This window comes from Mauremys reevesii, linkage group 8 (assembly GCF_016161935.1).
Source record: "Mauremys reevesii isolate NIE-2019 linkage group 8, ASM1616193v1, whole genome shotgun sequence".
NCBI classification, from domain to species: domain Eukaryota; kingdom Metazoa; phylum Chordata; order Testudines; family Geoemydidae; genus Mauremys; species Mauremys reevesii.
Genome location: NC_052630.1, coordinates 52,176,795 through 52,319,622, shown reverse-complemented (window position 1 = coordinate 52,319,622; position 142,828 = coordinate 52,176,795). Strand labels below are relative to the sequence as shown.

The 142,828-nt window shown below is 50.2% G+C and overlaps 2 protein-coding genes across 13 annotated transcripts; one reads left to right on the top strand and one right to left on the bottom strand.

Moving 5' to 3' along the window:
- Positions 1 to 17,913: 17,913 nt before the first annotated feature.
- LOC120370523 (ADAMTS-like protein 2) lies at positions 17,914 to 49,886 on the top strand. Of its 5 annotated transcripts, XM_039485365.1 has the most exons (17): positions 20,613 to 20,668; positions 23,713 to 23,788; positions 24,719 to 24,821; positions 26,447 to 26,592; positions 27,315 to 27,438; positions 36,299 to 36,379; positions 37,645 to 37,820; positions 38,161 to 38,605; positions 38,817 to 39,252; positions 39,695 to 39,801; positions 41,073 to 41,202; positions 42,686 to 42,899; positions 43,645 to 43,800; positions 44,326 to 44,496; positions 46,559 to 46,735; positions 48,481 to 48,625; positions 48,712 to 49,886. In XM_039485365.1, the coding sequence occupies exons 2-17, from the start codon at positions 23,744 to 23,746 to the stop codon at positions 48,828 to 48,830; spliced, it is 2,775 nt and encodes a 924-aa protein (XP_039341299.1). In that variant the 5' UTR covers positions 20,613 to 20,668; positions 23,713 to 23,743; the 3' UTR covers positions 48,831 to 49,886. The 5 variants fall into 5 exon arrangements, with proteins under 5 accessions (XP_039341300.1, XP_039341299.1, XP_039341302.1 ...); XM_039485366.1 differs by lacking the exons at positions 20,613 to 20,668; positions 48,712 to 49,886 and adding an exon at positions 17,914 to 17,950 and having other exon boundaries at positions 48,486 to 48,499; XM_039485368.1 differs by lacking the exons at positions 20,613 to 20,668; positions 23,713 to 23,788; positions 24,719 to 24,821 and adding an exon at positions 25,142 to 25,230.
- Positions 49,887 to 52,312: 2,426 nt separating this feature from the next.
- FAM163A (family with sequence similarity 163 member A) lies at positions 52,313 to 136,463 on the bottom strand. 8 transcript variants are annotated; one of them, XM_039483312.1, is made up of 5 exons: positions 136,225 to 136,463; positions 57,495 to 57,586; positions 55,893 to 55,915; positions 54,701 to 54,815; positions 52,313 to 53,317 (listed from the first exon to the last, which is right to left on the bottom strand). In XM_039483312.1, exons 4-5 carry the CDS (start codon positions 54,791 to 54,793, stop codon positions 52,922 to 52,924), a joined length of 489 nt encoding a protein of 162 aa, XP_039339246.1. In that variant the 5' UTR covers positions 54,794 to 54,815; positions 55,893 to 55,915; positions 57,495 to 57,586; positions 136,225 to 136,463; the 3' UTR covers positions 52,313 to 52,921. The 8 variants fall into 8 exon arrangements, 7 of the variants coding, with proteins under 7 accessions (XP_039339246.1, XP_039339247.1, XP_039339249.1 ...); XM_039483313.1 differs by lacking the exon at positions 136,225 to 136,463 and adding an exon at positions 122,709 to 122,978; XM_039483315.1 differs by lacking the exon at positions 136,225 to 136,463 and adding an exon at positions 109,946 to 110,133.
- Between the last annotated feature and the right edge of the window lie 6,365 nt (positions 136,464 to 142,828).

Here is a 142,828-nt window from a genome sequence, read left to right as displayed (position 1 = left end):
AACGTTTGCCCCCAGTTTCATGCAGCTCTCATCTTGAGGAAGCTCTCAGAAAAGCCCTTGGAGTGGGGAGAGCTGGCCTGTTAATCAGGGAGGGTCACTTCTGCCTTTGTTGTGTTGCCGCCTGGTGGCCAGTGAAACCTATTTCAAGGCCTGGCGGTTAAAGCCAAAATGTCTCAAAAACAGTAGTTTCAGCTACAATGCCCAGGCCAAGACGACAAGTAGATCCGGGTGAAATTAATCATCAATTTTGGTGGGTCACCACTGATGCCCAATCATAATCCACAAGACCTAGGAATACCCCGGGGCCGCACGCTCAGCTTCCATCGCCACCTTGAACAAACCAAAAGGAAAACAAACCCCAGGGTCAACATCATACAGAAGCCTGCAGGAACATCATGGGGAAGCGACGCCCACACGCTCCAAATACCTTCACCAGCCTTGGTCCATTCCACAGCAGGATACCGTGCCCCAGCTTGGAATGGAAGCCCACATGCCTTCTTAGTGGACATCGAAATTAATGCTGCTCTTCATGTAATTAGCGGCACCCTCCCACCAATGCCACTTCCATGGCTATCAGTATTGGCTGACATTGCGCTGGCAAATATTTGACAAGATGCTGTGGCAGTTTGGGAGTACATAAAGACTATGGCAAATACCACACTACTGCTCCACCATGACCTAGATCTTCCCCCTTGCCACCGACTAAAATCAAGAAAACCCTTCCGGTCTCACTCCTCCTTGTGGAAGATAAGGATGTTCACAGAAGATGTTCTGAAGCCTGAGCAGCTGCCGACGTACCAAGCAAAAATCTAATTGACGACTCAGCTGTGCAAGTGCCGGGTTTCCCCTCCCCATGGCGCATATGGACAGCTCTAAACTGTAACTGTCCCCGACATGGAAGATGCGCACACATACTCCATAGATGGAAAGTGAGGGAATTGCTGAACTGTGTCTGTGGTGTGGTGCAAATTATCGGCACATCACGGAGGGTTGCCCAATTTATGCTCATCCTGGAGATGCAGCAGTCATTCATATGGCTGCACCCTCTGCTCTGGACTGGATGAGAGACCTTAAGATCCAACTGTTGCCATATGAAACAGAAGTGTCAGCATCCAGCCCACCTCAGTTTGTGAGCCAGATCTTTCAACTGCTATGACCCGGCCCTCTGTGAGCACTAGCACAACAAACAGAAGTGTTCGCCCTGGGCTCTGTGATGCTCACATGGTGCTCCCGCTGAAGTCAACAGGCATGCTACCCATGCTCCTGAGAGCAGTATTGAGCCACTGGCTGTTTATGGGCTGCCCGAAGGCCACCTGACCTGACAGCTGTTTGTCTTCAAAAACCTTGATGAGTGACCCTCAGAAACATTTTACAATAATAGCCTTCCTATGCCATTGGAAGAAGAGCAATAAAAGATTCATAGATTCTAGGACTGGAAGGGACCTCGAGAGGTCATCGAGTCCAGTCCCCTGCCCTCATGGCAGGACCAAATACTGTCTAGACCATCCCTGATAGACATTTATTGCTATATGGAGCAAACCCAGATGGTGGACAGCACTTTCTGCAACCTGGTGAGTTTTTAATAGGCTTTGATTATTTGTATTTTATTATGTAATTTTATAGAGGGAGGTCGGTTCAGTGATTAGGGCGCTAGCTTAGGATCTAGGAGACCTGGGTTCAAATCCTTGCTCCACTGCTGACTTCCTGCGTGGCTTTGGGAAAGTCTTTGGGTGCCTCAGATCCCTGTCTGTACAATGTGGGTAATAGCAGTGCTATGCCTTCCTGTAGCATTGTGAGGGTAAATACATTAAAGATTTAGGAGATGTTATCCTTTATCACTTGGGCATGCTCAATCTACCAATATCATACTCCACTTGTCAATAACCCCACTAAGGCACTAGAAGGTAACATGCTGCTGAATGATCTTATGTTAACTAACCTAGATATTAAGTCTACGTCTGCATGTTACAGCTACAGACATGGTCATCCTTTCATCCCCACAAGACATAACCCACAGTGAACTGTGGGAAGAATTGTCCTCAAAATCTGGGCAAACTTGATTTACCACAATCCCAATCTGGCATTAGGGGACACAGTGCCTGTTTGGATAAGGGTATGAACTACAGATGAGTGAAGCATGGAAAAAACATCTGTGACTGTTTTATTTCAGCCTGTCTGTGACCTATTCTGGTCCACTCACCAGCAACAAGCAAGTGATTGAGCTTTGTTAGCATGAATAATTGCACAAAATTGAAAGACTGAACAGGCACTGAAAGCAAACTTCAAATTGCATATTTCAGTGCAAATCCTTATTTTGTGCTGTTAGAGTGATCCAATCAGAGACCAGAAACAATACCACCAGATTGCTGTAACTAACCAGCACGCAGCAAGTTTCTAAGTCGGAGCATTTGCAAGAACCGCTTTCAAACTGTTCATGGAGGAAAAAGGATTTTAAGGAAGAAATTGAAATACAATTTAGAATAATGAATACATTAAAAAATCTGACTGTGAACATTCTGTAAGGAGAAAAAGAGGGAACATTCAGGAAATAAATATGCTTTAAGACTTATCCGCTCCACTCTGGGAAAAAAACAAGTTCCTGTATTTTGACAGATTCAGTGACCATATTCTATGGAAGTAGTGAAAATAGCCATCAAAGTTCAAGCACCCACTCTTTGCCACCCCACTCTCTGCTTATGTGGCTTTTACTTTAAAGAAATTGATGGCAGGAAGCCTTTCAAATCAATGGGAAAGTTTCTGGACACCTAAAATATCCAGTTTTTCATTTCATTAGTCAAAACATTTGTTTTTTCAGCCTCCTCCTTCTCGGATGCCCGTATCGCCCCGCATGACTGTAGATATACGGGCGGCAGCCTGTTTATATTAAGAACCATCAGGACTGCAGGAGTGCAGTGGTTCCTTCATGCTGCCTGACAGCTCTTTGAAAATGGGGCTGGCTCATAAAAGCCAGATGAATTATGGGATGACAGGAGAGAAATCATGGGAATTAGTTTGACCCCGAGTCTCAGAATTCCAGTGCCTTCCAGCAAGTATTGCAAAGTGACAAAAATCCCACAACACAGAGCCTAGTGGTGGAGCATTGCACCATAGGATTTCTGCAAAGAATGCTGAATGCTTAATTCAAAACAACACAGTTCTGGGCACGATGATCCCAAAGGGAAGCATCAATGTTATCCACACCAGAATAACAAGGTGGTGCGGACACATTGTTGGTGCAACAGTTGCTCTGGATCATTTAACGTGGATGAAAATAATTCCAAACAACTTTCACATGTGGACAAGTTCTAACTACAAAGGGCCTGTCTACACTACAAAGTGAAGTCAACCTAACTTGTGGCGGCATACAGCCACTGCAGTAATTACATAGCTTGTGCATGTCTACACTTTGCTCCTTGTGTCGGCGGTGCGCATCCTTGCCAGGAGTGCTTGTATTGGTTGTACTGTCAGTGTGGAAAGGCTCCTGAAAGCCGCTATCAGTTGGCAAAAGCAACGCAGTGTCTACACTGACAATGTTGACTTAACTACATTGACCCTGACTTTACGCCGCTCATGGGGGTGGACTTACTAAGTCAGCACAGCTGGACAGTTACATCAGCGAAAGCAAAATTTAAGTGTGGACACTTTCATAGTTAGGTCAACGTAAGCTGTCTTGTATTGACCTAACTCCGTAGTGTAGACCAGACCAAAGTGTTTGTTTGAGACAAGTGAATAGAAATTCCTCTATGTTGATCTGGAACAAACAGTTCAGTGGAAAGAGTGTTCAATGTTATGATCAGTGTCTGCAGTGAAAGGACAAATCAGAGGAGACATGATCAAAGCTTTGCTCAAAGTGAATGTTCATGCCACTTGTTCAATGTTTCAGGATAAATTCATTCAGGTCTGGTCTACACTAGGAAGTTGTTGCCTCTTTATCCATGCTACTGTGCAGTACAACAGCACCCAATTATAGGGGTTTAAGGGTGCCTATACTGCTATATACCTTATTCCTGTATGAGAAGGGGAATACGTTATGCTGATACAAGGCACCTTATAACTGCATCCACACTAGGTGCAGACCAGTTTCAGTTACCAGGAAAAAGCCTTTAGGCACAGAAATATGCCTGTGGTGCCCTGAGTCCAGACACCAGCACCAGAATGCCCTTTGATGTTCAGTGGGACCATTTCACAATCTTCAAACACTGTCACCACCAAAGTGACCCTTCTTTTAAGTGTGAACAATATGGTCACTGGACCAGGATTCTCTTCCCATCCCTGCCCAGACGTCATTGTCTCGTGCCTCAGTTTCCTTAGCTGCAAAATGGGCTATACCTATCATATTTGCCTACTTCCTTCATCCAGGGACATCTGCCAGCGGGTGCCGGGCTGTCCTGGGTGGAAGGGGTCACGGCAATGCGGAGTGGCTCGATCCGATGTGGATCCGGATTCTCAGACACACAGCCGGGGGAAGTGGTGCTGGTCCTGTCCCCAAGCCCTGGCTGGAGGGAGCCCCTTCCCCCGCCCCCACCCCAAGGGAGCCGGGGTTGCGGAGGGGAGAGGCAGGGCAGGGATCCTGCTGCGCTGGGTTTGGCTTCCTTTGTCTGCGTCCCAAACCTCCCTGGGCCTGGGAGGAATGCGGGGCAGGGGCAGGCGCACGCGGGCTGCGGGTGGCTCAGGTCGGCTTGTGTCAATCAGGGCCCCGCGGAGCTGCGGGCGCCCAGCCACCAAACAGGTTGGAAAGTCATTAATTACCCAGCCATGCAGGGCTGCGCTCAGGCGACTGCGGCCGCCTCCGGGCTGCCGCCGCCGCTGCCTTGTTCCCATGGAGCAGGAGCGCAGGATGGCCGCCCTGCGCGGCTCTCCCGGCCGGCGGCTGGCCCCGCTGCTCCTGCTGCTGCTGCTCGCCTCCGCCCCGGGCGCTAAGGTAAGGGACGGGCGGGCTGGGTGCCAGGCACCAGGGCAGGGCAGGGGGGCTCTTACTCCGAGCCCTACCGGGATCCGATCTGCAGGCACTCTGCCCTGAGCCCCCGCGGAGCGCTGGAGCCCCAGCCGAGAAGTAAAGGTATCCTGCCACTGGTGGGGCGTCTCGCCACCAGCCCTGCCCTAGGCGCTTGGAGCAGGCATCCCCTGCCTGGCTGCACACGGCTCGCCTAGTTGGCCCTCCTTAACCTGCCCGGCTCCCAGGATTAACCGCCCACCCCATAGTAACAGATCGGATCTTTTCCTGTCTTGTCTGTTTCCCCCACCTCCCTTCCCCCCTTCAAGCTCCACCAGCCGAGCTACCCAGGAGGAGGCGATAAGACCCTGGTGGAGACATGTCCAGCGGCTCCAATGAAATCAGGAAGGGCAAGCTGCTTTCAGAGCCTCCTAGGAGGAGGTCTACAAACTCACATGGGGTGCAAAAAGGCATCCTATGTCCCCCTTCTAACTCAGCAGTGTGTAACGTCCAGGTGTGGGGCAAGACTCAGCACTGGTGGGCATTGGGTGGCTCTTATTGCGTTGGGTGTGACAGCACTATCAGAACCAGTGCTAAATTCCTAGAAAAGCCTTTGGTGAAGTGAGGAGGGGTCAGGCAGAGGTACCCATGGGCTGCCCTAGAGTGACCAGACAGCAAGTGTGAAAAATCGAGACAGGGGGTGGGGGGTAATAGGAGCCGATATAAGAAAAAGACCCCATAATTGGGACTGTCCCTAAAAAATCAGGACATCTGGTCACCCTAGGCTGCCTACATCAGTAAGGTGAGTGGAGTTTGACCATGGATCTGGAAGAAAGATTGCAGTTCCATGACTGTAAAATAGGCAGAACCCAGCCAGCTCCATATGGTACCTAGGTTTATAAAACCCATCAAGGCTTTCTTTGATTTTTGCTGATGCTCGGCTTCTGTTTTCACCCACATCCCAATGGAAAGGCTTGAAAATCCTCTGGGTGGTTCAACGGCACAAGTATGTTGTGCTTTTGATTTTCCCTAGCATTGTGCTTCAAGGCTGGTTGGGAAAGGGATTTTGTGCTGCTTGCTCTAGAGTTCCCTCCAAGGATTGGACCCCTCGGACTCTGCAGTGACTCTGGCACTCAGAAAGGAGTGGTGCAGGTGAAATGGCACCTTCTGGCAGTGCAGGAATGCAGATCAGCACCATCAGAGTTCCGTATGCACAGGGCTCTTCCCCGACCCCTGAGAAGTGTGTAAAACTGGTCAAGAATTAGCCCACAATTGTCCAGGGGAATAACTACCCTCACCTACCAAATTATGGACCCCTTCCTTTAAAGCTGGGGTATTGTGAAAGAATATTGTTGTGTTATTCTTTTATAGGCAGCAGAGAAGCCATGCCCTTTGTACCACAGCCAACCAGTGCTCACAAGCCTTGGATGGAGATGAAAACAGATCCATTCCCTCCTTCCCCCTCCCCCAGTATGTGTGAAGTAGGCTCCTGGCTTAGCCAGCCCCATTTCATCATTATCTGTAGCTGTGTGAGCACTGGAGCCCTCAAGCCATTCATTTTGTCCTTTATGGAAGGGCAGAGACACACCCTCTGAGCCAGCAGCCAGGCTCTTATTAGAGCTCTGTCCCCTTTAATAACACTTGTCTCCTAGCAGCTGTAAAGCCCCTTCTGTGAAATCCCCTTATTATAGGGCACTCACTCAAAGGCCTGGCCTGTAAGAACCACCTCTGTTATTATGACTGGAGGAGGCAAAATCCTAACTTCAATCATTCCACTGAACAGTGCCACGACCTCCTCTCGGCTTTCATGGGTCGCTGAGCTCAATGTGGCTCTGTGCTTAATGTCTCTAAAGGAACCCCATATCGTTTCTTTATTGCAGATAGTTGATTCAGTGCTCCTTGCCCTGTTCGACTTCTATCTATGGCCTTGTCTTCACTGCTAAAAAGAAGGTATATTTATTACCTCAGGGTAAATAATGTGCATGAGCTGTCCTGAGGTAAAAACACAGTGAAGACCAGCCCCTTTAGTTTTACTATGAGGTCAACAACCCGAGGTCAATCCCGTGGTGGTATAGTGCTGACCTCACCTTATTTCCCTTGTGATAGAATGAAAGTCCCCGCTGTATTTGTACCTTGGGATAACTCGTGTACCTTAGTTACCCTGAAATATACACCCTATATATGAGCTATCCCAAGGTAAAACACACGGAAGACAAGACACTTTAGTTTTACCATGTGGTAAATTGGGTGAGGTCACCACTAACCCGCCACCTGGGATTGACTTTGACTTGTTTACCTCACAAGTCAAAAACTGAAGTGGTTGATCTTCACTGTTTTGAGCTCCCATTTGAACCTGTTGGGGGTTGCCTGGTTGGTTTTATATACCAAAGTTATACCTTGGACATCTCCTTGGTTGTCCATGGCCTCTCTCTCCATGCGCTCTTCCTTACAGAACAATTGTAGGCAGTTGATATGGAGTCATTCTGGCAACATGGCCAAGCCATGTTGGCACATTTTGAGGATTGTGGTCATACCGCACTTTTAATCTATGGATGTCATCCGTTCTAGTCTATCTAACCTTGTCACACCTAGGATTTGGCAGAGACACTTTGTTTCAAATGTTTGCAGCTTTTGCTCTATATGTTTTGCCAGTACCCATAATTCGCAACCATAAAGCAATGTGGATACAATAAGCATTGTATATAAACTAGGGCTGTTGATTAATCGCAGTTAACTCATGAGATTAACAAAAAAAATTAATCGTGATTAATCACAGTTTTAATTGCACTATTAAACAATAGAATACCAACTGAAATTTATTAAATATTTTGGATGTTTTTCTACATTGTCATATATATTGTATTCTGCGTTATAATTGAAATCAAAGTGTATATTTTTTATTACAAATGTTTGCACTGTAAAAATGATAAAAGAAATAGTATTTTTCAATTCACCTCCTACAAATACTGTAGTGCGACCTCTTTGTCGTGAAGGTGCAATTTTGTTACACAACTGCACTCAAAAAGAAAACAATGTAAAACTTCAGAGTCTACAAGTCCACTCAGTCCTACTTCTTGTTCAGCCAATCGCTAAGACAAACAAGTTTGTTTACATTTACAGGAGATAATGCTGCCCTCTTCTTATTTACAATATCACCAGAAAGTGAGAACAGGCATTTGCATGGCACTTTTGTAGCCAGCATTGCAAGGTATTTACATGCCAGATATGCTAAACAGTCATATGCCCCTTCATGCTTCGGCCACCATTTCAGAGAACATGCTTCCAAGCTGATGACGCTCATTAAAAAAATAATGCATTAATTAAATTTGTGATTGAATTCCTTGGGGGAGAATTGTATATCCCCTGCTCTGTTTTACCTGCATTCTGCCATATATTTCATGTTATAACAGTCTCAGATGGTGACCCAGACATGTTGTTCATTTTAAGAACACTTTCACTGCAGATTTGACAAAACGCAAAGAAAGTACCAATGCGAGATTTCTAAAGATAGCTACAGCACTTGACTCAAGGTTTAAGAATCTGAAGTGCCTTCCAAAATCTGAGAGGTACGAGGTGTGGAGCATGCTTTCAGAAGTCTTAAAAGAGCAACACTCCAGTACGGAAACTACAGAACCCAAACCACCAAAAAAGAAAATCAACCTTCTGCTGGTGGTATCTGACTCAGATAATGAAAATGAACATGTGTCGCTCTGTGCTGCTTTGGATTGTTATCTTGCCGAACGCATCATCAGCATGGAAGCACGTCCCCTGGAAGGGTGGTTGAAGTATGAAGGGACATATGAGTCTTTAGTGAATCTGGCAGGCAAATATCTTGTGACCCTGGCTACAATAGTGCCATGAGAATGCCTGTTCTCAATTTCAGGTGACACTGTAAACAAGAAGCAGGCAGCATTATCTCCTGCAAATGTAAATAAGCTTGTTTGACTGAGCGATTGGCTGAACAAGAAATAGGACTAATTGGACTTGTAGGCTCTAAAACAGGTGTGGGCAAACTTTTTGACCCAAGGGCCATATCTGGTAATAGAAATCGTATGACGGGCCAGAAATGCTCAAAAAATTGGGGTTGGGGTGCAAGAGGGGGTGAGGGCTCTGGCTGGGGGTGCGGGCTGTGGAGTGGGGCCAAAAATGAGGAGCTCAGGGTGCAAGAGGGGGCTCTGGGCTGCAGCAGGGGTGTGGGTTGTGGGTGGGGTGAGGGCTCCGGCTGGGGGGTGCGGGCTCTGGGGTGAGGCTGGGGATCAGGAGTTTGGGGTGTAGGAGGGTGCTCTGGGCTGGGACTGAGGTGTTCGGAGGGTGTGAGGGGGATCAGGGCTAGGGCAGGGGGTTGGCATGTGGGAAGGGGTGCAGGCTCTGGCTGGATGTGCGGGCTCTGGGGTGGGGCTGTGGATGAGGGGTTTGGGGGGCAGGAGGGTGCTCCAGTCTGGGATTGAGGAGTGCAGGAGGAAGATCAGGGATGGGGAAGAGGGTTGGGGCATGCGGGGAGGCTCAGGGATGCAGGCTCCGGGCAGCGCTTACCTCAAGCAGCTCCCGGAAGCAGCGGCATGTCCCTTCTCTGGCTCCTACGTGGAGGTGTAGCCAGGTGGCTCTGCACGCTGCCCCGTCTGCAGAAACCGCCCCTGCAGCTCCCATGGGCAGCAATTCCAGGCCAATGGGAGCTGGGGGGCAGCTCTTGGGGTGGGGGCAGCGTGTAGAGTGTAAATTCAACTTTCATGATAAAAAGATTGCACTACTGTACTTGTATTAGGTGAACTGAAAAATACTATTTCTTTTGTGGGGGGTTTCAGTGCAAATACTTGTAATAAAAAATAAATATAAAGTGAGCACTGTGCACGTATTCTGTGTTGTAACTGAAATCATATTTGAAAATATAGAAAACATCCAACAATATTTAAATAAATGGTTTTCCATTATTTTTTAATACTGCGATTAATCACACAATTAATCACAATTAATTTTTCATATAAACTGGATTTAGCTATCATGGACCCTGAGTGAAAGTTCCTCAAGGTAAAAAATATACCTTATTTGGCAGTGAAGGCAAAGCTGATCTACAGCAGGGCAGCTAGAGTCTTTTATACATATACTTCATAGTGCATCCATCTTAATGCATTTGTGTGGAGCAAAGCTCAGTGGGGCAAGGACTGTCTTTTTGTTCTGTGTTTGTACAGTACCTAGCACAATGGGGTCCTGCTCCAGGGCTAGGGCTCTCAGGTGCTATGGGCAATACAAATAATAAATAATAACACCAGTGCTGCTCCTTCAGGGCTCCATTCTGCTACACTTAAGCCAAATAGTCCCTTACTCTGTAAGTAGCCCCAAAAGAACTAGTGTCTGAGTAGTGAATATTCAACATGAATAAGGGTGGCAGAATCAGGCCCTTAAATAAACAACATCGTGGCATTAAATTGACCAGCAGCGCCTCTTTCTTACTGTGCACAAAATAGTCATTTAGGGGCTGATCCTGCATTTCTCATGTATCCCAAACTTCCAGTGACTTGGTTGTACAAGACATGCAGGTTAGGCCTGTTTTTAGAAGTGTTTTAACTTTCCCTGAGAAGTGCGTAAAACTGGTCAAGAATTAGCCCACAATTGTCCAGGGGAATAACTATCCTCACCCACCAAATTATGGACCCTTTCCTTTAAAGCTGGGGTATTGTGAAAGAATATTGTTGTGTTATTCTTTTAACTTTCAATGTCTGTATGATTAGAAATAAATGCAGCTTTGCAGTTCTCATTCTGGGCTGCTGCTAGCCTGCTTTCTAATGTACTTCTTATTTGTACCTTATTACAGATCAAAATTCCCTCTTTGTGCACACAAATCTGCTGAAATATTGCTCCTTAGAGAACCTGTCTGATAATTTTGTTCTTTACTACAGTTGCCCAAATAAGGTACTGAAGTTAGGCTTACTGGTCTATAATTGCCAGAATTGCCTCTGGAGCCCTTTTAAAAAATTGGTGTCACATTAGCTATACTCCAGTCATCTGGTACAGAAGCTGGTTTAAATGATAGGTTACATACCATAGTTAGTAGTTCTGCAATTTCATATCTGAGTTCCTTCAGAACTCTTGGGTGAATACCTTCTAGTTCTGGTGACTTGTTACTGTTTAATTTACCAATTTGTTCCAAAACCTCCTCAACTGACCCATCAATCTGGGACAGTTCCCCAGATTTGTCATCTAAAAAGAATGACTCAGGTGTGGGAATCTCCCTCACATCCTCTGCAGTGAAGATCAATGCAAAGAATTCATTTAGCTTCTCTGCAACAGCCCTATCTTCCTTGAGTGCTCCTTGATCACCTCAATCAACCAGTGGCCCCACTGATTGTTTGGCAGGCTTCCTGCTATTAATGTATATAAACTTTTTGCTGTTCACTTTTAAGTCTTTGGCTAGTTGATCTTCAAATTCTTTTTCGGCTTGTTGTCTCCTGTCTTAGGGCATGTCTACACTTACTCGGGATTGACACTGTGGTGATCGATGCACCGGGGTCGATTTAGCGGGTCTAGTGAAGACCCACTAAATCAATTGCAGATCACTCTCCCATCGACTCCGGTACTCCACCGGAACGAGAAGCTTAAGGTAAGTCGACAGGAGAGTGTCTCCTGTTGACCCAGTGCGATGTAGACACCGCAGTAAGTCGACCTAAGCTACATCGACTCCTGCTATGTTATTCACATAGCTGGAGTTGCGTAATTTAGATTGACTTGCCCCTGTAGTGTAGACAAGGCCTTCAGTCTTTCCCTGGAACTCCTGACTTTAATGAGCCAGGAAGTCAGGATGTGGCAATAGAGCATGATATACACCATATCGAAGGCTATGCTCCTGCCACATTATCTTTTCCATAACTAGAAAAATTCATTCCAATTACATCTGAGTTTCCAGAAGTTGGGGAAGAATGGCATAAATAGTGGCCTAAATTAATCCAGAGCGTGACAAAGAATCATTCTTGGGTATTTATATTGCTCGCAGTTCTCAGAAAGATTGCCCTGAACGTTTTATACCACATTGATTGGAAACTGTCTTGCTTTGCAAGGTTGGGATAGTTTGTTTGGAGCTGTCTTTGCTGTTGGAGGAGCTATGGTTGCATTGTTAATTGGAATTAAGGACAGAGCAGGGAGGATGCTGGCACTGTTGTAGGTGCTGGATTTTCCTTGGCTAACATTGACTAATCTGAAGACTGCCACCTGGCTTTTTATAACAGTCTGCAGAGCTTCTGGGACAAAGGCCCAGGTACTTTTGCTGCATCAGCACAGCTGGGATGGAGCAGCTCCCTGCTCCTATGTTAGCCCTGATAAAGAGAGGAGCTAGAGCAAAGTTTCCACATGTGCCAGGTCCAGAATACACTCCTAGCAGGGCTACAAAAGGGTCTTCGGAAGTGTTAAAGATTTAGCTGGCAAATTTAGTTTATACTGATGCTGTAGGAAAACGAGGAAGAAGAACTCCTAGATTCTCTCACTGTCCTGGAAGCAGGGGTGGCTCTAGCAATTGTGCCGCCTCAAGCAGGGCGGCACGCCGCGGGGGGCGCTCTGGCGGTCGCCAGTCCCGCAGCTCCGGTGGACCTTCTGCAGACGTGCCTGCGGAGGGTCCGCTGGTCCTGCGGCTCCGGTGGAGCATCCGCAGGCATGCCTGCGGGAGGTCCACCCGAGCCGCTTGCCACCCTCCCGGCGGCATGCCGCCCCAAGTGCGCACTTGGCGCGCTGGGGTCTAGAGCCGGCCCTGCCTGGAATTCTTGGACAGTGATTCTCAACCTTTTCAGACTACTGTACCCCTTTCAGGAGGCTGATTTGTCTTGCATACCCCAAGTTTCACCTCACTTAACTACTTGCTCACAAAATCAAACATAAAAATACAGAAGTGTCACAGCACACGATTGGTGAAAAAATGCTTACTTTCTCATATAATTATAAAATAAATTGTGACCTCAAAAGGTTGAGAAACACTGATGTAGTATCTCAAGCAGTATAAACAAGTAATCGTATGAAATTTTAGTTTGTGCTTTTCACATAGTCCGTTGTAAAACTAGGCAAATATCTAGATGAGTTGACGTACCCTCTGGAAGACCTCCACGTACCTCCAAGAGTATGTGTATCCCTGTTTGAGAACCACTGGCCCAGGATGACCCACCAGAAATCGTAGTAGAGAGCACCTGTGTGAGTTTGAGTGTGGCCCATCTGTTTAATGATTTAATTCCTGCCTCTTTATTTCTTTTTCTAATAAGTCACTCAGAAATTGCGTCTGACCATCATATTTTCCCTTAGCCAGATCCATCAGCACAGATACATGCATCCTTATCAACAACAGCCCTGCACTACATCCCCATCTCCAGCATGTCCCTCTGCTTGTAGTCCCCAGCTGTGGAATGGCTCTTCAGGGGCCGTTGCAGCAGAGCATAATTTAGAGCAGCTTCAGCAGTTTCCCAGATTGGGGAAATGCAAAGGGTAGCTTAAAGCCCACCTGGACCCCTTTGTCAGGTCTCTGCTTAATGTGGTGTTCTTCTCCCCGATCTTGTGGGACTGGGCTGATGTCTGAGAATTCTGGAATGCCGAATTCACTCATCTGATAGGCAGATCTTGGAATCTGTCAGTGCAGCCAGGAAACATGGAGAAAACTAACCACAGAAGCAGATGTAATCGGGGATCTAGCCAACATCTCTCAATTTATTGCTTGGAAATTTGGAAGATTCCTAATGCTAGCACCGTAATTAAAATCAGGAAGTGCAATTATGTCACAATTATTTAATGAAGTCTTATTTCTGTCAAAGCAACAAATTCAACAGAAAATTGGAAGCAGCTGCCCAATCTCCCAGTACCTGCAGCGCCACCATCACACCAGAAAGTTAGACATAGTGGTGTAGTAAACCCATAGTGAGAGAGAAAAATGATACTTGAGGGTCATCGGCAGGCAGGTTTAATCACTCACAGGCACAAAATAACAATGTTTCTTTCTGATCTGACAATGAAAATATTTGGTTTCACTTGCAAAAAATATCTTTATAGTGTTCTTACTTACATGGGTAAATACTTATAGGCACAGAATCTCAGATCAGTATGGTTCTCAGATCTACCATGGGCCTAGAGGAAATTAACCATTTATCAGATAGCAAATCCCTATAGTACTGGAAAGGAAATTGTGGGGGAGGGCATGTGACCTCCTGAGTCTGCAGTGGGATAGTCCACATAGTCAAACATTTTAACCCAATATTAGTATTGCTAATTATTTGTATTACAGTAGCACCTACAGGCTCCACAAAGAGGAAGTAAGAGGGAGTCTCTGCACCAGAGAACTTATCACCTAAATAGACAAAACAGACAAAAGCTGGGAGGGGAAACTGAGGCACAGAGAGGGGCAGTAACTTGCCCTTGGTCACTCAGTAGGTTAGTGGCAGAGCCAGGAATGGGATTCAATTATTCTGAGTCTTAGTCCAGTACCCTAAGCCCTAGATCACAAAATTACTCAACTGCTTCTCCTTTTTAAACCTGACTTCTTCGGCCAGTATCTCTCAAATGAGGCTTCATTCTGACTTCTGTGGCCATCTGACATGTCTGAGTGTTGTAGCAGGGAGATGGAAGTGTGCTACTCTAAATGAGCAAGCAGGGGCACAAGGTAGCATGGAGATGGATGAGCGCCACTATTAGCTATTTAAGCCAAAGGACAATGTTGGCACAAGAACAAATGGGAATAAACTGGCCAGGAATAAATTGAGGCTGGAAATTTGAAGGTTTCTGATCCTCAAAGGAGAGAGCTCCTGGAAAAGCCTCCCAATAGGAACAGTGGGTGAAAACTATCTAACTAGTTTTAAGATGGAGACTGATACGTTTATAACAGGATTCTGATGACAGCGTTGTTTACGATGGCAGGGGACTGGAGATGGTGACCCAGGAGGTCCTGTGCCATTTCTTCAGAAATAAGAGAAGGAAAACTCAAGGAAAGCATTACAAGTTCTTACCTGCTGGATGGGAGTAAGGTGCAGCCAGCAGCAGCCTGTTGCAAAATGACCACTCTAGGGCTGCAACTGCTTGGCTCTGCTCAATTTAAAGGGACAGCCCCAGAAACAACGATCCTGTAAGAGACCAACCCAGCACTGGGGAAAGTTACTAGAGGTCAAATTAATTCACAGAATAAAGGTAGAGTACAACAGTGACCTCCCCCTACAGAGCCCTCATTGTTAAGTTACAGCTGCAGGTAAATGTAAGTGGAATTCAATCTGACGGCAACATGCAGGTGAGCAGCAGTGAAGGATCTGATCCCGCAGTGAGCATCACGGGTGAACCCCTGCACCTGTGTGGGGCCCTATCAATGCCAGTGTGTGGGGATGGCCTGCATAGAGCTTACTGCAGGGGAAGGGCTTAAACCATTACAGATGATGGGCTTGATTCAGCCCTGCTGACACAAGGGTGTGCTGCAGTGAGGGGGAATTTGCCCCCTAGAGGAAGACAGGGTGGGATGCAGCTGCTACGTGCCCTCAGAAGATTTGGTGGTCCCGACAGGGTTCCATAAGAGCCCTGCTTGAGCAGGACCTAGCTCCCAATCCGGAGTCTGCCAACTAGAAAAGGAGGAAACTGAAGGAGATGAAACCTTTCCTCCAAGCTGCCGAGAGGAAAACTCTAAGGAAAATGTACTTGGCAGCTCGGAGTGTAAGAGGTTAGAAACACATGGCAGGGTCCAACATGCTGCCAGAGGGAGGCCCATAGAATCTCAGCACCTTCTCTGAAAGGATTCTGGAGGCACCTGCTTTCTGGGTTGCTGGTCACTCAGCGTATCACAGGGATTTGGAGTTGGTCTCCAAGAGCCAGATTGTTCAGTGCTCACCGTCCCCAATTAGAGGCAGCTTTTCAAAAGTGCTCAGCACCCAGCAGATCCTATTGTGCCAATTAAGACCAGATTCTCATCAGAGCTCTGCACCCAACACGTCCCCACTGGGCTCTTTTGCAAATCTGGCCCCAAGGGACTCTCCTGGGACCCTGTCTGCCATTTACCACCATTTGAAGTAACACTGACATGCATGCCAAGGTGAGGGGGAGGGCTAGCTCAGTGGTTTGAGCATTGGCCTGCTAAACCCAGGGTTGTATGTTCAATCCTTAAGAGAGCTATTTGGGGATTGGTCCCCCTTTGAGCAGGGGGTTGGACTAGATGATCTCTTGAGATCCCTAATAACCTATGGTTCTATGAAATACAACCCCCTCCATAAGGCCTCATTTTTGGAGGAGGCAGTTGGGTTTGTAATCAAGAACTACATAATGGTAAGTCTTAGCAAATCACAGTTTGCTCTCCCTTCTCCCCATTAACAGACAAAAATATTAATGATTTCATATTGCTCAAAGGGTCCAAGGCTTTGGCTTCCATTGTATGTTTCCATCCTTATGAATTCTGCAGCTGGCACTGTAGAAAGACTCAGTCCCAGTGGATGCAAAGAACTTGAGCAGGGAATGATATTTTCCAGGAAGCTAGTGGTGGGAGAGTGGGGAATTCAGTTGAAGAAGTCAGGTGAAATAATGCAATAGCAATTTCAAGAGGGTCAGGTGAAACATCGCTTCTCAGTTAAAATGTTGGGGCTTTTGTGTGAAAGATCATGAATTTATCATTTGTGGAAAGACGTTAAAAATACATTTGTAACTCCAATGAGTTGATGTGTACCATCGGCTGTGCCTGCAGTGCAAACTCCATTGCGTTCCCTCTTCAGAGAGGATGCTGAACAGTACAGGAATGGGGTCCCTACTGGCGCCTTGCTGTGATGATAGACACTCAGCTGGGGGACCACCCAGCCTCTGTTTTATGGGGAGTCCATTACTGGGTGCAGGGGCCCATCGAAAGCTGATTTGGAGCTCAGAAGCCAATGCCAAAATCCAAAGACCTGCATCCGATAAGGGGCTGCTAAGAAGTATTTGATCAGATAACTATGCCCCACTCTTGAAACTAGAGCTATGTGGATAAACCTCTGTGGGCTTGAGGTGTCTCTGTGCAGATCCAGCTGAAAGGCTGCAGCTGAGGTTATCAAGCAAGAATCATGCAAATCATCATACGCTGCAATATAAACACGACTGCATAACCTTGAGCAGACCATTGTTGGCTGTGGCCCCTTCATATTCAGCATCCTCCTGCAGCTCACCTTCATTCCCTTGAAATATGGGAGGGAGGGGGCGTTGAAGCTCCGTCAGCCCTGTTCCTGTTGCAGGGGAACTTCTCCAGGGGCTGACGTTGCAGGAGCTCAAGCATCTCCCTTGCGGTAACAGTGACTACTCAGTGGGCAGAGGACGGCCTTGCTGAAGACACTGGCTTGCTCATGGCCCAGTGTCAGCACACCCGATCTCGACGTGGGGGGGAGAAGGGGATTTTGAAGATGCTGGGATGTTGGAGTTTAAACCTAAGAGTGAAAGTTGGATTCAGGGAATAGAAGCTGGGAGCCTGATTCACAGTCCCCTGTTTCTGTGCTTGGAGCCAGGATACAGTAGGATCCAAGGTAGCTTTAAGCCACCTCTGTGCGCTCAGTGTCCTGGGACCATGCAGAGGCTGGCCTAGCACCCAGTGTAAGTTAGAGCCACCCTGTGCTCTGCTTTCCACATCCCCCACTGGGCCACAGGAAGCAGAGAATAGCCGTGGTGTAGTGCACTCCTTATAAGAGATGGGATCAGCCTGAATGATGTGCTTGAGAAGGGGTAGATACTGGGGCTTGTACGATAGGAGCCATGTAGTTTAGACTCTACCATGGCTGGCCTACCCACCCTCTCCAAACTAGAAGACTTAAGGTTTTCACTTTTGTGGCCCCCCCGCCCAAAGATCCACCTAGGATAGGCCTGATCCCCTCCCAATGGCAGCTGCAGAGCCGGGGTTCTCAAGCTAACCATCCTCTGTTTTTGTCAGGACAGTAGTGAGGCAGCAGAAGGAGCAGGCCCCTGGGATGAAGAGGTCACCAAGTGGTGGGGGGAATGGAGCTCCTGGGCCACATGCTCCCGTACCTGCGGGGGAGGAGTGATGTCCCGGGAGAGGCACTGCTTGCGGCAAAGGTAAGCAATAGAGCAGCACCAGCTAACGCCAGGCTCATGGACACTCATGAAACCTTTACCGATAAGGTGCCCAGATGCTGGATGCACCGGTGGGGGTGGGGGGAGGCAACACCCAGCTCAGAGTGTCTCTCCTTTCCTGTAGAGCCTTTCACGTGCCCTGAACGATTCCAAGCTCTAGAAAGCAGAATTGACATTTCTGTCTTTGCCAAAAGCCACCAGGTATTCGACGTTGCAGGAAAAACTGGATATTTATGGATCTGGTACAGAGCTGCAGCCGGACGCTTAACAGGCTCCTCTGCCCCCTACAGCCTACCTGCAGCCAGACTCAGCCTTTCTTACTGGTTGCAGGGAGGGGTGACCCAAAGTGCATCCTTCTCCCTCCTCCCGCACCCCTCTCATGGTGATCTGCTGCCTTCCGAGTAGTGCAGCAGTATTAGCTCCGTATCTGAAACATTTCAAATTCTAGTGTGGTGGCCCCCATTTTGGTCATGACTGGGGACTGAGCAGAGATTTCAGAGCTAAAAGCATGAGCTTCTACCGCTGGAGGTGAAAGATGCTTGGAACTGTAATAGACTCACATCCTCTATGACGCAGGCACAAAGAAGACCCCTGGGTTACAGTAGGCAACTGTGCTCTGCAATGTACATATTTTGGAATAATGAAGCACGCTGGGCCGGGCAGCTGGGCCACTTTTCTTGTCTTCTTTGTCTCTTGGCACCTGGCCGCTGTAGAGGATGGGGTGTATTGCACATGTGGTGTATGTTGCTCAGAAAGCGGGTAGAAACGTAAAGTGCCCTGCTTTGACAATCAGCGGGCCTGTGAAATGTGCAGAATTTACACTGATTTGGTAATTCTGTAGGGACCATCTTCAGCCCTGGCATAAGCAGGTGCAACTCATATTGGCCTAGGGGGGAGTTGCACCCACTTACAGGTGCACTTACAGGTGAGGGCACTGGCGATGGTGGGACTTAGGTAGCTGCCTTTATCTCACATCTCCCTGTCAGTTGCTTTTATTGCTATGCCCCCCATCTCCCTGCCAAGTGCCTTCAGCAGGTAAGCGCCGCTTCTTGGCAAACTCACCACGGCAGTGCCAGTTACACTGTGCTAGAGCCACTTACACTGACCTACCCTCCATACGCAACTGACTCTGGTGCTTCTGACACTGCCCAGTTAGTCCCGGAGCATTGGGCCCAGTCGCGTCTCTGGGACTCCCTCTTCTTTTCCATTGTGTGCCCTCTCTCGCTCAGCTCTTTTGTTTTCCCAGATCCCACCCCCATTCCCTCACACCACAGCAGCTGATGGCCTGTGGCACCTGCCAGTGAACTCCTGCTGCTCTCTCTCAGCCCGGCTATATTGCTAGTGCCTGTCAAATCTGCCACCGAGGGCGGCGCAGGGGACTGGAGCGGAAGCCCCTACCTCCACTAAAGAGATGAATGAGACCCCTGGAGAGGCATCTCTTTAACCTGCTACTCCAGACTCCCTGGATGCTAATGAGAGCTGGCATCTGAGAGTGCAGAGCGCTCGCTGTGCCTGCCCCTCTCCTCTGCTCCTTTCCATTCTGCATGAATACACTTCTAAGCAGAGGAAGCCCAGGCATGGCCCCCTCCCTCTTTCCTTCCTTCAAAACTAAAAAAAAAAACCCTTCTTTTATGTGGGCTGGCTGGCTGCATAATTAGGATCCGGATGTGCAGAGGTGCCTTCCGTCTGGAGATGGCCGTGATTCTCAAATAACCTCACCACTAACAAGGCATGCCAGTGTCTGTGTCCCTCCTCTGCCCAGTGAGCACAGACACTGCCATCATGGGAGAAAGATGGGGAAAGGGGGCCTGAGTGCCCCCAAAGTGTTCCCTGTGCCCTCCTAGCTACAGCTCTTGGTCCTCCAGGCCTGATCCAAAGCCCACTGAATCTTTCCACTGACGTCAGTGGGCTTTGGAACCGGCCTCCTGTGATTCCACAGGCAGGGAATTTGCTGCAGAATCTACCCCTCACTGCAGGGTTTTGCTCCAGAATTCCAGCTTGCATTTAAAAAGAAAAATATAGAAAGCTTTCTGTGGCTGCAAAGTAAACCTTCCAAGCCTCAGCCAAGTGTACACAGTGCTGCAATATCTGCCTGAGTCTGCAGAGCGCCTGAAATAATGCTGCCCTATTTCATCCCAAGGGGATGATACCTGTGAAGTCTTAGGCTGCAAACTTGTTTCCAGCAGCGTTTAACACTTTCTCTGCTGATGCTCTGCAGAGTGAGCCAATATGCTTATTCCATGGTCTCAAACTGCACCCCCAGCTACCAGAAGATTGTCCCCTTCTCAACTGTCAAGAACTCCAGCTCCCCCCGACGATGTCTGCTGCAGGCCAGGACGAAGGCACACTGGTGGTGCTGTGCGGGGAAATTTGCACAGTGTTTGGATTATTTTGACATCACAAGCACCAAATTCACGCAGCCATTTCTAGGTAACTGCCAGGCAACAGATTGTGCCATCACTGCACAACGGCCCAGTGAATGCTGAAACTAACCAACTTGGTCACAGTGCTTCTGTTTCACTAGAGTCTGTTAGGAGCATAGGATTTGCTCAGGAAAGGAGCTGAGTGTTGCTCTTTCAAGTGGGGTATCTTATCTCTGGCAGTGGCTAAAACTGAAGGCAAAAAACCAAAACAACCCCCAGGGTGTACCACTGTACGGAGCTATCTCTGCGGGAAGATTTCCCTGCTATGCCCCAACAGGTGAGATTTGTTAACCTTATTATTTTAGCAAATGCAGTTAGCAGTCATCAATCGACATAGCTAACCTGCTCCAGGCATTCTTACCCTGGGAGATGCAAGCAGGTCTCAGAAGATTGCAAAGGTGACACCTACTGTTTTAGTTGACTCAGAGAGGATTGAACCAGGAATAGCATAAGATGCCACGGCTTGAGCTAGGATCAGGCCTCTATAGTGAGGGCTCTAACAGCTCCATATCCTCTGTAGATCAGGCACGGAGGGGTACCTGTAACACACTCACCAGTGGCTTATACAAACACCATCTCTTTCTTTATGACTACATGGGAGAAGAGCCCAGCATCTTTGTGCTCCAGTAACATGGCACAGCTGGCACTGTAGTAGCAACGTGCTATATAGAACAATGAGTTTCACATAGCTTCTGCCCAGACTCTTCCCAGGCCCCTCTAGTTTTTTGCCATCTGAGCAGACTCAATATATTGGTGGTTGGCTTCCAAAAGCATCCTGCCACTCAATCTGCCGGGCAGCGACTGGGTGGTGGTTGCACATAGAGACAAGCCTGTACAAGGTAGGTCTACACAGCAACAAAAAGCCCACTGCTGTCCGGCAGGGCTCAAGAGAAGGGGGTGTTTCATTCAGTGGAGGCTTCCAGGATCAGGCTGGAGCTGAGTTCTGGGAACCATCCCACCTCGCAGGGTCCTAGAACCCAGGCTCCCACCCGAGCCCAGATGTCTACACTGCAGTGAAACAGCCCCTCAGCCCAAGCCCTGCAAGCCCAAGTTGGCTGACACAGGCCAGCTGTGGGTGTCTAATTGTGTGGACATACCCAAAGTGACAAGTGTCTGAGTCAGCCCAATCACGGGTGCTACGGAATTCCACTCTTTTTAAAATCCCAGTCATGGTGTTTGACTTGCTTGTTATTTGCCGTGGGAATCAGGTTATCTGTTTTGCAGGAGATTCCGCTGCTGTGTATTTCTTTGCTGCTCTGACACGAACCTGAACCAAAAAATTGCAACAGTTTCCCTCCAGCCAAAATAAAATAAAATTGTGTGGGGTTGATCGTAACGTTTGGATAAAATTCATACGTTTTGTTCTGCTTTAGACTTTATCATATAAAATATAAAAAATGGAAGATGTCATTTTGAAACAGAAAATTGAAACATTACACTCACAAAGCTGTCCATTTGGACTTTATTGGAATGCTCCAGTCCCATAAAAACAAGATGTTGCTGAAGTCAACACATTTCCACAAAACATGGCGGCATTGACAAAATGGCATTATCCGTGTGTGGAATGTTTCAAACAGCTCTAATTAGTATTATTGCCAATAATCATTTTGGTGTACAGTAGTACCCAGAGACCACTAGAGTCAGGGCTCCACTCTACATACACTCAGTAACAGACTGTTCCTGCCCCAAAGAGTCTGAACAGGCAGGAGAGGAAAGTGAGGGGAAGTGATTTGCCCAGCATCATACAGCAGGGCAGTAGCAGAGTCAGGAATAGTTCTAACACTAGTGCTATGCACTGGATCACACTGTCTGTCATGGCCCTGGTAAAGCTCCCCTGCCAAACACTCACCACTGCAGCCTGATTCTTTAATGGGGGAAGTAACTAACATCCCCCTGCCCTTGTAACTCAGATTGCCAAGGGATTAGAAGATGCAGCATCTCAAGCAGCTGGTGCATGTGAAGCAGTGATTTCTCAATTAAAACCAGGAGTATTGATTAACCAGGTTCGGTTTATGCATATGAAGTCAGCTCCCCCGCCGCCTGAAAGCGTGGGTCGCCGGGCCCGATGCTACTGCTGATTCAGCTTTAGATACCTTTAATATATTACAACACCCAGCTGCTGTGTTTGGGTCCCATGCACTGACCCGTGTGCTTTTAAACCTCCCTTGGTCTGGGTAGGCTCCAGCCTCTCTCTTTCTTTGGCCTCTGGCACATTTCCTGAGCACAGACTCTGCCTGTTAGCCACTCAGGGAAGAGTGACCAGTAGGCCCCCAGGACCAGTGCTGACCTCCCAAGATATCCAAGTTGCTTAAGCATATCCCTTCGCAGAGCTTCAACCTTGCGGCCACTCTGGTTTACTGTTTACCTCTTCAGAGACAAATGATAGCACGTAACTCACAGAATAAAACACCTACACATCCTTCCCTGCCTCAGTGTCCTCACTGCTCTTGAGCATTCTTCAGGCCTAGGTCAAACTCTATTAAGAAGTCTAGGATCCTTCCTCTCCTCTTTCCCTCCTGCACAAGGCTTCTCCTCTCACTCCTGCTTCTGGTCTCGTCTCCCTCTCCCCAAAATGGCTAGCAGCGACAGCACTTCTCTTTCATAACTTCTAGTCCCCTTTGTCAGGTGAGCAAAGTCCCACACCAGGTGATACATAGCTTAGTGACCAACCCACCTGGGCAGCCTAGTTATTCTGTGCGGCAGCCAACTCTTTGTCCAAGGGGGCTGCCATGTGAATAGAGGACTATCAAGGTTTAATGACCTGCCATTATTAACCCTGTGCTACTAGCCCTTGGGATTTCATCCTAAGATGGAGGTAAAAGTCAAAAAAGAGGGCAGACAAGCCCCACATTCAACATGGAGTCCGAGGTCTGATAGAGGTACACACAGAGAGTCCCCACTATCAAACAGAATTCATAAGGTAACATCGATTCCTCAAACTGTCACACACTCTCATCAGTCATTCTACCTGGACAGAGGGCGAGAAAATGGCATAGTCTGGAGGAAGGTAGCAGTTCTCTGATGCTGCCATTCTGTCCAATCTAATATCCCCGCTGCTATCACTAAGTGAGAGCATCCCACCCTAAAACTGGGGCCATTGGAAATACATCTTTTACGCACTGTTACATAGTCTGTGGGTGACAACCTGGATGCAAAACCGGCTGTTCTAATACACACTCCTGTCAAATTATTGCCTGACTTCTGCTTCTCTGTGCTAAGCTACAGGCCCCAACTGTCTTACAGCCTCTGTGTTTTAGCACCTCATAGTCCTCCAAACCACTGGTCACTCTTCCCACAGCGTAGTTCTTCTCTGCCTTGCAGGCTCCACCTATCCCAGGGCACAAACAGCACCATGTGTGGGGGCCAATCCAAGCACTACCAGCTGTGCCAGCAAGAGGTAAGAACCACTCACAGGGCTGTCCATTTACTCCTAGGGAAATGACGTGGCCTCAGCGGGTGCTCACAGGGCTGGCTGTGCCTGAGATTTGGCACGGCAATGGCAAGCAGATGAAGGGTCTGAGCGGGACACACAGTGACGTGGACACGGTCGCTCCAGAATTGAGACAGTCACAGGTGTGACTAAAGCTCTCTGTTTTATAGATAAGAACAAGGCTAACGCTGAGAACTGCAGCAATCTTGACTCAATGCCGCTAGCCCCGGTGAAACACTGATGGGCATTTTATTAATATTAATACAGCAATAAGAAGAATACTTAGCTCCTTCCATCCATAGATCTCAGAATGCTTTACAAAGGAGGTCAGTATCCCCATTTTACAGATGGGGAAACTGAGGCACGGAGAAGGCAGTGATTTGCCCAAGGTCAGCCAGCAAAGTGGTGACAGAGCCAGGAACTGAATCCAGGTCTCCTGAGGCCCATTCCACTGCCCTATCCACTACGGGAGTCAGCAAGGAGTAAAACTGTCACAGCAACCCTCATCTGAGGATCTCAAAGTGCTTTACAATTATCTCCATTTTACAGAGGAGAAAAGTGACTTGCTGAAGCTCCTAGAGCAAGCCAGTGGCAGAGGGGAATGGAACCAAGGAGTCCTGACTCTCAGCCTCTGCTCTGTCCACTAGATCCACTAGCCCCTTTTGTAACATGCCATCCAAGTGTCTGCCCACAGCTTTGAGAGGAGAAGGGCCTGCAGGCTGTACTAACATCACGTGGAGCTTTCTGGCGTTGCCCTACCAGTGGATCCTAGCCTTGACCTAAGGGGCCATGCTGCTCTGGGACAAGAGAGGAATTCCGATCCCTTGGAAGTTTTCCCTTTCCGTAGTGGGCTGGTTTTGATCTAGGAGGCTAACGTTAGCTTTGATTTCTCTGCAGCCTTGCCCAGCCAATACGGCCAGCTTCAAACAACAGCAGTGCGCCACCTTCAATGCCAAGGCCTTTGGGAAGCACTATTATCACTGGACGCCTCTCTACCCAGGTCTGTCCATGGCTGACCAGCTCAGCATGAGAGACGGGGGAGGGGAAGTGCCCGGGGAAACCTGGTCAATGGGGGTGGGAGAAGGAGAGTTTCCTTCAGGGGTGAGTGGGTGCATAAGCTTTCTGCGTCTCCGGGGGCAGCATCAGGGGATTGGTACGCCTGCCAGGTGAAGTGGTTGGCAACCTGGCTTGTGGTTGCGCAACTTCGCGCTTGACTGTTCAGAGCTGCTGGGCGAGGATCCAGCAAGTTAGCAGGCAGTCTGTATCTCAGGCCTCCAAGGCCTGTGTAACAGTCTATGGCTCAGGCCTTCTAAGATGAGGGCTGAGCACTTAAACAGTCTCGGGCTCCGGCCACTTGGTTGAGGGCCGAGCAAACAAACAGACCCTATTTCCGGCCTTCTGGCTTAAAGGTTAGTGCACAACCAGCCCTGTGTATGGGGTCGTGTGTAGGGGTAGCCAGGCCTTCCCTACTCCACAGGGTCCCAGGGCCCTAGAAGTGACAGGCAATCCTGCCCCGGGGCCAGCAGGAAAACGTGCGTCGCTGCCTTGCCTCCCAGCAGCACAACAGGACCAAAGTCGTGTGTCCCTGAGCTACTTCCTACCAGCTCCTGGAGGCGCTGCTCCATCGCCGCTGGGACCAGGCTCTCCGTCTCGCGGCCCTTCCTCCACTCTCGTCTTGGGGTCCTCCGGCTCCTGGGGCCCTGGGTTGCCTTTTCTCCCTACTGCTGGTTGCGGGCTCGGCTGAGGGCTCAGCTCCCCCCGGGGGACGTCGCCTTCCTTCCCAGGTCCGGGCCCAACTGAACTGCAGGGCCCTGCTTTTATACTTCCTGCCCTGCCTCTGCCCTTCCTGTGGAGGGGGTGGGGTTAGCTGCGCCCCACAGGATGAATTAACACCCTCTGCACTGGAGGGAGGCCACTCTGCTCACTACTGGGTGTCTCCGTTTAGTCCCTCTGAAGGAATTCTCCTGCTTGGCAGCTGCCTGTTCTCTGTGGTGCAGGCATTTCTCTCCGCGCAGTCTCCTGCTTTGGCTGCTGCCTAAATATGGATATAGAGCCCTAGTGATCTCAGGTGCCTCCGTTTTCAAGTGCCCAACTTGAGACACCATAAAGGGGCCTGGCTTTCCAAGGGTGGGTGTTCAGCACCTCACTCCAGATTCCCCCGAAATCACCCGTCAGTTTTGAACATCTTGGCCTAGGTGCTTAACTCCAGGTACCCGTGTTTGAAAATGCTGGTGGTAAGGGTGGTGAAAGCTACTGAATCACGAGCCCTGGAGGCCTCCATTTATCCAGCAGGGCCAGCAACAGTGTAAGCTCCCACATAGGCTGTAAGTTGGGGTGGGAGATTCAGTGTCCAGGCCCATTCAGCAGCTGATTTTGCCTATAGCACTGCTGATTGTAGTGGTGGGTTTTATAAGCTGGACACCAGTCCACTTCCTAGGAGTGGAGAGAAACCACCAAATTGTGTCACCTAAGCCACCAAAGGGACTCTTGATGACACTCCATTGATACTGACCTGGGTAGCTGTAAACCAGTGACCTAAAGGAGAAGACTGTCTCACTATCAGTCCTGGAGCCATCCTGTGCCCCCGCTGCTCTGCCCATTGCCATCTCACCTCTCTCCCTTCAGATGATTACACCAGTATCTCCAACAAGCCTTGTGACCTCCAGTGCACCACCAGGAGTGGAGAGAGACAGTTGATGGCCCGAGCACAGGACGGCACATCCTGCAAAGACAGGACGTACCAGGGGGTCTGCATCAATGGCAAGTGTGAGGTGAGGCACTGGGAGGGGCTGAGGGCTTGGTTTTAAATCACTGTCCTCAAGCACCACGAGTATGGGCAGTAAAGTGAAACTGAACAGCTGCTATAGGGTTCTTGTAAATGTCACACCAATACCTGTGTAGAATGGAGCAGCCAGGTTTGGGCTGGGGAGATCATTATGTGCAGCCATGTACTTGCATTAGATGGATACATTCTCCCTTGAGCCTGGAGAAAAGCAGCAGCCTTGGCTTGGTTTTGAAGGATCACCCAGCAGTGCAAGAAGTTTTACTCTGTTAGCGAAGGCCCCCTTTTGTTGCAATGGTACTTTTTATTTTTAAAACCTCAAGGCTCCATAGGACAGTGATTTGGCAGGTTGGCATTGCCACTGCTGGATGTGCTGCCTCCTGGAGATGGTCATTCCCAAAATGACACTGCCCCACTAAAAAAGGCTGCCTGCTGGCTCAGCAAGGCCATTCTTGGATGCAGACCCTTCCGGGGGAAGGACATTCCAAACCAATGTCCCAGCAAGGTGGGTCGGTTAAACGTAGGTGCATTATGAGCTAAAACAGCCCCTCACCCCTGCCTCAGAGTGCTTACTTCTGTGTGCCCTAGACATGTAAACTCTCACTCCAGGGATTTCCCCCAGTTTAGAATCTCACCTACCCAGTAGGTCTGTGGTGGACACCCCTTGCTCCAGAGCAGGATTGAAGACCTTTTCTTTTGTATTCCTTGCAGCCAGTTGGGTGCGACGGGAGTCTCTACTCATCCCGGACGATGGACAGATGCAGGGTGTGCGGAGGGGATGGCAGCACTTGCTACCGGGTCTCAGGCAGCTTCCGAAAGGGGATCTCACAGTTAGGTACACTCTGTTAAGTGATGCCCATCAAACGATTTCACATGTTGCTTCTTGCTAACATGGAGTGCCAACTAGGGCAGAGTCTGAAAGTCCCAGCTGAAGAAGCTGAATAACAGGGCCGCCCAGAGGATTCAGGGGGCCTGGGGCAAAGCAATTTCAGAGGCCCCTTCCATAAAAAAAAACTTGCAATACTATAGAATACTATATTCTCGTGGGGGCCCCTGCGGGGCCCGGGGAAAATTGCCGAACTTGCCCACCCCCCCTCTGGGTGGCCCTGCTGAATAATACCTTGCCTTTCTTTCCCCATGTAAACCAAAATGATGGTATTTTGTCTGTTCAGCTTAATCAGCAGAGGAAACTGGTTTGGTTTGCTGTATGGTATTCTTGCCAGCAAGTTAAAGAAGTATGGGCTGGATGAATGGACGGTAAGGTGGATAGAAAACTGGCTAGATGGTCGGGCTCAATGGGTAGTGATCAATGGTTCCATGTCTAGTTGGCAGCCGGTATCAAGTGGAGTGCCCCAAGGGTCGATGCTGGGGCCGGTTTTATTCAATATCTTCATTAACGATCTGGAGGATGGTGTGGACTGCACCCTTAGCAAGTTTGCAGATGACACTAAACTGGGAGGAGTGGTTGATACGCTGGAGGGTAGGGATAGGATACAGAGGGACCTAGACAAATTAGAGGATTGGGCCAAAAGAAATATGATGAGGTTCAACAAGGACAAGTGCAGAGTCCTGCACTTAGGATGGACGAATCCCATGCACTGTTACAGACTAGGGACCGAATGGCTGGGCAGCAGTTCTGCAGAAAAGGACCTAGGGGTTACGGTGGACGAAAAGCTGAATATGAGTCAACAGTGTGCCCTTGTTGCCAAGAAGGCTAATGGCATTTTGGGTTGTATAAGTAGGGGCATTTCCAGCAGATCGAGGGATGTGATCATTCCCCTCTACTCAGCACTGGTGAGGCCTCATTTGGAGTACTGTGTCCAGTTTTGGGCCCCACACTACAAGAAGGATGTGGATAAATTGGAGAGAGTCCAGTGGAGGGCAACAAAAATGATTAGGGGGCTGGAGCACATGACTTATGAGGAGAGGCTGAGGGAACTGGGATTGTTTAGTCTGCAGAAGAGAAGAATGAGGGGGGATTTGATAGCTGCTTTCAACTACCTGAAAGGGGGTTCCAAAGAGGATGGATCTAGACTGTTCTCAGTTGTAGAAGATGACAGAACAAGGAGTAATGGTCTCAAGTTGCAGAGGGGGAGGTTTAGGTTGGACATTAGGAAAAACTTTTTCACTAGTAGGGTGGTGAAGAACTGGAATGGGTTACCTAGGGAGGTAGTGGAATCTCCTTCCTTAGAGGTTTTTAAGGTCAGGCTTGACAAAGCCCTGGCTGGGATGATTTAGTTGGGTTTGGTCCTGCTTTGAGCAGGGAGTTGGACTAGATGACCTCCTGAGGTCCCTTCCAACCCTGAGATTCTATGATTCTATGATTCTATGGTAAGTTAGTGAGGTTTTCCTCCATCTCTTTATGATGTGAAGCGGCTGGGGTCCTATATATGTCTATTGATCTCAGCATCTTGCCCAAGCCAGATGATGTTAGGAGTTCAATGCACTTTCTTTTATCTCTGCTCTGAGTTGATTTTGCGTTTGGATGTTAATGTTGTACGAGGAGGGCAGGGCCGGCCCACAACATTTTGGCACCTGAGGCGGGGAGCTCAAATGATGCCCCCATGCCCCCTTGCTTGGGGCAAAACTTTGAAAGGTCTCAATTCTGCCTTCTTTCTGTTTTACTCTTCTCATGGTACTGCTCTGCTACCTACCCCAATAAAGGAGAACGAACAACTTAAAATGCCTTCTTCAAAAATTTTAAGTAACACTTAACTTTCAAATGCCTGAACAGCAAATGTAACTTTTCTTGTCTGCATAGTAAACACTGGCATTTTTATCTGTTTGAATAATCAAAGTGGTGTTTTCTGTGCCTTCTTGGTTGCAAAGATTTGAACTGCTTCCTACTGAAGGTCCACAGTCTGGGCCAGCTCATGCTCTATTGAGATGGTTGCAAGGCCATCTAGCCTCTCCTGTGTCATTGTGGAGCGTAGATGTGGTTTTATTAACTTCAGCTTGGAGAAGCTGCGTTCTCCACTGGCAACTGTTACAGGAAGTGTTAGAAGTATGTGCAGAGCAACAAAAGCATTTGGAAAGAGGGTGGTCATCTTATTTGTGCACATATATTCCAGAACAGCCTTTGGAGTTGATTCTGCTGAAATGTATCTTGAAAGGGCTTTCAGTTCATCACCTAAATCACTCGCATCAATATTGTGCATGACATCATGTGTCAGCACTGTCTCTAGTGCCCTGCACTGCTGGTGTAGGTCTTCCTCAGGTATAGTGAGGAGTTTTGGAATATCATACAATGTCCCAAATATACTGCTGTGTTTCTTGAGCTGCATTAAATATCCTTCAACTGACTGTATTGCACAATCTAGCACCTGGTTAAAGAATTCAACTTTGAATTGTTGTTTGGGGTTTCTTATGGGATTATCCCGTGCCTCGTAATCAAAATGTCATCTTCTTCGGTGACTCTTGTATTCTTGAATGGGTGGGAAAATAGCTTCAGTGTGAAGTTCCTCTGCCAACTTCTATGCACTCTTTAGAACGTTTTGAACGTTTTATCTGACCGGTAAGACTGTAGGTATGACTTTGCTTTGTCCAGTTGTTCCATTGCTCCAGATATATCAAGGTCAACACCTTGGAGTCTCTTGCTTACAACATTTATTTCAAACAGTATGCCATGCCACAACACTAAACCACACAGAAATTTGAAGTTATGTATGTTTCTGGTGATTCCATTTCCCTCTGCCACTGTTCTCCCATGAACCGTTCCTGTCATAGCATTATCTTCCATAATGGCAACTATGGCATCATCTATCTTCCCAATTTGGTGTTTGATAGGCTTTATCGCCTCCACTCGACTTTCTCATCATGTGGCACTCAGTGGTTTCAGTGTCAGAGAGGATGTTCCCAGATGTTGAGTCAAAATTTGCCATCGATGAGTTGATGCAGAGAAAAATACATAGATGCTTTGAATTACATTAAAAAGTCCAGCAGCCTCACTAGAAGCTGATGCTGCATCACCGACCACGAAGTTCAATGAATGAGAACTGCGTGGGACAAAAAAAAACTCGAGGGTTTAACTCTCGGATCCATGTCTGCACTCCTCTGTTTTTTCCTCTCATGTTGGCACCATTATCGTAGCCCTGACCTCTCATGTCCGCTATCGCAATTCCCGTATCTTCCAGCTTTTTAAGAAGCACATTTGTCATACCAGCTCCTGTAGTATCATCAGGGTCAATAAATTCTAGAAAATGCTCTCTGACAGTCACCATTGCAGGGACATTTTCACTAGGTTTTGTTGTTGTTACAAAACGCACCATTAAAGTCATTTGTTCCATATGGCTGATGTCAAGTGTGCAGTCCAGACTAACAGAATAATATCTTGCTGACTTCAGATCTGCCACAATCTTCTGTTTGACTTTTGTTGCCAGTAACTGTATGATCTTTTGAATTGTTTTTCCAAGGTAGTGGTGTGTGTACATTTCTTGGGTGGTGACTCTTCTTAGATGCTCCTGGAGTACAGCATCAAACTCAGCCATCAGCTCCACAATTTTAAGGAATTTTCCATTGTTTGGCACATACAGCTGACCTGAAGTGCCACGCAGTGCTAGGTTTTGGGTAGCAAGCATTCTCACAATGGAAATGAGCCTTTTCAGAACATTTTGCCAGTAAAGAGACTCTGATGCAATCTTCTCTTGATGCTGATCATCTATGGTGGCCTTTAACCTTAACCTCATCTCAAGCTCTTTCCACCTATGGAAAGCTCTCTGGTGATTTGCTGCCTTCTCATGGCATACCAGATTTCTAACCAGATTTTTCCAGGTCTTTTTTCCTGTAGAACCCAATATGGCTGGAACATTAGACTGGAAGAGTTTGCAACAAAAACAGTATGCAGCATTCTGGGTTTTTGAGTACATAAGCCATGTCCTCTCCACTTTGTCACCACTACTGTCATGCCAATAATGTGTTGGATGGAAATTCCTCTTTTCATTGTTTTTGGGGAACATGAAGTTTTTCACTTGCTGTGGCCCATGCAGTACAAGGAAGTCCCTCAGGCTACTGCTCAAGTGGGTCCACAGTCCTGGATCATCTAGCTTTAAGGAACTAAACTCAGCAACAGCTGTTTCTTGCGCCTCCACCACACTCTTCTCTGATCTACACTTTTCTTCAGGAATGTGCATGGTTACATCCATTTGAGATGGAGATACGGATGCTGTAGTGGCTGCCAGGTCACCTGCACTCTGACTAACTGGAAGAGCAGGCATCTCCTCACCACTCACATCCTCACTGGGGCCTGAAGGCTCACCGTGAACATTTGTGTCTATGTATCTCAGGAGAGCTTCTTCTGGCTTAGATAGAAAAGCTTCCTTTGCTTGCTTTCTTTTTCTGAATGCTGCCCCAGAGGGACATTTTCTTCTTTCACTCATGACTGCTGTTCTGTGCCAGCTATAGTGGCTCTCAACACTCAATTGAAGGGGACAAATAAGCAGGATGGTAGCAGGGCCTGACTGAGGGAAGATATCCGCATCTTAAGGGCCTAACTGGCTCCTACTGCTTCCCTGAACCTCCTCAAGTGGGTTCAGGGAAGCAGCAGGAAACAGGAAGCTCCCTGAGAAGCTGGTGTTAATCAGTCCAGGCTCCTGGGGGTGCTAGAGAGGTACCTAAGAGGCTCCTCCTTCTCTCTCTCTCCCTGCAGCTCCTGCTGCTTTCTGTTATTCCCTCTCACCTTTTCTCCTGCCTGCCTGTTATGTCTCTTGTGCCCTCCTTCCTCCAGCACAGCACTCCACCATCTCTGTGCATCTAGAGCAGAGAGAATACATATGCACCAGCAGCAGACACAATTTTCTACACTCTGGGTCCTAGTGCCCCTCCCCCCAGTCTGGCACCTGAGGTGGCCGCCTCAGTTTGCCTCATGGTAAGGGCAGCCCTGGAGGAGGGTCACTACATTTGTAAATGTGTGCTGCTGTTCTTGATGGCAGCAATCGTTCTCTTGTACTCTCCAGGCCGATGGGCTGCAGAGGGAGTAAGTGTTCTCTGAAACGTGGTCCTCCCTCAGGCCCTATAACTCCCTTCACTTCTACCCCTCTCCATATTCCCAGTCTTCCCCCCTCACAGAATGATGGGATTGTTGAATGGTAGAGCAACACTGTGATGCACTGATAACCAGAGAATACTGATTGTAGGACATTCTGGGACACCTACTCACTCTACTTGATGGTAATTCCACTAGACTGCATCACCCCCTACTGGATACAGCCCTGTTGTAACTGCACCCAGTGCTCTTCACAGCTCTGGCAGTTCGTTCTCCTTTTCTGTGGGAAGAGGAAAACATTGAACAAGGAGTATTTTTTGTTTGGTGGTTTTCCTTTCCCAGGAAAAACTACCAGCTCTGAATAAACCCAACTCCAAAATCCACTTCATTGCTTTTAAATGTGACCTCCAGAGGATTGGGTTTATGTCCATTTGTGCTGCTTTAGGATGGTTAAAGAAAGCCTGAAATAGTTTTCAAAAATAAGTATTACTTTCTGGTTTTTTTTTTAAATATCAGGATTGTCACATGTGGCCCTCTGCGCATTCTTGGGGGACGCTGAGATTTGTATGGTGAGCTCTCACATGTTAACTGAAGGGGCAAGGTAGAACGAGGTGGGGGAGGTAATATCTTTTATTGGACCAACTTCTGTTGGTGAGAGAGACAAGCTTTTGACCTTACACAGAGCTCTTCTTCAGGTCTGGGAAACTTAATTAGGCCATGTCTACACTAGCAAACTTATAGCAGCACAGCTGCACTGCTGTAAGATCTCTCATGTAGCCGCTCTGTGCCGACGGGCGAGAGCTCTCCACTTGACATAATTAAACCACCCCCAATGAGCGGCGGGAGCAATCTTGGCTGTAGAAGCTCTCCCGCCGACAGAGCGCCGTGCACATAAGCACTTATACTGGCGAAACTTATGTCACTCAGGGGGGTGTTTTTTTCACACCCCTGAGTGACATAAGCCAATTTAAGTGGTAGTGTGGACATAGCTTTAGAGTGTGTCAGCTAAATATGAGTGGAACAGATTGTTTAGCATGAGTAGTTAACACATATTTCAAGGGGGCCTTCAGGATGAAGTGGCCTGGTAACATCTCTCCAGTCATAGGGAGTAAAGGAAGGGGGTGGGGAGCAACTGTGGGGGTTGTTCGTGGATTATAGTGTGTTGTAATAAGCCATAGAGCCATTGTCTCTATGGGGTGAGGTGGAAGCCGGCAGTTGATTTTTAACAAAAGTGTGTCTTAGACATCTGAGTTCAAAAAGTGTTAACAACAACAAAAAAACAAAAAGAGGCCAAAAAATGTGACTAAAACTCTTCCCCACACAATTGCTCATCTTGCATTTGTTGTTATTTTTACTATTTAGACTGCAGTAGCAAAGATGCTGCTGCTGCCCATAGAGTGAGACTTATACAATCTTTTGTCTTTTGCGATACCATCATTTCACTAGGTCTCCAGTCACCATAGAGTTTTGCATGGTAAAGAAGACTCACATTTCTAATGTCAAATACAATCTGATAAAACTCTTCTTTACCCAGCATTAAAAAATTGGCTTGTGCATTTGCTTGTTGTTTTCTCCTCCCTTTGCAGGTTACCTTTCACTCTCCTTCAAGGGGAAACTATCAGGTTGAGCAGATGAGCTCTGCAGCCCTTGATCTCTAGGTTGCTAGTTCAGATCCGACCTTGGGCAGTAGTTAGGCCTTTATCTTTTTGGGTTTGTGGATCTATTGGGTGGCATGCAGTGATGAGCTGCCAAAATATTAACAACCGGTTCCCTCCTCCTCACCCCATGAGGGGGTCATGCCCACCCCGGGACTCCTGCCCCATCCAACCCCCCCATGTTCCTTGACAGTCCCCCCCCCCGAGACCCGTGCCCTATCCACCCCCCCTTCCCTGTCCCCTGACTGCCCCTTGCCACCCCATCCAACCCCTTCTCTCATTCCTGATGGCACCTCGGGACCCCTACACCCCATCCAACCACCCCTTCTCTCTGTCCCCTGACTGTCCATGGAATCCCTACCCCTAACTGCCCCCCACCGCCCCATCCAACCCCTGCTCCTTTCTGACTGCCCCCCCCGGGACCCTTGCCCCTGTTCCAATCCCCTGTTCCCTGCCCTCTGACCACTCTGACACTAATCCACCCCCAACTCCCTACCCTCTATCCAACACCCTCTCCCTGCTCCTTTACCGCGCGGCCTGGGGTGGGGGCCAAGCTGGGCTGGGGCTGGGGCTGGGACCAGAGCCACCCAGCTGACATCGGTGCCGGACCCGGGGCCGGGCAGGAGCCGCGCAGCCCGGCCGGACCCGGGGGCCGGGCCGGACCCAGACCCGGGGCTGGGCAGGAGCGCGCCGGACCCAGCCGCCAGACCCGGACCCGGCTGCCGGACCCGGGCGCCGGGCAGGAGCCGCACCGGACCCGGCCGCCGGACCCGGACCCGGACCCGGCCGCTGGGCAGGAGCCGCGCCGGACCCGGACCCGGCCGCCGGGCAGGAGCTGCGCCGGACCCGGCCGCCGGACCCAGACCCGGACCCGGGCGCCGGGCAGGAGCCGCGCCGCGCTGCCTGGAGAGGTCGCAGCTGGACCTGGGGGGCAGGAGCCACGCTGCCCGGCCCCAGGGTCCGGCCACAACCTCGCCGGGCGTGGCGGAGCCTGGAGCCCTCCTCCTGCTGGCGCCCCCACCCCCTGGCCCCAGCTCACCTGGTGGAAGCCTTCTCAGCCCTCCCAGGCTTCCTGCGCGAACAGCTGATTCGCGGCAAGCTGGGGAGGGGGAGGAGAAGCCGGAGGAGCTTCCGAAGAGGAGGCAGAGGCGGAGTAAGGTGAGCTGGGGCTGGGGGAAGGGTAGAGAGCTAATAGATCTTTTGTTAAATTTAAAAGCCCTTTTGGAACTAGTTGTTCCTCCAGGAACAACCGGTTCTAAAGGGGCTTCTAAATTTAACAACCGGTTCTCGCGAACCGGTGCGAACTGGCTGCAGCTCACCACTGGTGGCATGACTCCCTCAGGCACCCAAAGCCGATACTTTCTTCCTGCCCCCGAATTTGACTCAGGACTCAGATGAACTCCTGAGGTCTGCAGCAGCTCAACCTCAACAAACCAGGCTGGGATTTTTAAAAAAATAAAGAATCCTTGACTGCAAACAAACACACCCAAAGGGGGAGTTGGGACAAGACCCCTTCTCCTGGAGCTAAAAGAGTAATTCTGCAGTGTGCCCGGTGTTGCAGGGCACCATCTCCTTCCTGCATGGACACAGAGCCAACTTGCTGCCGCTGGCTACTCCCATTGGAACATAATAAAAGCCCATCGACCATTCCCAGGCCTACCAACCCCTAATGTTAAAAAAATAATGAGTCAGGCTCACCAAAAATCATGAGATTGGCTTTAAAATCCTGGGATTATGTAAAAATCATAGATGCGGCGTTCTTTTTATTTGCCTTCTGCTTTTTGAGCTTTTAGGATGCACCAGGGTCACAGTTGAAGCTTTCTCCACAGCCACAAGGGCTGTAAACTTACTTTTTCTTTAAGAATGAAGGCAGAGCTCATCCCATCTCCACTTGACTCCAGGAGCTGGGGCTTTAAGGACAACAACAATATCATGAGACTCATGACAAAACCATTGGCAGCGCTGCAATGCCCTCACTGAGCCACCTGTGAGGCTGGAGCAGCCTGAGTCTCTCTCCCGCGTTGGGTTTCCCAACCCTTTGTTCTGTTCCCACTCCCCAGGCTACGTGTTCATCACAAACATCCCTGCCGGCGCCACGGACATTCTCATCATCGAGCGCCGGAAGACTGAGAACATCCTGGGTAAGCCACAGAAAAGCACGGTGTGGATAGCATGTCACCACCACCCGAAGTTGGGGCATGGGCTGTGCTCCTGGGAATGGTGCACAGAGGACAGGCCCTGACAGCAAAGGAAGGCAGGAGCAAAAGCTCAAGGGGAGCCTGCAGGAGGCCCTGTGCATGACCACAGCCAGGCTGGAGCGGGTAAAGTCACACCGGAGCAGGGAAGGTGCTGGGGAGCAGCTTTAAGTGGGTGTGAGCCCCACAGAAATGGGCAGATCTGGAAACAGGAATCCCCAGCACTTTGCTGCATTGACTCCTGCCCTGCCATTTCTGACCCTCTCGGAGAGGAGGGTGCAGGCAACTGTGGGGGGGAGCCAATGGCAGCATGGCTCCGGAGTGAGTGGGAAGCAGCAGGGCGGGGCCAGCACACTGGGCAGCTGAACCAGGATTCTCAGGGAGTCCACCTGACTTCCCTGCACCCTTTCTAGCTGCACTGAGGGATTCCTCTAGAACCCCTGCCCCGTCCCTTACGTGATAACTGTACCCCTCTGGCAGGTGTTTCCGTAGGAGGGATGGATACAGGCTTTAGGAAATAAACGATGGATAAGACCATCTGTGATCCTCTCTCACCTGGAACGATCCATTCAGCTTAGGGGGTCACACGCTCCTTTGTGTTGGATCTTTGCTTTCTGGATGGGTTGCAGCTGGTGTGTTATTTTTGGTGCTTTCAGAAAGCAAAGGGCTGAGAGAGCTGGCTGGAAAGAGGCTGTTAGGGGACCACAGATAACATGACCAGCCCTGCCTCCATTGTAATTCACTTGACTAAAGCCAGGCTCACACTGCAACACTGGATCCAAACAGCCCTGAATTTGTGGGGGTGAGGGTTAGAAAGCTAGATCTCGGTCAGAATCGTGGGTTTCACCCAACTTTTGAGCTAAACAAATCCAGCTCTCTGGAGGTGAAATTTCTATATATTTAGCCGCTGTGCCATTGAACCGCCATTTTTTCTTTAATGTTGCACGTTCACCCTGCCTCACACACTGCTGTGGGTTCAAGCGTTCTGGAATAGAAACGTGACATACTGTAGTGTGAGCTCAGGCCACCCCCAACTTGGTATCCTGTCCCTCAGGGCAGCGACACACGAAGCACAAGACAGTGTCTCCCCCTAGGTGATGTTCCTTGGCCAAGGAGTACTTCCCCATACAAGTCAGCATGGGCTGCTCTTGGCCTCTTTTCCTTGAAGTATGCTTGGAGTTAAGTCTCCTGTCCCTCTCCTCTGTTTGCAGCACTGGCGGATGAATCTGGGCGCTTCTTCTTCAATGGGAACTCGGCCATTGACAATCCCCAGAACTTCCGGGTGGCTGGCACGGTGTTCAAGTACCGCCGCCCTTCCAACCTGCACGCGGATGGCCTGGAGTATATCATTGCCCAGGGCCCCACCAATCAGTCTCTGAATGCCATGGTACGTAAGGAGCTAAAGATTGGGGTGCTTCCCTGGCGGTCGCCTTTCTGAGCCCCAAGAGCACAGGTGCCCTGCAGGCAAGGGAATTTTGAGCTTTCCCCATGGCTGGGGCTCCTGCCTCACTCCCTGTAGCAATGCCTCACTCCCTCTCTTCTGGGAGAGACTGAGTTGTGCCATTCCTGGGGGGTCTGGTCTGGCCATCATGGGTACATTGTCTCTTCTGTGTTCATCACAAAGCACTTACTGTCCAGGTCAGGTTTCAGGGTGTGGGTCATGTGTTTCTGATCTATTAGACATGATCCATGCAAATGAGCTAACAGGGTTTTTGTTTTCTCTCCAGTACTATAACTTCAATGGGAAAATGCCCCATATAACATATGACTACACTGTGCCACACGTGCCCTCGGCAGCTCTCCGAACAGCTGCCCCTGCTCTGGAGGCACCTCTCTACCTTCATCTACCGGACTCCAGCGCCAAACATCCAGCCCCAGTCCCAGTAGACTCTGGGACTGTGCATGATTTCAATGCCACTTGGCTGTCTCTCTCCCCGGACGATGTCAGTGACCGGTTCCCACCTGGAGAAGAGCATGGAGACCTGAGCTTCAACAGCCAGGACTTCTTCCAGAGTAACTCCACCACTCAGGCCGGGCCCTGGGGCTGGGAACAGAGGGAAGAGGAAGAAGAGAAGTTTGGCTTCCAGATCAGACAAGTCTACCATGCAAATGGAGCGGGCAAGGAGGTGGAGGAGGAGGAGGCAGCGGCAGTAGGTGGAGAAACAGATTTGGGTTTGTTTGTTTTCTTGGCTACCTCGTGGTTGGGTAACTGAGGTGCTCGTTAAGGGTGGGACTTACAGAAGCACTCAGCATTGGCCCACCTCTGCTCTCATCGAAGCCAGTGGGCACTGTACCAACTGGGTGGATGGGGGAGGTGGCGATCCAGAGGGGGAGGTTACTTTAGCCTCTATGGGCTCATTAATGCCCCTGCATTTTCCTTTAGCCCCCAGCTTAAATCAGATTTCCATCAGCACAGCCATGCCCTACAGCGTGATGAGGCCCGAGCTGCCGGAGAGCAGTGGGATTGGGGCAGCCAGGCTCCGGCTCTTCAGGAGATTGTGTCACCGGGACCCACAAAACGCTGCCTTTTGCAGGGAACTGCAGTACCTGGTTGCCAAGATGGGCTGGAAGAACTCAACCGCGAGGCTGTGGAACGAGCTGGTGGCCGAATGGCCAGAAGGGCTGCGCAAAGGGCCTGCCAATATGAACTTGCTGGAGAGCACGAAGGCCGAGGCTTATGCAGAGAGCCAGGAGGAGGCAGCTAACTACAGTATGATTACAAGTGTCCAGAACCCCTTGCCAGGTTCCAACTCAAGCCTCCACACTGCCCTCGGGAATAGCCACCCGGCAGAACCCCTTCAAGCCCCTGGCCCTGAAAGGTGAGATGCCGCCAGGTTCCTGAGGGAAGACAGGATGCCGTTTATCCTGGGATCATCCCATTCCCATGGTAGCTTCAGGGTTCTCCATGTGGGTTTCGCCTCTCTGACTCCTCTGTTGTTATGGTGATGGGGACAGTAGAAACAAAGCCAGCAGCCTGTGTTGGTCCATCTCAGACTCCCAGAACATGTTCCATAGTGCCTCTGCTCCTCCAAAGGGGCTTGGTCACCTCCTACGTGATCACTCACTCACCAAAGTGATCCACCAGCCATAGGAGATCTTCCCATGCAACCTGATACATGCAAGCCTGCGGGGGAGCAGTAAGAAAAAGAAGAAGAGCCACTGGGTTCCCTCTCCATCCCCTGGAGTACCTGAGGAAGGCTGTCACTATCCGTTACTCATCGCATCCCAAACTAATCTCATTTCTGCTCCTCTCCTCTGCAGCAACGAGTTTGATGTGAGCCCCTTGGGCCATGATGACATCAGCCTGGCCGACATGTACCGGTGGAAGGTCTCTGCCTATGCTCCCTGCAGCTCCACATGCACTTCAGGTAGGTTTGGTCTGGGAGACTGGATGGCTTCGCAGGACTGGGAATGAAATGTAGAGCACTTCACCTGAAGGTCCCCAGGTATAGTCCAGCCCAGCAACCAGAAGCTGTTATTATTTGAAAGTGGTTTGGTGGCCTCTGTGAAATAACTTGGTGTCTTCAAGCCAGTTCCTAGTGGAGAAGCGTCCACATCCCTAAAGCCCCCACACCCATTGGCACTAGTTCACACACCTATGGGCAATCTCAGCCACTGGGAATGGCAAGTGAGCTCTCCTTCCCCTGTCTGGGCCAGGGCTGAGGCACATGGCTAGGGCAGGATGGTGAAAGTTTGCACTGCTGCTGCCTGTGCTGTCCTTTGTGCATGAGTCAATAGAGGAATCCATTCTCCAGGGCCGGCAAGTGCCTTTCACCAGCACTAAATCTTCTTCAAATATAAATGAAGGATCCGGCTACACCACGAACAAGGGTTAACGTATACACACAGGCACAGCTCCTGTACCCCAGCTGAAGGTGCATGGGAGAGAGCTGCAGGGGAAGAACCTGGGCATGTAGTATGTGATCTTATGGGTCACGGGGGCTCCTGTTTCATTGAGGAACTATATAATTACCCTCACTGGGAGGTGGGTGAATGTTTCTGTGCTTGGGCTGAGCCTTTTAAAACTTGTAATAAGCCAACGAGAAGAACCTGAGCCCAGCTGAATAGTAGGTTCACACGTGGAAATAGTGACATCCCTTGATGTGAATAGCTCAAAGCTGGGCTCCAACTCTTGCCAGTTGGTTTCATGCTGGTGGGGTGACTGGAGAGGCTGAAGTATATTTGGTGGGGGAAGGGAGCTGGTACATTCAAGACCTGCTAGTCTGCAGAGGACTTCTTGACACGGCTGAAGCTCCTGGAGAGTGGTGTCAGAGTAAGCGTTGATACTTCAGAGGATGGGAGCTTTATTTAAGTTTCAGCATCCTTTTGCCTTAATGAAGTGAGGCTAGAAGTAAAGGATCTGGGAAGAGGTGGGTGGAAAGCAACCCATTAGTAGCATCGGGCTGTCTTTGGCACCGGTAACCTGCTGTGGAGTGTCTAGTTCTGATCTTGGCTGGTGTCCTGCCGGCCTCATCATGTGGCGCTTGATCTTTGCAGTGCTCTTCTGGATAATGATCCAGTTGAATATTTGTATTTTTATCATGGCACTAAAGGCTCAGATACATAGGTACCATGTAATAGATGGAGCGAGTAGTGGTTTGTTGGATAGCAGGCACTAAGAGAGATTCCCGGTGCCCAGCAGGCATCAGCACCTCCTATGCCATGTGTGTCCGGTACGATGGAGTGGAAGTAGAGGAAGCGTACTGTGATGCCCTGACCCGCCCAGAACCCACTCATGAGTTCTGCACAGGGAGAGAATGCCAGCCCAGGTAAGTGACGATATTCAAGCCTTGACTTCTCTCTCAGAAAGACACCCAATCAGCCAAGGATACAGCCATAGATGGCCATGCACAGCAGGAAACCGAGCTAGGTGGGAACTGGCAAAGAATGCACAGTCAGAATAATGCATGGGAAGCCAATAACCAACAGAGAAGGAGGCGCCCAGTGCACAACCACGGTTTCAGGTGGGTTTGTACCCAGCACGGCTCGGACACGCTTCCGCTGCTGCTAGTTAGACTCGTGCTAGCTCCATGAGCACCAGTGTGAGTCTGTGCACATGAGCAGGGGTATCACCCCAGCTCGCAGTGCAGACGGAACCTAAATCCGGGGAAAAGAGATGGAGAAAGCATGTGAGAGAAGAGGGGGTGGACATAGGTGGGATTTCTGTGTCCTGTAGCTGATCCCACTCAATAGCTCTGACACTGGGTGTCACTTAGTACCCACAATGCAGAGTAGTAGAAAGAGGTGGCTGGGCTCTGTCATTTTTTGGTGGCAGTATTGATACAGCAGAGCAAGGAATGACCCTGGAGATGCTTAGGCCATGGGTTTGCATCAGCTCAGGTTGTTGGGCCGGGTTCTTAGGTGTATTTTACAAGCTCGGGGCTAGAGAGAGCAACTCAACAACCTGCCCTGAGGACGGGGTGGCCCACAGCTGCACTGCCCCAGGAACACCAGAGACTGAGTGGTATCTCTGTCGCATTGTCTCCCTGTCCCTCTCCCACCTTACTCTGATGGGGGAATAAGTTAATGCATCCCCTTTTCGTGGAGCAACTCACGCCTCTCCGGGCACTGGTGCACCTACTCTGACTGGTGGATGCAGAGTCAGGGCTCCCCCCACTCCCCAGCCTTCTCCCCCTGCTCCCACCCAGTGCTCACAGTGGGTGAGTAGTCCCTGCGCGCCTCACTAAAGTCAGTCACAGTCTGAGCAAGGCCCTTACTCTCCTGCTGACTCAGACAAACACTGTGACCGCCCAGCCCTCTGTGTACGGGGATCATGCGGCTCCCAGAAATATGCGGCCACCTCTGTGCTAGAAGGGGGCAGCCTTGAAACAGCACACAGCAGCCCTGTGCAACAGAGTAAGGCATAGCGCAAAGGACAGAGTACCCAGCTGAAAGGCCTCAGTAATGCTAGGCAGCAGGGCAGTTGGACACTGGGGACACAGGTGTTAACCCCTCACGCTTGTGAAAGGACCATGGAGTGTAGTTTTTAAGGCCCATGTGCAATCAGGCCTCTGTGCTGCATGTGGGAGACCAATGAGCAACTGCTAGTTAATTACAGGGTGGGAATTGTCCTATAGAATCGTCACTTTAATGGGAGACACATGGGCACTGGGAATTCCCATGTACTCAGGAAGATGAAAGGAGCCCACCAGTGATCTGTATCAGATACCCCGTCTCTGATGTCTGTGGCCCTCAGGGTGCCCTGTTCTGACCTGTGCTTTGTCTTCTCTCCCCTTGCAAACCCACCTGGAGGTGGGAGACCAGCCGCTGGAGCGAGTGCTCCAGGACCTGTGGGGAGGGCTACCAGTACCGGACCGTGCGCTGTTGGAAGATGCTGGCTCCAGGCTTCGACAGCTCTGTTTATGATGAGCTGTGTGAGTCTGCCGGGCTGGCCAGGCCTATGGAGAGGAAAGCGTGCAAGAACAAGGCGTGTGGGCCCCAGTGGGAGCTCTCTGAGTGGTCGGAGGTATGGAGTGCAGTGGCCTACCCCATGGGTCAGGTTATACCGGGGAGTGGCCCATGACCAGAGGAAAACTGCCTTCAGCAAGTAGATTCGTTCCTACCTGTAGTGCTGAGGAGGTCTCTGGGTAGTTTGAGGCACAGTAATTAGGCACCACGGGGAAGCTAGCATTGTTCTTGTCCATCTTTTTCCTGTTCTAACACAATCCAGGGGAGTGGAGTCTGGTACCCCTTCTGCTGTCTTGTATAACAATTTGCATTTTTATAGGATCATCTCAGTGAATTTAGCAACAGGGCACCCCTGCAAGACTACCCCTCCCATTTTACAGCTCAGGAAACTGAGGCACCGAGAAGCTAAGCCCCACGCTTTCAGAAGAGGTCACTGATTTTTGGTGGTCAACTCAACACACCTTGGGCCTGGTTTTCAGACGCGCCAGGCCCCTGCAGTTCCGGTTTGCTGGTGGGAGCTGAATGCACTCAGAGGCTCTGAAAATCAAGCCCAAGGTGACTCACACTGGGCACCCAAAACTTGGGGGCATTTGGGTGAAGTGACTTGCCAGCAGCCACCCAGCAGCAGAGCTGGGACTAGAACCCCAGTATGGTGATTTCCCCCACCACGGCTTTAGCCACAGCACCAGCCTTCCCCTCTCACCAGCACTCACTTCAGTCTAGGGAAGAAAAATGCATCTTTTCCCTCTTCCCCCACCCAAGCTCGTCCCCTCACCGACGCAGTCTGGTCTCTTGTGCTGCAGTGCTCTGCTCGATGCAGCAGTCAGGGGATGATGAAGAGGGAGGTACGCTGCTCAGTAGAGCCAGGCCTCTGCGATGAGGCCCTGAAGCCTGTCAGTGAGAAGGAGTGCACAGGCCCACCCTGTGACCGGCGCTGGATTGCCTCTGACTGGGGACCGGTGAGTCCAGGCCAGCTGCTTTTTCCTCTTTCCCTGGCCTGAATGGATATGGAGAGGGAATCCACCCTGCCCTCTGTTAGAGTGGATTGTGGGACCAGAATCCCCCTCACACCCAGAGCAGATTACGGGTCCGGAATTCCCCCTCCCTGGAGCGGATTATGGGATTATCGCCCATGCAGACAGTTTACATTGTACACTAGTGGCTGAGTTGTTTTTGCTCAGACTTTTAACAAACATTCCCCTCCAGGCACAGATGGAGCCTGGAAAAGGTCAGCTCAAAAGTTTGGGACCGTTATGAGTGCCTGTAAACAAGGGATTAGAAAGGAAGCTACTGCGTCTCCTGAGCTAAGGAGGCTGTGCTGAGGTCCTCAGCCCTTAACCACAGTGTGTCAGCATCAGAGCTAGGACCAGAACTCCGATCTCCTGCCTCCCACTACCATACTCTGGCCACTCAACCATGCTCCCTCCACTCCTGCCAATGCTGTTCAGTGACTGGCACGTTGACATGCCCTTTATTTCTCCAAGTGCTCAGGTTCGTGCGGCAAGGGGCGGATGAGCCGCTTTGTCATGTGTCGCAACCTGGAGGGGAAGGTGATCTCGGACTCTCAGTGTGACCCAGCTGTCAAGCCTCTGGCTATCTACCCCTGTGGGGACAAGAACTGCCCTGCACATTGGGTGGAGCAGGAATGGGACCAGGTAAGCCTGGAGTGGCCTCACTTCAACCTGCCTGCCATTTGGAGTGGCTGACTCCAGGCATCCGGCCCCCTCAGGGGGAGGAAAGGAGTCCGTGGGCCTTGGGTAGCCAACATGGCTGTTCTACAAGCACAGCGGGCCTGTGTGTCAGCACTGAGGGGCTGGGAGAAGGCAGTGAGGCAGGGATGAGCCTCCAGGAGGGAGAGCATTCGGGGCCCAGGGCAGGATCAAAGCACAAGCCCTGGGGAAGCTGAGAAGCCAGGGGAATGATCCCTGGGGAGGAGAGGGAGCGCTGTCCCCTGGCGGGGAGATGGCTGGGGGCAGGAGCAGCACACAGGAGTGGGGGACATAATGAAGCAATGCCTGGTGGGACACACCCTCTGCTGCAGGACCACAGAGATGCCCTGGGGCCCAGCAGAACCAGCCAGGTGCTGAGCACAGGGCCGTCTCTACTGTTTATGCCCCCAAGCAGCATGCCGAATTGCCACTGTGGATGGCGGGGGCAGTCTGTGTGCCGTTAGGGTGGCACACACATTTCCACAGCGGCGGCAATTCGGCAGCAGCTTCTGTCTTCAGCCGGAAGACAGAAGCTGCGCTGCCGCGGACAGCTGAACATAGATGCTGCCGCGGAATTGCCGCCACCGCGGAAACATGTGAGCCGCCCTAACAGCACACGGACTGCCCCCGCCGTCCGCAGCAGCAATTCGGCGCGCTGCTTGGGGGCAAAAACACAGGGACTGCCGCCCCTTGCAGATTGCCGCCCCAAGCACCTGCTTGGAATGCTGGTGTCTGGAGCCGGCCCTGGCTGAGCACCTTTAAGGTGGGGCAGGGATATGAAGCAGGGAAGCCAATTGATAATTCTACATTTCAAGCTCTAGGTGCCCAGGGTCCCGCCATCCCTGGCTAAAGCTTGTTCTCCCTTTGTCTGAGGGGCCTGGTTAAACCCACCTCCTGGCTAGCGCTGAGGGCGTGATGGGTGTAATAAGCTGGGGCTGTTTTATTTCCCTAGGCCAGGGCAGTCCATTAACCCCTTCCTCCCTTTGCCTACTGTGCAATTCGCACACCCCAGTGCAGCTGGGTTTACAAGCGCTGTTTCTCCAAGTGCCAGTGCCTGTGAACTCAGTCTGAGCTCCACGAGGTGAGCTGAGCGCTTTTCTTCTCACATGTCCCCTGCCGGGGTTGAGCAGGCCTTGGTGAGCAAGTCTAGCTGGAGGGTGATTAAGCTGGAATACAATCCAGCTCCCTGCCCCCCGGCTGTGGCGAGGGGGAGTGAAAAGCGGTGCAAGCACAGAGGTGGCAGTCATGCTGGCAGAGACAGCTAGGAACACGCAGAGGGCGCAGAACAGACCTGGACTCTTGCTACTGCATGACTACGTAAGAGCTGTCTTACAAGCTAAAGCATGTCGATAGAGCTCCACGTCATGCTGCACTGGCACGGCGCCCGTTCCAACTAAGCCTACCTTGTGTTCCTTCAGTCCCGATCCAGGAGTGTGAAACGCGTCACTCAGCAAGACTGATGTATTAATGCACTGTAATATCCATCTCTTACATGGCATCTGAGTACAATTACATGGCTAAATCTACATCCTGATCTAGGGGGCGTGACTCCCAGCCCATGTCCATACTCGCAGTAGCTCACATTGGATAGCAGTGCTGCTCTGGTAGCATGGGCTTGCTGCCCCGAGTGCAGATCTGCCTGAAGCCCGTGGGTATGTACTTGGGGCAGCCTGCCTGCACCACCACTGCCCGTACTACTGTGGCTACACTGCTACTTTTAGCCTGGTAGCTCAGATACTCTTCTGTGACTAAGGACCTCAAAGCCAGTTACAGACACTAACATCCAGCGTCTCAAAGGTATTGAGGCTGCTAACTTTCATCGGCAACAGCGGCTGGGTCAATAGCAGCACAAATGGTAAGTGACTTGTTCAAGACTATACTGTGAATTGCTCTGAGCAAGAATTGCCCTTGCTGGAAGGCCAGCGCATCTACCAGCCTGAGCCCTATGCCTGGGGTGTAGCAGTCCTTAGCAGCCGTGAATGAGCTGGCTTGCTTTTCGCTTTTCCAGTGTGACGCCAGCTGTGGCCGGGGGGTGAAGACCAGGAGCGTGCTGTGTGCTGGCCTGGAGAACGGCGTGTACAGGGAATATCCGGAAAAGCGCTGCAATGCCTCCCAGAAACCCGAGGTGCAGGTGGCCTGTTTCAAGAGGCCTTGCTCTACGTGGTTCACGACCTCCTGGTCTCAGGTAGGCAGTGAGAGAGAGGAGGTGGGTATCGAAGGAGCTGGCAGGAAAATGGAAATGACAAATGCCAAGGGGGGAAGGGGCAATAGGCCTACACCTCCGGGTGCTGCAGAGGAAGACAGATGCCAAGGGAGCCTGGAGAATTTCTACTTTCGCGTTGTGCCTGTGGCATAGCTAGGTCTGAATGGAACCACCAAACCGGCTCCTTTCAGGTGCTAGCAGGAGAGGGCTGGACATGCTCACATCCCTGGGGCTCTGAGTACAGACCTAGCAGGAGTAGGGACACCAATTACCAGTGTGCTGGGGAAAGGTGACTGTCTTGGTGCCGATCTCCCTTGGGTGTCATGCCCCATAGACTAGAATGCAAATCCTTACCCTCCAGGAGTCAACTTCCTTCCTGCCTTTCAATTACATTTAATCAGTGTGTTTAATGCTAGCGAACGGGGCCAGACTGACAGCCCCAGGGACGGGAATCCTTTTTGGCCACACAAGGGGCAGCAACAGAGCAAGCTTCCTCCATAGCCCACCCATGTGCCCCAGCCCTGCCTTGCAAGGCCCCTTCTCCAGGGATGAGAAGGGAGCTCAGTTTCTGAAACTATTCTGTGCCTGGCATCTCTGGTGAATCTCCCACCAGGGGGCTGATGAGCAAGCACCTGGGTGTGGTAGGAGGTATTTTGCAATGCATGCGCCTAAGCAGTGGGTGGTAGCTGGAAACAACCACACTTGTTACCCGTAGGCCACCAAAGGGTCATTGGCTGGTAGCCAGTTTCAGTCCCCACCTGCCCTGGGGTGGATTTGAACAAGTTGCGTATGGTGCAGGGAAAGAGTCCATTCCTCCATCACCAGTGCCCCCTGCCACTCATTTGTTACTCCTCTGCAGCCCTTTGAGCGCCTGGTGGTCTGAAGGTCTTAGACCAGGGGTGGCCAACATGTGGCTCTGGAGCCACATGCGGCTCTTCAGAAGTTAATATGTGGCTCCTTGTACAGGCGCCAACTTTCCAATGTGCCAGGGGGTGCTCACTGCTCAACCCCTGGCTCTGCCACAGGCCCTGCCCCCACTCCACCCCTTCCTGCCCCCTCTGAGCCTGCCGTGCCATCGCTCCTCCCCCACCCACTCAGAGCCTCCTGCATGCCATGAAACAGCTGATCAGGAGGTGCGGGGAGGGAGGAGGAGGCACTGATTGGCGGGGCAGCCGGTGGGCAGGAGGCACTGGGAGCGGGGGCATGGAGCTGATGTGGGGCTGCTGACGTATTACTGTGGCTCTTTGGCAAAGTACATTGGTAAATTCTGGCTCCTTCTCAGGCTCAGATTGGCCACGCCTGCCTTAGACTGTCTGCCCCAGAGCATGGGCCAGGTCTCCAGGCACTGTGCAACATGCATAGCACTGGGAATGCAGGATATGCTAGTTAATGAGGCCATCCCTTTTATTCAGCTTGTACGACTCTCAGCACGGCCTGGGGGATATTTCTGAGCTGCTAGCTCTTATGCTGACAGCCAGCCAGAAGAGGAAGAGCAAGTGTCTTGGGACCAGTCAGTAATGGGCATAGGGAAATGCAGGAGGAGAACAGTAGTTTTCCCCCAAGCCCCATTACGTGAGAGGCTGGCTGGGGACTCGCTGTGGGGTGAAGTGGGAAGTCCCTCTGTGAATAGCCCCTGCCTTGGGAGGCCAAGAGGAGTGATTGTGGTGGGGGGTGATAGAAAGGTGCCATGCTTACAGCCTGCTTCTCCTCCCTCTTGCTTCTGACAGTGCAGTAAGACGTGTGGTGCCGGCCTGCGGCTCCGAGAGGTGAAGTGCTACCAGGGAGATGCCCTGGGACACGGCTGTGACCCAGCTTTCAAACCCGACGCCAAGCAGACATGCCAGCTCCAGGTGTGCCCCACGGAGGCGCCAGGTAAAGGGAGGGATTTTGGGGTGGGAGCTCAGGCCTGGGGGCAAGCCCTTGCTTTAACCGCTGCTGTGGATGCTTTCACTCCCCAGAAGAAGACTGTGAAGACAAAACGACAGCCAACTGCGTGCTGGTGCTGAAGGTGAAGCTGTGCTCCCATTGGTACTACAGGAAGGCCTGCTGCCGGTCGTGTAGGAGTAAGGCGTCCTGATGGCTGCCACACCACACTTCCCTTCCAAGATCAAGGGGCAAGATCCCCTTAGAAATAGACTCCACCATAAACCCCTTTTCTATGACAGAAGCCATTCCACCTGGGGTGCTCCGTCACGGAGCCAGTCCCTGTAGAACATCCTGCTCAGCTAGGAAGGATTCCTTGGGCACACACAGCAATAACGGTCCCCTCTTCACCTATAGGATTTTATAGAGAGACCAGAACTTCCTACAAAGCAACCAGAGCCTGGGCAGTGCGGGAGGTTGGTCCCTGCCCTCCATCACCACCAAGGAGCTGCTCCTCTTCCCCACCACACTGCTAATTCGTGGCCCTACTCCTGCTGGGTCTGCACCCAGATCTTCAGGGATGTGACAAGGAGTCCCAGCAAGAGATGGCCGAGTATGTACCACAGCTGGCAGCAGCTAGGCCAGCTGCTGTACCCTCCAGCCACAAGGTCAATTTTCAAACAACAAAGTCATTTGACAGTAAAGCAATAACCCATCCATTTGTATTTCCTGCGCATGTGTGTTCAGGCATGGAGGGGGGGCAGAGCTGGAATGGATGGGAGAGCGTATGTGCCCCAAGATGGCTTCCAGCACAGCACCATGTAAAACCTGCCTGGCCCCGATCAAAGAAGAGAGACTGCCCGCTTTATAGTTCAAAGTCCTCATTTATTTCTGACATTCACTCTGTATTCACAGCCGAGCAACAAAGATGTAGAGCAACAAGTAGAAAAGTCTGACTTCCCTGTTCCTGCCCTCACCCCTTAGCAGGTCTGAAGCTACATTTTGGGCTCCCACTTGAGTTGTGTATCTCTCACTTTTATACTTATCCACATATTCCAGCACACGTGCAAAATGTGTTTAGTATTTCATGTGTGATGGGGGTCTTCAGCTGTGGTGTACTACCAACCTCAGATCACTTTGCCTCACTCAGGGCCACATCAGCCTGCTAGAAGCCTACAGGTCACATTTAACGTGTGTATAATGGAGCAAACTACAGTTATCTTCCCTTTTAACAGAGGTGTGACCCACAGAGCCTACAGCCTGTCATATAATGCACCACCTTGATCCCAGCAACCTTCACTGGGAAGAGGTAGCATTGCATGCTGGGGCCTTTAGTCTCCTTGGGCCAGCCCTTCATATTCAAGAGGCAGAGCGTTGTGCTTTGTCTAGCCCATGGGCTGCACTTGGATCACCACAGGTCTTGTGGGGGTTAAGCTCAGGCTGGAGGGCTAGCTAAAGCAGGTCCTAGCATATGAAAGGATAGGACTTGTTGAGTTAGACCAAGGAAAACCCTATCAGACACTATCACCAGGGGAGTTTGCTGGTTGGGATAGGAAGCCAATAGGAGCAATGGGCTATTGAACACTTGGGGTCAGAGGCCTTTGTTGCTACTACCGCCCTCCCAACATTAGCTGGCTTTTTCTCCCAGGGTTGTTAAGAAGACACTTAAGAGGCAACTGCCATATGAGGGAGAACTGGAGAATATTCTATTTAGGGGTCGCAGTGAGGACAGGATGGCTTAAGGGCCAGGGAGTATCAGGATGCAAAGTCTTTCAGTTTTAAGGTCTTGGTTCAAATACAGACCAGCAGGCGACCAGTGGCCGTTCAATGGTCTACACCAAACAGGTTGGTTCCTGATGGAGAGACACTCACGTCACATGCACCACCATCACGTTTGGCACTAATCTGCTCCCTCACTGGCAGTCTCAGTAGGGACGCCAAAGTGAATGGGCCTGAAGACTGAACTCTCCTCTCACCTGCTAATGTGGATCCTGCAGCTCTGGGCAGTGCTGTGTCTCAGCACCACGTCATGCCTCAGCTGTGGATAAACAGAGAATATAAAGGCTGTCAGTCAGTCCAGCACCTTTCATGGATTTAGACTATTTCCTCTATCACAACTTATAGTTCTAAATAATTCTGCCTAAATATCATGGCCGTGTGTTAAACATACTCTAGCTATCATCACTAAGAAAATGTGTGTGGCAGCAGGAACTTAGCTTTATAGGTTCATCTGCAACCAATTTGTACTCTCCACCTGCACTCACGGGACCATGTGTTGGGGACCCTGCAGCTGGCTGCTATGGAAATGGATCAGAATGACAGATGCGCCTTTTTAGTAATTTTTACCTAGTTTGGTATTGGAGTAAAAAATAATCTCCATGTCCATTTTGCAGAGAGGTGGACTGGATGGTCTAGCTCAGTGGTTGTCAACATTTTTCATGCGGTGACCCCATGTTACCCCAGAAAGTAGGTTTGGGCTTCCAATCTAGCCCCAAAGAAAGGAAAGGCAATCATGAGCCCCCTAAAGACCTGTCTGTGTGAATCCCCCCACTGGTGGTCATGACCAGTGATGAGCTGCCAAAATCTTAACAACCGGTTCCCTATAAAAAGTTCTGATTTAAGGTCAGGAGTGGAGGAGGGGCCAGGGCGGGGGGAGACATACCCGTTGGGTCGGGAGCCCCTGCAGGGCCTGGGGCAAATTGCCCCACTTGCCCCCCTGGCAACCCTAAAGCTTGCAGCCCCCTCCACCCTTCCCTTGCCGGCAGCTCAAAGCAGCAGGACGACTCAGGAGCTCAGCTGAGCTGCCCAGCTGCTGGCCATGCTGTGGCTCTTCTGGGTGGGGGAAGCGGAGGAGGGCCCGGGGGAGACATCCTTGTGGGGCCAGGGGCCCCTGCAGGGCTCAGGCCAATTGCCCCACTTGCCCCCTCCCTTCCAGCCAGCCCTGGAGCTTGCAGCAGGACCCCCCCACAGACACACCTTGCCGGGCCGCTCAAAAAGCGGCAGCAAGACGACTCCCAAGGTCAGTTGAGCTGCCCAGCTGGTGCCAGCGGCTGGCCACGCTGCAGCTGGGGGGAAGCAGGGGAAGAGCTGGGGGAGCCTCAGCCTCCCCAGCTGGGACTCCTGGGAGCAACAGGATGGTCTGGCCCGCGGACCAGAGTTCTTTGCCCACCCCCTGGCCCTTTAACAACCGGTTCTCCACAGAGGTCTAATTTTATCAACCGGTTCTTGGGAACCTGTGGGAACTGGCTCCAGCTCACCACTGGCTCATGACCCCAAGGTCATGGTCTAATAGGTCTTTTCCATCCCTATTGCTATTGTAAGCAGAATTAGTCCTAAACAGACTATTCCTTGGTTTCCCAGAAGATGGCAGTGGGCCTTTTAGGGCTTTGCACACTGCAGAAGATCAAAGCTTTCATTCTTTAATAGTGCAATTTTTCCTTTCAATAAAACCTTGCACTTTTTATGCCTCTAAATTAAACCACTCCTAAAAAAGCCTGTGAAGATTAAAGTGTTTTGGTTTTTTTTGGCAGCAGCAAAAAATCATCATCTGCATTGTTAGCATATGTCAATAATTTCACTAGTCCCCTTTTCTCCCCCTCAATTATCTAAAGTAGCCAGGGAGAGGTTATCCTATTTTACATTCTAACGCAAACACTAGCATTCAATTGCAACTAATGTGATACAAAGGGAACAAAATGATCAAACTATTTGTTTATTTGCTTCTCCATTAGCTTTCATCAAGCAAGAGTGTTAGAACTCCTGGAACACTGGCTGGAGCTTCACCCTCTGTCTCTTCCTCCTTTCTAATGCCGCAGCCATTGCTGGAGCCGACAGCTCCCAGAATGACGTCTTGCTCTTGCTGAATGTGCTCAGTTCATCCATACTGGAGGCCAGTGATATTGCCTTGGAAAGTGACAAGTAGGATTTGTTTAGTGTAGACACCAAAAGACCTCATTAAGGATTCAAGGGAATAGGGAGAGTCACAAGTGTCTTGATAACTAAGTTAGTCTGTACTGTACATAGCCCTCGTTAGACAAGTCCCTTCCGTAGATACAGTGGAATAATAATTACACTTGTGATAGGTTCAGAAATCACCACGTTCAAGCTCTTCATTCAAATGTCCCATGAAAGCGTACAGTGATCTGGACAGATCAACATCAGGACCACGCTGGGTCTCTGACTTAGCTGTTGATGTTCGTTCAAGGGTTCCTCTCCTTTGCAAGAAACCCCACTGAAATAAAATGGAGCCCCCACCCCTCGATGGCCATCTCATTGGCGCACTCTGTGAGATAGTGACACTGCTGATTACACATCTGTACTAATAGCCCTCGGGTTTGGAAAGGTCTCGTGGACGATGCCATGGTGGGTCATCGGGTAACTCTGGAGGGTTGCCATTTTGATGGGTGGCCCCATTTCCTTGTAGCATGCGGGTGTGTAGGTGATCCTCTCACCGCCATTCCGCACCATGTCAGCGGTCCGTATGTAAAAGGGCGAGCCATAGGGGGAACAGGTAGGGCAGTAGTTCCGAGCACCCTGCTGGTTAAATTCGTGGGGTGGTGGTGGTGCTGGGCTGCCCTGCCCGTCCACGATGCGAGAGTTGCAGGCATTGCAAGTCGTAAGGTATGAGCGAGTGGGAAGGTCAGGCTCCTCCTCCTCCTCCTCCTCTTCCTCAGCAGATTCATCTTTCTTGCAGCAATAATACTATGCACAAGGGAAAGGTTTTGGTTAGCAAGAGGATCGCGTACTATGCAGCTATGCTTATGCACAAAGGCCCCTAGAGGGTCACACACATGGTCTTGGACACAGGCTACGTTTGAAGACATTTTTAGGATTCATGGTCAGTCTCCCTCCCCTCCCCACCATGTTTCTTCATCAGTGAAAGTCCTTCAGAAGGGGCTGAAGGATAATGGTCAACTACCAGGAATTCCACACAGAACCATTTGAGAGGAGACACAAAGAGCTTAAGAACATAAAAACGGCCACACTGAGTCAGACCAAAGGTCCATCTAGCCCAGTATCTGTCTTCTGACAGTGACCAATACTAGGTGCCCCAGAGGGAATGAACAGAACAGGTAATCATCAAGTGATCCATCCCCTGTCGCACATTCCCAGCTTCTGGCAAACAGGCTAGGGACACCATCCCTGCTCATCCTGGCTAATAGTCATTGATGAACCTATCCTCCATGAATTTATCTAGTTCTTTTTTTAACCCTGTTATAGTCTTGGCCTTCACAACAACCTCTGGAAAAGAGTTCCACAGGTTGACTGCACTGTGTGAAGAAATATTTCCTTTTTTTTAAAAACCTGCTGCCTATTAATTTCAGTTGGTGATCCCTAGTGCTTGTGTTATGAGGAGTAAATAACACTTCCTTATTTACTTTCTCCACACCAGTCACAATTTTATAGACCTCTTTCATATCCCCCTTAGTCATCTCTTTTGAAAGCAGAAAAGTCCCAGTCTTATTAATCTCTCCTCATATGGAAGCCTCTCTAGGCAGGCCTGGAGGAGCCACCTTCACTGCTTCTTCCCTGGGGTAGGGTGTGGTAGGACCATGATGCCTCCAGCAGGGGCCTCAAAGGGCCTGATACACTGTCACAGGAACCTTATGTTAGTGGCAATCAGAGTAGCATAGCGGAGCTCCGCCTCGCCTGAACACATATCCCCCTTTCTCCTCAGCACACCCTCTGCTTTGGGAAGAGATGGCTGGCATAGGAGCCAGCTTCAGAGGTTTTACAACAGTGCAGAGATCTCCTTTGGCAAAGGAGGTCTCTGCTGGCCACTTACAGTGAATATTCAGCCACTATGTGAAACCAGCCAACCCCTCCAATTAATTTGTGAGCTCTACAAACCCTCAACCCCAAGGATTTGCATCTAGCACCAGGAAAAAGGAAAAGAAATTAAGCCTTCACTCTATGGAGCTCCCTGGGAAAGGGGGAACATAGCAAAGATCTAACAAGCACAACACCCGGTGTCCTGCTGCAGTGGGGTATAAAGCAATGCACAGCAGCATTCCTGAAACTCACCTGCATTGTCCAGATAAGTGCAAAGCACAGGTACCGCACCCCAGAAGTGTAGTTACATACCTGTAGCCTACAATAACAGAGCACCGCAATAATACACAGTAGGATCACGGTTGCTAGTATTCCGCCGGTGATAACAACAGTTCCTGCTGTCATCCGACCGATTCTCCATCAAACTCTGCAAGGCAGTGCAAGGAAAGGAGTGGGTTAAATTCAAGGGAGCTCAGAGCAGTGGTCAGCTACTGTGGTTCCAGTTAGGGGATTTGATTCTGCTACTGCTGCATCTGTGCAACCACTGCTGACTTTACATGGGGGTAGCTCAGTGGCTGCAGAATCAATCCCAGGGAGTTCTCTGTGCATGTGGGAGAATGAATGGCATTAGTCAAAGAAACCGCTGAAAAACAGAAGGGTGGAGAGCACTGTGACCAATTAAATGCAACTTTCCAGGACTAGGCGAGGAGGGTAGCAGAAGGCCCTTCTCTTGTACCTTGCACACATATCCCTTTTCACACAGGTGTCTCCAAGTGCTTAAGGAACACTAATTAACCCTTGCAGCCCACTGCCCCATGTTCTAGCTCAGGAAACTGAGCTGGAAGGATTTGCCCAAGGGCACTCAGCAAGTCAAGGCTCCATGTTCCCAACATAGCCACTAGGTGGCACTAATTCAATAGCACACAAGCTGGGAGACTGTAATTAAGCTTGGAAGGAGTAGATTTTGGCTGATGCTCTGACAGCTACATAGGCAGCTCTTCCATATACCCAGGGGAGGGCAGGCTCAAGCTACTGCCTGCTGCCTCTAGTTGGTCAGCAAGTTTCCAGCTGAAAAATACAGGGCTGACCCTCAAGAAGTAGGTCCCTGTGCAGTGTGACCAGTCTCGTCCAACTGCAGGTGGCTCTAGACCAGAGGCTACTTCTGAAGCTCAACTGCATGAAGAATTTCTGATAAGGACTAAGGACAAAGATCCCTCCAAACTGAGCTTGAATTGTGATCTGAGGAGCATGAAGCCAGATTCAAACCCAGAGCTCCAGCAGGGAAAGTCTAAAGGTACAGCCTGACTTGGTCACAGAGCCTTTGCAAACCCAAACTCCAGAGCACAGCAGGCTCCAAGGCATCAGCAGGTCTGGGGGAAGCCCTTAGCCTCTCTGCAACAGCCCAGCACCATCCAGCATTAAAAGTGCCGTAGAGAAGGGAAGTCACTGCAAAGAGGGCATGAAGTGGGTGACAGGGCTGAAAGAGTTAACAGAGGGTACTTACGTTCACTGAAGGGTGCGTTGGACCTGCAAGGAATGCGGGGGAAGAGAGATTAGACCGTTTGTTCATTATGCAATATTTCTGACCAGCCACCAGGGGGCAGTGATTCAAACCTGGATAGGCAAGTGTTGGGCATTTTGGACCTGATTTCTAGAGGTGCTGAGCACCAACAACTCCAGTTGATGTCAGTGGTAACTGGAGGTGCTAAGCGCCTCTGCGAATCAGGGCCCTCATTGGCTTAATCCCACTGCTGGGTCTAAGAATGAATGGTCAGTAATTGTGCTATGCTGCAGAGTCCAGGGACCCAGGATCTACACGAGTTGAGCTATGCACATTGCATAACATTTACTCTGCAGTAATTCGTAAGGGCAAAAAACCCCATGGCTGTTTCCTGCAATTCCATTGCCCATCAGATCACTCTGCGATGGCCGTGGCGACAGCACACCACACAGCCACTCGCTCTGGTTCTCCACATAGGCTCCCCCCTACACCTCAGTGCGGGCAAGACTGGGCAGCTGCCGGGGCTGCTGAAAGCCTGATGGCTTGCGGAGAGGATTCCCCTTCCTTCTGCTCCATGGGAACTCCCCCCTCCTCCTTTGGCCTATCTGGGCTTCACGCAAGGGCCAGGATCTGGCTCAGCACACATGAGCAGTGCACTTTTCAGTACATTGCTGGGCACACGATGCAAGTGCGGGCAGCCCTGCCCCAGTTGGTCTGGCAGTGCCCGCCCCCCTCCCTCAGTCCAGCCATGCAGCCTGGTGCACAAAGCTCCCAAGGCACTAGTGAATGACATTGCTGCTCAGTCTGTCTCACTGCCACTCCCTCACGATGGCTGCCCTGGTGCAACTGACAGCGCTGCAGCCCCTGGCTCTCTAAGTGCCTCAGCAGGTCAGATGAATTCAGCCAAGCAGCACCTCTAGGACGCAGGTATTAATACCTCCATTGTACCAAAGGGGGACAGGCTCAGAGTCACACATAGCGAGTCAGCAGCAGAGCCAGTTCCCCTGCCCACTAGCTGCTTTGCCACTTTTGTCATATTTTAATGAGAAGCACAGAGAAGTGGATGTTTTTCAAAGCCCAACCACCCCAAGGAAATCAGCAAGTGAGGCATGAACTGCTGAGTGGTGTCTCGGAGCCAAACGCACCCCTACACTGCATGTGAATGGCTCTACTGAAGTCAGCAGGAGCCCTGGGCACAGAATGGGGCTTTCAGCATTGTTGTTAGGGGCATTTGGCCTCCAGGATTATAAAAAACGTTACCTTCTCCCCTCCCAGCCCCCCGAGAGCAACCTTTGAAGGACATGGTGGCTATCACGAGATTGCAAATAATTCAGTGTTGCTTCTGGGGGGAAAAGCACAGCTTTGTTAAGTATTATTTAGTCTTACAATCTTTACAACTGATTGCACTGCATGCTATTGGATAGCCTCAAAGCTGGCCCACACAAACCGTTTATGTATTATTGTTACAGCAGCACTTAGGGATCAGTGTACGAGGAGCAAGTCTTCTCTTCACCACAGGGCTCAGATGGGCCTTTTCTCAGCAACTACCCAGATGTCTAACCTTGAACAAGTGGGCTGTCATGGGTAGCTTAGCAGGACACTTACACTGAAAATGGCTGAAATGGTGCCACAGTCACATGGGCCTGAGAGGAGACGACTGGAGCAGGAAGTTCCACATGGCCACATGTGGGTTGTCCCTGAGGGGGAGAAATCAGAGAGGAAAACAACATAGGAAGCAGTACACAGTTGTTTACTTATATTACAGTAGCACCTGTCAACCACACATGCGATCAGGACTCCACTGTGTTAGGCCCTGTACATATGTACGTACACACAGAAAGAGATAGTGCCTGCCCCACAGAGCTCACCATCTGACTAAACAAGATGGACACAGGGTGTGAGAGGAGACAGCGAGGTGAAGTGACTTGCTCAGGATCACACATCAGTCATGTGTCAGAGCTAGGAACAGAGTCCAGGCCCCCAGAGTCCTAGTCCTTAGACCCCATCTCGCTGAGGAACTTTGAGTAGTTCCCATTATAATGCTGTTCCCAGCCTTTCCTGGAACACAGGATTTGCCTTACCGGTCTCCTACAGTGACCTGGTCCTTGCTGTTTCAAAGGGAAGACGGAAAACCCACTCACTGTAAGGCCCTTTGCCAATGGACGCAGTTTCCAGGCAGCCTGTCCACCTGAGACATCCTTGCTCGGTGTCTGTCAGTTTCACTTTTCCTCAGGGCAGCACTGATTCCCTAACTTGGGAAAACACTAGCTGCAGCTGGCGTGATCACATTTAATTAACGATCCCCATCTCCCTTTGAGTCACAGCCCCCTCAGGCGCATGCTCGTTGGGAGAGACCTGTGCCCCAGCCCATTTCTAGCCAATCCAATCTAATTAAGCCCTCAAGAGATATTAATTAACTCATGAAATTGATCAAGTGAGGTGGCAGCCCAGATAAGAAAAGTGTCTAATTGGCCCCTTAACTCACTCATTGCTAAGCAGCGCATGGATATGGACCAGAACCAACCAGGCCCTTCCAGGTTCTCCACAGTGCCAGGAGAGTGCAGTGCAAAACAAAGGCCTATTTTCCCTTTTAACGCCTCACTCACCATGTCTCTTGCATGTCCCACCCCAAGGTAACACGCACACAGGCAATGTACTCTGCATCTCAGCAACAGAACTGCAGGGCACGGCCGTATGATGATGGTGCCAAGCAGGTGCCTGTTAGCCTGCTACATGCCTGACGGGGTCACATGGACGGTCCCCGATAAGGCAGATGTTTCACAGCCATAACAATATACACAATGCACAAGGAACTGGCCCATACACTGTTTGAACTGAATTGGGGTGGGAGAGAGGAGAGAGAGAGAGAGAGTGTGTGTGAGTGTGAGAGAGAGAGAAAGTACTGTGCCACTCTGGATACTGCTACATTATCTCTGCCAGGAATGACTTTTCTAAGGAGCCTTTGGTCTTTCCCATTGGATCACACCAAATGGCAGGCATTTCCCAGGGGAGGAGATCGCCAGACACTCCTCTGCAAGGAGTTCTCCTGCTCCTCATCCCACCAATGCCTCAGTTCAGACACTAGCCATATAACTTGGGACATGCAGCAATTCAATAAATTGACTGATGGGGGCAAACTGGAAATTCAGAGAGAGGGACATGAAAAATTAGGGCAGGGTTGGGAGGATGTGTAGGAAATGATTGGAAGAACCAGGCATAGCCTGGCTTCACAACGATGGAGGGGAACGTACAGTATGATACACCAAACCCTTATAAAATATTCGAGGGCTACAAACAACAAGAATGGTAGGAAGATAGGTTAATCCAAGGGGTCTCAGTAACACGGAATCAAGTATCGGGGGTAGCCATGTTAGTCTGTATCCACAAAAACAACAAGGAGTCCGGTGGCACTTTAAAGACTAACAGATTTATTTGGGCTTGAAATAGGGACTGGGAGTGGCTGGCTCATTACAAAAGCAACTTTGCCTCTCCTGGAATTGACACCTCCTCATCTGTTATTGGTAGTGGACTACATCCACCCTGATCAAATTGGCCCTGTCAGCACTAGTTCTCCACTTGTAAGGTAACTCCCTTCTCTTCATGTGTCAGTATAATAATGCTTGCATCTGTAATTTTCACTCCATGCATCTGAAGCAGGGCCGGCTCTAGGTTTTTTGCCGCCCCAAGCAAAAATTTTTTTGGCTGCCCCCCCACCCCCCTGCCCCCAGACATGAGTCCCCCCCGCCCACCAGTGCCCCCCCCCACACACCCCCGGGTGCCCCAGCACAGGGCTCCCCCCCCAAATGTGGGATCCGCTACCAGCACACTGCAGCCGAGCCCTGGCCCAGCTGAGACTCTGTCCCCATGCGGGTGGAGCTGCTGGGCAGCACGAAGCGGGAGTACTTCCAGGTGGCGGCGCGGCTACGGGGTGGCGCAAAGAACACGGCCCCCTCCCTGGACTTCGCAGCACTGCTGGTGGCCAAGGTGGATCAGTTCGCGCTCACTGCCCTCACCCCCGACATGCTGGCGGCCGAGGACCTGGAGAGCCCCCTGGACCTGCTGCTCTTCAGCCTCAGGGTGCCCTGGCCCAGCCCTGGCAGGAGGGAAGGCAAGGATCTCCGGCTGCGGGGCTACCTGCTCAGCACCGACGAACCCAGCCGGCTGCTCACCTCCTCACACACTCCAGGAGCCCCTCGCCACCATCGCAGCCCGGGCTCGGCTCCAGGGGACCCCATTTCCCTCCCCGGCTCCTCACACACACTGGGTAGGGCTGCCCAGAGGATTCAGGGGGCCTGGGGCAAAGCAATTTTGGGGGCCCCTTCCATAAAAAAAAGTTGCAATACTATAGTAACATGTATTTGGAAATGTAAAAAATAACTAGTGAAAATTAATTTGTAATAATTTGAAAATACACCAAATACATTATTTAAAAACATGAACTGCTTTGCTTTACTGGTCTGTATACATTTGCAATTACATAATGGGCTGTTGCTGGGTGACGGTGATGGTTGGTGCCAATGGGCTGTCACTGCCTGGAGGTGGTGCTGCTGTTGGCCAGGGCTGGGTGGGGAGCTGGGCTCTGGGGGGTGCCCGGCTCACAGGGGCTGGGCTCAGGACTGTGAGGAGATGGGGTCGGAGGTTGTCTGGCTCAGAGGGGCTCGCCTCAGAGCTGGGGGTCTGGGATGGGGGGGATGGGGTCAGAGGGTGCCCAGCTCAAAGGGGCTGGGCTCAGAGCTGGGGATCAGGGCTGTGGGGGGAATGGCGTCAGGGGGGTGTCTGGATCAGAGGGGCTGGGCTCAGAGCTGGGGGTCAGGACTGTGGGGGGAATGGGGTGAGGGGGGTTGTTATGGTCTCACCCCCACTTGGAACTGTTGGGCTCCAATGTGGGGACCTGACTTGGTTTCCCTCTAAACTAAAATCCTAGTTTAGATCTAGTAAGCTGCCACCACTTAATCAGGAAATGTGGATTGAGACACAGTCCTTCCCCAAAATCCTAGGGGATTCCAAGAGCCCCAAATCCATGGAGTTCTTACACCCAGGAGAAATAAACCATTCCCCCTGTTTCCTCCCCCCTCCCTTTTCCTAGGAGAGATACCGGGATCTAACTACAGAGGGATACCTCCCCGTTCTCTTTCCCTGAGAATCCACCCAAGGAAAGACCAAACAAGTCCTTAATAGAAAAGAAACGAATTTATTAAAGAATAAAAAGAAAGTAACTTGTTTCTGTAATCCAAGATAGAACCATACAGGGTCTAAACTTATCAATCTCTGGAGAGAATCCCCCCTCCCTTCTTTCTCAGTAAAAGCAATATCAGCAAACAGGAATAAAGAATTTCCTTTAGCAAACACACAATTGCAAATGTAGAAAACAACTCAAAAGACTAATTCGCCTTTCTAATTAATACTCACTATTAATTAGTAGAAACTACTCCAGGAGAACTTGGAGACATGACTGTTCTTTCTTAGATCCAAAAAAGCACTCTGAGCAAACAAGGAACACAGACAAAGGCTTCCCTCCACAGAGATTTGAAAAAATCTTGTCTCTGATTGGTCCTCTGGTCAGGTGGTCATCAGGTACTGCATGTTAACCCTTTACAGGTAAGAGACCCTAACCCTGATCTGTTTATTTATGACAGGGGTGTCTGGATCAGAGGGGCTGGGCTTGGAGCTGAGGGTCAGGGCTGGGCCTGGGGGGTAATGGGGTCGGGGGGCGCCTGACAACCACCTCCCTGAGACCCCCCCCCAATCCAACCCCCCCTTCCCTGGCCCCTGACCGCCCCCCCAGCCACAGAACCTGTGCCCCCTCCCTGCCCCCTGAGTGTCCCCGGGACTCCCTGCCCCTTAGCCACCCCCCCTGCCCCGGCTGCTTACCCCCGGCTCACCGCGCAAGCGGCCCTGCCCAGCGCGGCAGCAGTGTGGCTCCGGAGGGGGCTGAACTCTGCCCCCCTCAGAGCCACGTGGTGAGGGGAGGAGCCGCTCGGCCCGGAGCTCGCAGCCCCGCCCCCTGGTCACGCAGCTCTGAGCGGGGCGGAGCTCAGCCCCGGCTCCCTCCCCAGCCAGGCAGCTGCAGCGCTGTTTAGGACCCGGGCGCAAACAAGCAGAGGAGGAGCGGCCCGTCTTTTGCAGCCAGGCGGGGCCGCGCTACCGGTAAGGGGCCATCCCTCTCCCCCAAGCGGAGCCGGTAGCGCGGCCCTGCCCCGGCTGCAGGGGACGGGCCGCCCCTTACATTTTGCCGCCCTAGGCAACAGCTTGTTTAGCTGGTGCCTAGAGCCGCCCCTGATCTGAAGAAGTGAGTTTTTTACCCACGAAAGCTTATGCCCAAATAAATCTGTTAGTCTTTAAGGTGCCACCGGACTCCTTGTTGTTTTAGTAACATGGAATGAAGTTAAACAAAAAGAGCTTTGGGCTCAACTTCAAGAAAATATTCTAACAGGCAGAAATAGCAGACTGTGGAATGGTCTCCAAGGAGCACTGGCGGAATCCCCATTGTTCAGTTATTTAAAAGTGGACTGGTCAAAGCATTGGCAAATATAGTGCAGGGAGCAGTCCTGCACTGGCCACAGCATGGAAGACAACTGGACATGAATTTTCCAACTAATTGTTTTTCCATCAGAAAATGTTGATTTGTCTAAACCGAAACTTTTGGCAGGAAAGGGTGTCGAGGGATGAGGACTGGGCTGGCTGGGGTGCACTGGCACTGCCGTGCACATGGGTGGAAGCTCATGTGTTGCTGGCACTGTGCCTGGCTCTAGTCGAGGACGGGCAGTTTCACAAGCACAAAAACTCCCACCAAGGTGGAACCAGATTCTTAAGACAAAATTAAAGCTGATGTTCACTAGAGAGGTGCCAGGCTGTGTACACGGAGCTTTCAGAAAGCCCTCCCCTCGGCAAATGGGCTATGGTAGCTGCTCAACAAAATCAAGACCAACAGCTCACTCCCCCACACCCTCTCCTTTGGTCGGGTAGTTCAGCTCTACCAACAGGGCACACTGTCGTGTGCCAGCAGAGCTGGATGATAGAGCTGTGTTTTGTACTTCGCCTGAACCTGACACCCCCACCCCAGATGCTTCGCTTGGACAGCCACACCTGAACTGCCTTGGCCAGGCGAGACAAGCGATTCTTCTGATTGGTGTGGGACGTAGGCACAGCCCAGACCCACCTCCTATTACAGAGCACAGAGACCTTGGGTGCAGGAAGCATGACAACATTCCCCTGCAGGTGCCCACAGGAAATCACATGTTCTAGAGCATATGGTGAGCCTCTGCGCCTCTCAGACTCTGGGGTAGGGACTGGGGCCCTTCTGCTGGCCCTGCCCAAAGTTTGACACCTACTCCAGTGTCCAAACTGCTCTGGGACTCCCACATCAGCAGCACATTATGGTTAGTGGCATGTTGCTGGCACGCCCTTGCACCAGCCGTGGGGGGTTGGGTGACACCTCCTCCTGTCCTCCCATTTTACCCATCCCAGCTTCATCACCATCATCGGCTCTGGTGTGCACCCCCTCAGTTACCTCGGCAACCTTGCACCCATGCTTCCCAAGAGCAAAAGAAGTCCCCAGATGAGCTCTTGGTGCACCACACAACTGAGTTCTATTCTTATCCCCCTGCTCTGGGGCGGAGGTGACCTGTGCGTGAGTCATGCTGCTGGAGCAGAGTGATGTCCTTATTAATGGCTTATGTGTGGAATGGGGGGCAGGCAGTGGTGGCCCTGGAGATAGGGACCCTGGCCCCCTGTGAATAAGCCTCCCTGGTCAGTGATTTGAAGGGAGGAGGAAGACTTTCTGTCTGGTATTAAAAAAAATTAAAAAAAAAAAAGTCAGCCCTTACCAGAGTTTACTGCTATGGGGGAGAGAAGCATAGAGAGCAGGAAAGGGGAAAACAGCTACAGCACAGGCCAAATGCAAAGGTGATGGAGGCAGAAGGGAAAAGAGGTGATTCTGGGAGGAGCTGAAGGAAGGACAGGAAGATTTATCTGTGCTGAGCTTAATCATGCTCAGTCTGGTAGTTTAAACAGAGGAAAATTACAGCAGGAAAAGCAAAGCCGCAGCTAAGTTGCGTAGGCAGCAGGGAGCCAAGTCACGCTATTGTGAATTGGGCCGCACGGACTTTCCCGCTAATAGATCCCCCTCCTTGCCAAGCCCCAGCAAAGCTCTGGGCACGTGGCACGTGCTGCAGATGGAGCGGCAGTCCCAGCTGGGCACGTTCACACTCCATGCCGGCCTTGTTCATAGTTTACTTTTTGGCTGTGCAGAGATGACACGGCTGGCTGGCATCAAGCATACTCCTGGCTTGGGCTGCAGCCAGCGTTTTCATTTCTCCTGCACTCACAGAGTGGTTATCCAAAAGGCTCTATCCTTCTCCCCAACCTGCGGGGAGCAGGCTATTTTGGCTGGAATGAGACAAGGAGAGACTTAGGGGCCATAATGCTCCATGTTCAAACACCTGCTACATGTTCAGCTCTCAGCCATTCACAGGAGGAAGCAGGCCCTGGAAAGTCAGGAAGCCCTGGTTTAACCCCGCCTTGATCAGTTACTTGCTGAGGGGCCTGGAGCATGTCACGAACTCTCTGCTTCGCCAACACTTTGATGGCCACCTGGTACTTGACAGTTGACTGCATACTGCATGCCACAGCCACAGGGAACCCCGGCTCAGCTGTGAAGCTAGAACACAGATCCTCCTGCTCCAAAAGCACAGGACTCTCACTGGAGCAAGAGGGGAATCTCCTTCTGCCAGCAATATGAGGCGTACGACACACAGCTGAGTCTATTCAGCAAGGACAGTGTGTGAATGTATATATAGGCTGGACAATGTACTAGAAGACTTCTTTCCCCACCTCACAGGAGCATGGATGAGTCATCGTTTGTACCGTGCTTCAAGCATACGAAGCCCCGCACAAACACTAGGTATTTTTAGGAAGACAAAGGATCATCAAGCCCTTCATCATCTGGTTAAAAATGTGTTGCCCTGTGTAATTGTGGCTCCTTTCTGGAATTCCACAAATGGCAGGGACTTGGCCTGCCAAGTTTCTATTACAGCAGGCAGAAAGGGTTTGACATTTCAAAGTTTTAGCTTCTTTTCACAAAACAATAATTGACGTTTTTGCACCAGCTCTAGTTTTTTTATATTAAAAAGGTTCAGGCAATAGCAGTCAGCCAAACAGCTAAGCAAGAGCCATCGGTCCTAGAAGCACTGGCAACTTCTCACTGTCCTAGAGAATACTAGTCCCTGGATCGTCACAGATTCACTCTTGGCTGGAATCCTATGGTAAGGCACAGGGCCAGCATGCTCTGCACTGGGATGGATTCTACACAGGCAGGGGTGAAGCGTTACATCTGTAAGAACAAAGGTGAAAAGCAATGAATAGGCCAGGGAAAGGGAGGGAATCAGCTCCTGCATTAAGGAGAGCATGGCTGTACAGATTCAAGTGTCTCCTGCCTAACAGCAGGATGAAGCAGTCCCTGTACTAATGATCCAACCCACGTCTAAGATACAACCGTTCTCCATTCATGTCCCAGCCCCTCCAACTCTGTTTTTGTAAGGAAGACAGCAGATGCATATGGAGGTTGACACTTGCTACCACTTACGGCAGAGGACGTGCGTCTATGCCTGATCTCTGGTCACTCTTGCTTTGGAGGGCAGCAAACAGGTGTGCTCTGAAATGCATGCCACATGGACTGGTAGGATCAACGCCTCTGCATTAGTACTTAACGTTACCTCCAGTTACATTCAAACCACCCAGCCTCCATCTTTTCCTTGTGCTTCATGTGTCAGGGGAAATCACTTTAGAGTCAGAGAGATGAGTTCTTGGCTTAGTCACTCTGGTCCAGCTCCACTGGACTCTGAGGTTCCACCAGCACAGCTGAGGAGAAGAATCTGACTGAATGTATTTTTCCAAATATAAATAAGGAGCCAGATTCTGTCCTCCACCATACCCGCTCACTGGGCCTCGTTCAGAGCTGGCGTGAGTGGGGACAAGTCCACTGACGCAGGTGGCGCTGCATCTGCTTACAGTCAGTCTGAATTTGGTCCATTGACAGGAGCGTGACTCACAGCAGAATCTGGCCCATTAAGTCTATGGTCAATTATCTGCCACCTCCGCTTGAATTCACACTCAATTATTTTTCCTTTAGAGCTCGTAGTCTGCGTTTGACAAATTAACAAGAATCGATTCACCTACTAACAGTGCTACGGAATTCATTGTTTTCTGCACGCTAGGATTCCCTTAGAGTCTCCACTGAGGCCAGCCGCTTATGGCATAGACTGAACTTCACCGAGCTACAGCATGCAGAACAAAAATCATTGCCACGGCTGGCTTGCTCTCTACCTCTGTTCTGATGCAACCCCCCCGCTTGGTATTGGCAGGCCCATTAATTATTTGTATGGCAGCAGTTTGTAAAGGCCCCAACCAAGATCACTGCCTCATTGTGCTAAGCACTGCAAACTGAGTAGGAGACCATTCCTGGCCTGAAGGCCTTACAATGTACTAGAGCAGACAGAGGGGGAGAAAAGTAGTACTATGCCCATCTTACGGATAGGACATTGAGGCACAGAAAAATTAAATGACTTGCCCAATGTCACACAGGGAGTCTAGGGCAGAGGTGGGAGTTGAAGCCAGAGCTCGAGTCCCAGCCCCAATGCTGTAACCACTAGACCATCCTTCCCTCGTCATGAAGAACAGCTCAATGCTTGTATAATGCATCTGGCCAGCACAAGTAGCTCGAGGTCTATGGTAGGATTCAGCTAGTACAATGCACCATCCCCTAGGAGAGCCTCTGGATGCAGACCAAGTTCCACAAGCAAAGCATCCCTTTCAATTCCCGTGTTAGCCAACTCTGCAGAAGGCCACCACACAATCTGCACCACTTAGGTCCCAGCCCTGGTCTTGCAGTAGGACTCGGGGCCTGCTGCAAGTGGTGACGTGCAACAAGAACTGAAAAATTGCTGCATTCGTGCTATGCAGAGCACACACATGAGAGAGAGAGTACGGACAAGCACACACAGACGGCAATATTCTCTCCTTGGCAGGAGCCCAGTATGCCCTCCCCCACCCCGAGTCCTACTGCAAGACCAGGGCTGGGACCTAAGTGGTGCAGATTGTGTGGTGGCCTTCTGCACAGGGCTGGATTCCCCAGAGCGCGCCACGCATCCCAGCACTGATTACTTAAACTCTCTGTTGGACGCTCCCTGTTCCGTGCACTCAGCTGTTAAAAGCTCCAGAAGCGCAGTGACAAACCAAGCATTGCTAAGTAGCTAGAATGAGCCAGGCTGTAAACAGCACTTAAAACAATGCTGCAGGCCAACTCTTCCCGACTGCCAGCGAGCCCAGAGAGCTCTGCTGTTGAGACAGCACACCGAGCATGGATTCACTTAGGGCAATTTGCCTAGTACGCACCCCTCAGAAGCACTAGAAATCTACAGTTCTGATTCATCAGACTGGCACAGTGCTACCTTGCTTGGGTGTTCCACTGTGGGGCAAGAGCACGAGCTTGTGCCCAGGACTCCATGGGGCTGGGCCAGTGGAGGTTACTCACTAACATTCTCAAAATGCCCTGGCCACTTTCCCCTCCCCCTCACTCCCACCTAGTGCCGCCTTCTTACAGGGTTGCATTGACCGGCTCTGAGCCGCTCACAGTAGGGTGTGACAGCCTGCGCTGCCCCCCCGGCAGACTTTCCTCTGCCAGGGACCCTGTGCCCTAGGACACACTGGCACAAGCTGGCACTTCCCAGAACTGAATAAACTGCTGCTTATTCATCATAAGTGGTTCTCACCTGGCAAAGACACTCTCCATTGCTGGTGAGGTAGGGGCAGCAACAACCCAAACCTCTTCACCACTTTATTCAGTGCCGTGGGTCACTTTGATGGGAGCATTTCATGCCACAGCAGAGGAGACTGGATGCGTCAGCCAAATTCTGCTCTGCAGTCCACTGGTACATGGCTGGAATAACTCCATTGGCTTCGCAGATGGATTCTGGACTTACACTAGTGTAAAAATCTATCCCAGGTACTTATCTGGCCCCCCATCACCACAGCCCCTGAGCACCTCCCAGTCTGTAATGTGGTGATCCTCACAACACCCCTGGGAGGCAGGGCGGTGCTGTTATCCCATTGTACAGAGGTGCAACTGAGATTAAGTGACTTGCCCAAGGTCACACAGGAAGCTTGTGGTGGAGAAGACTCTCCCGAGTCGGAGACTTGCCCACTAACCACTGACCTTAGAGAGAACTGCCCCAATTACGTCCCTTTTCAATTGGGATTTTTTCCCAGAATGCCCTGGAATGCTAGCCTATGTTTTGGTCACACATGGAACCTCCATATTATTTTAAAGGGATTCGGTCAAGCATCTTAGATCCAAGTGAAGCCTGAAATGATGGAGCACTGAATTGGACTCTAGCCCTTTAAAAGTCAATGTTAATACACTAAAGATGGTGTTAGTAGCACAGGTTAAGACTTTTAGGATAGCTAATTCTTGGCAGTTTCTCTTTACAGGTTTTTTTTTTTTAATAAATAAGAATACCAGAGTGCCCAAGACAAGTAATTTTTTTTTCCTTTTGACTCAGTTAGAAAATGGAGGTGACTCCCATGCTACAATTTAAAATAGACAAATGGATTTCCTGCCAATTCACTGTTCGCCTGAGACACCATGTACTAACAGGCATCCCCAAGTGAATTGATTTATTTGTTTATTAAGAGATACTCTCGGAGCTTCTGAACCAAGGAGTTTGTAATGGAAATGCGGTCAGGCCAGAGCACCATAAACGGGGCTGCTCTCAGAAAACAAAAGAAGCCTCGACAGGGATAAAGAGTGCTCTGGTTTTATTTTCGCTCTGCTCACAGAGACACTCTCCTCGCTCCTTGAGCTGGCCACTGGGATGGAAATGTAAAGGGACAGATCCCCAGCTACAGGATAACTCCATTGACTTCTAGAGTTACACCAATTTGAGCTAGGATCCAGCCCTTGAAAACCTCCAAGAAAAATAAAAGCATTTACTAGTGAGTTTGGGGGCTCAGTTCACATCCCTCCCTCTCTGTGATGTTCAAGCCACGGAGGAGACACTTAAAGTGCCCTTTTGGGTGGGGGTTTCATCCCCTGGCCCTTCTTAGCTGCTTTTCTAACTCGGACGCCTCCACCGAGGGTTGTAATTTTCACCAGGAAGGATTTCAGAGTGCTTTGCACACTTACAACATATCTACAAACTCCAGGGCCAAATCCTAACCTTACACTGCACTGAAGCCAGTGAGTTACACCGGGTGCAAACCAGCATAGAATCTTGGCTAATGACCGATTGAATTACTTCACCCACCATGTGTTACACCACCATCTCTGCTAATGGGCATGTTGCCACACTTGTGCATGGGCTATTGCATTTAAGCTGAACGCACTGCGCATCCAGGCTCAGATTTTCAAATCCACATAGCGAGAACAGAGCATCTGTATTCCTTAAAGTTAATAAGAGCTGGGTGTCCAAATCCCCTAGGCAGGCTTGAAAATCTCAGCCCTATTTTCTGATATCAGATTTTCTTTTCACCATTTATACAGTTTGTTGACATTTTGCACTTTAGTCAGCTTAGCTGGTTGGTTTTAAAATTCATTTAACTTTCTAGGCACAGTTGGTAGCATTTTCTGGTTCCTATTTTTAATGCAAGGCTGTTACTTCAGCAGTTCCAGCATTACAGGGGGGTCATCTTCTGTGTCCTGCACTGGCTAAGTGAAAAGATCCAGCATTTAGGTCACATCTTGTGCAGGTTCAGAACAGTTTTCACACCATGAAGATGATTGTCCCTTGGCGGTTTGCCATTGAATCAGTATGCGACAATTACATCATGGAAGGAAGGAAGGAAGGAAGGAGGAGGAAACAACTGGGAGGTGGACTGAGCGGCTTTGCATGGGACTAGAGATAGCAGGAACAAATCTTTGATTTGAACATTACCTGACCGATACTGAAGAAATATTCAAATGGCTGAATAGTTCTCAATGTTCAAAATTAATATTCAGCTTGACCATCCCTGGTAACCTGGCAGGGTTCTAGTATAGTCAAATACAAACGTTCAAATATCATGAATCAAGCTTCCCAAAATCATGAGATTTAATAAATAAATAAATAAATGTTGGATTTTTTTCCCCCTTTGCCTTGTGGATAGACTTGGAGCGGTTTTTTGTGCTTTTTCTCTGCAAGAAAATTTACCTTTTTCATCATGAAAGCCAAGATTCTCCTTTAGTCACATGACTCCAGGAGCCAGTGCTTGAAGAAAAAACAAATATTGCAAGACTTGCAATAAAATTAGGAGAGATGGCAACACTAGGATTCTAAAATCCAGGGCAGGATCTGGGGAGCTGATGATTTCCAGTTTAGTAGGAGCTAACAGAGCTAGGCAAGTGGGCAACAGTAGCAGATGAAATTCAGTCGAGACAAGTGCAAGGTAATGCATGCTGGAATGAACTATTTGAATTACTCATACTCATAATCAGGGGCGGCTCTACAAAGTAGGCTGCCCCAAGCAGCGCGGAGCGCTGCGCCGCCCTTCCCCAGTCCCGCGGCGGGTCCCCTCTTCCCGCGGCTCCGGCATCCTGGGGAGGGCGGCATTTGGCTCCGGTGGAGCTCCCGCAGTCATGCCTGCGGGAGCTCAACCGGAGCCGCGGGAAGACGGGACCCGCCGCAGGCATGACTGCGGCAGGTCCGCTCGTCCCGGGCTCCGGTGGACCTGCCGCAGGCATGCAGGCGGGAGCTCCACCGGAGCCAAATGCCGCCCTCCCCAGGATGCCGCCCCAAGCGGGCGCTTGGCCCGCTGGTGCCTAGAGCCGCCCCTGCTCATAATTAACTGTAACCACTCAGGAAAGATCTAGGTGTCACTTCAACAGGTCAAAGAAAACATCTGCTCAGTGGACAGCAGCATCAAACAAGCAAGCTTGGGCTGTATAGGGAGAGGAAGAGAACAATACTGAATACGGACTTGAAGGTGGCAATTTTGCAACAAAAAAACTTCAAAAACAGACTCCAAAGAGAGACTGCTGAACTTGAATTAATATGCAAATTAGATACAATTAACTTAGGTTTAAACAGAGACTGGGAATGGTTGGGTCATTACACTAATTGAATCTATTTCCCTATGTTAAGTTCTCCTCACACCTTCTATGGGTCATCTCAATGATCACTTTAAAAGTTTTTTTTCTCCTGCTGATGATAGCTCAGCTCAATTGATTGGACTCTTCCTGTTGGTATGCATACTTCCACCTTTTCATGTTCTCTGTATGTATAAATATCTCCTGTCTGTGTGTTCCATTCTATGCATCCGAAGAAGTGAGCTGTAGCCCACGAAAGCTTATGCTGAAATAAATGTGTTAGTCTCTAAGGTGCCACAAGTACTCCTGTTTTTAATACTGAAAATGTCATCATTGAAATCAGTGGCACGTCTTTCCCCCACATACTGTGCTGAACCTCAGTCATTCCATCTTTAGAAGGGTAAAGCAGAAATGGAAAAGGTTGGTCCAGAACAGCCAACAAGACTTGATTAGTGGCCCAGGAAGATTTCCTTATGGACTATTGGCCTAATCCGACATGAAAATTCCTATGATCTTCCAAACTCTTTGGAGCTCAGCGAGTTATACATTACTGTTGGGGGGCTCTCAAAAAGCTCAGAGCTCAATTTTGGATAAACACCTGAGAGTTCAGCTGCTGATCAGAACCTTAGCTGAACTATCCACATGCTTTTAAACTGAAAACTCATATGGAAATGCTACAAGAACAATCTATTAGTCCTTTGCCATATCCACTGCCTGCCCCTGGCTGGAAATGATAGTAGCTGAATAAGTGAACCTAATAGGCACGGGGGGGGGGGGGGGGCAGGGCCGGCTTTAGGAAGTGCGGGGCCCAATTCAAACCGTTTCGATGGGGCCCCGGCAGGGAACACAAAAAAACCCCCACATGTGAAAAAAAACACGTGGGGCTTGTACTCACCGAGCGGTGCTCCGAGTCTTCGACGGCACTTCAGCAGCGGGTCCTTCACTCGCTCCAGGTCTTCAGCAGCACTGAAGGACCCACTGCCGCAGTACCGCCAAAGACCCAGAGCAAGCGAAGGACCTGCTGCCGCAGTACCGCCAAAGACCCAGAGCAAGCGAAGGACCTGCTGCCGCAGTACCGCCAAAGACCCAGAGCAAGCGAAGGACCTGCTGCCGCAGTACCGCTGAAGACCCGGAGCACCACCAGGTGAGTAAAAACTAGAAAGGCGCCTCTAGCCAGGGAAGGGATTCTCACTGGGCACGGGGCCCACTGAGGCACAGGGCCCGATTTGGGGGAATTGGTGGAATAGGCCTAAAGCCGGCCCTGCGGGGGAGTAAACGATCTGAACTTCGTCAAGTGGACAGAAGAGGTTCTGTTGAATTTGGGGATGGGTTTTGTTCTCCCCCGCCCCTAGTTAGGATCCTTCAGTCTGTGTCTCTTTCTTTGCGGGTTGATTGGAAAGGGTTGATTCTGGAGAGATGGGCAGGATTTCAGCTCAGCATTCATGTTCTGTAGAAGCAGGAGACGGGGTGCACGACAAAAGACGAATTCCCACTCTGCTCTAGCAGCTACCCTGCTGTGTTTAACCACACTGGAAAGCCACGTTATGTTAGCAAATCTGTTCTCCAACAACTCATTCAGACGCCAAATACAAGAAACCCTGAAGGCGCCTCCCTAGCTGGCGGAAATTCAGGAGGGAGAGATGTAAGCAAGTCAAGGAGATTAATACAAATTACAGTAGCACATTCATTTCCCCAAGGAACTCACAGCTGCTACAGAGGAAAGGAGTTTGCCATCAAACCAGCAGGAACACGTCCCACTGAACAGTGCGCCAGAGGAGGCCTGGAATATGCTGCGCTGATCTGTCTAGACAGCCACACATCACTCTCAGGGAATACAGATCTCGTTAATTAACTGTCTTTTTAGAGATTATTTTTGAGAGAACAAAACAGACTCTGAAGTATCCGGCCGTTCACACAAGTGATTGGAAAGTTATGGTGAGGTGCCAAAATGGAGTGGCTGGATGTTAAGTATTGGATTTCTTCCTACAAACAAAAAAATACTCCACCAAAATCAAACCAATACCTTCCTAGCCCAACGGACCAATATTTCCATCATCCAGTCAACACACCCAACCCAGAGAAGGGCTAAGAACTCAGACTGACACGAGGCTCCCGTGTTTTTATACCCGAGCTGTGCCTTCCACGTATAAATGGGGGCAGAACAACTTTCTATTAAGTTATCAAAGCCCACTGGGCTTTGTTAATATGGGAGGGCTACTGACAGTGGCTGGAAGAAGGCAGACTTTGACCTTTGGTGACCTCCTTTGAGTGAGCCATGAATTATGAGGCAGGGAACTGTTTGCATCCAGAAAACTTCATTCCCTGGGCGCAGTGATTTGATTTAGAGCTATAAGAGCAGTCTGCAATTATCCCGAGGGTTAGACCAAGAAGGCGGGCTGCGAGAATTACAGGGGGGGGGGCAGAGGGGGAACAGCTTTCCAGGCCATCCCTAACATCCTGGAAAGAGAATGTTCTCGCACCACAAACAAGGAGTGGAGGGCACAGAAGCCAGGGGGTGCTCTGGTATCTTGGCGCTGCGTTGAACCAGGGGAGGGGAGATGACTGGGCCCAAATCAAAGCAGTTGGGACTTGATCCAACTCAACGGGAATCCTTGAGCAAGTGTTACACTCTGTATCTCGGGAGCTTACCCTGCACTGCCATGTTATTGTATAATATCCAGTGCAAAGTTTGTCATGTCAGGTGTCTTCAGAAGGCTCATGATGCCCTGAACATTGTTGTTATAGTAATGTTATAGGTTGTAATTTCATGTATATAGTTACAAGGCTGAAAATGTGTCCTCGTGGCTTAAAACAAGCCCAGGCAAAACTCTCCAAGAGCAGAAGGTCAGTTGACACCTCATCAGGCCATGTATGGGACAAACTCAGCCCAGCCTCACAGGAACAAAGGACACTGGCCTAGGCAGCAACAAAGAATCTGTTGGACTCTCAAGTGAGTCACCTCCCTTCCCTTGGTCAGTTTGGGACTGCAATGAGGTAATGCTCACCTGACTCTGAAAGGGGCGGGGGGAGGGGAGGGGTGGCAAAGCCAAGAGGAAAGAAATGACATGATAAAAGGGGGAGACATTTGCAATGCTCTCTCTCTCTTCCACCTCCAGCTACAGACGCCACCACCAAGCGACTGAAAGGCTGATCAAAGGGGACAACCTGGCTGAAGAGCAACCAGTCAGCCTGTGGTGAGAAGCATCTAAGTTTGTAAGGACACTGAAAGTGTTAAGATCTGCTTAGAATGCGTTTTGCTTTTATTTCATTTGACCAAATCTGACTTCTTGTGCTTTGACTTATAATCACTTTAAAAAAAATCTATATTTTGTAATTAATAAAATGTGTTTATTCTACCTGAAGCAGTGCGTTTGGTTTGAAGCATGTCAGAGACTCCCCTTGGGATAACAAGCCTGGTACATATTCATTTCTTTGTTAAATTGACAAACTCATATAAGCTTGAAGCATCCAGCGGGCATAACTGGACCCTGCAAGACAGAGGTTCCTAGGGTTGTGTCTGGGACCGGAGATATTGGCTAGTGTCATTTGGTTGCACAATCCAAGTGGGGGCTGGCCAAAAGTGCACACTTACATAACTGGGAGCAGCTTACATGCTAGAGGCTGTGCATGAACAGCCCAGGAAGTGGGGGCTTCTCCCAGCAGAGCAGGGTAAGGCTCGTTCCCAGAGTCGAGGACTGGAGTGACCTAGCAGATCACTGGTTCAGATAACACCAGGGGGAACGTCACAGCAAGACTTTGGTTCAATGAGCTACTGACCCGAGAGTTTTGGATTGGAAGAATTCCAACTACTCTTACCCTCTTGAGCCCTGTTATGTTAGCAAAATCTCAGTGGCCTCAGCACCCTGACTTGGTGAGCTCAGCCCACCTCCTGGAGGACAGGTGTCCAGGACCCCAAACTCACAGCTCCCAAGAATCAGCTCCCTTGTTGGCAGCCACTGAAGAGAGGCCGAGGCCAGAGCAGGCCACAGAAACGGCAAGCCCCTCAGACTCCCAGAGGCTGCCCTCTGCCCTCAAGCCAAAGCAGAGGCACGCTGGCAAGGCGGTGTGGAAGACTCACTCTTGCTCAGCTGCTTCCCAAGCTGCATCTCTTCTGTGGATTGTGGGCTCAGCCATGAGGCCATCGGCTGGGGTTTTGCAACTGATGTTAACGGGTGTCAGATTTGGCCCCAAGAGTAGCCCCATGGGTCCAGGGCTGACACAGGCTAGCACTTTTCACCAGCTTTTCACAAAGGCTCTGACCCAGAAAAGCATCTAATTACAGGCATGAAGTTAAATATGTGCTTTGCTGAGTTAGGGCATCAATTCATAAGAACATAAGAACGGCCATCTAGCCCAGTATTCTGTCTTCCGACAGTGGCCAATGCCAGGCGCCCCAGAGGGAACGAACAGAACAGGTAATCATCAAGTGATCCATCCCCTGTCGCCCATTCCCAGCTTCTGGCAAACAGAGACCCCATCCCTGCCCATCCTGGCTAATTGCCATTGATGGACCTTTTTCCTATTTTCCTTTTTGATACTGCTGTATTTTAAAAAATAAAGTTTTATCCCTTCTCATCAGAAGCCGCACCTTCTGGGAAGGGTGAGTACAGAAATTCATTGCCTGCTCCCTGAAAGAAATGCATTACAGTCTAAACATTTAATAGATCACGTGGCCTTGTAAAAACAGACTAAAACATCTTCGCTACTCTCCAGCTGTGCTCACGCATACACGCACGGCTGTAGAATTACACAAGTCATTCTAGATTCTTTTACGAGTTCCAAGGGAAAAAAGGGTGCGCAAGACAAAAGATTGATCCTCTGCAGTTGTAGCTCTCAAAAAGTTCCCAGGGCTCCAGTGAGGACAGCCTTCCCAAAGGGCACGGGACTGCCCCCATTACCATGGCTTGTCCAGCAACGGGATTAAAAAGACAACACTTTTTCAGGTTGTGTGTGCGCGCGCATCACCACCCGATGCTCATGTCACATGCAACAGTATGGCTGGCTGGGATGTACAAACAGGATGATAATGCTGAGGGAGGGGTGGGAAGATGGTGAAGCAGGAGTACAGCCATGAACCCAGGAATCGCTGTGTAAAAAAAATCTCTGGCCTGCATTATTTCAGCACGTGGGACTACAAGATCATAATGGTTCCCTTCTGATCTTGAGATCTATACATTTACATAATCAGTTCTGAATCAGAAGCACTTTCTAGAACTACCTACAGCATTTCAGATGTCCCACGCTGGGCCATAGGGGCCCTTTAGGACTCTGCCCTTCTGTGGGTGTAATGACAAAACTCTGAAGAAAAGAAATTAAATTCAAGAAGAAGGCCCCAGAGATGGACCAAACAGGGTTAAGAGAATGTATCTTCAGAGACTGGACAGGCATTGGCCACTTGCAGCTGTTCTAGAAAGATGGCGGGCTCTCTCCCACATTCCCAGAAAACACGTGCCTAATAGGGAGATCTCTTTAAGAGACCAATGGGGGGGTGGGGTGGTAGGAGTGAGTTGTGCCTGTTGCTAGGCAGATTAAGCACTCCACATCCAGAAGCTTCTGAAATTGGGTGTGGTAGGTCCAGTGAACCCAAGCAAGCCCATTAGATCACAGAGCTGACACCTGGCCCCGTTCTAAAACTAGCTCATTTGCCATTGACTTACTGACCCAGGTGCAGTAAGACAAGACTGGCCAGATCATGCTCCCCTTACCCCCCAATTCCTGCTGATGACAACGGGAGCTCTCCTGAGAGCACTTTGTCTCCAATTTTGATCTTGCTAGGGTGGCGGCACTCAAGAGACGCTATTGGTGCGATGGATGAATTGGCCCATGGTTCTAATGAGTGGGCTGAATGTAAGGAAACGTGAACTCTACACATTCCTACAGGGGGTGCCTGTAGCTAGACACACTGACAAGCCAGCAAGAAGTTCTGCTTAGCCGTGTGTGCTCAGAGATGCCCAGTGCCTTCCAGCAGCACGGAGAGTCATGTCACATGTATTCCAGAAGAGAAAAATGGAGACCCCGGTCACATTCTGGTGCAAACAGATGCAACCATGGGGCAAAAAAAAAAAAAGAGGGGGGCTTCCACAGTTTAACTTGGGGCTCTCACATGTTTTGTGGTCCTCACTGACTGCAGAAACAGTCACTTCTGCTGCCAAACACCCACCCCCACCCTCGTTTCAGAAAGGGGAAATACTTCCAACACTAGATATTGAAGAACAGCCCTTGCCCTATGTTAGCCAAACGGGCTCGTTTCCCCCTGGAGCTTACCCAATTACCCCAAGGAGGCACGGAAGACAAGAAGACGGATACCAGATCCTTTATTTGTCAGTCAGCTGAGCGGGTGCTCCCCTCATGCCAGAGGGAGAGGCACACCTTACAAGCACAGAGCAGGCCTTTTTATACCCAGTAACAAACAACTTAACGTGCATACATTCTGCTAGCCTATGCATTTTCTAAATTCCTTTCTAGGGGTAATCAGGATGCATCTGTCTGACCCCCTTCCCCTGGGTATCTTGTGTACGTGTATGCGGAAAGCAGCTCCGTGCAGGGGGAGCAGCTGGGATGATAAGCAAATGGTAAATATTTGACCTTTGGTCTAACACCCTACAAACTGATCGTTGCTTTAGAACTCTACTACTTTGCACTTGGCTTGCTAAGGAAAGAGAGGTAACTTAACATGTCCTTCAATTCAGCCAGTATGTAGGTCAATAAATACACAGTATAGATGCATTTGGGATGCTCTCTTTTGATTTGAGATAAGGTATCTGTGGCAAAACATTTGACTCGAACAGAGACTTTTGGATCAAGAAAAAGCCCTTTAGTACAGAGGATTATGCTTTGTTAAAACTCTGAGAGGGAAAAAACTACCTAGCGTCACATTGCTTTAGTTCCAGCGATTTAAAGACAGACACATCCTCTTTAAGGAGAAGAGACTGATTGCATTGCTGAACAAACAATACACACACAGAGATCGATGCCTTGGCTTGTTTGCTCTGCCAGCCAATCTTAACCAAAGTGTTAATCTGATGTGTGCCTAATCTTGCAGTAGTCCCTCTGTCCTTGAGATCAGTGTAAATGGAAGAAATTGAACTGATTTTATTTATTTTGATCCAGTGAAGGTTCTCCTTTGCACATCCAGACCCGTTCAAGCCATCAACTTCAAAGCACTTGGCAAAGGTGGGTAGCATCCCTGTCCCCATTGTACAGATAGGGAAACTGAGGCAGAGAGAGTTAAGGGATTTGATCGATGGTCACAGACTAAGCTAGTGGCAAGAAGAGACCAAGGGCCGAATTCTGCACTCTGCTCCAGCTGCAGAAAAGCCAGCTCAACAGGGTACCTGCGGATTCCTCTTGCGTAAGGGAAATCTCCCTGTGGTCTAGAGAGCCAAAAGCAGCAGCAGTATGTTATCACCTACCCTGGCATCGGGAGTGTGGCCAGCTATTCCTAGAGGCTGGAAAAGCCCCCTTGGAATCATCAGGAGCCAGGTATAAATCAAAGCAGCCTTCAGGCTGCTCTAATTGATGACAGAGATTAGACTGGTACCTGGTCAGCCCTAGAATCTAGCAGCCACAAACATACAGTCACCTTTGCCTCCCCCTTCATCTCGTCAGCTGGGCCAGCCTGAACTTATGACAAGTAGTCAGGCACTTTTTTGCAAAAGAAAGGATGTTCTGGTCCTATTCCAAGTGGGGCAGTGACCTTGTCCCCTTTTATTTCAACTATACAGTATTAGTCTTTTAAAAATTCCTGTCAAACTGTTGTCACATTACTGTGGGCTGTTCAGCTGCTGCTGCATTCCACACCAGAGGTGGTTTCAGTTCAAGAGCAGATGAAAGGGTCTTTTAGATGCAATACAGATAGAAGCAGTGATTCAAATTACCATTATAGATTGATAGAAACTTTGGGGCTTGCGCACAGTTACTTGACGTGTCATTGAGCTTTCACTGGCTTTCTGGAAGCAATTAGCACGATGATACAGTAGTGTAATGTTTTTCAGGGAGGTGAGGAAGAAGGGAACTGAGGTAGACACACAATCCTTGGCGAAGGATAGGGACTGTGTTAAACTACGTGCAAAGCCACTTGGTGCAGAGATACATTTGCTTTAATTGATGCCACGGCTCAATGTGAAATTATGGCCTGAAAAGCGACTCTGTAAATTAAAAACATCTCAATGTTCTATATTTATTCTCCTTCAATGACGTCCATATCAAATTTGCACAGTTTGCAAGTCGATACAAGTTTTGCCAACAGTCAGCATTGTCAGCACTGTCTTACAACAGTGGTTTGGGGGGAGGAGGAGGAAATCAAGCAGAATTTTTGCTCCTTCACACTCTGCAACGCCTACAAACCCTGCAAACCCAGGAGCCAGCCTGATGTGCATTTTACCATCAAACCACCTACTCCTTTCTCCCATCCACCCCCTTTCCCTCACTTTTTATCTCAACAAGGGCCAACCTGAGCTCTTGGGGCTGGGACCAGGTCTTTGCTCATTATTTAAAGCACGCCTGTGCTACTATATCCCCAAGTGATGACGCTACCTTGGGCTGCGGTGTTGTGGCAATATTCACTCAGTCAGAGAGACATGAGCCCTCATTCAGCAAAGCACGTTAATCAAGTCCCTGAGCCCCACCAAAGTCAGTGGGAGTTCGACACCTGTTCTAAGGGCTTTGCTGAATAGAGATGAACTTTTTAATTGGGGATGGGGGCTTGATCTACAGCTCACTGAAGTTCATGTCAGTCCATCCATTGATGGGCTTTGTATCAAGCCCATATTGCCAACAACATTTATAGTCAGATCTCATTTTGCAACTGACATAAAACTTGGTTTGTCCCTCCATTTTCATTTCACACAAGATCACCCCTACCTATGTTAACCACGAGCAGTTCTGACCATAAGAGATGCTTTAACAGAAAAGTTCACTGGTCCCTCTAGCCTGATGCCTAGCCAGAGGCGCAATGCTAAGAGCAAAATTTGGAAGAAAGTCATAGTAAAAATGTCCAAAAAAAAAATCACAACAGATCAGATTTTGATCTGTTACACCCATGTGAAACCAAGATCCGAATCTGGTCCTTTGATTTGTAACAACCAAGCTACTTTAATAAACCCAACTTTTCTCTACAAACTACATTTATTTTTGCTATTATGGAAGGAGAGCCTTGTGACTAGAGTTTGGATCAGCAACAGGGGGAGCTGCAATCTATCGACAGCACTATAGAAAAGTCCTGTGTAATCCTAGGCAACCTCGCTGGTTCCTCAATTTCCCCATTCATAAAATGAGAATAGTAATATTTACCCATCTAATGAGTGTCATGAAGCCAAGTCATTAATATTTATGAAGTACATTACATATAGCATCCAGCACTTAGAAGACACAGCCCCTGCCTCAGAATGCCTACAGGCAATGAACCCAATCCCCGCTACCCTTCTTCCTGGGAGCAATCCACCTTCTTGCCAGCAGTCCCATTAACACCCAGGATTAAAAATGAGCACAGGTTGGTGCTAAAGGAAACATAAAACAAATCCCAGTGGTTGGGGGGGGGGGGGGAAGGAAGAAGCATGTTACGGCAATACACTTCAGAGGCTGGTTGTTTGGTACCGCTGCATGAGGGCGTTTCCATTTGGGTTTGAATACACAGAATTAGATTACCTAGAGCTCAGCACAGGTTCCTTGGCTTTAAAGCGCCACCCTGCATAAATGCAAATTGTCTTTATTTGAGAGGGCTAGATACTAGCCATGTCTGCCCAAGGGATGGATGGCTACAATACCAGTGCCTATGAAATATTCCACTGGCCTTCAGCAAACTACATTTGTAAAATCCATTTTATGATATTAGTCAAAAAACGGTCGATGATCAATAGAGCACTGCTCTAATCAGTATCTTTGATCCCTTATTAATAATGTGCAGATCTTCCACCCCATAGGAATTCTCAGTGGATGGTAAAAATGGAACAGAGTGCTTTCACCACCCCATATAACCTTGTATAGCCTCACGGCTAGTTTTACTAACATGGCAAGAAAGTATCATTGCATGTATCTGCCTAAAAGGTGTGGCTCTGCTGTACTGGCGGCGTGCGTGAGAGATAAGATCACTTTCCTGACACCCATGTTATGCCACTAACAGTCTAGTGTCCGCCTGTAATTGGCTATGCCCTAGTGCAACATATAAAACACCCACGCACCAATTTCAGGATCCTACGGGAACATGAAGATGAACTGCATCTGTCAGCCACCCTGTTGCCTGAGCTTGTGTTATGTTAGGTTATTGGTGTTCACTGAGCGCCTGCCAGTCTGCTTCTCGGCATCCTCACTGGGATATCCTAAAGATGAGAGTCTGGTTCCACCACCAAGTCCATCCCCTCATCAGGGCAGGAGGCATCCCCACCCTTCCCTGACAATCACACATCAGATATTAAGTGGCTTCTATGCTTGATCTAAACCAAAAGGTCAAAACAACTGAATAATGAACTCCCACTCTTTGAGCTCAATTCCCCCATCATCTGTACCTTGTGCAGCCATTTACACCAGCAATAGCATTTTACCTCCGTGTAGCAGGGTGCTGGTGCACAAGCACCTAATTAGCCCCTGCTCAGCCAGCCTCAATCAGGGGAAATAGATTGGGGCTGGGGAGAAGGCTGGTGCCTGGCCTCAGGAACTGGCTTCACCTGTGGGCCTGCTCAGAGAAGCGCTATAAAGGCTGGCTGGCAGCCAGTGCAAAAGGGGGGATTGGCTAGGGAAGGGGTAGTCTCCAGAGAGAAGGGAGCACCCCTGTAAAGAGGAGACCAAAGCCTTGTAAACTTTGTATATAGTGTTGCTGGTGGTGGGTACTAGATATAAATAAAGACCACGGGTGCTGCAAAAAGAGAGGCCTGAAGGTGCTTTATTAAAGGAGTCCAGAGCAGCGGGAAGGCAGGCCAGGAAAGGACCCGGTTACATGTGGGGGCTTGTCCGGGATCCTTTACCCGTGCCATAGACACAGAGTGGCAACCTGAGCATGGAAGGCACCCTGCAATGGCTCGCAGAGCAGCAGACCGAACTAGGGAAGACACTACAGTCTTTCAAGGAGTCCCACCAGGTGGAGCGGCAGGCCCGCCTCACCTGGCAAACTGGGCAACAGAAAGCCCTCCAGGATTTCATCAAGGAGCAGTCGGCGGTATAGCAGCAGCTCCTCCAGCGTTTGGTGAGTCCTGCTGTGGTGGGGGATGGTGCCCGGACTCCAGGCCTTAGCCTGTGTAAGATGGCCCCCGCCGATGCCTTTTTGGGCACCTTTGAGCGGGTGGCCCTGGGAGCCGGATGGGATCGGACCACCTGGGCCCTACGGCTCGGCCCTTATCTCACCGGGGAGGCACAGGCCGCGTACATGGCCCTGACAGAGACCCAAGCCAGGGATTATGAGGCTGTAAAAGCGGCCATCTTAGATCGCCTCGGGTTGTCGGTCGAGAAGTACTGGCAGAAGCTTCGGGCAGCCCGATGGACAGGGCGTGTACGACCCCGGGCCTTTGCACAAAGACTAATGGACTGGGCAACCCGCTGGTTGAGGCCCGATGCCCACACTGTGGGCCAGATAGTGGACCAAGTGGTCCTGGAACAGTTCCTGCAGGGCCTCCCTGATGGCGTGTGGGTGTGGGTGCGGCGACATCAGCCGGCCACGCTGGAAGCGGCCGTGCAAAGGACCGAAGAGTATGCAGAGGCGGACTTCCCGGTGGGGGAGCACCGAGTCCTGTGAGGCCCAGAAGGGAGCAGGAAACCCCGGGAACACAGCGGGGGGAAACCGCCGGACCGGCGACGGGAGGAGTCCAAGGGGACCCCTAGCCGCCCGGGGCAGTTCGTGTGCTGGCGATGTGGTCAGCCGGGACACAAAAGTCGGGACTGCCCGGTGATGGAGTGCGGAGCGGCGGACTTTTGTGGATGGACTAGGACTGTGGCAGGGGAAAGGAGGCGTGGGTTGGCCACCATCCCGGTGCGGGTAGGGAGAAGGGCCCAGAGGGGTCTGGTGGACACGGCCTCCGCCCGCTCCTTTGTACAGCGGCGAGTAGTAAAGCCGCACTGGCTTATCCCTGGGGGACGGATGTGGGTTGACTGCATCCATGGGGATAGAAAATGTTGTCCCGTGGCCCAGGTACCCCTAGAAGTAGATGGGCGGTTTACCTGGAAACGGGGGGGGGGGTAATTGAAGGGTTAGCGTACCCCGTGGTCCTAGGGCAGGACTGGCACTTTCCCCTAAAGGGAAAGGCGGCCGGGGGGAAGCAACCCAGGAGGAGGAGAAAAAGAACCCTAGAAATGGAGAGCAAGGCCCCGGCGGAGGTGAACCAGGAGCAAAGGAAGGCCCCACAACCTCCGGGGGGAAGCATAAAACAGCCTAGACAACAAAGCCAGGAGAATAAGCAAGAGGGTATGTCTGAGGAGCCCAGGGAGCTCCCCGGGCAGGACCACCTGGGGGAGGGAGCCCTCGGGGATGTAGAGCGTGTTCTGCAGGGGGAGGCCCAGCAACAAAGGGACAGAGAACCTGGACCAGAGGAAGGGGGCCGACTTGGGGCAGTGGGCTCTGAGCTATCACCCCCGTTGGAAAGGGAAGGGCAGCCTCTGGCGCGGCCAGCCCAGCCCTGTGAATGGTGTGAGGACCTCTGGGTAAGCATAGACCGGTGGGGTGCCTCACCCCCAACCGAATGTGCCTTTTGCCGCTGGGGAGTGCAAACACCCCAAGGGGTTGTTACAGGGGACCCCTCAGCTGGGAAGGGGGCGCAACAACTGAATAAGATCCCGGGCCATGGAAGACGAGGCCGAGGGAGGCCGGGCCTGGCACCAGCTTAAGGGGGGAGGTATGTAGCAGGGTGCTGGTGCACAAGCACCTAATTAGCCCCTGCTCAGCCAGCCTCAATCAAAAATAGATTGGGGCTGGGGAGAAGGCTGGTGCCTGGCCTCAGGAACTGGCTGCACCTGTGGGCCTGCTCAGAGAAGAGCTATAAAGGCTGGCTGGCAGCCAGTGCAAAAGGGGGGATTGGCTAGGGAAGGGGTAGTCTCCAGAGATATGGGAGCACCCCTGTAAAGAGGAGACCAAAGCCTTGTAAACTTTGTATATAGTGTTGCTGGTGGTGGGTACTAGATATAAATAAAGACCACGGGTGCTGCAAAAAGAGAGGCCTGAAGGTGCTTTATTAAAGGAGTCCAGAGCAGCGGGAAAGGCAGGCCAGGAAAGGACCCGGTTACACTCCGCTTTGCATTTGTATTAGGTAACGGTGAATCAGGCCCCATCAGCCTCCCAAATAGCAAGCCTTTCGCTGCAGCTTTTTCTGCTGTTACCATCGTACCTACTCACCCATCCACAACCCCCACCCCCCAAGCGTCAGAGATCAAGAATGGGGCGAAGGCCGGACCCATTTCAATCAGATGAGGATGATGTTTGCATTTACGCAGCACCTCTCATCCAGGCCTCACCATGCTTTGCAGCTATTAATGCATTTGATCTTGCAACACCCCTGTAAGGTGGGTGAGATGCATTATCCCCTTTTTATGTAAGGGGATGTAGACACACACAAAGGCTTGGGCTTGCCCAGGGTCACCCAGAAAACCTGGAGTGAAGCCAGGAATAAAGTCAAGATCACCCAACCCCCAGGCCCATGCATTAGCCACAGGACCATCGCCTTCCCTCTTCAGCTGGGACAAAAACCCAGCCCTGGTGTTAACATTGCCCAAGCTTTGTTCCTTGAAGGATTAGCGGGCTACAGATAGGCTAGTGCTTAACTCAAACCAGTGTGGCTCAGGTCAGAAAGAACTACCAAACCGTGGCCTCTTGTCCTGCCCATGTCTGCTCCCTGTGTGTTCTCATCCGTACGTGCTTGGTTTATGGACAAAAGAGACTCTGTTTACGCAGATATATCAGTAAAACGTGGACTAGCAGCCTCTATGCTTTTCCACCTACCAGATCCTCCAGCAATGCAGCAGCTAGCACTCTTGTTCCAGAATCTTTCCTGCTAGGCATGCTTATCTTGCATTGCCCAACATGTGCGAGGTGCTTTGCAGACACACATCCCTGCTCCAAATACCTTGCAGTCCAGGGGGCTGTCTATACTGCAATCGCAGAGTCTGATCACAACTCAAGTAGATTAAAGGTAGCTGCAATCACAGATAAGGCTGCATACCCTAAGGGCTTGTCTACACAGGGAAACCCTAAATCATTCTCAACATAGGGGTGTGAGCATGTTTGGGGGGGGCAGTGGCCACCCTTTCTCTCTGAGTCATTGAGAGGGACGGGGGTGGGGTGGGGGGATGCCTGGAAGTTGTTTCCAGAGACAGCCAGGAGGCACAGTATGGAAAAGGTTGAGACCCATTGACAAGACAGATGAAGGCTGGAAGGTGGGGGAAGGAAGCAACATACACACAAAGGCCTGATGCTGCAATGGGCTCTGTGCAAGCAGATCTCCCCACCCAGACAGTGCCACATAGAAGTCAGTAAGGCTCCATGCCAGCACAGGGGTCTGCGCTTGTAGATCCAAAGCTATTGAGGTGATGTGGTGCCAACAGGACGTGTGCCAGAGCATATTTTGGAGGTGTCCTTCCCCTCCTTGTCTCCAGCTGTCCTGGAGCCTGTATCTTGAACTACCCATCGCTCCGTGAGCTGGGTTTCCACCTCATGGGTATTTATCTTCACAGATTCCCTCCTACATTTTCCCCCCTTGCCCATTCTCACTACCCAGTTCCACCCCACCCACTGACTCATTCCATCACAGCTCACTAGCTTTCCCTCTACCTTCTCTCTCAGAGCCTAATCCACTCCCACAGCAGCCACCTCAAAAGGACCAGGCCAAGCCATGTGGGACCGGAGTCCAGCAGCACCATGCATAAGCTGGGAATGGGAGGTCAGCCCAGGGACCCACCTGGCCCCCTCACCTGCAGCCAGGACAGGAACCCACCGGCGGCGGCTGCTGCTGCTGCCCCTCCCCTCCTTCCTCTTGTTCTAGTCAAGGCTTTCAAGGCCCATGCCCCTCTCTGAGCAAAGCCAGACTCCCCTCTCCAGTGCGCTGCTCCGATGTCAGCGGAGTGACCTTTTCAAACCTGGGGCACCTGCCTCCTTAGTGGAGGAGATGGGTCATCATAGCACTTGCCCTGCAGGTTTCCGTCCCTTTAAGAAGTCTTAGAGTGACTTTAGTGGCCGGCAATAGTTCTGGCCCTGACCAGCTTTTGTAATGTCCTGTGCGCAGATGAATGGTACCCTGGGCTGCGATCCAGGATCCCGTTGGAGGATAGGAAGATTTGGCAGTCGAGTGGGTGAGGACCACTTTCTTAGGCCCTACCCCTGCATGCCAATAATCCCACTGACCCTCCCTGTGCTCTGGGGTGTAGCCCTGGACAGGCCTGGCAGCAGAGACCCCAGAAGTGCTGGGCCCTGTGTGACTACACCTCTGGGCATGTAGCTAGGTCCAGGCCTGTGCTGTTAACGCCATAGCCTGTGTGCAAATGCCTCCACTCCAACAGTGCTCTCAATGCATCTCACTTCTGAGCTACAGCCTCCAGCCGTTCCAGGCTCAGGCCTTTCGTGAACAGGCTGGATTAGTCCATGCAGCCCTAGATACAGATGGGATTTGCTCACAAGCAAGACCAGCCCTGCACCAGCAGGGCCCTGCCAACCCCCTTTGCTCAGAAGGGAGGAGTGGAAAGAGGATGGTGACCAGCCATTCGGTGATGGCTCCTCCCCGCACCCATGGCGCTGAATCCAGCCAAGCTATGAACATGCCACGAGCAGAAGGCAATAATCCCGCACATTTTGGGCAACGCTCCTAGGCAGGCTTGGCAAGTCGTGCCTGTTGGCTGAAGCCAAGTGCAATTGCTACTTACACCCCCATTTAATTTGAGAAATGCACCATTCAGACAGCTCTGCTGCACTCCACAGCTGCTACAATAAAGGAAACATCACACAAAGGCGGCATAAGAGCAGCCAGGAGCAAGGGGCATTAACCAGCAATACTTGGGCCACAGCAGCTGGTTAGAGTGACCAGATGAGAGACATGAAATATTGTGACATGGGGGAGGGGAGCGGGGGGGTTCGCTGGTGGAGCAAAAGAAGAGCCGCTGGAGCATAGAAAAAAGTTGGTGGGGGCTGAGCACTCAGTGGCAGCTCTCTGCCCCACCCCACACCAGCTCACCTCTGGCTCCCCTGAGCAGACTGCCGTGTCCTGCTTCTCCCCCTCCCTCCCAGCACTTGCGCCGCCATACAGCTGATTCGCGCAAGCCTGAGAGGGAGGGGGGAGAAGCAGGAGGAATGCGGCGTGCTTGGGGAAGAGGCGGGGCCAGGGCAGGGATTTGGGGAGGGATCCAATGGGGCAGGGAGGGGGCGGAGACAGGGCAGGGCCAGGGCTGAGTTGGGGGCATGAGCCTCCTCCTCCGCCTGTGCACCGGAGTGCAAAATATCGGGACAATTCGTGTCCTGACCGAACATCAGTCGGAACACGGGACAAACAAGAAAATATCGGGACAGTCCTGATAAAATCAGGACGTCTGGTCACCCTACAGCTGGTTGCAAGGCATGGGGGGAGGGATAGCTCAGTGGTTTGAGCATTGGCCTGCTAAACCCAGGGTTGTGAGTTCAATCCTTGAGGGGGCCACTTAGGGATCTGGGGCAAAAATCAGTACTTGGTCCTGCTAGTGAAGGCAGGGGGCTGGACTTGATGACCTTTCAAGGTCCCTTCCAGTTCTAGGAGATTGGTATATCTCCTATTATAAAAAAAAGGCAGTGGCGCTTGGGCATCCTTTTGAGGAGGAAGTGATGCCAAAGGAACTGAGCAGGTGGGGGTGGTCCTAGAAATTGAGTAGTATTGGCGTAGTGGTTTAGAGACACCCCCCCCTAAACTGGAGATCAGGCTCCACTGTGCTAAGAACTGTACATGCACATAGTAAGAGAGTCCCCTGCCCTCAACAGCTTGCAAACAAAAGAGATAAACGATGTCAGATCCCCACTTGGAAAACCAAGGCGGAGAGAAGCAAAAGGCCAGATTCCCCAAGAGATCCTCCAGGTGCATACAAATCTGCCCCAAGTATCACAGTAGCAGCTGCTGGGTTCTGAACACTTGAAATTCTGGCCCCATAGGACGTCCCAAGGTCACACGCGCAGTCTGTGGGAGAGCCAGAAACTGAACCCAGAGCTTCTGAGTCCCAGTCTAGTGCCAAACCACTAGGCCATCTCTCCTCTCAGGAGTAACAATGAGAGCAGGGGCGGCAGTTGTATGGGCCCATGGTGCCCAGGCTCCAGCAAATTCAGTGCCAGAGGGGGCCTGCTCCACCAATGGTCGGGGCTGGGTCTCTCCTCCGGCCCCACCTGCTGCCCCCGCACACCTCCCCCAGCATCCCTGCCTGCCCTGGGCAATGGGTGGCTGCCCCCTGCAGCTCTGCACTACACTCCTTCGCCGGCCGCTGCCAGCTACAAGGGAGCGTCACCAGGGGCAGGCTGAGGCGGCTGCTGCACCTGCGGAGGGAGGAGGCGCATGGCAGCCCCCTCTCCTCCCAACAGTCGACTCCGAGTGGGGCTTATCCTGGCTGGACCTCCTGAGCAGCAGCCGGGGGGTGGGGTGGGGAGGCTTGGGTGAGTGTCATGCTGGGAAGGCCAGGGTCCCCCAGAGATTGCTGCTGTTGGCGAGGAGAGTGCTCTCTGCCCCCACCATCCAAGCCCTGGGGCAGCCTGCCTGCTGTACCCCAAACCCCCTCCCAGAACCCTCCCCCACTCCCTCCTGCACCCCAACCCCCATCCCAGCCCAGAGCCCACACGCAGCACCCAAACTCCCTCCCAGAGCCCGCACCCCTCCCACACCCAAACTTTCTTCCAGAGCCTGCACCCCAAACCCCGTCCTGCACCCAAACTCCCTCACAGAGCCATAGGCAGGTGTGGGGGGGGGCGGAGGGGGACTTGGACCCGTTCTGGGCACCACCAAAAATCATACAAACCTGCTGCCCCTGAATGAGGGGTCAGTTTTCCAATTCCTCAGTACAGACTAGAGCCCCCGTCTTTATTCATGCTAGCCTCCCATTGATTTAAACCAGACTGGGGACAGCGGAGGTCAAGCCTGTTGTCTGTTTTCAGCTCACGTATTTTCCTTCGTTGCAGATTGTCGCTAATAAGAATATTAAATAAGCTCAAGTCGACGTCACCCAACCCCCTCCATTCCTGCACTGGTGAACTCCACCCCAGCACATGTACCGCAGTTCCAGGCTCACTCGCTGATGCATTTGCTAATTCAATGAAATGTCTGCCTGCTAAATTAGCCCAGTCGCTGTCTTTCCAGAATCGTCTAACTGGCCTAATTGGGGGGGAAAAACAGCATCGGGGCTGCCTTTTCAAAACAGATTACAGAGGCAAACAACAGGACACGGACAGCACCTCGCTGATCCAGCGGTGCTTAGACCGTGATGAGGTCATCTCTGGGCTGAGACTACAGGGAGGTTACTGGGTCTGCCGACCCAGCTGCTAAGAAAGAATTAGCCTGAGTTGGAGCATGGAGTTGGTGAGTTAATGCACTCATGCAAGTAGAAGCTGGACCCTCGTTTTGGCTGGAGAAAGATGAAAGGGCTGCTCATGAAGGTAAGGAGTTCATGCTACTGGCTAGGTGCACACACACAAGCCTGGGCAAGCTTTACAACCAAATATTCCCGCCCTGCTGCTACTGCAGTCCTGGAGCTGCCCTGCTTATCGGCCCATGGCAATAGTTGTGCAATACATCCATTGCAGGCTAGGCTGAGATCCCTCAAACTCATTGCATTTTTGACCTCATGCACATTTGACAATATGGGCCAAACTCATTCCTGGGGTAACTCCATGGATTAATTTGGTCTTCTGTGTCTAGAAATGAAAGATGAGCTCATTAATCCAAGAAATCAGAGCCAGTCAGTCCACCTCCCTTACAATGAAGAGTTGCCTTATCACAGAAAAAGGCATTAATAACTAGGGAAGTGGCAATAAGCTACTTAAAAAAAATTCCACCAACCTTTATTGCTGCCATATCACACTGCAAACTCATGCCCAATTTGTTGTTCACTTCCACCTCTAGAGCCAGAATTGTCAAGGCCACTCAGCATGTTGGAAACTGATCTCCTTTGAAATCCTGGCCTTTGGTGTCACATGGGAGCTGCAGGGTGCTGAGCACTTTGGAAAATCGGATCTCCTGAGCTCTTCTGAAAGTTGGACCATCATCTCTTTCAGTATCGCAGATTGGCAGGTTTACCCCTCCCACTGAGGGCATGTGTTTCCAATTATTTTCCCATGATACATCAGCCTGCACTTTTCCAAGCCAAATCTGTTTCAATTATTTTTGGTCTGCAATCCTTCTACGTTCCTTTTCACCATTTCCCTCTCCTCAGTGGTATCTGCAGCTCCTTCCAACTGAAGACCATCTGTTAATTAGCATGCCTTGGTCCCTGATCTACCAATTTCAGGCCAATCTGCCTATTTTAATAGATTTTTAGAAAGGATGCAACGCACACACACTAGCAGTGCCAGTAAAATATTGCTTCATTTCAAGTTTTAGTCATAGCATTTCAGCAATATGAAAAGGCAAAGCAATTTCTGGAAATGTATTTTGCCTCTATCACTTAGAATTTATTATAAACACACACCCAGCTGGCATTTTAAGGCTTTTTTTTTTTGGGTGCAGAATCAATCTTTGATTTTTATTGAGGACAAGTTTTTAGTTGCATGCAATCATGTTTTTTGTGAACAACAGTTTACTCTCTATAGAGATTTTAAGGATCTTACACCATTGAGGTTTCCAATACCGTGTCTAGCCCTTTGGTTAACTAGGATTTTTTGTTCTATGACAGCATTGGGTGTTGCTGTGTTTGGGTAACCTGAGGAGCCCATGAGCCTGCTTGTAAACAAGACTAAAGAGGAAATACCTAGAAAAAGCTCTTGAATTTAGAAAAGATAAAATCGGGATAGTTGTCTTTGAACTGAGCTTCTCAGCCCAGCTAGTGCATCTCAGTCATTTCACCCGTGAGTGCACAAGGCCAATCTGCTCTCTAGGGGCCCAATCCTGCAATCGGAGCTGCTCACATGGACCTCTGGGGGATGAGGTCAGCACACTGGGAGTTCAGGCTGTGTGCGCACATGGCCCAGTAATACACAAGACATTTAGAAAACATAATATAGCAACATTTAAAACATTACAAAGACAGCGGAGATTCTAGGACAAATAGCTAAATTCATCTCTGCTATTGTCTACAGAGACATTGCAGACCTTGATGGATTTGGGGCAAGTTATTCCAAGATATGCAAACAGTGGATTTCCATGTATTTTCCTCATTTGTATTTTGAGAATTGTCTGACTGATCTCTGGCTGATTTTGCCTAGCATCCCATCATTTTATGTTTTGTGATGGGGTTGAGTGAGGTTGGTTGGTAGAGGACAAGATGCTGTTTATTTTGGTCTTGTTTCAAGGGTGCCCAGAGCTTTGTCTAGACACCTCTTTTTGCGGGGACATAAATCCAAATAAATAAGGAATATCTGGGGTCCGAGACACTGCTGTGTTACTCCAGATTTCACCAGGGTAACCACTGAAGTCAATAGATTTATACCGGGGTAAAAACCAGACTACTACAATAGTGACTCAGGGCCTGTACTGGGAGCTTGGTTCTGTACAACTCTCACTAGATGAGACCCCTTCCATGCTGTAATCATTACACAATTGCTTAACTGAGACTGGTTAAACATAAGACAGCCTACAAAAAAATAGGAAGTATGGGCCAGGTTTCAACAGAGCTCCCCCAACTTACATCAGCTGAGGATCTGAATCTTTATCTTCCGATCGGATCCAATAACTCTACTCCACAATAAAGCTGATTGGTGCATGTCCCAGCTTCACTTTATTCTCTTCCCCAGCTTGTCCTCTCAAGTCCACCTGTCCTCCCCCCAAAGCTCTTGCAGCATGACCAAGAGACAGGGAACAGATGATGGCCTCCAGCCGAGAATCTCAGCTGCCAGATTTCAGGAGGCTTGCATTAGTCCAGCCAACCAGATACTGAAAGCTTTGCTAGAGCTCATGGAAGGTAATTCAGAGAATCAGGCTTCTGCACGTGCTTGGTACAGGCTGGGATACAGGAGAATGTTCAGAAGCACTTGTAGTTTTTTGTCAAGATAGCAGAACTCAAGGCTAAGTTCTAGCTGTGATCTGCATGGGCTTACAACATGACATGGTCCACTAAGCATCCTCTCCCCTCCAGCTCTCAGCACACGCTCTCATTGCCACTCCTTTCCCTCCCAGCCATGCATTGTAGCATGAGGAAATTCATCAGCCCCCCTGCTCTTGAACTTCCCTCCTCAACATTTTTTGATCCTCTCACTGACCTTCACTACCCCTCAGGGGCTAGTTCCTTCTGCAGCTCCTGGCTCTTGAGCAGGGGATTGTGCATACATAGCTGTGCACCTAGAGCTCGACCCTGCAAGCAGAAAAGCATCTTCAAACCCCACTGAAGGTAATGGTCACTGAGGACACTTTGCACTGTGCTTGCAGTATCAGGCCACTAAATAGTATCCAGCCCTACTCATCCCAGTATGGAGAATCATTACCACAGGCATTGAGTGCTCAGGGGCATGATCTGCACAAGACTAGGCTGGACACATTAAAAAAGAAAAAACACGCATGCTCGTTAGCTACTGTAATAGCCCTCTGCAAAATATTTCCCCTATGCTTTTAGTTACATGAGAGAAGCCACTTGACACTTACAAAAACTGGGGGAGGCAAGGCCATTAGAAAACCCAAAATCAATAATATGTTGATCCCAGTGACTTCTTCCAGACATATCAACAGCAAATAATGGAACAGATCCTCCTCACTAAATCAACGGAATTGCGCTGCTGTACCAGCCCACGATTCGGCCCAATATGTCTGATTAGAAATGGATAATCAGCCCCACCCCCACAAAAATTAGCCCAACTCCTATGAACAATTCAGTGTGATCTGTGGTAAAATGTGGAATACCAGCCAGTCTCATGTTAGATCCTTGGTGGATTTTATCGTTTTCTTACTAAGCTTACACCATGCCCTCTAAGCAGTACCATATCCCAGATCAGTACTCCAGTCCTCTCTGATCATGCAATGAGGTCTTGCTACTGGCTGTAATTTACTATAGATAATGAGAAAGGCGGCCCACTATTTTGAAACATAAATCCTGCTCACACGAGTGCAGATCCAGAGTGATTCTACTGACTGTGGAGTTATTCCCTTGACTTTATACCAGTGGGACTGAGATCAGAAGCTGGACTCAGGTGTTTGGCAGGGCAGACCATCAGCAATACTCTGGCCTGCTGACGTGATTTTATATGGAAAAAAAAAATCACAGAAGCAGCATGGAAAAACTTTGTTCTCATATTCCAGCAGGGTATGAACAAGGCCAAGATAGGCTTTTCCAAGAAAAGTGAAGTTTGTAACACTTCATTCTTTGTGGCCGTTGTGTGCTATGGCCCCCTTAGATTTCACAAACTAAGCAGGGTTGGCCTAGGTCAGTACCTGGATGGGAGAGCTACCAGAAACACTGGGCATTCTACCTTAGTACCATCCAAGGTGTGGCAAGGACAATTGCGCTGCTGAAGGTCATGTCTTTTATATCAGATATAAGCTGAAGGACTAGCAAACTGTGGTCCTCAAAAATCCCAACACTTCATAACAGTTTGTCCAACAAACCCTGCAGCGTCCTGGATTCATCCCAACTCATACATTTGCATTCCGCCTACCTGCACTAAACTCTCGCTACAGCGAACAAGTTACTATTCACCTCCTGCCGCAAACTGTTAGGTAATGCTGTTGTATGCAGTCACATTCCCTCCCAGAAGTGACTGTATTTCAGCAATGGATAAAACAGGATGTGCCCAGTGAAGTGCTACCGAGTGCTGGGGAACACAGTCTGGAAAGTCCAGAAAACAAACAACTATTTGCCTGTATAGTACCTGCCTGGAGATCATTAACAAGGGCTATGTGATGAGATCTAGTGGTCTGAGCAAGTGACTGGGTCGTAGGAACTCCTGCATTATAAATCACAGCTCTCAGACCAATTCACTGATCTTGGGCGAGTGACATTAGTCACTCTGCATCAGTTCCTATGTCACAAAATGGCTATCCCTCCCATGGTAATTAAGGTTATTAAAAGACTTTGAGGCAGGTGCATGACAAATCTGTCGCCACCCTAGCAGGTTGACATTTGCCATGGTGCTGCACCCCACAACCTAGAACTTCAGGATGGTAATGGGAACAGGACTCTGATTCTCCCGCACAAGAGTCCCAGGCCCCTACAGCTTGAGCTAAATGAGAATCTCCATTAAACTGTCAGCAGGGGCTATGACACAGGGGAGGAGTTCAGAGTCCATCCAGCTGAGGGCACTACTACTCCTGCTAGAATTGCAACATGTTTCTAATTGACATTAACTTCGTGTTTCTAATCAACTCCCTCTCCTCATCCTCGTAGGGTTACTGGAAGCCAAGCTGAGCAAGTGACTGACTCTCTCTTACCCTCTTCTTTTGCTTATAACAGAGTGCAGAGCTGGCTCATTGGGCCTTCTCAGAAGGCTTGAGCAATAGACTGTGTCATTGTTAAAGGGCCCTACCATGGTTTTACTGCCAAGCACAGCTGACCTCCCCTGACAGCCATCTCATGTGTTTGTTCTTGCCTTCAGGAGTGCTGCCCCCCAGCATGGATCACTGCTGTCAGTGAACAGAAATGACATTCTGCAGAGGCCCACACAGGCTTGCTGGTTATCAGCTGAGAGTCATGGCATTTAGATGATCTGGTGGTTTCCTCTGCCCTTAGTCTGACCTCCTGGATACCATCAACACCACACAGCTCCCCACAGTAAACCCAACAACAAAACGAGACTGAAGTATTACAGCCCACAGGAAACTAGACTGTTATGTGCCACACGCAGAGAACAGGAGAGACCGAGGTGCATCTCAAGGCCCCTGCTATGGCAGCTTCATGATCCATAGCCCTTCTAGGGCTCTTTTCATCAGAAGAGCTCAAAGTGCTTTATTAAAAGAGGAGGAAAGCATTGTAATCTTCAGATGGGGAAACTGAGGCAGAAAGCAGGGAGATGACTCGGTCAACCAGCCTGTCCCTCACGTCCCAGTCTGGTGCTCTGGCCCCAAGACAAAGTAGTTGAGACGTGAGTCCTAATTCATCCTTTAAAAAAAATACTTCCAAAAAGTCAGGTACAAACAAGGTAGTGAGTGTGAGCCCCACAGCTGGAACTGCAGCCGGGCAGGGGGAGGGGAACTAAACTTGAATTGTCCCTTTAAGTGACAGAGCCCAGTGGTCTGTTATTTTTTAGCTTTCAGCTCCAAGCACATTCAGCATCTCAGGGGGTCTTGTTAGGATAGGACCATGCCAGGCCCAGGAACTGCTCAAGGCCCAGGAACTCTTGGCCTCAGTGGCAGCCCTATGGCATTCCACCGGCTACTTATGTGCATAGAAAACCAAAATTCAGTTTTGACTTTGCCACCTTCCCATTTCATTGAGTGCCACCCTCCTCCTGTGTTACAAGGCAAGGACACTAGCAGTTCCTAATCTATCTCCTCTGCCCATTTGCTGTTTTGTACACTTGTATCACATCATCCCCTCTTATTCACCTCTTTAAGATAAACCATTCCACTCGTCTCAGTGTCACGGTTTCACCATGTCCTGGGTCAGTCGTCAGTCACACCCAGGAACCCCAGTCACAGGCCAGAACCCCAGTGTGCGTCACACTGCAGAAAACAGAACTAAAGGACGGTTGCTGCTTGAAGGAGTTTAGAGTCTAAGTTGCTGTCTCCTGAACCCTCCCCGCCCATATCAGCAACATCCTTTGAGATGGGGTGACCAGAACTGAGCCTGGCATTCCAGACTACGGTGGCCCACCGATCTATACAGAAGTGTTATACCATTTTCCATATCCTCCTCCCTTCCATTCCTCCAGGCAGCCTCACATTTGGTTCAGCCTCTGCTTGTTTGAACAACTGGCCCTGAAGGAACTTAAGTGTTGATAACTAAACCCATATCCTAGCACGGGCAGCTGGGCTCCACTTCTGCTTCAGAAGGCTAGTGAGATAGGACTCAAACCCCCTTCCCCCTGCTCACGTTTTACAACATGCTAGGTGCTGTCCAAGTTATTGTCGTAAGACATCCCGGCCATTCAATCTATAGTCCTCCCTTGTAGATATCAACCATCTCCAGCTGGCCTTCAGTGTAGCTATTACAAGGTAAAGTTCTACTGGAAGAGTGTCAGGGGAAGACACCAGATTCCCAGTGACAGCTATCCACACCTGTTTTCCTCTCCATCAGGAGGAATGTTTTCTGCTGGGCTGAGCACACCTGACACTCATCACGATCTGGGGCTGTCACGATCAGGGAGCACCACGAAAGTACCAACCACAGCAGGAGCTAATGGAACATCCTGGGAGCAGGTGCAGAACTGGCGGTCAAGAGGCTGCTTTATGTAACCATGCTGCCGTAAGAATGCCAGAGCGATACAAGGAGGGATCCATATGACGGGGAGTGGGAGGCAGATCTCACATGCAAGCCTTTCAGGTATGGTGACAAGCAGACACTACTGAATTTGTGTAGAGATGGGGCAGCATCTGCCCAAGTCCTGCTGTCATGGCCAGCGCTGCTATCAGATGAGTGCCTTAGGGTTACATATCAGTGGGCTCCTGGCACGGCAGAGCACACTGGCTGCAGACAGGGTAGGAGTTAGCAGAAAGGGCTTTGGCTGCATCATACCAGGCAGGGCCTGAATATGAGAGCAGCTAGCAGGTGGGTGTTTTTCTTTCAATCACATGGTACAGTCCCCTTCTTGGGATGACTTCCCTTCCCCATCCAGAGGCAGACAGGGCACTGCTGTGAAGAAGCTCACAACCACAAGAGCCTTACCTGCAATCTGCAGCTGCTAACACTTCACGCCAGCACCTGGTATAGGGATGATTAGTGCTTGAGCTCTGCCTGACTGTGGCAAGGCAGCGCTATGGGGAGTCTACCACCCTAGCAGCCCTGGCTAGCACTCACTGAAAGCTTACTAACCCCAGAGCTCCAGCCAGCATTGGTGGAGCTTGCGGGACTGGAGCTATTGTAGAAGCAGAGGATGCAGTTTTCGGAGAGCTCCTGGAGGAGGAGTCCAAGCCACCACTGTTATAAGGAAATTCATGCTAGAAGGTGTAATTGAGTCCTCACCTCTACAGCATCGAATCACAAGTCCATGCCTCAGTTTCCTCTCTGCCTGGTGGTGGTTTGCAGTCTCCCCCAGTGCGGGGGTGATTTGGGTTCAGCCCTCCAACCAGGGGTGAAAGTAACCGAAAGGACTTACCGCTACGCCGGAGTCCTGAGCGGGGGCGTGACCTCAACCGGAACAGGAGTTTAAAGGCACTGGGGCTCTGGCTGTGGCTGGGAGCCCCAGGACCTTTAAATCACCCCAGAGCTCCCAGCTGCAGAGGCAGCTGGGAGCCCTGGCACTCGGGGGTGAAATAAAGGGCCCAGGGGCTCCAGACGCCACAGATCTCCAGGCCTTTAAAATCCCTGCCCAAGTCCTGCTGCCGGAACTCCGGTGATGATTTAAAGGACCCAGGGCTCCCCACAGCAGCCAGAGCCCCGGGCCCTTTACATTCCTGCCCAAGCCCGGCAGCTGGGCTCTGGTGGTAATTTAAATGGCCAGAGGCTCCGGCCACTGTGAGGAGCCCTGGGCCCTTTAAAGCACCCCGCAGCGGCTGGACCCCTTGGCCCTTTAAATCACCACCCAGGAAGCCGGTCCAGTCTGGCACAGCGTACCAGCTCTTGCCGGTAGGCCGGACCGGACCAGCTTACTTTCACCTCTGCCTCCAACCAAACCTCTCAAGGGGTCTTCCTCCTTCCAGGGAATCAGCAGAGTCCAAGTCAGACAGTCATCCTCCAGCCTCTCTCAGCTTAACAGCACAGGGCTGCCCTCCTCAGAGTGCACCGTTCTTCTGCCATCTCCTGACTACAGACTTCTAGTTACCTCATTGACACAGGGGTCTAACTTCTCAGGAATCTGACCCCCATAAGCTTCACTAATCATCACCCACTCTCTACAGGTTCAATTAAGAGCCCTTCTGCCCTCACCCGGCCAGAGCTCCTTACCCTGACACAGCAGGTGCGAAGAGGAGAGTCCTTCCTCTCTTCGTGGAAGCCCCCAGCCTCAAGTCCCAAGCAAGGGCTAGTAACATCACTGGACCACTAGCCCCTACCACTGCTCTACTATCTTCCACCTTTGTTTCTTGCTTGGCCCCTCCCTGGCCTCAGGGGAGGCTTTTTCCCATTGTTCCCTTTCCAGGCTCAGTGCTTCACTAGCTCTCTTATCAGAGAGCTCCTCTCTATACCCTTTCACCACCTCAACTCCTTCCCCACGCTGAGTAACAGGGCTTATATACAGCCTATCAGTCACATGGGCCCTCTCCTGGTCACACCTTTAGAGACTACTCTTCCCAGCTATCCCTCTCGGGAAACTACATCTCCCAGAGTTCCTCTCCCTTAAAGTGCCAAGACCCAATAAAAGGCAGGCTGGTGGTACATGCTCTTAATGGAGCCAGACGTTCTTGTTACAGAAGGCTTAGCTGGCACTAGCAGGACACAGGTGTGAAACAAAGAGAAGTGATGCTATAGCTGACATGCTGAATGAATAATTTGCATTGAATAATTTATTCAATACATCCAGTCTCCTTTTTTGCTCCCGAAATCCCCATCAGTAGATCACGCTTCCCTCAAATATAGTCTATTCATAATTTTCCTATGTATTTTTATGCAAATGCTTTACACTCTGGATTGCTTACAAATGATACACTGCAGTTATGCTTCAATTGTAAACCTTTTTGGGACAGGGACTGTCTATTTCACTGTGTGACTGGGGCCTCTGCGACTAAGATAATACAAAATCATCATAATCACTCAACAGAGGATCGTCACTATTTAAGCTGTGATTGGTTAGAAGAGTCACACAGCACTGTTTTCTATTCCTGGATTGGAGGAGCCAACAACAATCGGGTGCAAATACTTGCAACATGTAAAAGGAAAGCTTGGGTTTTTTTTACTAACACTTGTGAATACAACATTGAAATGGACTTTTCATGGCCTTCAGGCTGGTAAAACATTCTTGTTAAAAAGTGCATGGAAACCTAACACAAAAGGAGTGTGCTATATTGACAGCTTTGGACCAATATTCCTGGATTCATTTTGTTCCACCGCTATTTCTTCCCGCCTGCTGTAGTTAGAGAAGGCAGGTTACACCCAGGAAAGGCAGAGCATGGGTAACAATGATTAAGAGAGAGATGATTTTGGCATCAAAACTGAAGTAGTGTTGCATCCGAGAATTATGGAAAACTCCTCTGCTGAGCCCAGCAGCTGCAACTGTTCAACACTCAAACCGGAGAAGATCTCATGCTGGTCTTTGCCGCTGCCTTTCAGAACACAGTGAACACCTGCCAGCTGCCTCCGTCCAGCCCCCACCTCTCTGCCCCAACTGCCACCAGCTTCTCATAGATGCTACTCCTCCTTCCAGCTGTCAGGGAGAGGAATCTATATAAACAGAGGGCATGCATGGCTAGAAACTTGCTTCCACACCCTCCCCTCATCCTCCTCAATTAAACACAGGGGCTGCTCTAGGCACCAGCAAAACAAGCTGGTGCCTAGGGTGGCAAAATCTAGGGGGCGGCAAAAGGCTGGGGCCCCAGCTCATCCTGCCGAGGAGCGGCCCGTCCCCTGCAGCCGGGGGAGGTCCACCGGAGCCCCGGGACGACTGGACCTGCCGCAGGCATGACTGCGGAGGGGGCACTCGTCCCGCGGCTCAGCTGGACCTCCCGCAGGCATGACTGCGGCAGCTCAAGCGGAGTCGCCGGACCCGCGAACCGTCCGCAGCCGCGGGAGGTCCAGCCGAGCCACGCGGGACCAGCGGTCCCTCTGCAGTCATGCCCGCGGGAGGTCCGCTGCTCCCGTGGCTCCGGGGCGCCTCCCGCGCATGACTGCTTGGGGCGGCCAAAAAGGTAGAGCCGCCCCTGATTAAACACACTTTGCGTTGATCATGCTGAACTGGAGGATCTGTGCTGGAAGGTGCTGGGAGACTTTCCTTGGGCAGAAGATTTGACGTAGCCCTCACTGAGCATAGAGAGCTGCCAGACAGCATCCAGACATCCTGAGTCCAGCGTCTGGCAGGATATTTATCACTTACCCTGCTTAACTTAATCTCTATAGCTGTATGGCTCCCTGCCTTCATAGCTCTTACCTGCCTGCCCTTTGTATCGACCTCTCTCTCTCCAGCTCTTCGTCCATCTCTATCCTTCCCTCTTCTCTCAATCTCATTATCTTTTTACACCTTGCTCCCTTTCATCTCCCCAGTCTCTCCTGTCTGTCTGATTCGGTGATCTCACTAGGTCATGCAAGCAGCCTGGCCTTAAGGGAACACTGTGACTCCTCCCACCACAAGTGACATTTTCATCTGAAAAATGTCGATGCTGTTGTTACAAGTGGACCCCGTGATTGCTGGCATGGGACAACATTACAGAAAAACAACAGCATTCCTCAGTTGGTTTGTCCAATGTCCAGCCTATTGTGAATAGGCCGGGTAACTGTTCTGCGGGGGGAGGTCAGCTGGATTGCCCTCCCACCCTGCTCTGAGGGCAGAGCCCCCACTCTTCCCCTCAGGCCCTGCAACAGAAGATTTACCGGTAAGGGCAGCACCAAAGCTGAAACTGACGAGGCAGAGGCAGGAGTGTAGAGAGCGAGAAAGGGGAGCTAAGACTGTTTGAGGGGTTGCTGCGCTGAGGACCCTGCTGAACACAGCAGATCAGCCGACAAACCCTCACACAAACCCTGCTGTCTGCTGAAGGTTTAGTCTGCAGTGTTTATCCAGGGCTTGTGGTCTGAGGTTTCCAGGACGAGCACTATGACTTCTGGTCCAGGACAACACCAGACCTGCCAACTGGTGCTACAACTACCATCCAAATGGTACGTAGGGACAGGCAGTCGGGGGCTGTAGCTGGTAGCCTAGGGCGATGCTCAGACTGCCGCAAGCCAGACTGTTCCAGGCCATCTCTCGACTTGATCAGGATTGTGCAGCTTTTGCTGCCAGAGTAACAAAAGGCCAGGTCTCTGAGTGAAAGGAAGGGAAGGGGATGGTGCAGCATTACTTGCAGATCTGAACACGCAGCGCAAGGAATGCATCTGGGCCCCAGCAACTGAGCTCACGCAGGCATCGCCTCTGAACTAGCACAACGCCGCCTCGTCAATATTTGATGCTCTCCTCTGTCTTCCTCGCAGAGAGCGCTGCTGGTTTCATTCTGGCAGGCAGCAGGTAGAGGGCAGGGAGTTAGTTAAAGGTAGGAGAGGCAGAAGGAAGGAAAAGGCAGAGAAGAAGAAAAGGCATGAATAAGTGATGGCCTGTCCCAAGAGAGGATTTGGGGCAGGGAGCCAAAGCTCGGAGCTGGCCGCGGAAGCGGTGGTGCGGAAGGACCTGACGTGACAGATACAAATGTGTACTACACTCTCCGGAGATGTGGGGGAATGAGGAGTGCACGGATTCTCAGAGGAGGTGTTGCCTCTGCCAGGGGGGATTATTGCCTGTGCTTGCTCAGAAAGATGCTCAAAACTATTGCCTCTTTTATACAAACCTCATTTGCTGAGGGTCAGCGGCACAGGCTGTGCTGCCCCCCATGGCTAGCAAAGCTCTCCTTAAAGGGCCAGCAGTGTGATCCTTTTCTTTAAAGCCCAAAAATCACCCTCTCTCTCTCCATTGCATTTATTATTTGTGAGACAGCAGCACTTAGAGAGTCTGACCTGGAGCAGCGCCTCACTGTGCTAGGGGCTGTCTATATACATAGTACAAGATAGCCCCTGCCCTGAAGAGCTTACAGTCTACAGAGACAAGCCAGACAGAGGCAGTATGGACATGGTTATCCCCCATTTCACAGCTGGGGAACAGAGGCACTGTGGGGACGTCTACACAGCAGCTGGGAGTGAGCCTTCCAGCCTGGGTAGACACTAATGAGGCTGGAGTCAGCATGCTAAAGAGAGCAGTGTGGATGTTGCGGCTCCAGCAGAAATGGATTAGGCACCTGAGCTCAAATCTGGGGGTAGGTTTGAGAGTCCAAGCTGCCTCCACCCTGCTATTTTTAACAGGTTAGCTTGAGCTCAGTTAGCACCAGTCTGCCCACTGGGCCAGGCTCAGGCCCGGCTGCAGTGTAGCTATACCCAGAGCAACTGTGACTTGCCCAAGATCATAAAGGGAAGCCTTGGCAGAGCTAGGAATTGAACCTTAATCGCGGCTGAATCTTCGACAAATGCCTTGACCACAAGGCTCTCCTTTCTTCTGCAGGCAGAGGGACAAAAAGCTAGTGCGGAACAGTGAAGTGCCACTTCCATGGCATGGCCTCTCCCTTCCACACCATCACCGAAGCCCCTTCCTGAGGGCAGGGCTGGGGTATGGCTGCTGCCAGTGGCATCAGGCACGCTTCTGCCCACTGCTACTCCCATCAGTGTGAACTCTTCCACTAGGGTTCCCCCTCCACTAAGTGAACTCTTCCCCAGAGGAATGGCTCCTGGGAAGGAGGTAACTGTAAAGCCATATGGCCAAAAGGCAGGAGAAACCAGCAAGGAATTCCTGGACCCCAGCTTACCTCCGCCCCCCCCCCGCCCCCCCCCACTTGCTCCTGTGGGAGGGGCTAGAAGTCTAAAGTTACATAAAAGTTTAGAAAGCTCACATGAGAAGGCAGCTCATCAGAATCCAGTGACTAATGGGTTAAAAGGCTCCAGTCCAGAGCTGCTCCAACACCACTTTTCATAAAAACCCCTAGGCCATTTTCATTGCCCAGCCTTCAGAAGGGCCCAGCTTCTCCTTTCTTTGTTTCAAAAATGTGACCCATTTTGTCCCTGCTAGTTGAGGTAACTGTCTGGAGATGTAGTAGCGAATGTACACAGTGCAGAAACACGTACAGAGCGTAGAACATGAGCAGCTACGCTCCAACACCAGACTCACACCTAAATAAATATAACAACATATTTACACACTGGTGTAACCGGAGGATGATTATTTGTATTACCATAACATCGAAGAGCTGTAGTCAAGGTCCCCATAGTGCAAGGTACTGTACAAAACACAGAATAAGAGCCAGCCCCTTCCCCAAAAAGCTACCAGTCTAACTACCGCACACTTTGCAAAACTCAAGCCACACCATAAGCTACACAAGGCAGAGGCTGTGTGCTTATAAGAGTTTGTTCCACATCTAGCACAAGGGGGCCCTGATCCCAGCTCCTAGCAGTTACTATAATATTAGTGATCATTTAATTTTGGGTGAGCCCCCCTTTCCTTATCACCCTGCATTGAGTCATGTCACGGCTAACCAGGGACCTGATTCTGATCCCCCTTACACCAGTGTAAGTTAATTGGCTTCAATAGAGTGACATTTAAAGCCTGAGCCTGTACCACTGGAGTCAATGGGACTTTGGTGTGTGCAGGATCCAGCCCTTACACCAGTGTAGGCAAAATCCGAGCCAGGCTCTTTATTTGCTCTGTAAAGAGCCATGCTATGGTGCATACACGCATGTTCCAGCGAGTCAGGGGGAACAGACTATAATAGTAAACAAGAACCAGAAGGGAAGAACTAGGCAATAAGCAACAAAACAGATTGGGGAATTCTGAAGACTTATGGCCAGACTCCCAGTGGTTGTAAATCAGTGAGACTCCAGTGGAGGAATGCTATTTCCATGAGCTGTGTTGCAGCCCACTACTACTTCTTGCTCCATCTGGCCTTTATTTGAAAGGCGCAAAGAAATTCAACAGCCCCTCAGGTCTAATCAGCCCCTATCGGCTCAGGAGCTCAACTAGAGCAAGAGAAAGCGTCACTGTGAAAACATGAACGCAACTCTTGAAACTTGGCCCTGCCCCATCCCCACCCCCACCATTCACTGGGTGGATCCTGGCTTTACCTTGTGACCTCAGTCAGAAGACAGGAAGAAAAGGAAAGTTGAAAACCCTCAAGGCTGTCAGTCCCCCATCCGATTGGCATATGATCAAGGTCACCCATCATCCAGTTGGGGCTCTCCAACAGTTCTATTTTCTGCAATGCTGCCAGCTTGTTCTGTGAATCCTGTTTCTGCCGAGCCCCAGGAAAGGTTCTGTAATTGGTTTGGGTTTCTGTTTAGCCCTTGAGAGCTTTCACATTATCATTGCTCTACAAAAGCAATGATAATGGTGATTTTCTTTTTTTTTTTTCCCCTTTTTCTCCCCCACTTCCCCCGCCCCAATTCTCAAAACTCAGATTGGAACTAGCTGGAAGTAAAAACCTTTTAGAAACAGCAGATCTGAGGACTAGGTACTGAAAGGTGGCATCTCAGCTACCTTGTCACACTTGGCCATGGCAAAGTGACCTGATTTCTAATCACAGGGGCCGAGCCTTCTTTCAGCTGGGAAATGGCCAAATTCCCACGATTTGAGTGGGGTTGGAATTCTGATTGTAAGTCCACTGGATCCAGGGTTGCTTTTCCATTCTATGTCTATCCAGGGTCTCACACTGGGGCCTCAGGCAGTACAACGATCAGGAAAAGGAATGAGTAGTGTAGGCCCAGTAAATGAGTTCCTGCTGACATGGTAGATCCCTAGAACACATCTTGTCCTGGCCAGCCTCACCAGCGAGCAGCGGAGAGGGAAGATGGATGCAAAGAAGGAAGGTCTTTTAAAAAAAATCAATCTTTCACTGTGCACTGTATTGCTTCTGCAATTTGCAGATAGGAATTCCCATGAGACCAGCAGAATCCATTTGTTCATAAAAACACACTACACATGGCAAAAATAACAGTTGGCACTCACCCAGCACCTTTCATACAGAGATCTCCAAACACTTTACAGACGTTAATTAATTAAGACTCACTGCTCCCCTGTGAGGTAGGTATTAGCTCCCTTTTATGGATGGGGAAGCTACAGCACAAAGAAGTTAAGTGACTTGTCCAAAATATGTCAGTGGCAGATCGAAGAATAAAAGCTATTAATCCTGCTTCCCATTCTCTTGCTTAAACACCAGCTAACGCATCTCGCTCCTACTCTATGTCCAATGGACTAAACCCTGCAGACTTTATTCATTCCTTATTCAGGCAAAACTACTGTTAATTTCAGTAGAAATTTTGCTTGAGGCAGGAGTGCTGGATTTGACCAAAAACAGATTTTCCCTTATATGGATTTCAGCCAATTATTGCTCTGGAAATTCAATCTGCACCCTCTTGTGAGGATCCGTATGGATGCACTCCTGGGCTACCCCATCAGTCCTGCACTGACAGGTCACCCCTCAAATATTCATTTTCTGCTCCCAAATAATTCCCCTAAACTCCACCCATAATTCCCACAAGCCTCACTATCTGTGGGCAGGCTGAGAAGATACCGATGCAGAACTTCCAAAGCCTCAAGAGGCAAGAAAAATATTGTTCCCTCCTATATACATATTTTTTTAAACCTTCTCTTACTTGACTGTATAATCCTTGCAGATTTTGCTTTGGTTTCTCTGTCTGACAGAAATGCTATGAAGGGTGCCTATCCAAAGCCTGGAGAGAACTTAAACATACATGGACCGAGTGGAGATAGGAGAGGTATTCATGGCCTAAAGGGGAAACTGCTCAGTAAAGGGCTTTTGAGATTATCACGCAGGCCAACTTCCCTTCAGCATTTGATCACTGCCAGAAGCCATTTATTGCCTTGTATTCCCTTCTGCCACAAACAGGATCCCTCAAAGAAACCGAGTACCTCTTACAGTTATAAATTGATACTGGGCATTATGAAGGCAAATGGCTGTACAGGCAGCCCAAAAAGGGGCACAGCTCAGACAACGGAAACTGAGCAGCGGCGAAAGAGGAGATGGAGCAGAGAGGTGGTCCAGTGGTGGTCCATCAAGGGCCTGCCTGCACGCATTGAAATAAATGGCAAAGCTTCTCCCTGATTTCAGTAGTGCAGCATCATGTCCTCACTGAAGGATACACAGGGCCAGCCTGGCGCCCCCAGTTCCACTCCCGTGGTGCTGCCTGAGGAGAAGCAGCCAGAGCTCCCCAGCTGGAGAGTTCACTGACCCAGAGGCTCCTCCAACGGGTGTAGAACCAGCATCGCCAGCTTCTCTGCCACCCACCCTGCAGGCCCTGTCATAGCTGGGAAAGGGTGAGAATGACCCTGCTTATTCACTGCTCCCACATCCTTCACTTCCCTCTCCCAACCAGTAGTTGGGGATAGCCCCCAAGAACTATGTCTGCATATAGCCCGCAGAACAGCGTAGGAACCCAACTACCTCTGCTCAGATCTGACTGGTGGAATACACAGCATGGAGGATCGGGGAGTGGCATAATACATTGACTACAGCAGCAGATCAGGGCCCCATTGTGCTAGGCACTGAACTTACACATAGCAAGAGACAGACCCTGCCTGAGCAGCAGAGTCCTGTAGCACCTTATAGACTAACAGACATATTGGAGCATGAGCTTTCGAGGGTGAATACCCACTTCGTCGGATGCATGTCAGAAATGAAGCTCAGCAGTTTGTCTTTGAAGTCTGGTCCTGAAGTTTTTTTGCTGCAGGATGGCTACCTTTAAAACCCTGCCTGAAACACTTAGTATCTACACTGCTAAGTCAGATAAAGGGTAACAGAGGAAAGAGGCCCAGAAACTCACTCGAGGTCACACCGAGCCACAAATAGAACCTTGGTCCTATCTCCTCACAGCCAAACCACACCCCTACCTACTGTCTCCCCCATTAACAAGAGCCCACAGAAATGGGAGAGGTCTAATAAGACCCAACAAGGTGCTAGGCACTTTACAGGCTTGGTCCTGCCCTGAAGACTGCACAGTTTATGGGCACATAGATTATATTGTCCCACAAGTTTATAACAATTGGGACCATCTCATAGACTAGGGATGGATGGCAACCCTGTAACCTGCCTCTGCCCCTTTGTTCTGCATTTGGCTCCAAATGCTCCTTCTTATTCTCTAGGTCTCAGGCTTGACACTAAGCCAGCGAGAGGCAGGGCCGGCTCCAAGGTTTTTGCCACCCCAACTGGCAATAAATAAATAAATAAATAAAAAGAAGCCACGATCGCAATCAGCGGCTGCTTCACCGCGCCACTTTCTTCTTCAGTGGCCGGTCCTTCCCTCTGAGAGGGACCCGCCACCAAATTGCCGCCGAAGAGCCCGACATGCCGCCCCTTCCCCTGGGCTGCCCCAAGCACCTGCTTGCTGAGCTGGTGCCGGCCCTGGCAAGAGGCATGGTCTTCCCTGGACCTTAACATCCAGTAGGTCAATTGCTAACTAACTCCTGTCAGCAGAAAGGCCAGGGGCCCAGGACACAAGCCCACAGCTCTCCTGTGAACCTATAGGATGCTTAGAGGCCTCTTTGCTATGATGTATTCAAGTTGGTGGGGCTTGATGAGATTCACTCCAGGGTACTTAAGAAAGTAGCTGAAGCAATTTCGGAACAGTTAGCAATTATCTTTGAGAACTCATGGTGGACAGATGAGGTCCCAGAGGACTAGAGAAGGGCAAACATAAAACCTTTAAAAGGAGGAACGAAGAGGAACTGGAGAATTATAGACCAATCAGACTGACTTTGACACCTGGAAAGATACTGGAACAAATTATTAAACAATCAATTTGAAAAACGCCTAGAGGGTAATAAGTAATAGTCAACATGGATTTTTCAAGAACAAATCAAGCCAAACCAACCTAATTTCCTTCTTTGACAGGGTTATTGGCCCAGTGGATAGCAGAGGGAAGCAGTAGACATGATATATCTGACTTTAGTCAGGTTTTTGGCACAGTCCCCACATAACAGTCTCATAAGTAAACTAGAGAAATGTGATCTAGATGAAATTACTAAAAGGTCGGTGCACAATTGGTTGGAAAACCGTACTCAAGGAAATCACTGTCAAACCGAGGGAACCTAGTGGAGTGCCACAGGGGGTTGACTTGGGTCCAGAATCATTCGACATTTTCATTAATGACTTGGATGATGGCCTGAACAATACACTGATAAAATGTCTGGATGACACCAAGCTGGAAGGGGTTGCTAGCATTTTGGAGGACATGATTAGAATTCAAAAAGACTGTGATGAATTGGTCTGAAATCAACAAGATGAAATTCAGCAAAGAGAAGTACAACGTCTGACACTTAGGAAGGAAAAATCCAATACATAAACTACAACGTGTGGAATAACTGGCAAGCTGGAAGTACTGATGAAAAGGACCTGGGAGTTACAGTGGATCACAAGCTGAATATGAGTCAACAATATCATGCTGCTGCAAAAGAGTTTATATCATTCTGGGATGCGTTAACAGGAATGTTGTATGTAAGGCACAGGAGGTGATTGTTCTGCTCTACTTGGCACTGGTGAGGCCTCAGCTGGAGTACTGCACCCAGTTCTGGAGGCCACACTTTAAGAAAGATGTGGAGAGGAGCAACAAAAATGATAAAAGATTTAGACACATGAACTGTGAGAAAAGGTTAAAAAACTGGGCACGTTTAGGCTTGAGAAAAGAAGACCAAAAGGGGGACCTGATAATAGTCTTCAAATAAGTAAAAGGTTGTTTTAAAGAAGATGCTGACCAGCTGTTCTCCATGTCCACCGAGGGTAGGACAAGAAGTAATGGGCTTATTCTGCAGCAAGGGAAATTGAGGTAGATATTAGGATAAACCCTAACTATAAGGATAGGTAAACACTGGAACTGGTGACCTAGGGAGGTTGTGGTGTTCCCATTGGAGGTTTTTAAGAACAGATTGGACAAACACCTGTCAGTGATGGTCTAGGTATACTTGGTCCTGCTTCACTGTGGGTGTATGGAGGAGGGAGGGGGACTGGACTGGACTGACCTCTCAAGGTCCCTTCCAGCCCTACATTTCTAGGATTCCACAATGTCACTGTCAATTCTGCTCTTAGCACTTGTCTTATAAGGTCAGGGTTCTCCTTCCAGGGCATGGTTGGGGTGCACTGATGGGGTAGGGTAGAGAGATTCAGCAGTGAGTGGAACCAGTGAATTAATTGTGATGCACTAGCAGACCATTGCATAAACAACTGCATTTAAAACAAAGATTAATGTAAAAAGTTTTGTAATTGCTGCGCTTCCAAAATGGCACCCAAGTTATGGCTCCAATTACTCTGTCATTGCGGAGAGGGGAGAGAAAACATTTAGAGGCCTGATTTTAATTCTGAAAGGCTTATAAACCATAATAAGAATCCTGGGCCAGATCCCCAGCTGATGTAAACCAGCATAGCACCATTGACTTCCAAAGAGTTACACTAGCCGAGGATCCATTCCCCTTTAGAGTTGAATGGCACTGGCCCACTGAACCCAAGCATTTCCACCGCGTGCAGGACAGGAACAAGGCTAAGTATCTGGAAGAGCTACCCACTCGCACTGGTGCATGCACAGACACTCTAGTCACACACACACACACATATCCAGACACTCAGTCATGTACACACACACACGACCCCCTGTTCTCATACGCTCGTACGAGCACTTCCAGGCAGACACACACACACACACACATACTCACCCAGCTGGACTCTGTTTTCCAGATAAACAAGGGGCACTTGACTTCAATCTTTTACTACAGATTCAAAGCACCAGCGATGAATCATGTAACAACTTACATTTCAGGAGGACTTTCCAGGAATCCCCTCTAACTCCTTGTGGAAAATTGCCAGCACTGTTATGATGGGTCCCACACTTTCTCTCTTGTGGGGGTTCCGGGCACCATTTCTCACCCCTGAACTGGGGTATCAACTGTCCCACTAGTGTCCCAGAAAAGGGGAGTGGAGCAGAAGGGACCCAGGCCCACCCTCTACACCAGGTCCCAGCCCAGGGGCCCTAGGGATAGCAGTGAACCACTTGAACTAGTGATTCCTTCCCCTGGGCTACTTCCCTCTCCGGCCCTTCAGCTTGTGGGGCTTCCTGCCCTCTCTCTGCTTGGGCCAAGTTTCTCCCAACCCCTTGTGTCTCTAGAGTCCCTCTGCTCTGTACAAGCCGGGTTTCCCTTTACCTAGGGTCTTGGTCTTCTGGCCCTCTCAGCAGCCTTCAACTCCTTTAAACTGCTCTCCTCCAAACTCTTCTTCACTCCACCACCAAACCACTCTGCTTCAACTCCTCCAAACTGCTCTCTGCTCCACCACCAAACCACTCTGCTTCAACCACTTCAAGCTGCTCTCTGCTCCAACACCAAACCACTCTGCTTCAACTCCTCCCACTGTCTGATTGAAAGGGGGGGGGTTATTAGGTGACTGGCTTCAGGTGCTCTAATTGGCTTAATTGGTTTCAGGTGCTCTAATTAATCTGTAGCAGCCTCTCTTCCCTCTACAGGGAATAAGGCTCTCATCATCCTGGGGCTTACATATCTCCCATCGATCAATCTCCTGCTGCCCTCTGGCTGTGCTATATCACACTTCTCTAGCCCTCTCAGCAGCCTTGTCCTCCTATACACCTGATCGTCCCCCTCCCTGGCTAGTCAGGGCCTCTCCACCACCGAGCAGCATTGCCTGAGGGCTGTCACATTCCCACTCTCTGAGAGCAACAGAGCATGCTCAGAGTTCTCACATGACAGTGAGCTAGGCTGCTGATAGGCCAAGCTGCAGTTTTTAAACACAAGGAAAGCACTAACTGGGCTTTCAGCAGTGAATCTGCTCCCAAATCAGAGGGCTGGGAGAAAGAATAGGGTTTGTTTACTGCCAGGGCACCATTTCTTGGTTTGCATCAGGATGGGGCAATCTGGTCTTGTTCAGAAGTGCTTTCCCCTTATATATCTCTGTCCCACCCATGTATCACACTTAGTTTTTTCAGAACCCATCAATGCTACTCCAATCTCCACCAGCGGGGTCGCTGCTGAGTGAACTCGCATACCTCCAGGGACTACCAGTGCGGCGAGAGAGAGGACAGGCCACGGACAGGGGCGGCTCTAGGCACCAGCAAAACAAGCTGGTGCCTAGGGCGGCAAAATCTAGGGGGCGGCAAAAGGCTGGGGCCCCAGCTCATCCTGCCGCTGCGAGCCCGTCCCCTGCTGCTGGGGGGTGGGGGCGGCAGGCTCGGCCGGCGGACCTGCCGCAGTCATGCCTGCAGGAGGTCCGCCGGAGCCCCGGGACGACTGGACCTGCCGCAGGCACGACTGCGGAGGGGGCGCTCGTCCCGCGGCTCGGCTGGACCTCCCGCAGGCATGACTGCGGCAGCTCAAGCGGAGCCGCCGGACCGCGAACCGTCCGCAGCCGCGGGAGGTCCAGCCGAGCCACGCGGGACCAGCGGTCCCTCTGCAGTCATGCCCGCGGGAGGTCCGCTGCTCCCGGGCGCCTCCCACGCATGACTGCTTGGGGCGGCCAAAACGGTAGAGCCGCCCCTGGCCACGGAAATGGACTCAGTTCTTTTTCTGTTACACTGCATGCAAGGAATTGTGGGAGTTTTTGTAGTTACAGTTCCCAATGCTTGTTATCTGGAGAATAACCAAAACCAGCAATGGGAGAAATACCCAGACTGTTACCCGACCTTTTCATGCCTTCACTGCAGGGGCTTCCCTCAAATGCTACTGACATTCGGAAAGTATAATATTTAACTTCTGCTGTATAACAGCTCTTCCCTTATCCTTAGCAGCATGAGAGGTGCAAGTTCTTGCTAGAGTTTCTCCCAGGGGCCTTGTCCAGACTAGGATTTAGAAGGTGTTTGTTAACACATGTTAAATGCCTAGTGTAGACAAGTTAGCCAGGGGCGGCTCTAGGAATTTGGCCGCCCCGAGCACAGCAGCATGCCGCAGGGGGCGCGCTGCCGGTCGCCGGTCCCGCGGCTCTGGGGGACCTCTTGCAGACGTGCCTGCGGAGGGTGCGCTGGTCCCGCGGCTCCGGTGGAGCATCCGCAGGCACGCCTGCGGGAGGTCCACCCGCGCCGCGGGACCAGCGAACCCTCCGCAGTCATGGCTGCGGGAGGTCCGCCGGAGCCGCGGGACCAGCGAACCCTCCACAGTCATGCCTGCAGGAGGTCCACTGGTCCCGCGGCTCCGGTGGACCTCCCGCAGGCATGACTGCGGAAGGTCCGCCGGAGCTGCCTGCCGCCCTGCCGGCAAAATGCCACCCCAAGCACGCGCTTGGCGCGCTGGGGTCTGGAGCTGGCCCTAGAGTTAACTCAGCCAAGTTAACAGATGATAAAGACACACTGCCTTGTCTACACTAGGCATGTAACACGTGTTAGCAAACACCTTCTAAATCCTAGTCTGAACAAGGTCAGAGTGAATAGTAAAGACACTAGATCAAAAATTTTAGGCAGGGCACTGTATCTGGCCTGAACTCTCCATGGGCTCATTACAGGCTGTGATCCTACAAGCTGCTCTGTTTGGGCTCACTCCCACATGTTGGGGTGCCTGGGGCTCTGTGCAGGAGAAGAGACAGTGTGCTAGAACAGGAACTAATTAAGGGAACGTAGATGCTCCTTGCTGGGTTTCTTTAGTGAAGTGCTACTGTTGCTTCTGCTTTAGATCCCCCGGTTAGAACATGCACTGCACAGTCTGGGGGAGCAGAGCAACCTTCCTGCAGAAGACCTATTCCATTCCATGCACCGCTGGTGGCGACACACCGAATGGGGATGAAAGTCATGGGATTTTAATTTGTTTCTATTTTCTCACCTTTTCTGTGTGAGTTCATGCCCCTAGGGTCAGGTTTTCACCAGAATTCAGGGTCAGACTTTCACATGCTCAGCACACACAATCAGCACCAGGTTTTTCAGAGAACAGAACTCCAGTTGAAGCCTCTAGATCAGGGCTAGTTTTTAAAAGTGCTTTGCACCCAATATGCACCCACTTTGCTGAGCTCTTTCTGGCGCCAGTGCCCCGGTGGTAGAGCCATCACTGGCAGCAGATGTCTCCCAGGCAGGAATGTGCAGACTGCTTCGGAGGAAACAAGCATCCACCAGAGCTTTGTCCAGAAATGGCTCCACTGCAGCTTCAACCAAAGGTTTGAAAAATGCCTTTTGGTGCCACCTCTGTGCTTGCTGGAGTGACCATGCCCTGGAGTGGCCATGCCAAAATGCCACAAGAAAGGCTGCTCTTGGGTCACTCCCAGCTGCATGCTGGGTGAAGTCTTCTCAGGCTCTGCTAGAACGGGACACCTGCCAGGGCACATAGAGAAAAAATGCCCAGTTCTGATCTCACAATTGCTTAACTCCCCTGATCTCAATGGGGAGACACCTGTCCTGCAACAACAGATATGAGATCAGACTCAAGATAATGGTGTGCAGGGAGGGAGGCAGGTACTGAAGTGAATCAGAGGGCTCAGTTCTGCTCTCAGTAGTAACTCCAACAAGCCTATGGACCTATCAGACGGTGCATGTGAAAGCTGAATCAGTCCCAAAGTGTTTGTCTGATGTCCCAACTAGCCCTAATTTTGCCAAGTGACATGTTCCTGTAAACCCAGTGAGTCAGGAGCCCGACTTAATTTCTAAATTCTATGAGTATTTTGAACATATCCAGTGGAGATTTGCTCTTCTCCCAGATCTAATCTTTTTCTGCTACTTAGAACTGTGTAATTACGATGTTCTTAGGCAGGCATAATCCTATGTAGAAACTTAACAGCACCAAACCTGCAGAGGTCCAGGGTGCAAACAGAAAAGTTCTTATCAGTTTCGTCCTGGTGCAGAGATGAAATTGGAGGTAATTCACAGCAGCTCCATTGCCTCACCTGATCTAGAAATGGAATCAGGATTCTGATTTGCATCCTTCTCCGATAGTCTGGGTGGATGCACCCAAGGTTTCAGTTGGCGACAAAAGGGAAGTCCTAACTGTATAAGCATCTCCATGCTACTGGTAATAGTCAGCTTCCTAAAAGGATCTACATGTTCTGTGCATGGAGAGAATTTCATTTCTTCCGCCACTGAAATGCAGCCACTGCTGAGGAGGAACACAGCAGCTCTTTGGCAACACAGCACAACAGTTTAATACAGGAAGAAAGGAAGAATACCATGAGGAGGTGCATGTATCCCACCACTGGCCAGGGGGAAGGGGGCTAACAAACTTCATCAACACTACCTGCCACACCCTGAGGAGATTTAAACAAGCTATAATCTTAGAGGGAGGAGCTGACAGACGAGCCTCATTAGGGAACTAGACCTTAGAAAGGAAAGATTTGGAGCAGGGGAGTGGCCTGACCTGAAGAAGAGCTGGTGCTTTATTTGTACTGAAAGAGGTGCCAGGGCTCAAGCAATTATTTTTACATTCATAACTGATGTAGCAAAGGTGCCAGGGCTCTGAACGGCCAAGCCTAGAGGTGCCAGGACTCAGTCCTGGCACAAATCAGGTACTGAGAAGAGCTCACCCCGCCTATAGGGCTCAATGCCAAACCATACAACGGGTGGGTGAGTCTGTCTAGACAGACTGCTGTGGACTCCTAAGGCCGTGGCTGCCATGTTTAAGGAAGAACCAGAGGCACTGGTGCATTAGCTCCCCAGGGTGGGGGAGTTACAAAAAAAAACAAAAAACAAAACAAAAAACAAACAAACAAAAAAAACACAAAACCCTCCCTAACCACTCCAGTTCAGACAGCACCATGGAAGTTGGTGGATTCAGCAGCGATCAACCGATACGACATCCAATGGGAAGTGCAGGGGCCATTTGGGGCAGGCAAGATGTAATTGTTCAGCTGGAGTGTAGCCAGGAGAATATGCTGCATTAGGTGCTCCAGCAAGTCCTGTACAGCGGCATTAGGCAGCGTTGCCCTGTGGTTAACACCTTTGGAGATGAAGTTAAAAGCCAAACAGATGGCAGCTGGAAGGCTGGGCCATGGGCTTGAGGACAGTTATAGTGCAGCTTGAGCCACAGCTCCCCCTGGGAAGTTAGGCCTAGATCCTCAAAGGTACTTGAGTGCCCAACTCCCATTGATCCCCTTTGAGGATCTGAGCCATAACAAGCATTTCTCTTTGGCATTCTCTGAAACAATGCTCAGGAATGCTACCCAGTACAGTTTCTGACCAGGGATATAAACAAACCAACCAATCGCAGCTCTCTCACATCCGTGCCTGGATGCACAGGTGCTGTATCTTCCGACCCATTCTGCAGCCATTACAACCATCAAAGCTCTTCAGCTTCGTATAACAGCGCACCGCCTGCCACCCAGAAAGCTTTTCCTGGTTGCACATTGGCCCTGGGCCTCCCTGTCTGACACATGACTCATGACCCCTGCAAAATCTTTTGGGAAATAGTAAACCTTGTTCCTCACAAAAGCCGTGCCCAGAGGGAAGCTTTCACTGACAAGTGAAGCCTGTTGTAAACCTGCAGGCTTTGGACACATCTGCTGCATCAGAAGCCGAGATCCTGAGTTCAGCTGCAGATTGCTCCCAATTCAAAACTGTCACCAAGAATCTAAAACTTTCCCTGAAACCCTTCTGACTTTTCAAGAAACTCTTGCCATTGCGGAGTAAAGAGCAGAGGCAAAATCAGGGAGAGAGAAAAGTAAAAAATCTGAACCACTAAACGTCCTGTTGATATGATGTGATTATAGACATGATGTTCTGTTTGATGTGGTTATAGCAAATAAACAAGATCCAGGGTGACAGAGTGGATATGTTGTTTGCCCTAGATCAGCAATTTAGTCATATAAAAACCTTAACAATAAGCTGAAAAGCTGAATGCAAAGCTATAAACTGTTTCCCTATACTGCTGTTCACCACATTTGTACAGTCCACTTGTGTCCAAAGAATCCAAAGAGGAAAGAGGCCCTGATAAATAAGGACTCTGACCTGCAGGGCCACCTAGAGGATTCAGGGGGCCTGGGGTCTTTGGCGGCGGGGGCCCCCCACCGCCGAATTGCTGCCGAAGACCCGGCACTTTGGCGGCAGGTCCTGGGGCGGAAGGACCGAATTGCCGCCGAAGACCCGGAGTGCAAGAAGCTCTGGGGGCCCAGGCCCCGCAAGAGTTTTCTGGGGCCCCCAGAGCGAGTGAAGGACCCCGTTCCAGGGGCCCCAAAAAACTCTCGTGGGGGCCCCTGCAGGGCCCAGGGCAAATTGATCCACTTGCCCCCTCCCCCCGGGCAGCCCTGCATTCTGATCCTTGCTCCGACTTGCTAGCCGAGTTACTTAGACCTGCATTCTCAGTAACATCCCCTGATTTTGCATGACCAATTTGAGTTGTCTAAAGCTGGATTCTGAGAGGTGCTGAACAGCCACAGATCCAACTGACTTCCCTAGGAATAATGCTAATTATCAGGGATGCATTAAAGGACTTTCCCCATTACTATTTCAATGCACACTTGATAGTCACCTTTCTCCAGATGGGAGCCTTTGGGGCTGGGAACTTTCAAAGCTGACCAGCAGATTTGGACACCCAATTCCTATTCATTTAATGAACGTCCAGAAACCTTTGATAGCTTTAAAAATCCTCAGTCCAAAGCTTCTGGGCCAAATCTATCCCTGGTGTATGCAGCTGCAGCTCCACTGACATCAATGGAGCGCTGCTTCCTTCTAGCTTCCTTCTCCATTTGACCCCCTTTGCAATGGGTTGGTCTCATCTCATGAGAGGGGCCGCCTCCAGCCCCCCACCCCCCAAATGGAGAATTGGTTACAAAAATAAAAGCCCCTCTGCTACTTTTTCACCACCCCTACTTGTCACTCTGTCAAACGATCCATTAAAGTCTCTTTTTCATTTCCAAGGGATGGAGAATATGGCTGTCAGAGAGCCATGGCTCCATATCGATCGTGGTAAGTAACTGCCCAGGCCCGAGGAAGCGCTCTGTGTGGCTCGAACGCTTGTCTCTCTCACCAACAGTAGTTGGTCCAGTAAAATACATCACCTCTCCCACCTTGCCCTTTTCTTGCAGCGACAGGCTTTAGAGAGGCTGGGGGAGGGGCAATGCTGCCCATCAGTTACAGGAAAGCAAAGACTCTCTTCCTGCGGAGGATATAAGACATGCCGCTGGGACTGTCAACATTATCTTGGAGCATAAACAGAGGTTTAGTTTAATGGCTCATTAAATGTAATTACATTCACCAAGTCATACTCCGATAGCATCCCACGTGCTTACACACTACAGGGATGGGCACACACAAGAAAACAAAGCCCAGGGCCAGCTACTGTCCTCAGGCGCATGTATCCAATGCCTGATGAAGCTATGGAGAGTTGCACATCTCTAGCTCCTCAGCTAGCTTCCAAGGACCTACAGTGATTTACACCAGGATCCAGCCACAGTAGAGTTGCCTTAATTTTTAGGTAGAAAACCACAAGCAGCCTGGTTCTCTCTTTCATAAAACCCTCATTAATATGTAGGCGCGTCCTTCAGATGGGCACAGCACTCAGCTGCCACTCCAACAGGGTGGCTAACACTGACAGGCATTGCCTGTCTCTCTGTCATTAGAAGAGGGGGAGCTTTGGTGCCCATCTAGTGGCTGATCCACAGAAGAATCCCTTATGGCTTCCAGCCAATAGACTTAGTTCATTCTCAACTTATTTCTGTCTAGCTGCGGTACTTTGCTGGCCCCCATTAACCTTGGGATATCTGAGCACTTCACAATCTTTAGTGTATTTTGACCTCATGACACCCCCAGGAGAAAGGGCAATGCTATGATCCCCATTGTACAGATGAGGGAAACTGAGGCACAGAAAGGCTAAAGTCACACAGGAAGCCTGTGGGAGAGCAGGGGATTGAACAGATGTCTGCACAGTCCCAGGCTAGTGCCTTAATGGCTGGAACAACCTTCTTGCTAGAGTTCCAGCAATGGAGGCTTTTAGCTCTGAAGATCCCACATTCAAACCTCACTGGTGGCTTAAGCAGGGTCAGTTTTACTTCCATGTAATCAAAATTAGACAGACAAAGAAATGCATTCTGGGGTGGGGAAATCGCATACTAGCTACACAAAGTGACCAAGAACCTAGGTAAGGGCTGCCTCCAACAATACCTGCCCTCTGCTGCTGTCCTTCACCATTGGATTTAGATCTGGATAAGGCACTGAGCCAACACTGGTGGCCCTGGGAGATAACCATCTTAGACATGGGCCAGGGACAAATGTGTTGGATCTCTTAGCAGTGTTTGACACATTGGTCAGGGGTGCTTCTGACTAGCCTCAGAGACCTGGCAGAAGCAGATGGAGTTGTTTTCCTTGGTCCTTCTTACAAGAAGAGCTTTGCAAAACGAAATGCCACTGAAAACCTGCTGAGCAAATATCGGAACCATAACTTCTCTTTTGGCGATCAAACAAAAGGATCATCCAAGCCTGCCTAGGCGTGGCACCATTTAAATCTCCCCCAGTCCTCCCCATTGGCCAGGACCAATCAAACTAGTCCCAGCTCTACCCCGGGGTCAGGACTAGCCAAACCTAACCTTGCTCTGCCCATTATATTGGCACAGTAGAATAGATTCATAGGGTTGTAGAACTGTAGAGCTGGAATGGACCTCGAGAGGTCATTAAGTCCAGCTGCCTGTGCTGAGGCAGGACCAAGTAACCCTAGACCATCCTCTTCATAACAGCCCTTACCACAATTGAAGATTTATCAGGTCCCACCTCAGTCTTCTTTTCTCAAGCCAGTTTCTCTGAGTTTTTTTAACCTTCCCTCACAGGTCAGATTTTCTAAAGCTTTTGTCATTTTTGTTGCCCTCCTCTGAACTCTTTCTAATTTGTCCAAATTTCTCCTAAAATGTGGCCTCCAGAACTGGACAAACTACTCCAGCTGAGGCCTCACCAGTGCCAAGTAGAGTGGGACAGTAACCTCCTGGGTTTCACATATGATGCTCCTGTTAACCTACCCCAGAATGATATTAGCTTTTTTGCAACTGCATCACATTGTTGACTCATATTCAATTTTTGATCCACTCTAACCCCCAAATCCTTTTCAGCAGTATCACCATTGAGCCAGTTATTCCCTGTTTTGTAACTGTGCATTTGATTTTTGTTCCCTAGAGTGGAGTACTTTGCACTTCTCTTTATTGAATTTCATCTTGTTGATTTCAGACTAATTTTCCAATTTGCTGAGATAATTTAGTATTCTAATCCTGTCGTCCAAAGTGCTAGCAACCCCTCCCAACTTGGCGTCATCTACAAATTTGATAAACATACTCTCCACTCCACTATCCAAGTCATTAATGAAAACACTGAATAGTACCAGACCCAGGACTGACGCTGCGGGGCCCCACTAGATATATATCCTCCCAGGTGGACAACGAACCTTTGATAACGACTCTTTCAGTATGGTCTTTCAAGCAGTTGTGCACCCACCTTATAGTAATTTCACCTAAACCACATTTCCCTAGTTTGTTTATGAAAATGTCATATGGGACTGTGTTAAAAGCCTTATTCATATGTCTGAGTTCAGTTCCTGTAGCTCTTAAAATAACATCACACTATTCCCTACAAAAAGACAAAAGCATTTGTTTTGCTTGGTATCCCTATCTTCTGCCTTAGTCACATCACCTTACAGCCACCTTTCATGCCAAGGACTCCTCCCTTATTTACTCCCCAGATAGGTCACTGTTAACTTATGCAGACCACTCCCTTTGCATCCCATCCCTACTGCCCCTTGGAACTCTCGCACGACTTTAACACAGGCATAACGCCCTCAATTCCAGTGGAGCTATTGCTGCTTTCAACTGGTATAAACGAGAGGGGAATCGGGTCCTCAGATGTGAGGCCTGGTTTCCCAGCTGACAGCCTTTACTCATTCTGCAGTGGATCCTCCTACATTTTAAAGTGTGATAACATATCCCAGGGTGGCCAGATATTATGTCATGTCGTACATCTGACCTTTGACCTTGTGAACAGAACTGCACCTTGCTGTGGGTTAATGCTTGCACAGCATACCCCCCAACTGTCTCCATTGCAACAAAAACCCTCTTGAGATCAATTCTCCTTTTACTGCTATCAGCGTTGCACTGTTGGAACTCCATGAGGCTTGATTCTGAGATCATTTATGCTGGGATACATGGGGTATAACTCCAAATAAAACAATGGATTTGGGCTTTAACCCTTACTTATGCTCATCAACATGAGTAAAGGGGACACAATCTGGCTCTGTGCAAGCCATGGACAGGGTACTAATCCCACTTAATGAGTGAATGAAAGGTGGGTCTCTGATGCAGGACTGTGCATGGAAGACACCCAAGAGATATACATTTATGCTAGGAGAATGAGGTTTGCAGTAAAACCACCCAGAGACACACCACCCATATGCCTTATAGATTTTGGCTTTGTGGAATGAAAAATGTGGCATGAAATCTCTTAACATTTCCAGCAGATGAAGCGTGAAACACACTTTCAAGAAAAAGGCAGTAACGGAGCCACGCTAAATATTTCATCTCAGTAGCAAAACATCCATGTGAAAGGTCAGCACTTCAAACTGCGAGCAGCTCAGCCAGGATCTCAATTTCTGCTCTCATAGCAGATGTGCAGGAAAGGAAATTAGATGGGGGGGGAGGGGAGGTGGGGGAGGACAGACAAGATTGTGTGCCTATTGTTGTCTGTCTAAGCTTATCTACCTTCCTTTAGTGGAGGTGACTGGCAGCCCTGGTGACTAGCATCCTGGATTTATCCACAGGACAGATACAGCAATGGGCCGGGGTGGTTCTGTTTATGTCTATTGTTAAATTAACTGATCTTGCTCAGACCACAAGCAACATTTTTACTGTGTTGATATTTATAGCTCTTTCCCCTGTCAAGGAGAGGGTTGGTAACCAGGCCATGACACCCCTACCCAGCCTTATATCCAGGGTGTTTTGTGACCAGAATTGAGCAGCCAGGTGCCTGAAAGAAATTCCACATGGAGGAAAGACCTAAGTCTAGCTAGGATCATCAGGCATTCATTCAGGGAAATCTTGTGGCTTGTGTTACGCACAATTGTCCCTCCTGGCCTTAGAATCCATTAATCTGATCTTTGTCTATGATAAACTTCTGTCAACTCATTCAATAGCCTTATACACTTGGATTCCCCTTCTTCCCTGGTCAAATCCACCTCTGTTCAGAGCAACACAAACATAAATCTGATCTTTCAAAGAAACGAAGAGTTTTTCAGGTCTCAGCCTCTACTAGACTTTTGTTCATACCCCAAACCTTTAGGAGACAAAACGATGAGGGAAGGTTTGTTTTTCATCAGGGCAAGGGCCTTGCTGGACTACTTTTGGAGTAGGCCTTCTACTTGGAGCTGAGTGGGGAGTGGTGTGGCTGCTAAAGCCAATGAGGACACCACATTGCAGAACCCACTGCATGGAATATCAGTAACCCACACTGCAGTTTAACAAGGGCTCTGAGTTGTCCACTCACAGCCCTTCATCAGCACTGTGTCCATCACTATAGCCTGATCCTGCTCTCGCTGCACCAGGAGTAACCCCACTGAAGCCTCACCACTGTAAAAATCCCTGTCATGAGGAGACTCAAGCCTGTTGTCTCATTAATTAATTGCCACTAGTGGCAAATGCTAATCTCCCATTATCACAATCTCTGGTTTATCAACAAGTGAAAACCCTTCTTACCCATCTAATGAGCCTATTACACTTCCTAGATCACTAGCAAATCTGCCCAGCTTAGCACATCTCCTGACCCTTCTGAAACTCTATTAACGCTAATTAACTAAAAACCAGGCTCAGGAACAGCCCAAATATTGACAAGTCATAAACAGCATGACCTTTAAAAACTAAGCTTCTTAGGGCAGACCATTCAGGGAAGAGGCGGAGGACAGTAAGATAACTCTGGGTGTACCAATGGACTATTCCACAGGATATCTGAAAGTCTCTACAACATACAGACAGAATCAACAACAGAGAGAAACTCTTTGAGGGGACAGAAATTCAGCCCTCAGGATGAGTTTAGATGGTGAAGCAATGGTGAAGCGGTCACCCACACGGTGCAGGCAGTAATGTTCAGGCTACACCCAGCACTCCTTCCTAATTCTGGGCTACAGCGAGAGATCCAGCTACAGAGATCCCTGGGAACAAACAAAGGGATGTGATTTCCTTCATTTCAGCAAATCAGGCGGATGAGGCAGTATAGGAGAGCAAGGTTGGGGCTCTACTGAGCTACCATATCCCTGATATCCAGCACAACTGCATAATGGGGCTGGTGGAAGCTTCATCACCTGGGACTTTTCAAACTTAGCCTAGGTAAAGCGCTGGGAAGTGCTGCAGGGGACAATCCTGGCCTGGCACAGAGATGGGCTTGCTAAATCCTTCCCCACTCCGCCTGCTAGGACTCCTCAAGGAGAGGGTGTTACTGCTTTAAAAACACAAACACACACACACAAGTTAGCCAAGAAATCGGAAAGTCCAGCAGGACAGCTTGGGCTCTTGCAAGGAGCGGCAGCCTGCCGACAGCCCTCCCATACTTCAGTGGGGCTCTCCCAAAGCAGAGCTCTGGAGCGGACGAAAGGAAATCTAGCTCGGAAACAGCCCAATGTCAAGAGCGCATCCCGCTGCTCTGGCTCTGCTGCTCTCCGAGCATTCCCCAGCCACGCGAGTGCTGCACCATTCACCGATGGCCAGATCTGACTTTTCTTCCTTTTCTACGCACCCTCCTGGTCTTTCTTCCCTTTTCTGTGAGGCGGGGGTGAGCAAGAGAATTCACTTAAATTTCCTAGCCGGGGCGCCTGGCAGGGCTGGCTCCATCCCCAGCATAACAGCCAAGTACTTTCCCCGGGGGGTCCATGCAAGAGGGGGAGACCACGCCGAGAAGTTTGCAGAGGGAAATGTCTCGCTGCCTTCTGGACACAGCTCCCCTTTTGCACCGGGCTCTCCCGATCTCTCCTCTGCAGTCACACAGCCTCCCCCCGGACAGAGAGCCCGGCCCCAGGCATGGTGTGGAAAGCAGCTTACCTTGGAAGCGTCTGCTCCGGCCGCTCGCCTCCCCGCGACGCACAGCAGGACAGGCTGCGAGGGCAGGGGGCTGAGCTGCTGCGGAGGTAGGAGGTGATGGAAGCGCCTTCAGCTCTCCGAGCCTCGTGTATATTTCATGGCTGCGTTGATCGCCCCTTGGCTGCAGGGGGCGCCCTGCTGCAGCGCCTGGCCCCCGCCCCTCTACAAGGGGGTAGCGGCGGGACGAGACAATGGCACCAGAAATCCCGCTCCGAGCTCGCTCGGGGAGAGCCACCGAGGCTGCAAAGCGGCGAGCAAGTGCAATGGCCAGGGCTGGCTCCCCCGCCCGCGCCGAGCCGTACAACCGAGGGAGGAGGGCGGCCCGCCTGGGAGGCGGCGGCGGCTACAGGACAAGCAGGAGCCCAGAGCGGGGCTGTGACTTGCCCCAGGGCAGCTTCGAAGTCCCTCTGCCGGGGCCGGCGCCAGGCTGGAGCCCGGGGCACCCGCACGCGGCACTATCCCGCCTGGAACGAGCGAGCCGAGCGCTGCCCGGAGGAGTCAGGGACGCCCCCGGATCGAAACCAGCAGCTCCCGGGAGAGCCCCGCCGAGCGTCCGGCAGCTTCAGAGCGGGCAGGGAGCTGGCGCTGACTTTAGACCAACAGGTTAATCCCGGCCTGGTACTCAGCCTAGCGCGCCAGCCTTGCAGGGCGCCTGCCATTGTGCCCAGCCCCAGCCCAGCCCTGCCCCGCCGGGACCCGTCCAGGGTGCTGGAATCCCAAGCCGCCCTTCCTCCTCCGGCATCTGTTTTCCCCGCACACCTCTTCTCTGAATTTCCCACTGCTGCCACCAGCCCCCCCGGGGAACTCCCGGTTTGTGCAGTCGCTAATGGAATCTTTGACCTTTTACCTTGACCAAACTACACCGATCTTTTCTTGTTACAGGAGCAGGCGGTTTCTGAAATCAAGCTGCTGCAGCTGCTTATCCCGCCTTGCTTTGCTAGGCCTGTGAGCTGCTTTGATCCAGTGCCAAGCGTCCCAGGTAATGTACTCCTTCTGGCTGCCAACACAGAAGCCAGAGCAGTGCTTCAAAAGGGCCAGAAAGGAAAACAGATGCCAAAGGCTGGACTCGGGGAGTTGGTCTAGGCAGGATTAGCATATGAAAGCCAGCCACAGGATTTTTTCAGATAAGATTACCCCCTTGTCTATTACCCTGTGCAGAATAGAGCCTCTCTTTGGCACACTATAGTCCTGCACAAGAGGGCTTGTTACAAGACGCTATTTCTGTTCTTAGTAGCTCTGGCCCTCTCCTATATAACTGTTCTCTCCCACCCCCAAACAGGTGTTCCTGGAACTAAGTGTTAGCCGCACAGTGTTCTGAAGGATAGGGCAGCATTGAAGTTACAAGCAGCTACACACCTCCCTTTTTTTTTATTTTGTAGGTAAGATAAAGAGAATCAGACCTCATGCTTCAGGCCATAAGCCAACCATTGTAGTGATCAGGAAGGAGCTTTTCCACCCATGTATGGTATTGTACAATTACCTCAGTGCAGTAGGAATGTTTTTTACTTTCCTCTGATTTTGAATGCTGCCAGAGGTAACATTCTGGACTCAATAGCCCAATAGGGGGCAGTCTAGTCTAGTCAATAGTCACTGGATTGGGAAACCAGCATTCTGTTCCCAACTGTGCTACTGAGCTGCTGCATGACCTAGACCAAGTCATGTCACCTTTCTGTGTCTCAGTTTCCCCACCTCTAAAATGACAATAGTGATACTGGCCTTCTTTTGTATCCAGACAGGAAGTTATTTCATTTCTGGCCCTCCAATTCTGTTGCCAAAATATTGATGGTGATGTCACAGATTCAGCATTATGACTGCCCAACACAATCAGAAGGCACAGGTGAGTGGGAAAGGAATAAATCTTCATTTGAATGAGAGCTAGTAAAAGGACAAGGGAAATAAAATACAAATGTACCTACTTCCTCCTCAGTGTGGTATACAAGCACCTAAAAAAACATTACACACACAGGTGAAGGAATTACTCCCATTTAATAGGCCAATCCATTTGATGAAATCCTGTGCACCGAGGGCTAGTAAATTCACTAAGGATTCAAGCAAGGAAAATGGATGTGCAGAATACACCTGTGGATCATAATAGAGAGACATGTCCCATTAGCTTTGTTTCTGTATTGCCAATGGAGGTCAACTCCAACCTCAGCTCCACAGAGAATGATCAGCGGCCTGAGAAAGCCTTTCCCTATGAAGCTCTGAAAAGGATGTGAAGAACACTATTGTAGCCATTTGAAAATGCAGGAGGAATGGAGACAAGCAGAATGGAAGGATACCACCCAGGTTCTTGGGGAAAAGAGCCATGGGGATCCCAAGAGGGCTGGACCTCACTCAAGATCTCTTCAGCGATAACAAGCATAGTTCTCATGGCATGCTAGGGGACAGGTTGAAAGAAGAAATCCCCCTACTAAACAAGCACCTTCCTGAGCTGGTCTCCCATCCAACTACTGCCTAGGCCTGACCCCAATTCTGATGTTGCTTGTGAAATCTCAGAAGACCCCAGCTCAGGTGGAATAGTTGCATATGCTAAGAGATTTCTTATTCCCTGGGTGCCTGAAGGCTATGCTCCCTGTGTCAGAGTAACAGGGCTCTTCTGTTGGCCCACCCTCTTAGCAAGTACTGAAATCCTGCAGGGCATGATTGATTCCTGCCGACACACTGACAGCTGTGGTTCGTTAGCTTCACCCTGGATGTTTGAGAGGTAAGTGGGATGGGAGTGGAGATCTTTGCATGGAAGCTCCAGGAACACTTCAGAGTGAGGTTTATGTGTCATTGTTGCTACCACCAATAAAGCCAAAGCCCAGGAAGGGTGTAACTTTGGGCTAAATTAATTGCCCAAGAACTGCATTAACACTCAGTAAAGGGGGCCTGGTGCAGCTTTGTGTCCTTCCAAAATATGGAGAGTAGCTAAATTTAAGCTACTGAAAGCCAGCAAATACAGAGTTAAGTTACAGGCCACTCTGCAATACAACCTTAACTCTGCCCCCTGGAGCCACTAATGACCACTGGGAATAGGTCAGCAAGGGGCAGGTGTGTGTGTGTGCACATGCATCATATTAACTAGCCAGGAGGAAGAGCAAACAGAACATGCCACAGTTTGTGTCATGTACTGCAGATTTGAATCCCAGTATTTCTCTGCATGCACTCCAGCTGCCATTCATTGTGTTCAGTGCAGCTGCACCAAATGGCACAGGGATTAGTTGAAGCAGGTCACCAGATCTGTCACTGCCAGATGAGAAGAAGGACATGTGTACCTATGACACCCACTTCTCTCCAGTGGAAATGAGTGCATAAGGTGTAGAATCAGAACCTAGGAGGGCAGATTCTGGGTAGAGCCAGGTAGGAACTCCCACAGCATATCACATCCAGCACTTTTTTTTTTTTTAAGTAAAAGTAAGATTTCAGATATTTTCCCTTAATGTAATGTTACCCAAGTCATAATTAATAAGCAACTGCTACAACCTTCACCTACTTTTAATACCCAGGCTGTTGCCTAAATCTGCCTTCCACCTCCAGCTGTTCTTACCCAGCATGTTTAACAATTCCAGCAGGACACTTCCTTGCAGTTAGCATTCTCCACCCTCCTCTTCTGCACAGTTTTTAAAATGGCTAGCAACAACATTGGACATGATCTCCTCTCTTGTCAGGCGGTGGGGGCGGGGGGGGGGAAATAATCTAGGAGATGGTTTCTTTCTCTCAGGACATAGGGTCTGGATTTCCCTGCACTTCATGCAGCTAATAATACCAGTGCAAAATGAGTGCAGATAGGGTGGCGGATGCTGCTAAATTAGAATAGTCTCATTCTACACTCACTTTGTAATATGGGATGTCAGTTCTCCACTCCTGTGATTTTATCATGAGTCTTGTGATATCTGGCATTTTTTCAAGAGCTCCAACTGCTGGAGTCAGGTCGTTACCTGAGAAGCCCAGTTTTTATTTTTACAAAGTAAATTTCTAGCCCTCCACTTGAAAACCTGATTTGCACTCCAATCTAAGAGGACAAAGAAATCAAAATTCATTTAAAAAAAAAACTCAATTTTTGAATGTGTGGCCATACTGCTAACGGTAGCACCAAGTGACAAAAAACCTGACCCAAAGTATTTTTTGTAAAAGTAAATTAATATCCTGGGTTATATCAGTGCTACTGTCTCCTTTTAAAGGGACCCTCCCAAGACAACTTTTTATTCAAGTCTTCTTACTCAGTACTAATAATATCATCATCAGTTATTGAAACAGTTTTAAAGATCAAATTGACTTGCCAGTATTAATGCTTTGTTAACTTTCTGAAATTCATTCAGCTTCAATATTGACACAGTACTAGACTGGTCATTAGTCAGTTTAGTGTTTAGTCATTTTCACTTCCTGGTTCTCTTCCTTTATGGGGTCTCCCTGTGTCCCAGGCTGAGCACTAGCCCTGTTTCAGCAAGGTATGTAGTAAGCACACAAGCAGTTCCCATTTGCTTCTCATTCCACATACAAGCATCATGGGCTCAGTCCTGCATTTTCAGCACTGAAAAGGAAGGATTAAATTTAAAACAAAAACCCACCACAAACACTAGTTTCATCAAATAGTTAAAAATATTTCTATTAACCTCTGGTTTTGTAAAATCTTTTGTAAAGAAAAGTTAAATTTGGGAGCTTCACTGCTAGACAATTGTTCCTGTGGTTAGTCATTCAGCAGCTGCACTCCCTATCTGAAAAATATCTCCTAGCAAATCCTCATTTAAGCCCAGGTTCTGCAGAGTGCTTAAGAATAGTTAAGTCCTATTGAAATGCTTTGCTGAATACAGATGGTGCAACTTGTTGAATCTAAGGAAAATGAGAGCACACAAGGTTTGTGTGGAACCACAGATCTAAATTAAGAAACATCTTATACCAAGAAACAGCAGAGGTGCATTATTATACTGTAACACTGAGATGATCTAGGACTACCTGATACAGGAGAGACAACAAGAGAGAGCGCTCAGTGTTCCTTTATATTCTCTCACACACACAAGCTAGCAGAGATCCTTGGACCTATAGAACTTCAATAGGACTTCACATGGGTATAAGAATCTACACCTGTAGATCCAACTGCAGGATTGGGTCCTGAGGTAAAGCACTTAAGCATATATTGAGAGCTGTTTACACTGAGGCCAGGTCTACACTTAAAATAGAGGTAGACATAGCTACAGCACTCAGGGGTATGACAAATCCACACCCTGAGCGACATAGCAATGCCAACCTAGCCCCTGGTGTAGATGCAGCTAGGTCGAAGGAAGAACACTTCTGTGGGCCTAGCTACCACTGCTTGGGGAGGTGGTGTTCCTACAACAATGGAAAACCCCCTTCCCTTTGCATAGGCTGTGTTTACACTATGGGATTATGTTGGCACAGCTATGGCACCATAGCTACGCTGGTACAGTCTCTGTACTGTAGAAATACCCTGAGGTCACTTTGCACTGCTTTGGGAGTGTGATCACAGTGGTCCCTTCTGGCCTTGTAATCTATAGAGAAGCCTTGAGGTGAGTTCATTGGAAGACATGCACATGCATCAAAGGCTCTAACATTTAATGAAGTTACTGGGTCAACCTGCCCTCAATTGCATGTATGCAAACTAATCCTGTTCCCTAGTGGGAAGAGCCATGTGAGAGTTAAGGGCAGGATCTGCCCCTTACTCATTACCTTACCCCTAAGGAATGAAATGAGTCCTTTCTTCCATACACTGCCCTTATTTGTTCATGTGCTCATCATTACCCTTGTCACTTCTCTCATCACTGCCACTGCAGTCCGGGATCTCCCCAAACCTTCCTAGCTCTTTGCTAAAGGCAACTCAGAGTTAATGCACAGTTTTCCCTTCTGCAGAAGGCTCTCATCGGATGTGGATCAGCCATCATGCACATAAGTGATTCTCCTTTCCAGAAGCTTGTGCAAGCAAAAAATTGAGCCCAACTGTTCATGCAAGAAACATATGCAACAAGCATCCCTATTGTTCTGCGAAACAGGCCCATGGAGAAGCCATTGCTGGGGAAGGAAAGCATATGCAAGAAACATATGCAACAAGCATCCCTATTGTTCTGCGAAACAGGCCCATGGAGAAGCCATTGCTGGGGAAGGAAAGCATTGCAATACTTCAAACACAGGGCTGGATCCTCAGTGGGTATCAATCAGTGGAGTTCCACTGCCATTGAGCTGTGCTGATTTACAGCAGCAGAGGATCTGGCCTGCAGACTGGAAAGAGTTAAAATTCAAATCTGGGAGGACACCCACGGGAAGAGGCAGCATGATTCTTGGGTTAACAAGAAGCAGCAACAATTGGATCCGGAGCCAGAAAGCAGGAGGAATGCAAATAGCTCTGTTCGCTCCTTTACTGCCTTCATTAACATGCAAACATCACACCAAGTACTGAGGGGCGGCTTTGTTTCCCAGACAGGCGCCACCAGATCCAGTCGCAAATAAATGTCGATGGTAATAACACTTGATATACTTAATACTCTACAACTACAGCAAGTTGTAGCCAAAGCACTCAATTTCCAGCCACTCCCAACCCTACATACAGGCACCTCACCCATTCTCCAGGCAGTCTCAGCACCTGACTCTGCTCCTGCTGCTGGTGGCCTGCACCAGTCCTGCTCCCTTGTGCATGTTTGCCCCATCGCAAGATCTCCAGCATCTGGAACAAGAGCAGAAGGGGAGCACTTTGGCCCAGATTCAGTAAGCATATGGGCCATCTCAGTGAAGTTGAGGGGGCTTGAGCTTAAGTGCTTTGCTGCTTCCAGGGCTCCAGCAGCAGAATAGTTATGAGCAGTTAGAATTATGATTAGGAGCAGGAGAGATTAACCCCTTTGCAGGTATGTGAGATCTTTAAAATGACTGACCCAAATGGCTATACAGCTCCATTCCCTATACAATAGCCACATAGCGCACTGCATATGGCAACCCCTCGTGACCATGCGTGAGCCCCCTAATGCCCTGGGGGAGCTCTGGGGAAGAAGGGCAGGTGGCCAAGCACCCATTTGTACTAGACAGGCACATGGTGCTTGGTGGTGGGGTTAGGCCCTTTCTTGCACAAGCTCCAAATTCTCTCTCTCACACAGAGTCCAGCAGGAGTCAGGTTTATTGCGAGATGCTAAAGAAGTGGATGGCTGTAGAAAGGTTCCCATGTCTATTTTCTAGTGTCCCAAAGTAAACCTCTCTCCCTCTAAAGGAGGACAATACAATGATTCCCCCCCCCCCCCCCAGGCTACCTGCAGGGCTGTTGCTGGGCCCTTTGCCCCATCCCACCACTCTGCCCTGCCCAAAGTCTGAGCTAGAACCAGGGCCGGCTCCAGGGTTTTTGCTGCCCCAACCAACCAAACAGGCGCTCGTGATCAGCTCTACTGCCGCCGCTTCAGTCTTTGGCAGCAATTCGATGGCTGGTGCTTTGCTCTGAGAGGGAGTGAGGGACCTGCCGCCGAAGAGCTGGATGTGCCACCCTAAGCACCTGCTTGCTGGGCTGGTGCCTGGAGCTGGCCTTGGCTAGAACAGCCAGGGCAACAATACAAACAATACTTTATGCACAAAGTGCATTATATAGAGAGCTAAATACACATGTGATTTAGTGCTGGAGGGGAGCGGTTTGTGATAGATGGAGACAGGCTTCTCCTGCAAGAGCTGGCAAGATAGAGGCCCCAGCTGAGCCTTGTTTACTGCTTCCCGAAGAAAGAATTATTCTGTCACATCCAATTGCCTAAGAGCTTCTTCCTAGGATGTGTTTGTTAGCGCCACACTAGCACTTATCTGAGCTCCAATGGGGGCACGCGTGCCTGGATATGCACAGAGTTACAGCAACCTGTGCAGGAGGGAGATCAGCCAGGCAGAGCTCTGCTGTGGCATTTCTCTCAGGGAGGGAGGAGAGGAGGGATAATGCTTAAGTGGTGGTGTCACAAGTGAGTTATGTCATTGTCCGTAATGTCAGGTGATGTTAGCCCTCAAGTATTTTAGATCTAGAGATGCTATGAAGATTCCCCCTTAAGCCAGACTGGGCTGAAAGGCTTAGCAGATGCCAGGGGACTGTTGGAGGTGAGGGAACAATACTGTGTTAACCTATTATTACCTTTCACTGGTTATATTATCAAGGGAATAATAGCGGAGGCTGGAGTGGTGCTGTTAGGTAAAAAGCAAGTCCTCACTCACCTCTCCAGCACCCGAGTTTGTGCGGAGTTGGTATAGGGCTCAGAGATCTGTCAGAGACCAGACAACAATTCGTTGATCAACGGGCTCACACCATCCTTAGCTTAAGAGCAAAGCTTCGGAGTAAGTGTGGCAAGTTTATTAGGGGTGAGCATCAATATTTATACACAGAAGTAAACAAAGTGATTAACAGATCATAATGGTCATGCATAATCAATCAAGATTCTACAGGATAAAACAGGTTAAAATGTAAATTAGAGAAGACAAAGGAGATGGCTACTTATTGGGAGGGTGGGTGTCATGAGTAGTTCGCAGGTCAGAGCTTTGATTAAAAGTTTCAGACAGAGACATGTAGTCTGAGTTAAGTTTCAGTTCATAAAGAGTTCAGACTCAACAGTGCCATTCACCACCAAGCAATTTCCAACTCATTCATACAATGCCCCTGTGATGTGGATCACCCCCATCAGAGGGTGCAGAGGAACAGAGCTAGATGATACTAGCAAAAACCATGTGAGCATTGACCTGAATTGCAACTGACTTGATAACACTCACACAGCTTTTGATTCACTACTTGTGAAGGGTCAAGGGACTGGGCTGTTGTCCACACACCTAATTTGGGGACTAGAGGTTAGTTGTCCAAATAGCCACTCACACATGCCATGAAGGTTGTGTGAACCACAGGACAGCAATTAGTAAGGACTCAGCCCAATGAGATTCATTCACCCAAATCAGGAAGCACAACCACCACCATGTGATTAACCAGAGCCCACAAATACAGAAGAGCAAATAATCATGAGAGCAGCTTGTGAACTCCTCTTAGGTTGAAAATGGTTCACACCAACCCCAATTCAGCAAGGCACTTAAGCACATGCCTAGCTTTAAGCATGTCTCTCACTGATTTCAAGGCACATGCTTAAGTATCTTGCTGGATTAGGGGCACGGTCTGTATGTGAAACCATGACAGCCATGAACCTTTGCTTGAATGCGTTTACCAGATACAGAGCTAGGAGTTTCAAGCTGGAATTTGGCTTGGGGGGCGGGGGGAACCACACACACACACCCCTACCTCTTAAGAAGGGTCATTGAGGTGTCAGAGAAAACTAGCTTCGATTTGTCTGGGCCTTTCAAAATTGCATTTCAAATATGTACCATAGATTTTTTTTTCCCCCCTCCATGAGGGGCTGCAAGGGCCAGATCCTCAAAGATATTTTGATTTCAGTGAAACCAAGGAGCCTAAATACCTGCGAGCCTTTGAGCCAAGAAGTGACACTTAGGAAGGACTCAGGCCCAGATTGAGGATCTGGGCCCCTGCTGGTTATGCTGGGTACCTGGCTTCTTTACCAGCAATGAGAACATGTAATGCAAAATGAAGGTGCCAAGTTCCATTGGGCACCTGCATCTCCCGACTTGTGAGCACTTAAGCCTTTGCAGGGTTAGGACTTCAGGTTGCACACTTATGCCTGGTCCTTAACGTTACCCATGTGAGCAGCCCCTTGAATTTGATGGCCTGACTCCTCAGCTGGTCCATTTACTTCACTGGCTCTATCCTAGTTTACACGCAATTCCTAGTGCTCCTGATTCTGCCCAGCTCTACTCAATTCCTTCTTCCTTTCCCTGTGATAGTTTCCCTAAAAGGTCCCTCTGCAGTTAGTTTTGAGGGGAGTTTTTCACTTCCCCAAGCGAACTGTTGTGCACTGTGGCAAAACAGCCTCTGCCTTTCACATCACCCTGAGATGACTGCATGGGTGAATATATGCAGGCACACACGGTGTATAGAAGCGCACATCCCATGCTTCACCACTCAGAGTTCCTCCAGGTTGCCTGTGAGAAACAAAAGCTTGCAGCCCGCCTAGCAGGTTAACAAATCCAGGCTGTGGTAGAACAAGGGAGGTGGCCTATTACTAGTCAGAGAACCCTCACAGAGGATAGCCTATAAGCAGGAGAGGGCTGCTGGCACACGGAAGCCGCAGCGGGAGCACCTCTGTTGATCTTGCTGCGGTAGCGTGGCGGGTGAGTGCATGTGTAGTGAGTGTGGTGGGGCTCGGGCCAGTGGCTGGTGAAGAGGTGTCCATGTTCCCAAAATGCACCTTGCGCTAACCCACCACCCTCACCAGCAATCTCCACCAAGGAACCAATGTCTGCATTCTGCATGGCCCTTGGAGACTGAAATTCCCTTTCAGGGCTAGAGGCCAGGCTGAGCAGTGATACAGAGACAGGGCTTGGCGTGGGGGAGGGGGAGGGAGGGAAATGCGCCGGCATTGCCACTGCCTGTGCTGTAGAGAAAGGATCTTGCTGCCCCAGCCTGCGCTTTTCACCAGCAGCAAACTCGCTTCATAAAATCAAGAGTAGAGGGGAAAATACAGCAAACACTTAGGGCAAGATTGTCAAAGGTGCCCTATTAGGACGAATGGGAGTTGGATGTCCAGATTCGTTAGGCCACTTTGAACCCCCCCCCCCCCACACACACACACACCACCACCTCACCTTTCTATCTGTAGCCAGGTAGAACACCAGCATTAGAAAGGGCTTCAAACAGACCCTTACACAGACTGCATGTTCAAATGAGACAGGCGGAATCCTAGCTCCCCTCCCCCCTCCACCTCAAGGAGGGGTCTGCAGACTCACCCCCCATCATTAGCTTGGCCTAGTTCTGGCTGCTCCTAGCCTGCCAGAACAGCCCTGTGCAGGGAGGAGCCGACAATCAATACAGCAGGTAGAAGCAGTATGAGGTCGATTTTTTTCCCTCCCTCCAATGAGCACAAGTCTCAATATTTGATGAGCCAAGAGGCTTTCTCCAGATCTTAGCAGCATGAGGCTCTGTGGTGGGAGCAGCTTGCCTGAGTGATGGCAGGAGGAGCTCGAATGCAGCACTGCACAAGCAGTAATGGGAGATGCCGAGTCATGCCCCTAGACTGAGGAGTCAGAAACTTTCTCCAGCTCACCCTCACCCACCAGAGCATCCCACTTATTAATTTCCTTCTCTCTAGCCCCTTCCTAGCTTTACTTATTCCCCTGGCTCTCTGGCCACACCATTTGGCCCCCAGTAACTTGGCACATGGATGATGCCCTCAACCCCCTCACTGTTTTGCCACCCATCACTATCTCCCAACGCCTGTTCCCCTGCCCAGCCCCATGCCCACCCAGAGAGGGCACTCAGACATTTGGGGCAAAGCTGGGATTTTTTACAATCACCACCCAGGACTTACCTAGGAATCTACCTAAGGAAAAGGCCTCATGGAGACATTACAGGCCCCCCAGAGAGGAGCTTTATTAAATGGAGCTGGTTACTTCAGCAGCCTAGATAGAACTAGATAAATTCATAGAGGAGAGGTTGATCAATGTCCATTAGCCAGGAAGGGCAGGGATGGGGTCCCTAGCCCTTGTTTGCCAGAAGCTGGGAATGGGCGAGAAGGGGTGGATCACTTGGTGATTACCTGTTCTGTTCATTCCCTCTGGGGCACCTGGCATTGGCCACTGTTGGAAGACAGGACACTGGGCTACATGGACCTTTGGTCTGACCCAGGATGGCCAGCTGTTCATATGGATATCCACTTAGCTAACTACCATAAGAGAAAACCTGGCAGCTGGTAAAGCAGTTTGTGACAATCCATGGCTGGGCAAATTCAGCCCACCCCACTCAGGCCAGGAGTCACCTCTGGAGCCCAAGGGAAATCAGTGCTCTGTGAGCTCAGCAGGAAGGATAACTCAGGAATTAATGGTCAGATGCTCAGGTGGTTTAAATGAACATCACTCCATTGATTTCAAAGGTCAGTGAAGTTACACCCGCTGAGGATCAGGGCCTGAGAAACCAGGGTGATCCTAGATCTGTTGAAAGCTAGACTAGCAAGAAAGAGGGGAGAACATTACTCCCTTTCCCTTTGTTATGCCCCCTCCCTCCCGAACTGGCCCTTGGCACCATACAGGAGATTGCATGGCTGGGCACAGCACAGCCTAGGAAGGGAACTCTTGTCACAGCCCATAATCCAGCCCTCAGACCAGAAAAGTTAGGAACAGCTCTGGGATCATGGGTCTAGGCAACACCAGGCTCGCAGACCAGACAGCTAGACAAGGCTGGGAGACTTTCATGATTAGACAAGGAGGGAGTATCACCAGAGTGACGCCACTCAGTACTTTACTCCAGGGCCTTTCCCTCCTTTGCTCTGCCTGCCAAGCCACAGCTGGGTTTGGCTCAGCAGATTCTCTTCCATCATCAGGAAAGCTGTGGGTAAAGCAGCTTAATTCAGTAAGTAGAGAAAACATGCCCTCTGGGACCTGTGGTTCACATGGCTTCAGTGGCTGGTAACAGCCCACAACCCACAGCTTGGGATGTACAGGGGCAGTCACAGGAGCTGAGCCTGGGCACAATGCAACTCAGAACAACAGCTCAGCCCTGCCCTTTTGCCTTCCTGGGGAAAGGGGCAAAGGACGAAACAGATATAAGCACAAGGGGAGAAGTTACAGCTCAAGATGCAAGGAGGGAAGCAGCGAGAATTAACCCCTTCTGTAGGGGTCCCATTCAGACCTGCTTTGCAGGGCTTGTGCAGACATCAATCCCCCAACAGGAACTCCAGTGTTCGGTGTCTAGTTTAGTCCCATCCAGCTCCAGGGCTGGGGCTCACACCTTCCAGCTCCTTACCGCTGCTTCGTTCGCCAGGGAGCAGGGCAGCATGTGCAGCTGGCCTATGCTTTATTCCAAAATACTCAGTGTTCAGGTAGCCAAAAGGCCCCAGCCATTTGATTTAACCTCAAGGTAGCCACTGGACCAGAGATTCCCCAAGGGGATTCCAGGAGCAGGGTGGGAGGAGGAAAGTTCCCATGAGTCACCAAGCCAGAGGCAAATTAAAGCAGCAGTGTTACAGGCCCAGGTCTCACTCCTGGAGTTATGTGATGTCAGAATCACATTGTTTTTAACTGACACTAAGTTTCTAGCTCACCTGGTTGCACAGAAAGGCTTGAAAACATGATCCAAGTATAACCACTATCATGAAACCTGCTTGAGTCTGCCAGCAGCCTGACACAAGCTGGATCTGGCCCAAGGAGTTGGAACAGAAACCGTTCTGCAACCCTAGACCAGTTTCCAGATTCACCCATCATGATTCCCCCGTGCAGCTGGGTACAATAACACCAGGGTACTGCCTCCTTTTTCCCCTCACCTTAAGGGCTCCACCACAATGGGTCTGATGTTACCTTAACCCTGGGCTGGTTTATTATCCCACATAAGTGCCAACAATCCTTGAAGGCCCCCCCAAACACCACTCATTTATCCCCCGCACAATGCACCTAGCCGATAAGTGCCCCCACACCCAGTCCAACAACTCACCTCCTATGCCAGCTCCGGTGGGCTCTGCCACACTCAGCAGCTCCCCACCTGTTCTTCTAGCCAAAGCAGCCACCCCAGCTAGAGTCCTCTGCAGGCTTCTTCCTGGCCTCTGCATAGGGAAAATCACCAGACTGCCCCTTGGCTTGGCTTCTCTCCTCACCCTCAGCCCTTTTCAGCCTCCTGGCCCAGGCTTTCTGCCTCAGCAGACTAGCCCCACCCCTGGCCTGCTGCCCTCAGCTTTCCCCCAGGGACTGCCTACCAACCCCCCCATCACAGCTGTCTTCCTTTCATTCATTAGCCCTAAATGGCACCCCACCCTCTTAATCAGCTCAACCTGGGATGTAGCTGTGCTGGGGAGTGGGCGGAGGTGTCCCCCTTCACTTAAGGGGACAGCAGGGGTGCTGGAACAATTTGTACAGTGGGGGTGCTGAGAGCCATTGAACCAGACTGTAAACGCTGTATATGATGGAAACCACTTCAAGCCAGGGGGTGTGGCACCCTGTGAGAACTAGCAGCAGTGCTAGGGATGTCACCAGAGCCACCCTGGAATCACCAGTGCATGAGATCAGAACAGAGTCCCTTCGAGGGGGCTGTGTGCTAGCAAGCAAAGGATCGTGCAATTCACAGAAAGCATACAAAGGCCAGTGTGCAGGCAAGGCATTAGGGCAGTGCTGCCCAGAAGAGCTTAGAAGCTCAGGACTCTGTTTCCGGCACCTGGGTGGAAAGAGGATGTCAGTCTGAGCAGCTGATATTTTGGTCAGTAGCAGAATTCAAACCCGAACAGCTCCAGCTCCCACTAGCATCCTCTTTCCACCCAGCTTCCATGTGTCCACTTGCCATTCCATGCCCAGGATTCCTCCCCAACCTCTGACTTCTGGAAACAACTGGACTCAATTGTCCTCTCACACTTGACTTGCACTGGGGTGAGTGAGAAGAGACTCACGTCCTTGCAGTGTTGGAGGAAGAGACACCCTTGCCTGGGGTGGGCCTGACAACTTAGCATCACATGGCCCAGAAGAGGACAAGCTGCAGTGGTGCTGCTCTTCACCAAGAGGAACCGGAAGGGAAACATGAAGAATTTTGAAACCACCTGGGTACTCTTGGGATGTGCAGCTGTGACCTAGGTTACCTGGGGACTTTGGCTCATCATATTGATGGCATCTGCATCCTTATTCAGTTGCAGGTCACCTGTAGCTCCTCAGTGGCTCTCTCATCTATTCTATGTGCGAGTATGAAGATCACCAGCTGCGGGAGAGAAGATGCTGCTAAAGTCACCATTTACACACTCCTCAGCTGGCATAAATGAGCACAGCTCCTTTGACATTACTTGAAAGAGGACGGCTCAGAGCAGCTGAGGAGCTGGCTCAGCACTTTGAATGGAGCTGCTAAGCAGAGCCCTGAATGCTCAGAACATGGCTGGTATGTACACCCAGTGAGAACCCCACAGTGCCCTCCTGTGTGCATGTCTGCTTGCTACTTTCCCCCTGCTGAGGCATTCTGGGACAGATTTTTCCCAGGATGCACTGAGACAAGCAGGTAGCATTGCAAAGGTGGGCTCACACACACAGTCGGACACGTGGCTATGTGGTGAAAAGCTGCTGTCTGAACGTGGGGTCAGATCTCAGAGGAGGAGTTATGGGTGGGGAGGTGGGAACTTGGCCCAGAGAGGACGGAAGGCTGAGATTTGCAAAGCTGCATATGAGAGTTGGGTGCTAATCGCCATTCAAACTAATGGGAACGGAGGGGCCAATCCTCGGAGTCCTTTGACAGTCACAGCTTTCGTATTGACAATGGGTTTGTGCTGCTGTGAGGGGAGAAGGCTGCTCCGTTGAACAGGGCAGCGACAGGAGGAGGGACCGGCTCCTGCTTCTTCTCAAGGCATCAGAGGCCCCAAAGTCCATGATGGGCTGATCATCCCTTGCCCTTGGTTTGAGGCTCTTTGTAGTGGGCAACTCCCCCCGTTTTCCCTTTTCCAGTCAGCAACCCTAGGTGATGCTAATGCAGCTATGACCCACCAAACCTCTCCCCCTCACCTCTCCAGGCCCCCCCCCCCATGAGGTCACCTGCATCCGCTGCCAACGTGCTGCATGATTGCCAACACAGCAAGGCAGCCACCGTCTCTTTCCAAACACCCCACCAGTGGGTGCAAGGGAGAATGCTGGCAGCTGCGGAAGACAAAAGGCGGAGGGCATTGTCCCTTTAAGACATCACTCTCCATCCATCACTCTCCTGCAGCCAAGGCGCTGCCCTCATTTCAGGCTGGGCTAGAGGGAGGCCAGGCCCCAGAAGTAGCAGAATGATGCCCAAATCTCCTAATGGAGCTTGACAGCAGAGGGATTAAAAGCACAAGTGAAGCACCCAGAGAGTGGTGAGTGAGATCCCACCCCCGCCCCTGCATCCAGCTTCTTCTTTTAAAGAGCTGAACCAGAAAATAAACCTTTTGGCAGGGAATGGGGAAAGAAAAACCCAATGGTGCTTAAAGAACACTGAAGAGGAGAAGATCGGGCTGGGGGAGGGAGGAGGAAGAGAAAAGATGTCTGTATGAAACGAGGAGATCTAGGGAATGGGAGGTGTGAAAGACCTATCTGCCAGGGGCCTATGTGGAAGGCATGTCTGTGAACAAGAGTCCAATGGGTATATATATACACTGTATACACATAGGCATAGACTCTTGGCTGTTTGCTCCAGTCCCAGCCATGCCATGCACTCAATATTTACATTTCACATGCAACCATTCTACATCCACTTTCATTCCACTCCCAGTCTTTCCACCCACCCCCCACACCTATTCCACCTTGTTTTGCATTTTTACACACACACACACACACACACACACACACACACCCCAGAGAGCTACTCAGCTGAGACCTGTATCCCTGCACCCCATGGCCATGCAGTCCCCAGGTATCTATTCCCATTTCCCAACATGCCTTCCAAATGCAAACAGAAGATAAAGCAATGCAATGCAATTCTTCAGCCAATGGCTCAGAGAAGTGTGAACTCCCCTATCCTCTATTAAACACATTGGAATGGCAACTAAAGTGACGCTTTAGCTGTTCCATGGCTGATCATTTTAGCAGATGGACTGGAGAAGGGATAGTATTGCCGCTCAGGGGGATGAAATTGCTGCAGGGAAGGAAGGGTAGAGGGAAGAGGAGGTGACACAAAGATGAGGAAGATGAGGAGAGACAGAGAAAAGAGGCTGGGGAAGGAGAAGAAGAAAAGGGCCGAAATGGTGGTGGGGCAAAGGAGGTGGCAGATTTTCTCCTGTCTGACACGGAGCGTAACAATGAAGAATTTTACAATAATGAACCTAGGCCCAGACCCTCAAAGGAATTTAGGTGCCTAACTCCTGTTGAAATCAAAGGGCATCCATGGCTGCCCTCCACAGCTGCTAGGATTAGAACTCATACACCAGAAGTGCAGGAACACTGAAGCCCTTGCAGCACCAACCCCTTTGTGCGGTAGCTCGCAGCTGTGGCAGCACCAGCCTTTCCCAGCAGGTGTCACTGTAGGGAACGGTGCCAGAGCACTAGCTTTGGGGGTCATATGTTCCCAGTGTCTGGGGCCAGGTCACACTGCTGGGAATAATGGAGACGTGCTGGATGTGGAGCTCTGTGCCAGAGCAGTTCCTGCCCCACTCATTAGGAGTCAGTCTAGGGAAAGCTGCAGGAATGCTGGCATTGGAGGAGCTCACAGCTCTGGCCATCCCAGCCTTGCTCATTGTAAGCTCCCTTGGAGTTTAGAGCTAGCTACTGCACTCCCAGCCCTGCAGTGTAGAATGACCATGAGCCTAATCCGCTCGCCACCATCCCCTTCCCTGCATTAGGGAAAGGGAGGCTGGTGCAGTGGAGTAAATAGATCAGCACAGCTCATCCCCTTGCTTAGAGCCAGCTCCGTTCACTCAGAGCCCCAGGATGCAGCCCCAGCTCTGAGACACTGTGCTGTGCTGGAATGGCTGGGGACACCACCCCACTGCACTCAGCGTATACCCCAGAGCCCCTGCCCTGGCTGTCAGTGTGACACTGCCCCGTCCTGGGTGCCACAGGTGTCTCAAGCCCCCGCATTGCCTGCTCAAACACTCACAAGCTTTTAAGCTTGATCACTAAGTTGCTGGGGTTTGTGGCCATCTGTACCTCCCACCCTCTTAGCTGAGACTGGCGGCTGGAGGCCTGTCCTCCCTCTGGGCCTGCTTGGGCACGTGCCAGCTCACAACAGGCTCTAGCCCCTAAATCCAGGCACCCTCCACCAGCTATTTCCCCTGCATGTGAACTGGGGGGGGGTGACTCCCTGCCAGACCCCGTCTCCCTCTCCTGTGTTCTTCCCCCAGCCACGCTGTGAACAGTCTGGGGTGGGGAGGTGCAGCAGTGAAGGGCTGAGCTGAAAAGCTGCCAGCTCTCTGCACTCGGTATTTGTCAGCCGCTGCAGCTCTTTGTTAAGCTGAAATGAGCTGTCATTTCTCAGCCTCATCCTGCCTGCGCCAAATGCTTTCTGACAGGCCATTTAAAACCCAAAGTGCTTCCATTTACAGTCTCTGCAATGGAATTGGTGACTGCCATGGCCAAACCCCCAGCACACGTACAGAGAGCGCTGCCCCCACCCTTCCCACTGCCCAGAGCCCTGGCACCTCCCCAGCCCTACCAGCTTGCAGCACAGCTGGGCAGACGGCTACATATGCCCCAATCTATTACCCCTCACCTATTCCACGTCAGGAGATACCAGGTGAGGGCAGTGCTCTATTCATTCTGATGGAATACGTGGGCCCGAAGAGTCATAGCTGTTAACATGACTGAAACTGTCCAACATTAAACAGGGTTAAACAAGGTTCAGGGTTTGGTGTACAGAGACCTCTGCCTGCTTCATGCCAGATCAAACGCTCCCTTAAAAATCCTTCTAACCTTTGATTAAAGATACAGAAAAGGAGGCGCAACCGTTAAGGCATTAGAAATGGGAGTATTAAGTGAGGCTTTTATTTTAATAACATCTCTTGTTCCTTTTCCCTTTAGCTGGAGAGAGTCTTTAGAGAGAAACCCTCCTGGATGGTATCAAAGATGGTAATAACTGTCCTGCTGGGGGAAGAGAGCAGCAGTTAGTTGAAATGGGCTGGAGTTGCCGCTGTTGGTAAAGTCTGATCCCAAGAAGACACTGTCCCTGGTGCTGATTCGCACTGCTGGCAAAGCACAGGCCCAGCACAGGGACTCCTCCGCCACTCAGACCTGGCAAACTTGTACCAGCATTGGGCTGTATAGGGCACTGCTTTTAGCTGTCTCTCTGGGCACAGGCTCACAGCAGGCAGGTGTGGCAAAATACATAGTCTTAGCTGGCTAAGCCAGACTCTCATTAGACAGAAGGAAGGAAGAGGATAGAAAAGAGAAGAAATAAGGTAAAGATGGAAAAGGACATGGAGGGAGGAGAGATGAAGTCTCTCTTCCCAGGTGTTGTTTCAGATTGAGCTGAGGCTGGTGGAGGTGGCCATGTCATCTGGGTCCCTCTCTCTGGCCCCTTCAGGCTCAGGATGACGAAGGGCCGGGATCCCAGGAATGGCTGGGAATGGCAGCCATCATGGTGAAGCTCACTCCTTCCTTCTCTCTCCCTTTTCAGTCAGCCAGCAGCCTGGGAACCAGCTTTCCCCTTCTGCTCATTCTCCTCTCAGAGTCTCTGAGTGTAAGGGCCCCACGAGGGGAGTGCTGGGTGAAATAGCCCATCCCCACATTGTTTTGTCCACCTAATATTTGACACACCAATTTAGGTCCATTGATTTCTGACCCCTGCTTCTCTTGTTTATCAGGTCTGATCCCAGCGCAGTCCCCAAGTTCTCACCAGGCCTTTTTGTTTGGACTGACTCAGTCAGTACATCTCCCTTTTGTACCTTTCCCCATCAACATTAGTCACCCTCAGTTATAATGACACCTTAGGAAACCTATGTGCACTTTTCACAGCGGCACTCACAATCAGGGCAGTCATCACAACAGAGGGCACCAGCCATTCCCTTCCCTGTGATGGCACCCCTGCTTGTTACCCGTCCAGACACCCCACCCTGGGGCAGGGAGAAGACTATGTGCCTATGCTGGCCACAGCATGAGCGCTGCTCCCAGCATCTCCCCTCCCTGGGCACTTGGTAGCAAGACAGGGAGAGCTCAGTGCACCCCCCCTACTCCAAGGGGAAGAATCCCTTCGGCCACTAGCAATTAGGGCAATGAAGGCCCCTCAACAGCACCAGCCCAAGCCTGACACCAGGATGGGCAGAGCTGCTGCCTCTCCTCTCTCTAGTACTCCAGCCCTCTAGCCCATCCCAGGTGATGGGAGTGGGGAAGAGGACAGACTGCCCTCCTCCAGGCCCAGGCCAGTCTCTCTATTCCAGGACACCTGACAGGCAGGCAGTGTAACCTAGTGGATAGAGCACTAGCCCAGGACTCAGGAGCCCAGGGTTCTATTACTGGCTCAGCCACTGATCTGCTTGGCCAGTCACTTAACCTACGTGCCTCAGTTTCCCTCCAGCCTGCCTGGTCTACATGTGGCTTTTGTGCCAGTATAACTATTTCAGCTTGGAGTTCCTGTTACACAGATCCCAGAACAAGCCCTAGCGTGGACACAGTTACACCAG

Excerpts from the sequence above, each read along its gene's own strand:
- LOC120370523 (XM_039485365.1), top strand. The coding sequence starts at position 23,744 with ATGTGTGGGGGCCAATCCAAGCACTACCAGCTGTGCCAGCAAGAG. Across the intron at positions 43,801-44,325 it reads TTGCCTCTGACTGGGGACCG|TGCTCAGGTTCGTGCGGCAA; the intron begins GTGAGTCCAGGC and ends TATTTCTCCAAG. Across the intron at positions 44,497-46,558 it reads TGGAGCAGGAATGGGACCAG|TGTGACGCCAGCTGTGGCCG; the intron begins GTAAGCCTGGAG and ends TCGCTTTTCCAG.
- FAM163A (XM_039483312.1), bottom strand. The coding sequence starts at position 54,793 with ATGACAGCAGGAACTGTTGTTATCACCGGCGGAATACTAGCAACCGTG. Across the intron at positions 53,318-54,700 it reads TCTGTTATTGTAGGCTACAG|TATTATTGCTGCAAGAAAGA; the intron begins GTATGTAACTAC and ends CCTTGTGCATAG.